Source organism: Ictidomys tridecemlineatus, chromosome 1 (genome assembly GCF_052094955.1).
Source record: "Ictidomys tridecemlineatus isolate mIctTri1 chromosome 1, mIctTri1.hap1, whole genome shotgun sequence".
NCBI lineage: Eukaryota > Metazoa > Chordata > Mammalia > Rodentia > Sciuridae > Ictidomys > Ictidomys tridecemlineatus.
In genome coordinates, this window is record NC_135477.1 from 51647549 (window position 1) to 51789537 (window position 141989).

Genomic DNA, 141989 nt, shown 5'->3' on the forward strand with positions numbered 1-141989 from the left:
TAAGGAATGTGAATGAGCTGCAGCTGCCTGGAGGAGTGAGTCACACAGTAAAAGAGGAACATATGTCATTAACTAATAATTCTGAGTATCATAGGTTGATAGCTATTAGGAAACAATGAATTCGTGCAGATGCAAGGATCCTAGAAGCTTCCCTTCAGTGTTCAAAATCCTTGTCTTAAGGGTAAAGGAGATTAGTTAATCTTCTTTCTTAGGCCAGAAAACATGAGACTCTGAACATGCATCTGAGCCAGGGAATAAGAGTTAATTTCTCCAGAACTATACTGGTATTTAAAAAGTTAATGTTTGCTACTTTCATATTTTATACAGGTAGTAAGCGTTAATAATGTCTTTCATCTTTGAGTGGATCTACAATGGCTTCAGCAGTGTGCTCCAGTTCCTAGGTAAAGCCATTTTCTTTAAATATTAAATATATTACAGGTTTCACACTGCATTTCCTCCAGCAATTTAAATATAAGCAGCCTTTGGTATATAGGGAGAGAATTTACATTAAAAATTTATGTTCTCTTTTAGGACTCTACAAGAAATCTGGAAAACTTGTATTCTTGGGTTTGGACAATGCAGGCAAAACCACTCTTCTTCACATGCTCAAAGATGACAGATTGGGCCAACATGTTCCAACACTACATCCAAGTATGTTTGAAAATAACCAGGTGCTCTTTTGACCTTTGGAGGTCAATGTCAGGTTTGGAGGGGTGAATCTCCAATTAATGTCATTCTTTTATTAAATGAGGCCCCAGAAGCCAGCTTACTTTGAAGTAACCTTTAGTACATACGAAAGGTCAAATAATCATAGATCTAAACTTCTGGAACATTGTCACTGTCTCTTCTCTCTGGTTCTAAAATGGAACACATCTCCCCTATCTCCTATGAAACAACACATCTTGGAGAAAAGTAAACTTTTGACTCTTTAGAAAGTAAACTTTTGACTCTCTTTTAGTTTTAATTTCTGTATCTTTTTCTTCACAAGGTGAAAGCTTTATTAGATTTTTGCATTAGTATTGGCTTATAGTATTAGTAGTTGGGCCTTTGGATGGAAAAGTTTATTTATTTCCTCTTGACAATTTTTCAGCATCAGAAGAGCTGACAATTGCTGGAATGACTTTTACAACTTTTGATCTTGGTGGGCATGAGCAAGGTAAGAGACTTAATGAAGGCATGGTATTAATTTATGGTTCATTGTGTACTCACCCTACGCTCCCCAAATAGTGTGTCATTTTTACCTTTTAAATTGCTTGCATTTAGGATTGGAATGACTTTTATTTTATATTCATTTAATTTATTTTTTATGTGTGGTACTGGGGATTGAACCCAGGGTGCTCTACCACTTATCTACATCCCCAATCAGTTTTTATTTTTTGAGATGAGGTCTTGCTAAGTTGCTGAGGCTGGCCTTAAATTTGCAGTCCTGCTGCCTCACCCTCCTGAGTCTCTGGGATTACAGGCAGGTACCACTGTTGCCTATTTTTAGGATTGCAGTCTTACTACTTCATTGACGTTTTTTATCTACTTACTATTTTTAAGTAATTTCAAAGTTGTCAAAAATTGCATAAATGATACAGGAAATTCTATACATTTGTAACTTTTGTCCAGATTTATTAGTCTCTCTAGTAACATTAAAATTTATATTTTTTGGGCTGGGGATGTGGCTCAAGCGGTAGCGTGCGCTTGCCTGGCATGCATGCGGCCCGGGTTCGATCTTCAGCACCACATTCAAAGATGTTGTGTCTGCTGAAAACTAAAAAATAAATATTAAAATTCTCTCAAAAAAATTTGTATTCACAAACTGTTTAGAAAAATATATCATGCTCCTTTACTCCCTAGCACTTTTATGCCTTTTACCAAAGAAAAAGAATATTCCTTTATATAATCATTGTAGTTGTAAAATGTAAAATTTTAATTTTTTTACTCTCATATATTCATTTTTTGTATGTTGTCCCAGTAATCTCCATTTTTAGCATTTGTTCCTCTTGAATAGACCAGTACAATATCACAAATTGTATTCAGTTGTCAAGTCTCTTTTATTCATAAGTAATTTTAAATTTGTCAAAAGTTGTCAACATAATACAGTGACTCCTTGTGACCATTCTGATTTAAACTGATATTTCATGTGCTCTACCCATCTGGGACAGTTGGAACTATTTTTTCCAATTTTTTGGCTTTTCTCTTGAGTCCTTTTTCCTTATTCAGACTATGTCTTTTTGGTTCACAGTTTCCCATCAGGTGTCTTATTTATTTTTGAGATCTACAAAATGGGCATCTTTATCTCTTGGGTAGTGAGTTTACATTTGGCTAGACTCTAGGCATAGGAGTAAAACATTTAAGTGTGGGAATAAATATTCTGAGAAGGTAGGGAAAAGAAACCACTGACGTTCTATAAGATTTACTCAATCGTTATTGAGTTGAGAAGTCTGTTTTGGGAACATTTTATTAGGTTAAATCTAATTTAGCGGGGCCAGGATTGTGGCTGAGAGGTAAAGCGCTTGCCTGGCATGCATGAGGCACTGGGTTCAATCCCTGGCACCACATAAAAATAAATCAAATAAAGATATTGTGTCCATCTACAACTAAAAAATAATAATAATAATAAATAATTAAGAAAATCTAATACAGTTTAAAAAACAGTTAAAAATAGAATATTGGTAGTTTCTAATTATGCAGCCTAATAATTTTATAATTGGTGGGTTCATTAGAATATTATATTAATTTTACTCATTTAATATTTATATCCTGAATAATCCTACATATATTATGGTCACAATCACATAAAACACTGGACATTTGTTATCTTTTCTCCTTCCAAAAAGACTTTGTAATGCTTTACATATTTAAATTCAGAGCCAGATAAGACAACCTAGACCATCTGGAGACTGCTGAAGAAATAGATACCAGATGTCTTTAGATACTTGAACTGGGAATAGTAGATTATTTGGTGTGATAAATTTCACTTTCATGTTTTGTTAAAGTAAGAAGGGAAGGGAAACTTGTTGGTGTACATTGTTTTGTTTGTTTAACAGACTGAGGAAAGTTTAATAGAGGCACCTTTTCATAATCAAAGCCATCATTTTATAGAAGTTACTAAAACATCTGGAGTTTCCTTTTTTTATTTGCATAGATTTCAACTTTTGAGCTGGGGGTGTGGCTTAGTGGTAGATTATTTATGTAGCATGTATAAGGCCCTAGGTTCAATCCTAGAATTTTTAAAAAAATGACAAAAAATATACATAAAATTATAAGAAAAACAAAACTTTTAACTTCTAAAAGTAGTGCAGACTTAATGTAACAAATAGTATAGCAATATAGAAAGTCAAAGTGACAGTTCCAGTCTCTCCCTGCCCCACATTCAGAGGTATCCAGGTAATTGTTATTAATCTTTTGATATAGAGACACTTTGTTGTTCATGCCATTCAAGGACTAGACATGAATGGCTGAGAAATATAATGTAATTAAAGGACTTCTTCCCAGCCTTTCTCACTTCTTTTTATAAAACAGCAAACAAAAAACACTTACAAGGACTGACTTGGGAGTCTGAGTGAGTGCCCCTGAGACCTGAGTAGATGAGATGTTAGCAGACCCACATTCTAGTTAGTAAGGCATTAGAAGAAGTTACATGGACAAGCTGGGCATGGTGGTGCATTCCAGTAATCCCAGCTACTTGAGAGGCTGAGACAAGAGGATTGCAAGTTTGAGGTCAGCCTTAGCAACTTAATGGGGCCCTAAGCAACTTAGCTAGACCCTGTTTCAAAATAAAAGATAAAAAGTGCTGGGGATGTCGTTCAGTGGTAAAGCACCCCTGAGTTCCATTCCTGGTACCAAAATAAATAGTTACATGGACAGGTACTACACTCATTTTTTTATTTTTTATTTTTTTTTATTTATTTTTTAGTTGCAGTTGGACACAGTACTTTTATTTATTATTATGTGGTGCTAAGGATTGAACCCAGGTCCTTTAAGGTGCTAGGTAAGCACTCTACCACTGAGCCACAACCTCAGCCCCTACACTCATGTTTTAACTCAGAGGTTGCAAACAAAATTGACTCCATAGACAAGACAGGTCATTTAAGTGAGTTAAATTAATTGAGCATAAGACAATAGGGAACAATGGAGACTCTGGCAAACTGAAGAAATCAAGCCTCATTCAAAGTTTAAGAAAGCCACCATTTGTTTAATTCTAGCTGATGATGGGCATTTAGGTAAATAGACATGGGTTTGCCAGATATTACTGTTTTTCAAGGAAGACAGAAGCTCTGATTTGCAAATTTAGAAAAACAGGTTCAGCTCACAGACCATCAGTTTGCATCCTCTGTTCTGACTTAATACAGCCCAGGACTTAGAGAATCCACAGGGAGGAGTCTAGTGTTACTGAAACTGCCTAAGATTTGCTCATTTTATAGATCATTTAGGTTATTCCTTATCACAATATATGTTTTTTGATGCAACTACAAATTTTGTCTTTTAGCTCGTCGGGTTTGGAAAAATTATCTTCCAGCAATTAATGGGATTGTCTTTCTGGTGGACTGTGCAGATCATTCTCGCCTCATGGAATCCAAAGTTGAGCTTAATGTATGTTTTTTTCCTCCCCTCCTTTTTTGGCCAATGTTCTAAAGAATACAGCTCAATAGTGCCAATATTTAATCATTCCAGTTTACACAATGAAAGTCCAAGTCATATTGGGCTGGGGTTGTGGCTCAGTGATCGAGGACTTGCCGAGCATGCGTGAGGCACTGGATTCAATCCTAGCACCACAAAAAAATAAATATATTTCAAAAATGAAGGTGTGCCAGGTGTAGTGGTGGAAGCCTATAATCCTAGTGGTCAGGAGAATGAGAGCAGGAGGATTGCAAGTTCAAAGCCAGCCTTAGCTACTTGCAACATAGTGAGACTCTGTCCCAAAATAAAAAATAAAAAGGGCTTGGGATGTAGCTTAGTAGTAAAGCACCCCTAGGTACAGTCTCTGGTATAAAAAAAAAAAATCCCAAGATATTGTTTTTCAATGACTTGGGGAACCTCAGCTTCAACTTAAATGATTTTTCTGCTTTATATTATACAGTGACTTTTTGGCCCAGTTTGCTCAGGGTACTGCTCAGTTTATGCCTGTTGTCCCGGCATAGTTAATAGCCTTACATTTCATGTATCAGTCTTTATGTAATATTGGTATAGTGAAACCCAAAAAGAGACACCAGCTATCTATCTGTCTGTCTGTCTGTCTGTCTGTCTGTCTATCTATCTATGATACTGAGGATTGAACCCAAGGGCACTTAACCACTGAGCCACATCCCCAGCCCTTTTTTCTATTTTATTTAGAGATAGGATCTTGCTAAGTTGCTTCATGCCTTGCTAACTTGCTGAGGCTGGCTTTGAACTTGTTATTCTCCTGCCTCAGCCTCCGGAGCCACTGGGATTACAGGTGTGCACCAATGTACCCAGCTATATTTTTAAATCTGCCTTCTCAGGTTGTGCCTATGTGCCCTCCCACTGAATGACTTGCTAGATCTTAATAGTCTGTTCTCAATCTTCAGTCTTTTGGTCACATGCATCCTTCAGTACTATCAAGGACTCACTGCAGGTTTTCTCCTCTTTCCATTGTTTTTATTTATTTATTTGGTACTGGGGATTAAACCCAGGAACACTTAATCACTGAGCTATATTCCCAACCCTTTTTTATTTTGACACAGGGTCTTTCTAAGTTGCTGAGGGTGGCCTCAGTCTTGCAGTTGTCATGCCTCCACTCCAAAGTTCCTCCACTCATCCCATCCACCTCCCACCCCATTATTGATTATCATTCACTTATCAGAGAAAACATTTGGCCTTTGGGGGATTGACTTCACTTAACCTCCTGAGTTGCTGGGATTATAGATGTGTGCCACTGTGCCTGGCTAACATTGTATTTTCTTGGCTTGATAATTTCCAGCTCTGGTCTTGTGGAATTGCCTACAAGACAGTCTTCACCTTACTTAACTTGTTGGTATTGGCCATTTTTTATTTCTCTAAACTCCCCTTTACACTCTTGATTTTGATGCTGTCTTTCTAGCTTATATTTCTCAGTTTTTGCATAAGTACTTGTTCCTTTGCTTAGCCTTTGAATGTGGGTATTCTCTCAGGCTACTTTCATCTATTCCCATTCCTTCATCTCTCATCCATATGTCTATGACCTCCAGATGGACTTCTCTCATCAAGACCTCTTCTGAACCCCAGCCTCATGCATAATTGCTTCCTGCTGGATAATTCCACCTACTGATCCTGCTTTCTCAAAGGAGGAAGCTATTCATCTTCCCCTCCTGTTTCCTAGATAAGCAGTCCAGAAACTTTTGAATTATTGTAGATTCTTCCATCGTTCTGATAGGCACTATATTGCTAGAAGAAATTATCTTGGATTTGGCATTGCCCTGCTTGGTTTTTGTATCACTTCCAGGATAAAATCTATAAATATTTTGCATAACATATGATCTTTCATGATTCTCCCTCTGTTTTTATTTTTCTTCTTTATATTCCTTTTTTCCTACTGCCTACCTTAAACTACATTCCAAACAGAGAGAACAACTTGTCCTTCCTTGGATGTACATAAGTAGCCATTCCCCACTTAGCTTCCTCGCCTATCCCTCCTCCCTCCCTATTCCCAGCCTGCCTCCCTTTTTTTTAAATGATATATTTATTTGTTCTAATCAGTTATACATGATAGCAGAATGCTCTTTGATTGAGTGTATACAAATAGAGCACAATTTTTTACTTCTCTGGTTGTACCCAAAGTATAGTCACAACATTTGTGCAATCATACATGTACCTAGGATAATGATGTCTGTCTCATTCCACCATCTTTCCTATTCCCATGTCCCCTCTCCTCCTCCTCTGTCGCATCCAAAGTACTTCCACTCATCCCATCCACCTCCCACCACATTATGGATTAGCATCCACTTATCAGAGAAAACATTTGGCCTTTGGTTTTGGGGGATTGGCTTACTTCACTTAGCATGATATTCTCTGACTATATCCATTTACCTGCAAATGCCATAATTTTATTCTCTTTTTTTGCTGAGTGATATTCCAGTGTGTGTGTGTGTGTGTGTGTGTGTGTGTGTATCAGTTTCTTTTTTATTTTTAAATATTTTGCTTTTTTTTTTTTTTTAGTTGTAGTTGGACACAATATCTTTATTTTTATGTGGTGCTGAGGATCGAACCCAGGGCCTCACATGTGCTAGATGAGCACTCTACCACTGAGCCACAACTCCAGCCCCCCCCAGTTTCTTTATCCATTTATCTATTGAAGGGAAACTAGGTTGGTTCCACAGTTTGGCTATTGTGAATTGTACTGCTATGAACATTGATGTGGCTGTGTCACTGTAGTATCCAGCCTGCCTCCCTTTTGCTATTAAATTTTAAAATGTCCTTTAAGAGATCTCATATTTCAGGTATGATCACTTCTGAGAGGCCATCACTGACTTCTCAGACCAAATTGTCTCTCCGTAGCTGCATGTCTATTGTCCCCCGAGACTATAAACTTATATGTGGGGACTTTGTTATGATTTGGCTATGAGGTGCACCTCCCAAAGCTCCTGTATCAGTGTAGGGATGTTCAGAGGTGAAATGATTGGATTGTTGTAACCTCATCAGTCCAACCTATTTTGAGTGGACTGACTGGGTGGTAACCAGGCAGGTGGTGTGTGGCTAGAGGAGATGGGTCTGGAAGGGTACATCTCCCCTTTGGCCCCTTCCCTCCCTCTCTGCTTCCTGACCCTACCCATGAATAGCTTTCCTCTACTGGGCCCTTCCCCCACAGTGTGCTGCCTCGCCCTGGGTCCAGAGTAATGACTGCATCTGTCGATTGAAACCTCAAACCATGAGTTCCAAATAAACCTTTTCTCCTCTAATTTGTTCTTTCTGGTATTTTGGTCACAATGATGCAAAAACTAACTAAAACAGACTTTGTCTTATTTCTTATTGTTTTGTCCCAACAAAGCACTGGACACATTTTTTATTTTTTAACACAACATCTTTATTTTATTATTTTTTTAAGTGGTGCTGAGGATTGAACCCAGTGCATGCCAGGCGAGCGCGTTGCCGCTTGAGCTACATCCCCAGCCCAGCACTGGACACATTTTAAGCACTTTATCAGTATTTACATGATAAAGTAGCATCCTTATTCTGATTTTTTTAACACTTCCTAGAATTCAAAATGGTCAGAGCATATTCCCCTATTGCTTCAACTCTTTCTTTCCAAGCTTTCCCATCATTTAAAACTTAGATGCCCAGTCTTGAAGTCTGTTCCACAGACTTTTAACTCCTTTTTTGTCTGTTCTGTCATTTAGAATTCACTTAACGTCTCTAAAATGTCTCTTGCACAATTTGTTAAATTTGCTACTTTGCAGATATTATCATCTCTTACATGAGCACCACAGATAGATACTATTTGTAAATTCACTGTCCTATGAGTATACATTTTTGGTCTGTGGTCTGTAGATCTAGTGCAGCTAACTTTTCAGAATGGCACCATAACGTGGGTTATCCTTATTTTGTTGCTGCATATCAGTGTAAATGCTTTAATTGCACTAGGCAATATTTCACGTAGCTTCCTCAGTTCTTATCCTACTCCAAAGCTGTTGCTTATGTTCTTCCTTTTTTGCACTTGTGTTAGTCCTGCCTTTCCTTTAGAGCCCAGTTTTGCTAGGCCCAAATTGTTTATTTCCCTGAACTTGTTTTTACTGTTACTAGTTTGTCCCCATTCATTGTGACAGTCTACTACATTGTGTTACTATTTAGTTTTCTTAACATAAATATGGACATAGAATATGGACTGGGATGTCTTCTCTAACCCTTCATTCTGCATCTCTTGCTGTGTTCAAGATGGGGCTTTGCACATACTGGATACTCAGAACTTGGGTGGTTCCTGTGGTCATCTCTGAGGCTATGTAGCCACAGCATTCATTTTTCTGGACTATGCAAATGGGCAGGACCATCTGAGGATGGTTTGTGGCTAAGCCAACTAGCTAAAAGTTAAGGTTGGGGTGGTTCTTGTATCTCATAAATAGATGACTTTAAGTTGGAATTGTTTTGAGGTAGTTAGAGGATTTTTTACCAATTGTTATGATGAGTCTTTATTCAGATATAGAGATGTTCAGATTTTTCACTTTGCATATAATGCCTTATAAGATCAGTAGAGTCCCTCACTTAGCTTTTTTTTTTTTTTTTTTTAACCCTGTCTTTAGGCTTTAATGACTGATGAAACAATATCCAATGTGCCAATCCTTATCTTGGGAAACAAAATTGACAGAACAGATGCAATCAGTGAAGAAAAACTTCGTGAGATATTTGGGCTTTATGGACAGACCACAGGAAAGGTAAGAGAAAAGTCTTCAGGAGGCCTAGAAAGGACATTCACGACATCTGAAACACTGATGTTTGGTACTCTGGAGTCTCCTTTCAAAAGTTTAAAGGCTTAGGATTTCTTTTAGTATAGGTATTGTGTAAGCTCACTAAAGGCAGAGGCATGTTATTAAACCTTTCTTTGTGTAGTGCTTGCAATCAAACCCAGGGCCTCACACATGCTAGGCAAGCACTATACCACTGAGTTATGTCCGCAGCCCCTTTTTAAACCTTCTGATACTTTATTCCTTAGGAATTTGGAGAATTGGTAGAAAAGCAATCTTTTAAAAGAACACTTCTTAGCCAGAAAGTGGGGTTTTGGGGTTTTTTTATTGTTGTTTTGGGGGCTGAAGATTTCAGGTTTTGAAGAGAAGCAGTCATTTATATCACATTCCAAGCATTGGAATCAAAGCACCTGATTATTCTCAGTGGGACTTCTATCAGTCCCGGACCTCTCTTGTCCATCAGAATACATGCTGGTTCCATGACTCCCAGTCGCTGTTTCTTGGTTGCTGCCTTGACTTTCTAGATGAATGTTAAGTGTTCAAAGCAAATGCTCTTGAGAGAGAGAGAGAATGGCTGGCTGGCAATAGAACTGTGCTACTTATTATATCCTGAAAGCAAGAGGCCCTAGGGAAGTCATCTAGATGGCCTGAACCACATTTCTGTAATTAATACCCACTTAGATATGCATTTAAGGAACTGAGTAACAGACTTTAGTGATCACCCTTTTAAGCTTTTCCACCTCAGAGATGCTAACCACCCTTTCTTGGCTTTGCCTCCCTTAGGGGAATGTGACTCTGAAGGAACTGAATGCCCGCCCCATGGAAGTGTTTATGTGCAGTGTGCTCAAGAGGCAAGGCTACGGCGAGGGTTTCCGCTGGCTCTCCCAGTATATTGACTGATGTTTGGACAGTGAAAATAAAAGAGTTTTACTCCTCTGGACTGATCCTATTCACAGCTTCCTCATGAACTTTTCTAATAGAACAAGGAAAGCTCTCCAACCATGTCTGGCGTTGAGAAGCCAAGAGTCTTTGTCAACTCTCACGCCCAGTGGTGACATGTGCTCTTCTCCATACTGTTGAGGTAACGCTGCTCCATGTGCTGGTGCAGGTCAGTATCCCCGGACTTGGAAGCTGGCAGGATTTGCCGGGTAAGGCTGTGTGCCATCACAGGACACCTGAGAAGAAAAACACGTCTCACCACTGTGGTTGATTTCAAAAGAAAGTGATTCTATTTTTTAAAGAAAGTGTTGTTAATGTAATTGGTATCCCTCTTGACTTTTTGAGTTCACAATTTCCTTGGTCCAGAGTTTTCTATTCTTTTTTTTTTTTTTAATTAGTGAATGACATTTAGATACTTCATAAAATTATGAACAGTTACACATTGGAGGCCAGAGTTCAGGAGAGTGAACTTACTCCTGCTGAGGTGGCAGGTTGGTGAGAGAAGCTCCTCTAAGCTCCCTTGTCTCTGTAACTGCCTTGTTGGAGGTGGCATCAGCTTGTCCATGGAGAATTAAAAAAAAGGTCAGAAACTTGGCCTTATGGTTGTGGCAGGTTTCCACTGTGGTCAGCTGGATTCGTTCCTCATCACAGAGTGGGTAACAGATTGTTCACTGTGGAGGAGTTAATTATAGAGTGGGTTATTATTATATTATTTTTACTTATAAAGTTACAAATTTCAGCCAATCTTTGCTTTAATACTATTGTGAAATTTCATTGCTCTCTGTAGTATCTTTTCTCATTTTCAGTTAAAAAAAACCTGAATTTTGCCTCAAGAAAGAGTCGAAACATCTCTTATATAGTCGCATACTGCAGGTGTGTCTGAGTTTCTTTTGCAGAGATTCTGGGCGGGGGAATTATTCTGAATAGAAGGACACAGGACAAAATTAACAGCTTAAGGGCTCTTAATTCTGTGAGTTGAGGACTTAGACATCTGGTATTACAGCACTTGTGTGAATCTAGGAAAGATTTCTCAGTGGGCTTTAAAATTTTTAAAAAATAGTTGCAGAATTTGATTTCTCTTGTTCATGAGTTCTCTTTCTTACATCTTCTCAGTTACCTATTTTGTTGGTGTTTAAAGTAAAGGTTATTATCTGCAGCTTTTCCAGTCGTTTTGGTATGAAATTGCTTTTTGTTGTTCCAAAAATAAGCTGAGGAGAAACACCAAACCAGGAACATCCTACAGAGCTCTTCCTGTGGCTGACATCAGTATGAAGCATCAGCATCCCCATGAGGGCAATGGGCATTGTTTTTATAGCATTCCATTTTCATAGTGCCACGTGTAAAATTGGATTTTCATGATCTCAACCTATATTCTACAGTGTGGTGAAAGATGATAGGAAATCATCTTAAAGTGGGAGGTATCTATATTCATTTCTTTAATAAAAGATTGAAGATAGTTTCTTCAAAATTGAAAATTGTGATGATGATACTTTTTTGCGAAAGATTGAACTCAGTTCACTGGATTCTGACTTTAATGGGAGGATAGGGAGACTATGGATAATACATTCCTGGGGTGGGACAGGATCATTCTTTAGTTGCTTTCTCATTCTTGGTTTTCAGTACCTTATTGTTGGGAAAGCATTCTTTTCCACTGCCAGGTCCCAAATGCAGAGGCTACATAAAGTATGTCTGGGAAGTTCATACGTTGTGTTTATAGCAAGCATAGCTGGATTAAGACAAAATTGTTGGTTTGGAAAGGGGTCAAAGCCTTAAGTGAACAAATCTAGCTAACAGCAAATGAACTAGTTATAGATAGATAACTTGCATACTTTTTATTTCCTTTGGCTTAAAGGTTGTCCGTAATTTTCTATCAAAGATATGAGGCTGCAGTGTTAGTTTTCTTTTTTGTTTCTCTACTCTCACCTGGTTTGTCCCTAATCAGTTTGTAGTAAGCTAGAAAACTGTGGTCTCTACATAGGACAGTTCTTTGTGAAAGTGGTTTATTTTGGCCACTGGAGGAAGAGGGCGTTGAAAAGTCAAGCAGCACCCATTGATTTCTTGTCCCACAGAACACTGTTCTTATCATACGATAGCTGAGAAAGCTACTGGAGGAGCTCAGCTCCAGACAGATGAGCAGAGCCTTGTACAGGAACTCCCACAAGCTGAGACCTTTCATTCTGTTTTATCAGAGTGCATATATGTCCTACTTCAGGAAAAGTAAAACATTCATTTACAAAAGAAAGTCAATCTGTATCCTAAGCATTTTAATAAAAAGTTAAAACAACCTTGCTATTTCTTTTTTTTCTTCTTTTTTTTTCATTGATTTATTCTGTTTGAGCATATAATCATCTGTTTGGGGGAGGAAAAGCAGAGTTCTTCCCTTCATTGAGGAAGAAACATTTAGAGTGGGTGTAAGAATCTTGAATTTTGTTTTCAGGAAGAAATAAACAAGGCTGGGCTGGTAGAAGAACTTTAGTACTGTTTGGGAACCTTGAAGTGTCTTGTGGACCCAGGGTTGTTATTGCAACAGGAGAGGAATGGTAGATGTGTAAGCAAAATCTTACAAGATGGTAGGGAAGCATCCATTTTAGTTCTATTTTAACTCATTTTATACGACTTGAAGAGAATCAGTTGAATGATACCCTTGGCAAATAAGGGGAAGGACTCCTTGGGCATTTAGTGGACTTGTCAGAAGCCTTGCTTTTAGAAAACTACAAATGAGATTCCAAAATAAAATCAGGACAAATAGAATGGGAAATAAAGTGAAACAGGTTCTTTACAACTGAGACTTAAACCACTGGAAATGTCCTTTTGTTCCTGTTGATATGAAAGGATGACATGGGTTCTATGGGGAGATGGGATTGTTTTGTTTGAGGCAAGTACAACATGAAGATCAAAGATGAGCCTAGCACTCAGTGGGTCTCACCTTGCCTACTGCTGGCTGTGACTTGGGACTTCTGTACTAAGAAACAAAAAACCTTGACGCATAACAGTTCATGCCAGAGCGTCATTAGGGGAGAATCAGTGGACTCTAGAGAGAAAGTCTTAATTGCTCAGAAGTTGAGTTAGGGGAGGTTTTGCTGTGAACAAGCTATCTTCTGTGTCATAAAACCAAAAGAAGACTGTGCCTGGTGTGGGAAGACTGCTTAATTTCAGATCTGCCTCATATACCATGGTCAATTGTTTCTGAAAACTGATTTATATCATCAGGAACATTGAAAGCATTATCATGTGTTGTGTTTCGAATACACCAAGCAGCATTAATTTTATTCAAAGAAGTTATGCAAAAAGTTTATGTAATTTATATAGTAACTTTTTTCATTATTGCTGACTTAGATGTGTACTAGTAATCTTGCTAAAGATTAACATTTTAGTGACACAGTGATAAAGCAGACTTAATAAAATGTGTAGCTTGTGGTGACTGCTTTGGAGTATCACGATGTCCTCCCAGGCCTGCCTATCCTCAAGATACTACTTTGGAAAAGTAGGGAAGTTTTATGTTAGCCTAGATTAGAAATGGCAAACTACTGTTTGAGGGACAAATCTGTCCTGCTGGCTGTGTTTGTATGGCCTCTGGGCTAATAAAGATTTTTACACTTTATAGTTGAAAAAAATTAGGAATGCTATTTTATGAAACATGAAAATAATGAAATTCAAATTTTGTAATTTTAGTTTTTTAGTGTGTATATAGTTCTGGGGATTAAACTCGGGTACTTTACCACTGAGCTGTATCCCTAGCCCTTTTTATTTTATTTGAGACAGGGTCTTGCTAAACTGGGGAGGCTGACCTGGAATTTGCAATCCTCCCACCTCAGTCTCCCTAGCAGCTGGATTACAGGTGTGCTATACTGTACCCTGCAAAATTCATAAAGTTTTATTAGAACACAGTCACCATGGTTCCTCTGGCTTTTGTGTGATACAATTGCAGAGTTAAGTAAAATTTGTGACAAAGATTATATGGGCAGCAAAACTTGAACTATTTCCATTTTTGCTTTTTTTCAGAAAAAAAAGATTAGCTGGCCTACATAAATCCTGAGTGGTGGTTATAAATGTTATTATGTCAAATGTGCATACTGCAAAATATAGAATTGCATGATGAAAAATTTTGACTTTTAGCTACTATTATAAACTATTATCATAGTTTAAAGGACAATTTAATTTAGAGCAAATCCAGTTTCCATGAGATTTGTCAAGTTGGCACTTTAGCAACAAAAGGTCCTAGGAGTAATTTTGTGAGTTCTGTGCCCCCTGGCGGATTGCTTAGGGTTTACTTTTTTTTTTTTTTTTTGTACTGAGGATTGAACCCAGAGAAATTTAGCACTGATCTACATTCCTAGTTATTTTTATTTTTATTTTTTTAATTTTGAGGCAGGGTCTTGCTAAATCGCTGAGGTTGTCCTCGAACTTACATACCCCTGCTTTAGCCTCCCAAGTCGCTGGGATTACAGGCTTGTGCCACCGCTCCAGGTTTAAGGTTTACTTTAAAAATTTCAAAATACAAAAATAACAGCATTTTCAAAATACCTAGTAAATTGGCCGCATTATCCCGGGTCAGAGACTAAGGATCATCTGCTTCTGCCCTCTTAAGGCATAGGCATGTGTAGCTACTTAAGTGCTCATTTCTATTTACCAAAAATTAGGCTCGGAGGGCGGATCCCTCAAGCCATCTCACCACAAATCCCGGTGACTCACGCCTGTCACTCTTTCCTCCGGCTGGTCTAGTGGGACCGCTGCTTAGAAATCCCACAAATTGGATAATCCAAAGAGGGCGGGGAAAGGAGATACACAGCCAATCAGACTTCGGCCCCATGCCTAGCCAATCGGGTCGGGTCAGTTGGGGCTTAGCCAATCGGGCTTGACGAGGAAGACCTGAGTCAGTGCTTACGCCTCTAGCTCACAGTTGTGTGTAGCGCTGAGTCGATTTCCCCTAGCTTGGGGTCCCGATCCTACCTTGCTTTTTGGCTTGTTCTTGGGGAAACCTTGGAAGTCCAGTCCCAGGAACCATGGGGCGGCAGTGGGGGCCCTCCATGAAGGCGGCCGAGCAGGCGGGCTGCGTGGTGAGCGCCTCCAGGGCCGGACAGCCGGAAGCGGGCTCTTGGAGCTGCAGCGGGGTAATCCTGAGCCGCAACCCGGGCCTGGTGTTGTGCCACGGGGGAATCTTCACCCCCTTCCTGCGGGCTGGCAGCGGGGCCCTGACCGCGGCCGGCACCACCACCCTGCCCGGCGACAGTTGTAGTGACGACCTGCGCCTTCACGTACAATGGGGACCAACGGCCACGAGTACCGCCGGCCGCGCGGAGCCAGGTCGTCCCGGACTGTGCACGCCGCAATGCTCGGGCCTCGAACCCGGCCTGGCCGCGCGGCCCCGCGGACGACTCCTGCAACCGCCGCGTAGGGCCGAGTTATTGCTGCTGCTAAGCTGCCCGGCCTTTCGGGCCCACTTCGCGCGCCTCTTTGGAGGCGAGGCGGCAGAGCAGTGGCGCTTCGCGAGCGCCGCGCCTGACGATGAGGTGTCAGAGGACGAGGAGGAGGATCAGCTGCGAGCGTTGGGCTGGTTCGCGCTGCTGCGCGTGCAGCCCGGCCAGGAGGCGGAGGAGGAGGTCGGGCCCGCGATGACCGTAGCGCCTCTCGGGATTGTGCCCAAGGGCGCGCAGCTGCTGGCCTGCGGTTCCCCGTTCGGGGCTTTTTGCCCAGACATCTTCCTCAACACGCTGAGCCGCGGTGTGCTCAGCAACGTGGCCGGCCCGCTGCTGCTTACCGACGCTCGCTGTCTGCCAGGCACTGAGGGCGGTGGCGTTTTCGCTGCGCGACCCGCAGGATCGCTGGTGGCACTGGTGGCGGCGCCACTCTGCTGGAAGGCCCGCGAGTGGGTAGGCCTCACTCTGCTCTGCGCCGCAGCTCCGCTGCTTCGCGTCGCCCGCGCAGCGCTCGCCCACCTCCAGCCCGATGCCGCTGCCCTGGCAGATCTCCTGCCGCCCGAGGTGGGCGTCCCGCGGGGCCTGTCCCTTCAAGACCCGGGACCCCCGTGGGCAGCCGCAGCCGTGCTGGTGGAGTGCGGCACCGTGTGGGGCTCAGGAGTGGCCGTGGCGTCTCGCCTCGTGGTGACCTGCCGGCACGTGGCCCCTCGGGAGGCGGCCAGAGTCCTGGTGCATTCTGTCACCCCCAAGTAAGGGCCTCAGGACTGTCCCTCTTTGCTCCTCACCAGGTTTCAGGTGTGGACCCAGACCTTCCACATGGAGGATTGTGGGGGCCTTTCTGCTGGCCTTATGTTGGTGCTTTGGGAATGTAGTGGGAGTAGATGCCTGTGACTCCCCCTCATTCTTGATAGGCAGGGCCTGAATAGAGCTTGGTCAGGATGCCAAGATACAAGCAGATTTGGAATTGGGAGCTGTGGGGCCGTTCCCTACATACAGGACTGGACATTTTTGAGCTCCTTCTCACAGTCTGAATTTCTTACCTCCTAGCCCTGGACCTCACACCTCTCATTGAGCCCTTTGATCCCGTTCCCTAACATTGACATTTCAGGGACCCAGGACATTGCCCTCTAGGGGTGATGAGATAGACCTTCTAATCTTAGAATTTTTATCTCTTGCAGTTTAGCAGTGGCTGCCTCTCTGGGTGAAAGTTACAAATGTATAGTTCTACCTAAGTAAATGAAGGGTTGAGGCCCAGGCAGATGGATAACTTTGTGAACAATTTGTAGATGACCCTGGTGGGCAGCCAGGCTGACTTCAGATAGTCACTAGTTCCTTGTGTAGCCAAAAGTAGCCTTGTCCTCCCTGGGCCAGAGCCTTGGCTTCCAGGCTTGGTTTTTCTGTTTCTGTTGTAGCCCCAGGTGCTTAATCCAGGCCAAAGTTAAGCAGTATAGCACCTTGATGTTAATGCCTGGCCTTACCTTGCAAGCCTTTTCAAATCTCTTTTGAATTCCCAAGATTAGCCCAGTGTGGCTAACCTAGCCCAGCTTTGCCACAGAGGGCCCGCATGGGTGGCTGACCAGACAGCCATGATTTTAGACAACCATGATTTTACAGGGAAAGCTGATGGTGAGGTTTTCCTGATGATGGCCCCCAACTCCTCACCCCTCTATTCCTGTTCCTAAGAAAACCAGTGTTTGTAGGAAAATACCCCTTCAGTATGTAGCAGGATGTCCCTGTGAGGTGTTGGGCAAGTCACTTAATGTGTGTAAGCTTCACCCTGCCCCCTCTAAGTGAGCTTACATGTAAATTCTTTGGCCAGAGACTGGCACATAGTGTGCTCTGAAAACATGATATAAACAAGCAGTAAGAGGGCTAGAAGCCCATCATGCCACCCCAATAAAATATGAACCCATAAGGAGGCAATGAAGAACTATTCCCATTTGTTTGCCCAACTTCTACTTGTCATGTGACCCTGGGAATGTCACTCAACCTCTGGGCTTCAGCTATACCATATAAAACAGACAATGTCAAGCCCCAGTACCAAAAATGAAAAATAAGTAGAATGGAGATTGTATCAGTGCCTAATTCACAGGGTCACGAGGACTAAGTGAAATGATGTCCACAAGACATCAGCACCAGGCCTGGCATGTGGTGCTCAGCAGGTATCAGGTGTTCATTATCATGGCAAGGAACAGGAAACTTTGCATACAAGTGCTCTATTGTTTGTAAAGCATGTTTGGTTAAGTGACATACCCAGAGCTGCCTGGTTGGTTAAGTTTCAGGACTGACCCAGATCTTCTGACTCCCAAGTCCATGAATTTTGCTGTCACTCTCATCTTGCTTTCTCCCCGGTGCCAAACTAGCCTGTCACTTGTTTCCCTTGCTCCCAGGAGTGTGGCCATCTGGGGACATGTGGTGTTTGCCACCCAGGAGACATCTCCCTATGACATAGCAGTGGTGAACCTGGAGGAGGACCTAGAAGGTGTCCCTATGCCTGTGCCAACTGAGCACTTCCATGAAGGTAAAGGACAAAGGGTTCAGCCTGAAGGCAAGCCCTCTGGTCTGGGCTGGACCTCAGGAAGGAGAGTCAGGGTTGACTAGCCATGCCACACCAAGTGGCAGCTCCCTTCCCCTGCCTGCAGAGGTAATGAGTCAGGGTGGCACTGTGAGGTTCTTGTTGGGGCTGTTCCAGAATGCCCCAGGTGCTGGGGGCAGCTGGTGTAACCTGTGAAGGGTAAGGCATGGCCCAACCCCCAGGCTCTGCAGCAGTGTAGTGTTGGGGGGCTGGGTTTTGGAGGCTCCTAATGCATTTAGGCTGGTCAGAGGAGTGTGTGGTATCTTCAGGGCTCCCATGGCATGATTAGGTAAATGGCTCTGAGATGCTGCCACATGGTGGGAGATGTCCCATTTCATGGAGACCGTGTGATATAGTGATGAAGAGGACAGATGCTCTGGATCAGCTTCTCCTCTGCCACTGCTGTCCTTGGACAGACTGCTAAACTGTCCTCTGCCTGGGTCACCACATCTGCAGAATGGGATCCATGCACCTTATCTTGGGTGTGGTGAGGACTGTTTGAGATGTGCCTATAAAGCATCTAACCCTAGGCTCTGCCTTGTACCTTCAAAGCACTTGGGGAGGAAGGTGGTGGCTACTTTATAGCCCTCATCACCATTTCTTTTCCCAGGAGACTTTTTAATCCCAGGAGGTGATGAATATTAATTCCACCAACATTTATTGAGCACCTAGATACGTGAAAAGAACCGCAAAGCCGGTTCAGTGGTGCACGCATGTAATCCCAGAGGCTTGGGAGGCTGAGACGGAAGAATCTTGAGTTCCAAGCCAGCCTCAGGAACTGCCAGGCACTAAGCAACTCAGTGAGAGCCTGTCTCTAAATAAAATACAAAATAGAGCTGGGGATGTGGCTCAGTGGTCGAGTGCCCCTGAGTTCAATCCCTGGTCCAAAAGAAAAAAAAAAGAACCCCAAGTGTGACTGGCTGGTCTTCCTGCAGTGGGGACCTGGGAAAGAAGGCTCCTTGGCATGGGAGTATCTGAGCAAAAACTAAAGGGGCAGAGCGGGTCGGGACCTTTGGAGAGGGTGGGGATGTGTTGGGAGTGAGTCCTCCCCTGCTTCACCCTCCTTCCCTCTCTCACAGGAGATCCTGTCAGCGTGGTGGGCTTCGGTGTCTTTGGCCAAACCTGTGGACCCTCGATGACCTCAGGCATCCTGTCAGCTGTGGTGCGGGTGGACGACACACCAGTGATGCTGCAGACCACGTGCGCTGTGCACGGTGGCTCTAGTGGGGGACCCCTGTTTTCCACCCATTCAGGGGACCTCCTGGGTAACCAGCTCCTTGGCCCTCTCCCATCCTTCTCCTTGCCAGAGCCTCAGTCCTGCACTGTGAATGTTCTGTGTCCAGCCCTGGGAGGACCCTCTGAATGGGAAGATGGTGGGCATAGATGGTGGGTGTTATGCCCACAGTTAGTTCACCTGAGTTTTCAGGCTATTCTGCCTTTGAAGGTGGAGAGGGAGGTAGGCTGAGCTGGAAGGGAAGAGATCTGGGCCTTGATCTGTTCTCTGCCACTACTCTGCTGTGTGACCTTAGGTAAGTCAGTCTCAAGCCTATGGTTCCTAGGCAGGTAAAGTGAATAATGAGTGAGTGACTAGAGGAAGTGGAGGGCTAAGGTCAGGGGTCAATTAGGATGAACTCTGCTCAGCTGCAGCAGATTGTGGCCTGATAGTATTTAACAAGAAGCTGGGAATTTTTTTTTTTTTTAAGTACCAGGGATCGAACCCAGGGACACTTAATCATGGAGCCACATCTCCAGCCCCTTTTAGTTTTAATTTTATTTTTGAGCAGAGTCTTGCTAAGTTGCTTAGGGCCTCGCTAATTTGCTGAGGCTGGCTTTCAACTTGCGATCCTCCTGCCTCAGCCTCCCAAGCTGCTGGGATTAGAGGTATAAGCCACCATGCCCATCTGAACTTTTTAAAAAATCCATTTAGCTATTTAAAAAGAGGGAGAGAGAAGCACTGTAAGTCAGAAACTGCTAGGATTCTGTGTATAGCACTACTTGTTTATTACTAGCCTTTATTAGTTCTACTTTTTTTTTTCTTTTTTAGTACCTGGAATTGAACCCAGGTGCACTTGTCACTGAGCCACACCCTCAGCCCTTTTTATTTTTTTATTTAGAGACAGAGTCTCACTGAGTTGCTTAGGGCCTCAATAAATTGCCGAGGCTGGCTTTGAACTTGTGGTTCCCGTGTCTTAGCCTCCTGAGCTGCTGGGATTACAGGCATGCCCCACAGCACCTAGCACTGCTTTTCATTATTTCTAACTTTTTTCTCTTATAGTGAGTAACCTTACTTTTGCTATCTACAGTATTTTTACTTGTTTGTTCAACTCTAAACAGCTTTAGAATTGCTAAAAACCTCACAGGGGTGAGCACCGGTTTCAGCTAGTACAGTGTTGTGTGTTCATGTGCAGTTGTTTTTGTCTTTGACCTTACAGTGTCAGTCAGAACAGTGCTTTCCAAAGGTACTTAGCTCAGCTTCTCTTTCATTGTGGTTATTTATTTGTAATAAGAGTCACAACTTTTCTCCATGTTTCCTTACATCCTGGTTGCTTTTTTAAGCCATATATACAAATAGGTGAATGCAGAAATAAAATTCAGATTTGTGTGCATAAGTTAGTACCCCCCACCCACCCTTGTACAGTCTGTATCTCCTACTCTGTCCACCAAGAGGGACAGGGACACTTTCACTCCATTTGCCAACAAGCACTTTTGGAACCCAGACCTTGGTTTCTAAATTCTATTCCCTAACAAAAGGAACCAAGAACTGGATGATCCCAGGGCGGGGGCAGGGAAAAACCAAGTTGAACTAGGAGTGTCTTATCCCAAAAAAGGAAGTCCTAATGAGAAGAATGATGGGGCATGTCAAGTGCTGACAGGACCAGGACCAACCCTGAAGCTCCCATTGAACAACTCAAACAGCCAAGCAAATATCAGTAGTGTCACCTATAACCCAAAGAAAAGAATGAACATCCATGAGTCCACATTGACACAAAGAGAACCAAAGAAGTTAGAAATGGAGACAAGCAGCAGCTCTTCCCTACAGAATTCTAATTAATAAATGTAGAGAAGAAATGAGGAAAACGGGGATTCACAAGACACCACAGCTGCAGTTGCAGACAAGAGCTAAATGGACAGATGTCGAAAATAGTGGGCAAAGTATTTGCATAGCCTCAGAATAGCTCCTCAAATATTTAGAATTTAAAAAGGTGGAATCCTCTCTTTCAGTGGAGAGGTCTGGCAGATACTAGCTTAGCCAGTGGTCAAGGTCAACACCAAAAGTACCATGTGTCCAGGCTGGGGAAGTAGCTCAGTGGTAGAGAGCGCTGCCACGTGTTGGTTCGTGGTCATAAAAAGGACAAACAGTACTATAATAGACATCAGCCACCTCCTGATAACACAGTGAGACAGACAGGTCACTTCTTTGGGATTCTTCCCAATAATGCAAAATTCCATTGACCCTGGGATAAATTTAGGCCCATTGTACAAAATAACCGTCTCATACTCTTCAAAGTGTCAAGGCCATGAAAGAAGGAAAAGCCGAGGAATCAGCCCAAATTGTCAGAGATTTTGGAAGATGTGACAACTAAAGCAATGTGAGATCCTGGGTTAGACAGGGTTGTGGTGGTGTGAGGAACAGCTGCCTTATTATAGGAAACTCGTTGGCATCTGTTATGATGGAAGTTTTGAGCTCCCCACAGGACCTGGAGATTCCAGAATAGAGATGATCCTTCTCTCACATCTGTTCGGGCTACCCCTGGCTCATATCCTCTTTGTTTTCTGACTCCTCAACAGGCATTGTCGCCAGCAACACCCGGGACAATAACACAGGGGCCACCTACCCCCACCTGAACTTCAGCATTCCCATCACGGTGCTTCAGCCCGCCCTGCAGCGGTACATTCAGACTGGCGACCTGGGGGGCTTCCATGACCTGAACCGCGCTGCTGAGTCAGTCAGCGTGGTGTGGAGGCTGCAGCGGCCCCTGCCCGAGACCCCTAGGAGCAAGCTCTGAGGCTCTATCATCCCCTCCCCCTGCAGAAGAGGAGTGACTGTTTTATGCCATAGAAGTGATGTTGAGGTTGAAGCCACCTTAGGATCCAAGGCCCACCCAGCTCCAGGACTCCAGTCCCATGGGCCTCAGAGTTGGCAGCCTGTTTTGGGGTGCTTTCTTGACCCCCCACTTCTTCAGCACTAGAATCAATCATGTTATTTTCCTCCTGGGGATTCAAGCCAGCTGCACAGAACTCTGGTCCTGGTAGTCAGGTGCTGCTTGGAAGACTTTGTATCTGTCCTGCTGACTCCTGGGCTCCCCATGTCGGGGATGACAGAGGACTCTGGGCTTCCTCAGAGGACCTTAGCACACAGGGCCTACTTTGAAGGCCAGAGACAAAGGGTTGGGGTACAGTGTGTCCCTGCTCTGCCACACCTATGGGCAGGCAGGTCCCTGGCCAGGACACCTGGGTCTTCACTCATTCAGTGCCTTCATTTTCCAGCCCGCATCCTGGGTCTCAGGGATCTTGGGGGTTGAATGTGTGGTTGGGACTTGGGAATAAACACAATCTACTACTTCTCTATAGCCGACTCTTTTTCCTAAGAGTTCAGTCAGAAGTAGACAAGCACCCAGTAAAGAATGCCCCCTCTCTATTCTGTTTTCTTGGCAGGGTTCCATCTCACAGGAGTCTCCTGCCAGGCTGTCTCTGGTTACTAGTCATGTTCCAGTCAGTGCTGTCTGGGGCTTGTAGGTGGTCCTAGAGGGTGGTGGTCTTGGCCTGGCAGCAGCTATTTTTTAATTTTTATTTTTAATTTTTTATTTTATTTTATGTGGTGCTGAGGATCGAATCCAGCGCCCCACGCATGCCAGGCGAGCGCATTACCGCTTGAGCCACATCCCCAGCCCCTGGCAGCAGCTATTTAGAAAATTCTTGGGATATGCAGAGGTCTGGGCTGGACTCCAGGCTGGGTAGGAGTTCCAAGGAAGCCACAGCAACTTCCAGGAGTTAAGACCAACTGTGAATTGCACTGTGCACTGTGTGCCCAGGGCTCTTAAGAAATGATTTTTTGGGGGAGGGTGAGGCAGGAGGATTGCAAATTCAAAGCCAGCTTTAGCAACTTAGTAAGGCCCTAAGCAACTTAAGGAGACCCTGTCTCAACAAGGATTAGAGATGTAGCATAGTGGTAAAGCGCCTCTGGGTTCAATATCCAGTAAACCCCACACCTCTGCAAAAAATGATTTTCATTTGCAGGTTGAATGCCATTTGGGAGATGGCTAGGGGGCTGATCTAGGAGTAAGTATCTTGTTTCTAATATTTAGTGGACTCTGGGCAACTGCAGAAGGCTTCCATGATGGTGGTTCTTGCCTTTATAGAGTGAGAACGGGCCCAGGGGGTGAGGTTAGCATGAGAAGTCCTACATGGGTCAGTGGAAGCAGGAGGCTGGGTCTGAAGTCTGGCCTTCCTGCGGGTGGGAGGGGAGGATCTATTCCAGAGCATATGGTGCCAAGGCACTCAGTCTGTTCTTGGGAGACTGGTGTGTTTGGCCCAGAGTACAATGCGCAGAGCAGCTGGCCGCGCAAGAATATGTCCGGGGACCAGAGAGGGGCTTCATCAAGGTGACTCAGGTGCTGTTCTGTGAAAGGAGAGTTCAGGGTGTACCAAGTGGACTAGAAATGGGGACAGTGTTCTAGCCAAGAATAGCGGGAAGTGGGAGAAGGAAGTGTACAACCACGCCCTTGTTCTGGGAGTGCTCCCAAACTGGAAAAGAGAAAGGCTGAGGCCCCAGAACCGGTTAAGATGGCCTTGGTGAGAGAGAAGTTGACAGGCAGGACTGGTGGGCATGGAGGATTGAGTTCCACAAGAGGCTGAAATGGCCAGCTGGAGGGCTGAGTCCCAGAGGGAGGAAGGTCCAGTGGTGCCTGGATTTCTGGCTGGGATAACAATGAGGTGATGACAAGTTCAGGGCTCTGAGACCTCAAGTAGAGGTCTGAGAATGCAGGGTGCTGAGGAGCAGATGAGTTCGATAGTGAGGAGGAAGTGCCCTCCATCTCAGGGCTTAAGAGTTTATTGTTCATGTCAAGATCAAAGTAGTGTCTGACCAAGAAAGGAAGCTTGGCTCCCGTGCAGTATGATGAACGGGCTCTGCTTCCTTCCCTCCTGTGGCTCTGATGTTGGGTCTTGGGGTCCTAGAGTTCTCCATCAGGTCTTCTACCTGCCTGTTGGTTGGGGGAAGAGAGGAGAAAGGATCCCTGCTTCATGAAATACACCCAACTGCAAACCCATGACAGTCAACTCCAAGCCATCTCTGAATATTTATTGTTAAAAGTTGATTTTTTTATGTTGCTAAAAATATGTATCCTGTCATTCTTTTAAAACTGCCAACTGTGTCAATGGGAAGAAAGAATATTTTAATCATATAGTCATTCTGTGCTGCAATGTGTTGCCAACAGTCATTGATCTGTGAGAATAAAGAGCTTTTACTGGGAAAATAAAAAAGGGATGGGGATGTAGCTCAGTGGTTAAGTGATTCCGAGTTCAATTCCCAGTACCCCCCAAACATATGTACATATAATATATACGTAACATTTATATACATATATATATACATACATATATTTTAAACACACGGAAATAATTTTAAACACACGGAAAATCCACAAGAATTCCTAAACATCCTTCACCCAGAGACCCCACTCGATTTCAACCGTGCCCCAGTGGTGTTTTGTAACAAAAGATCTAACTTGGGGTCACAGATTGCACCCAAGAGCCACTTTTCTGTTCTCCCTTGAATTGGAACAGTTCCTCAGGCTCTACTTGAACTTCATGCCCTTGACTTTTTGTTTTAAAGAACGAGAGAGAGAGAGAGAGAGATAATTTTTTTTTCAGAAAGAGTGAGAGAGAGGGAGAGAGAGGGAGAATTTTAATGTTTATTTTTTTTAGTATTTGGTGGACACAACATCTTTGACTGTATGTAGTGCTGAGGATCGAACCCGGGCCGCACGCCTGTCAGGCGAGCGCGCTACCGCTTGAGCCCCAGCCCCAGCCCCATACCCTTGACTTTCTGAAGACAACAGGACTGTCATTTCATGGACTGTCTCCTCACTTAGGTTTGTCCAAGCATCTTGGGCTGGGTAATCACAGAAGTGATGTCTTCTCATTGCGCGTCCTCTGGAGTAGCACACAATGTTTATTTATCCGATTACAGATGATACTAATTTTGACTACAACTTTCTCCTTTGTAAAGTTCTCATTTCTCCTGGGTAATAAAGAATAATAATTTGAGCCGGACACAGAGGTGCAGGCCGGTTATCCCAGCAACTCGGGAGGCTGAAGCAGGAGGATCACAAGCTCAAGGCCAGTCTGGGTGACTTAGTGAGACTCTTGTCTCAAAATAATATGAAAAGAGCAGGTGATGAGCTCAGGGGCAGAGCACTTGCTTAGCATGCATGAAGTCCTGTGTTCAATTCCTGGTACCTCCCCCCCAAATTTGTGCAGAAGTACTCTGGGACTATGTAAATCTACTGTTCCTTATTCCACCTTTACCTGTTAGGTGTTGTACCTATTCTGTTTGCTGGCTGAGTAACTGAACTGGTTGCCAAGCGGTCACTTTGTATTGTTATTCCTCCTACACACAGGAGGTGGCATTCTGTTGTCAGAGTTTTCCCTTCTCTCTGTGTCTGTGGACTTATGGATTCATATTTTATTGGGTGGGTTAAAATGTCATTTATTTTGGTGTCCATATTGCTCTGGATCTGGCTAGTGAGCCTGCCTTCAAGTGGCATCTCCCCATCATTATTCCAGAATGTCCTTCATGGCAAAATGGTCTAGGCCTCTTTGTCCTTTTCCTAGAATCAGCCATTTCTCCAGGATTCTTCTAGTGGAAAATGGCATTTGGAACATTGCTGCTCCTGGGCCCTCTTGACATCTGTTGATTTCTATTGCTTTCTCTCTGTGGTACGCCATAGGCTCACACAGATAGCTCCAGTTTGGAAGCTATGGTGTAAGTATGAAGCTTTTCAAACACCTCCCTCCATCAGAGGGGACCCTGGCTCCCTTGTTCTCGCTATGTTCACTTGTTTGCTCCACTGCCAGCACATGGCCATCTCCTGACCTGACCTCTCCGTGCTGTCCCAGGCTCCCTGTTTTAATTCTGTCCTTGCAGGGGCCACCCTAGCTGCTCCACCCAAGCCTGCCCAGTGATTTTTTCTTTCTTTCTGGCATGGGGATGAACCCAGGGGCACTCTACCACTGAGCTGCAGCCCTGGCCCTTTTTAATTTCGCTAAGTTGCCCAGGTTGGCCTTAAACTTGCTATCTTCCTGCCTCAGCCTCTGAAGTCACTGAGATCACAGGCCTGATGCTTGCCCAGTGACATTTTTACTTCAATAGGAAGAGGGCAGGAAGCCCTCTCAGATTTCCCACACAAATGCCCAGTAGAACAAAGAGCTAATTGGGCCCACACCTTGCTGCATCTGGGGCTATGCCTTCTGATGGAGCTGTGGACAGGGTGGGTCCATTTAGGATAGGCCTGACTGGACTACAGATGGGGCTGGGGAGTGGAGGTGATACTGCAGGAGTAGGGGCCACAAAGGGCCAGCGTCAACAGGGGCAAAGTGGGAGCCTCCAATGGGCTGAGAAGTGACAAGCAGAGTCATAGGAAGAAGCCTATCGAGGCCTAAGACCCAGGCCACAGAGACAGACATGATGTTAGCAAAGTCCATTTTCTTTTCTCCTCGGGTGTATACTAGCCTGCATTTCATGGCCACCCTCACAGATAGGCATAGTCTCTGAATTCCAACTCCTGGATCTAGGGAGCAGGTAGTGAAGCATTCTAGTCTGGCCTACAAGAAACTTCTGCCTGGACTTCTCTAAGCAATGACCCCCTCCTCTTGATGGGAATGAAGGAAACACCTGAAAGAGACTTGGAAGCTACATGTTGCAGTGAATAGAACCTCTTTTAGTCTGGTCCCTGGATGACTGTATAGGAGGCGGCCCCATTCATTAGTCTACTGGCCAAGAACTGATGCTCCAGCAGGAAATGCACTCCTGTTCCATTTTGGGGTCTATTTGTCATAGCAGCAGAATCTACTCTAATATAGTCTTTTCCCAGCTGGGAGCATTATACCCAACTATATGTTGGGGGGAGCAGAAATGGGGCCTCTCTTTCCTTTGAGTCTTACCAATTCAGTTGGAACTACAGACAGAAAAGGAGAATGTTTACCAAGCTCTTCAGAATTGATGGTTGCCTCTTCCCTAAGTGGGGTTACTGCTTCTTCCCAGGCTCCTGAGTTGATCCTGGGTCCTGTGACCTGGAGAAGAACAATACAGCCCCTTGTCTGTCAGAAAGGTCCTCAGGCCCAGGCTCCCTGGGGATCAGATAAACACCTCTTCCTCCTTTTAGATTCTGTGATGTAAGATAATTTGCCTGCTATCCCCACCAGTCATCAAAGTTCTGTGGACTGTAATTGCCAGTGTTTCGGTATCCAAATCACCAAGCCTTCCTAAAACCTCTAGCACCCAGAAATTCAAAGACAAAGGTCCTTTGTTAGGCCCAACCCCTGATTTTCAATTCCAAAGCTTTGGGCATTACTTGATGGGCAGAGAGGTACGACATGAACTGTCTGGGAAAGGGCACAAAAGGGATTGCATGAGACCCTGTCCCCTCTCCTGGAGAGGGTGTCTTCTGCATGCCAGTAAGATGTTGGGTGGCAAAGAGGACAACTTGTTGATTTTCAGGGTTTGAGCAGATCCTTAGAGACGGGCCATACCAGCTCTGACGTGCCATGCCCAAGTGCAGCTTCTTCCCCCTTCCACCTCCCTCTGCTCTCTTCTGTCTTTACCTTCCTGCTGTGCTTTTGAGTGCTTCCTGTGCAACCTAGACAGACCCAGGGAAGGCCTGAGAGTATTCTCTGTGTCACATGTTATTGGGCTGAATTCAGGAAATTTCCCATGCTCGCCTTATGCCACAATTGAGACTGTTTTGCCCGCTCAGTGACCTCCAGCTCTCTTAGGCTGCTACCCTGCCAGAGGATTTCCTGGCTTTGGGGTCACAGTTGCCACCTATTGTTCAAGGCTCAACTGCTCTGCTTTACTAGCTGAGTGACTTTGCCCATGTTCCTTAGCCTGTGGGGGCCTCTATTTCCTTATGTGTAAAATAGAAATTAATAAGTCATGTCTTGCAAGAATCATGTGAAAGATGAACTTGAAAAGGTATCCAAAGCACTTCATTTGTGTCAATCAATATTAGCTATTATTTTTCTAAGAGTGCGGGATAGACTGTTTCAATAGAAATGAATCATTCTGGTTGTCAGGGGCTGAGGCCAGGGAGGATGGGGGTGCCTGCTAATGGCTATGGGATTTCTTTGGGGATGATGAAAATGCTCTGGGATTAGATAGTGATGATGGTTGTGCAACCTTACCACCATGATTATGTATGCTGTTTTTTGTTGTGTTTTGTTTTTTAGTACCTGGGATTGAATACATGCACCCCCAGCCCTTTTTATATTTAGAGACAGGGTCTCACTGAGTTGTGTAGGGCCTCTCTAAGTTGCTGAGGCTAACTTTGAGCTCACAGTCCTCTTGCCTCAGCCTCCAGAGCCGTTGGGATTATAGGCATGAGCCACTGCACCTAGCTCATGACTGTATATTGAAAGGGTAAATTTCATGACATGTAAATCATATTTTAATTTTAAAAAATCATTCATTCAGCAAACATTAGTGATTGCCCAGGGAACCAGATGTGGGGGTCAGTGCCAGACACTGGAAACACACAGTCAGCCAAGTGAGGTCTCTTCCCTAAAAAGTTGGTCTGAGATGTCCTTGTTGTCTTAGTGTCACAGTTAAACACCTGCACTTTGACCACAGTTTGTAACACTGTTTTCCTCAGAGTTTAAGGAAGGAAAAAGGAGATAAAAAGTCTTTGGACTGGGTATGGTGGTGCAGCCTGTCCTCCCAGCAACTTGGGAGGCTGAAACAGGAGGATTATAAGTTTAAGACCAGCCTCAGCAATTTAGGGAGACCCTATCTGAAAAATAAAAAAGGCCGGGGATGCTGGGGATGTGACTCCGTGGCAAAGCACCCCTGAGTTCAATCCCTAGTATCAAATAAACAAACAAACAAACTAACAAACTTTTTGAAATTAGCAAAGCCCAGGTCAAAGGCAAGACTAGCTGTACCCAGTGGACCCCCATGTCCCGCCAGTGGCTTCCTGATAACTCCCCACTGGACCACTGGACAGCGTTAGAACAGGCAGGGCCTGCGGCTCTCCACACTCATACTTTGCTGTTGGTTTCTGTGTAGCTCCAGGGGCTTAGAGAAGAAGGCAGGTATAACCAGTAAAGGAAGAGAGGCAGGATTCCAGAGAACTGGAGGATGCAGGCTGGGCCTGTGAGAACCCGTTGCTGGTGGGATGACCAACCTTCTTCCCAAACAGAGATGATTCCAGGCACCGGCATCTCCTAGAGGGAATTGAACACTTCACTCCCTATATCAGGAGTACAGGATATGAAGGTCTTGGACCACTGTTTGTAATGAAGATACAGGAATGGTTACCTCTGTGTGACAGTCAGTGAAAACTGGGAAGGTGAGGGTAGTATTCAAAAGACAGTTAGAGCAGGCACAGTGTTGCACACCTGTTATCCCAGAAATTCGCAAGGCTGAAGCAGACAGATCATATGTTCAAGGCTAGTCTTGATAATTTAGAAAGAACCTGTCTCAAAATAAAATTTTTAAAAGGGCTGGGGATGTAGCTCAGTGGTAAAGCATCTGTGGGTTCAATCTCCAGTGCCAGAGAGAGAGAGAGAGAGAGAGAGAGAGAGAGAGAGAGAGAGAGAGAGGCAGAAAGACTGTGTGTGTGTGTGTGTGTGTGTGTGTGTGTGTGTGTGTGTGTGTGTGTGTTGGGAGGTTGAGCATTGAGGTTGGGAGTGTGGGATTGAGAGTGTGAGCATTGAGGAGGTTGCCAAAGAATTGTGTGGCCTTGAGGATGTTGGGGGAAAAGGTACATTCTTACATTGCTGGTGGGACTGAAAATTGGTATAACCACTCTGGAAAGCAGTATGGAGTTTCCTCAGAAAACTTGGAACAGAATCACCATTTGACCCAACTTTCTCACTCCTTGTTATATACACAAAGGACTTAAAATCTGTATACTACAGTGACCCAGCCACATCAATGTTTATAGCAGCTCAATTCGCATTAGCTAAGCTATGGAACCAACCTAGATGCCCTTCAGCAGATGAATGGATAAAGAAATTGTGGTATATATACACATTGGAATATTACTCAGCCATAAAGGAGAATGAAATTATGACATTTGCCAACCAATGGGTGGATCTGCAGGCTATCATGGTAAGTGAAATAAGCCACTCCCCAAAAACAAGGCAGATTGTTCTCTCTGATATGCAGATGCTAACACACAATAAAGCATCGAGGGGAGAATAGAAGTTCATTGGATTAGACAAAGGGGAATCAGAGGAAGGGAAGGGGAATGGGAATAAGAAAGACAGTAGAAGGAATTGGACATAATTTTCTTATGTTCATATATAGATACACAACCAGTGAAACTTCACATCATGTACAACCACAAGAATGGGAGCCAAATTAGAATAAGTTATACTCCATGTATGTATAATATGTCAAATACACTCTACTTCTCATGTATATCCAAAAACAACAAATAAAACTCTACTGTCACATATATCCAAAAAAAAAGTGAAAAAAAAAACTGTGTGGCCTTAGACAAGCTCATCTGCCATATAAAACATGTATAATATTGTAACCTGTTGCCCTGTGCCTGGTATCACCCTAAAACACTTCACATGAGTGATCCTGTCACCAGACCGGGGTCTGAAGTGGTCCCTCTAGTGGGCAATGGGACCTCAACTTGGCCCAAGCAGGTTCTTTTTAAAAATTAAAAAAAAAATTTTTTTTAAATATTTTTTTTTCTAGTTGTAGGTTATCGCTTCCATGAAAGCAGAAACCTTGTGTGTTTTGCTCTTCATTTTATCTCCCCAGTCCCTAGCACAGTGCCCGGTAAACAGTAGGTGCTCAAACGAATTTACTAAACATATTCGTGGAGAAAGGAGGTGGATGGTGAGCCCAGGGTTGTAAAGCCAGCGAGCGGGAGAAGCTTTGGGGCTGTTACCCAGTAACCGAGCAGCGTCGGGGTGGCCCGGGCAGGGCTGGGGCGGGGGGCGCCGGCGGGCAGCCTTAGGGACCTTGTTTCAAACTTTGAGAGTTCACTCGCGGTCAAGGTCCGTCTCGCTGGCGGTCAAGGTCAGTCCCACGCGCCGCAGGGGACGCAGCCCAGGGCACCGAGGCGGGAGTGGGGAAAGCTATTCCGGGCCGCCGAGGCGTGGCCGCTGGACCGGGGGCGGCGCTGGGTCCGCCCTGTCCGCACGGTCACGGTCGCTGTCGCGGGGCGGGGCGGGGCGGGCGCCGGAAGACGCCTGAGGATCCGATCCGAGCGGAGAGGAGCCGGTCGGCGGCGGCGGGTGAGTGCGCGCTGGCGTGGCTGAAGGAAAGGGGCTAGCATTGCGCCCAGGGTCGCGCAGCCAGTGCTCGGAAGGGCCCCCAGCGGCCCGGGCGAATCGGGGACCGCAGCAGGGGCGCGGAGCGGGGGCTGGCAGACGGCTGGCGAGGTCGGGAGGTCGCGGGGTGCCGTGGGCGGTTGCCTAGGATACGCGGCCAGAGCATCCCACACCCGCGAGACAGCGCAGGGGGCTCTCCGCCCCGTGCTCCCCCTGAACCCCTGCCAAGAAAGGTGGGCGCAAGCCCGAGGCAGCGGGGAAGCCGAGGTCCCCCGCGGTGTGACAGGGGTCCTGAGAGGTCTTGGAGTACTGAGGGGAGGGGAAACCTTAATCTTCAAAAGGAAAGTGACAGGAGACGGCCGGCCGAGTGCCCATCGACTCGGGGTGCATCAGGAGGCCGAGGTTCCGCGGGGTGAAGACCAGCAGAGGCTGAACTAACTAACTCTCATGCAGTTCCAAGTCAACTTGGAACGGCTCTAGTGGGCAGTGTTGGACGCGTCCCTCCCAATGTCACCCACACCGAATACTCCCTTCACACCTTCCCCAGTAAGGATCTCTGAGCTGGGCCTTAGGCGCATGCTTGTGATCCCAGGGAGGAGCTGCTCCCGAGGCTGTCAGGAGGATCGCAAGTTCAAAGCCAGCCTCAGCAGTTTAACAAGACCCTGTTTCAAGCTAAAGAATAAAAAGCACTGAGGATGTAGCTCATTAATAAAGCGCCCTCAATCCTCAGTGCCAAAGAGGGGGGTTCTTTTTGACCCTGGGATTTAAGGAGAAGCTGGGGAGAATGAGGTGGTTTGGGAAGGTCAGTTTTGGAGGGGCTTTGCACCTGTACTTCAGGGTAGTATCAGGTTTTAGCTTCTGCACAGATGCCTGCTGCTGGGGCTCCCCAAACCCTCAGAGCACATCTGCCTCACCCCAGCTCCTAGAGAGAGCTCTTCAAAACCACTTCCATCTCACTGAGGACCAGAAACCCAAACCAGGGCAGGGCCTTGCCCAGGACTACCCTGCCCATAAGTGATGGAGCTGGGCAGGTGGTGGTGGTGGGGCCTCTGGGGCCGGCCAGGCCTAAGTAGGGTCCCAGTGCACTTGGGGCAGACATGGTAGATTCAAGGAGATATCAAAAGGACTGACTCTGAGAAGCTTGGCCACCTCACTAAGTTGCCAAGACCGGCCTTGAACTTGTGACTCTGGGATTACAGGCCTGTACCATGGCACCCAGCCTCTCTTCAGACTTTGAGTCCCTTTTGGAAATTGGTCTTTTTTTTTTTTTTTTTTTTTTGATATATATGGGATGGGTTCCCTAGGGGGCTGGCCTTGGAGTGCCTACTCTCAGCCTGGCCTTTAGTGTCTAGTGAGGGAGGTCTCCTGCTCTTCTCTGTCTCTGAGGTAGAAGAGGAGATGCTCAGAGACCATCGAGTCACATGTTAGTGGCCTGATCATCCAAGGTGGCCACTCCAGAAACATGACTATCCAAAGGCCAGTGTTGAAATCTACCCTTGGAGTAAGCCATGATGACTTGTCCCGGGTTGGATGTGGTCTCTGTGAAGCAATGCAGGCGATGTTCTTGCCTTGATCAGGCCTGCTTGTCTCTTATTGTGTCTTCTGAGCCTTGACCTCTCATCAGCTTTGGCAGAAATGTGACTTCTTTGCTTTCCAGTGGATTCCTAAAGGCCTCTTATTATTAAAAAAAGAACCCCCTGGGATCAGGCTCATGTCTGACTGAGCAATTCCAAGTACAAATCACATGAAAAGTTTGTCTATGAAAAAGTTGGGGATAAGGCTGAGTGCCTTAATCCCAGCTACTCAGGAGGCTGAGGCAGGAGGATAGCACATTTGAGGCCAATCTTTGCAACTTAGAGAGACTCTGTCTCAAAATAATAACAAAGATGTGATTTCCCCAGTGGTAAAGTACCCCTGGCTTCAGTACTGAAAGAAAAAAAAAATAGCTTTGGGTGGGTGTATAATAGTTTGTCCTGTGCTGTGTTCTCCCGCTGATGGAGTTTTTCATGGATTAATGGAGTCTCCCATTGATTGAGGTCTGCCTGTACTATTGCCATGTTAGATGAGGTAATAATTGAACATTCATTCATTCCTTGCATATATTTTGAGCACCTGCTGGGTAGGTGGCCTGAAGTGCAGCCCTTGGTTGAGGTGTCTGGCTAACTAGGTCATGGCCCAGCAGAGAGGAGTCCAGCCGTCCTTAGGGGCCAGGTAAGAATTGACACTGCAAGAGCCGAGGAGAGTGAGGGTGTCCAGAAGTGCCAGGTGAAGGGCTGCTGCCGAGGAAGGGTGGAATGTGCTGGATAGTACCTGGTTCCCATCCCCAAGTGAGGCTGTCAGAGGTCATTAGAGGAGAAAAAGACAGATTCCAGGAGAGGCCTCAGGCAGCAGGAAGTGGAAGAGCGCCTCCTCTCCCACAACCCTGCCTGCGGCCCTTGGAGGTCTGGATATGCCTTCAGGCCCCCCCAACTCTAGAGAAGCGGTTGCCTTGAGGGGGCGGCCTGCCTTGGTGGGTGAGGCAAAGGTTAAGGACCCCTGGGGCCTGAGGGAACTCTGGCTAAACTATTTTGGTCAAAGTACCGCCTGTGAGGCCTGCCCTGGGGCTGCTGGCTTTCTCTTTGCACAGGGAGGTGTCTGTCCCCTGAGGGGCTGGTAACAACCTTGTTTGCCTGCCTGGCAGTTAAAGTTGCCTTGACATGACAGGCACGCGGTATCTGTGCTGGCCCCTGTCCCCTGCCCTCCTGTGCACCCCTACCCCTTCTGCCACATGTACCCTGAATAACTCCCACTGCTGTCCACCAGGGCTGTGGCCTATGTTGTCCCCTCGCTCCTTTCCAGACCTCTTGGATATTGCCTTTGAGTCTCTGGGTGGCCCAGTGTGATCTAGCACCCAGTGGCTCCTCTGCCCCCCCTCGCCTCTCAGAGCCTGTGCCCAACCAGCTTGGAAGGGAGGCTTGCTGGGTATTTTCCTACCTTATCACTGGCTGCCAGCCCCCAGGGCTAGGCCCGTCACAGGGGTTCCCACACTGAAGGGGCAGGTGAGACACCCCACCTGTGGCCTGCCTGATGCCTCCCACGTCCTGGTGCCCTCTCCTACCTGTGCCTGGGACCTTGAGCCCCCCTGGCTCCTGGCTCTCAGGAGACATTCTTCTGGCCCAGTGGGCAGAGTAAGCCTGAGCCATACTAGGGGTCAATTCTGGATAATAAGGACTTGGGGCTGTCCCCATGAGTACTCTCCTGGTCCCAGCCCTGCCTGGGGTTCAGTTAAATGGGAGGGATCCTCCAACCTCAATGCATCGGGATCATCTGGCCAATGGGAAACACCTGGAAATCCCCTCCTCTGTCCCTGAGGGAAAAAGGTCAGCAGTGGGCAGTTGACCATCCATGAAGACAGTGCCTAGAGTTCTGACTGTAAGCCACCCCTGGCTGTGGGAAGATTGGGGGACCATGTTGGGGTCACCATGGCTCGGAACCCCATGTGTCCAAGGACAGCTCAGGGTGTTAGAGCTGGTGGGGCCTTAGAGCCCCCACTCATGAGAGGGAGAACATTTTTTTTTTTTGGTGCCAGGGATTGAATTCAAGGGCACTTATTCACGAAGCCACATCCCCAGCCCTTTTTATATTTCATTTTGAGACACGGTCTCTCAAGGTTGCTTACAGCCTTGCTGAGTTGCTGAGGCTGGCTTTGAACCTGGGATCCTCCTGCCTCAGCCGCCCAAGCCGCTGGGCTGATAGGCAAGCACCACCATGGATGGGGTAAATTGAGGCCTAGAGAGGGAAGGGGCTGAACTCCAGGCTACACGGATGATGAGAACAGTGCAGTGACCTTCCAGTGCTGCAGTGTGACCCCAGAAGGCCCCCTGGAGCCCTCACCCCCATGAAGCTGTTCAGCAACTTCAAGACTGACCTCAGAGTGCATGTCCTCCTTTCTGGACAGCCCTGCCTGCCCTCCCGCTGTCAGCTTCCTCCTCCCCGAGGCTCGCAGGGCTGTTGGGCCTCAATGCTCTCTGTGCAGTGACCCTTGCTTGTTCCCTGGCGCCTCCCCAGCCGCCATCACCTATACTTGGCACAGTCTGGGAGCAGGTGTGGTTGGTTGCCTGTCGCTGAGCGAGTGTCTGCAACAGCCCCCGGCTGCTCTTAGGAGTTCAGCTTGTACAGCTGGCTGGAGACAAGATCCCTAGTTGGAGCCCCAGTCCCTCAGCCTCCCTAGGGGCAGACTGGGATGCTACAGGCGACCCTGTGCACAGCCTCCCAGGTGGGCTGGGGGAGCCCTGATGTTTTAGTCAGCATTTCCATTACTGGGATCCAAAGACCTAATTAAGACAATACTGAGGAATATTATTCGGGGCTCATGGTTTCAGAGGTCTCAGTCTACAGGTGGCGGACTCCCTTGTTCTGGGCTTGAGGTGAGGCATACAGCATGGTGGAGGAGGAGAGCCGCCCAGGGTATGGTCCTGCATGCGCTTCTTACATGACTGTACCTGTCCCTGGGTCCTTGCTGTCCCCTTTCACCTCTCACCGAGGAGTCTGCATGTCACTGTTTCTCCCTGACCATCTCTCTCACCAGCAGACACCAGCAGGAGAGGCCCACTCACCTCCTCGGGCCACACCCTACCTGTCACGCTTACCACCTGGTTCACTGATATCAGTGGATTAGTTCACTGAGGAGAGTCATAACTCACAACCCAGTTGTTTCACCTCTGAAAATTCTTGCCTCATCTAACACTTGAGCTTTTGGGGGACACCTTATGTCTTAACCATAACGCCTGGCCACATGGTTACGGTTCCTTTCCCCTCTGTCCACCTCGGTGTTTGGGCATCTAGTGACCCAGCTACTGCTTTCCTCAGCCTCAGATGGCCCCAGCTCTGGCTCTGGGCCACAGGTTCCCGAATTCCAGTTCCCCTGAGACTTAACCAAGGTTTGCTCTCAGTTTGCTGGGAACTGGTCACCGGTGAGTGTGAGCCTGGGGTGAGTCCAGTCTGCAGATCTGGCCCTACATACACTTCTTACATGACCGTACCTGTCCCTGGGTCCTTGCTGTCCCCTTTCACCTCTCACGAGGAGTCCGCACGACCTCGTTTCTCCCTGACCGTCTCTCTCACCAGCAGACATTCCTTGGAGATTTAGCCCAGAAGGACTTTTTTGCTGTCCCCATTTTTGGGGGGCATGTCTCCTGACTGTCCCAGGAAAGCTGTAGGAGCGGGACCTGGCCCCGTGCCAGCTCCTCCTCCCCACCCCATTGTCACACCCCATCTGTCTTAGTCCCATTTGTGTTGTTACAACAGAATACCACGGACGGACGGTCGGGGCGTTTGGAGTGAGCAGAACTGACTGACTCACGCTCTGGAGGCTGGGAGTCCAGGAGGGCAGGGTTGCATGAGAGGGCCTTTTTGCTGTGTCATCCCATGACAGAAGGCAGAAGAGGGTGAGAGGGTAAGAGACCAGACGAAGCTGCAGGCCATTTATTTATTTATTTATTGGGGATTTAACCCAAGAACCCTTTACCACAGAGCTACATCCCTCAGCCCTTGTTATTTTGAGACAGTTGCTTATGGCTTCACTGAGTTGCTGAGGCTGGCCTTGAACTGCTCAAGTTATAGATGAACACAATGCCTTTATTTTATTTAGGTATTTTTATGCGGTACAGAGAATCAAACCCAGTGCCTCACGAATGCTAGGCAAGCGCTCTGCCACCGAGCCACATCCCCAGCCCCTCAAGGTCTTTTACATGACTGTTGATCCATTCATGGATTAGAATCTAATCGATGCAAACATTTGCTCTCAACATGGTCACATTGAGGATTAAGTTTCCAACAAGTGCTTTTTTTTTTTTTTTTTTTTAAAGATACTATGGGGTTGAACCCAGGGATGCTCTACAATGGAGCTACATCCCCAGCCCTTTTGCAAAATTTTATTTTGAGACAGACTTTCACTAAGTTGCTAAGTCTGGTCTCAAATTTATGATCCCCTGAGTGGCTGGGAGGGCGGGTCGTGGGCCACTGTGTTCAGATGCAGCACATGCTTTTGGGGATACCTTCAAACCATAGGAACATTCTATTTTGGAGGAGTCTCAGTGGATCTAAAATTTGGGAAAAGAGCTAGAAGTTGAGGCCATCTCGTCAAACCCTGCTAATTGACCTTCTTAGATTTGGGCCATAGCCTGTAAGCCTAGCAAGGTGTGGTTGTAGTGTTTGCTTGGTGCAAGGGTTGAGGAATTTCTGTCTGTTAGATGTGCCCATGTCGGCCAGTTCTCCACACACCTGCTCTCCGTTCCCTACTGTTCACCTGCCCAGCTTCCATCATTTACATTATCCACCTAATCCTTTGACTGTGTAAGCTCTGCCAATATAAGGTAGGGGCCACAGCAAGAGCATGTCAGTAGAAGGTCCATGTGAATGTTGTTGAGTGATTATTACCCTCTTCCAAAGTCTGGTGAAATATACTGGGTAAAAAAGTGCACAACAGTTTGTTTAACATGTGCAAAAATTGTCAGAACTGTAGGTGCAAAGAATATCTCTGGGGAGGCGCACGCACACGAGGTGAAAGGGGGTGCCTCTGGAGAAGGTAGCAGGCTGGGTGGGGGATGGGGCAGATGTAGGATAGCACTTCTGAATTTAATTCACGTTTTACAAAACTGGAATTTCATTCATGAAGGATTGACCTCATTTGTGAAGGTCAGTTCGTGACATTTGACCTTGACTCTGATTTGTTCTCTTCTCCCAGCCCAGTAGTGCCTGGTTCAAGATGGGGTCCCAGGTCTCGGCGGACACGGGAGCCCTGCACGTGGTGATCGTAGGCGGGGGCTTCGGCGGGATCGCGGCTGCCAGCCAGCTGCAGGCGCTGAACATCCCCTTCCTGCTGGTGGACATGAAGGACTCCTTCCACCACAACGTGGCTGCCCTCCGGGCCTCCGTGGAGAGTGGTAATGGGCTCCTTTCTGGGGCTGCCTTTGTGAGCATGGCCTTGTCACTGCAGTGGGACCTCATTTCAGGGACCGATTTTCTCCATGTAGGGCGAGTTTCCTAAATGACATCAATAGATTCTTTCCGGTCAGTGGCTTACGCAGTTGCCATAACAAGGCCTCGGAGTCAGAGCTTGGGCTTTTCCAAAGACCTGGGGCCCAGGTTGGCATTTAGCATTGGGGGGGGGGACCTGGGTGCCTCTGTTGACCTAGCTGTGGCCAGGGGTGCCCCTGTTGGTGTGTGGCTCAGGAGAAGCTCAGCCTGGTTCTGCACTGTGAACTCTTCTGTGTCCGTTCCCCAGGGTTTGCCAAAAAGACGTTCATTTCCTACTCAGTGACCTTCAAGGACAACTTCCGACAGGGCCAGGTGGTCGGGATAGACCTGAAGAATCAGATGGTGCTGCTGCAGGGTGGTGAGGTGAGTGACCCAGCTGTCCTCTAGCTGGAGGACCAGTCTCTCTGGGGCTGAGGGCGTGCCCTCTGTGCCTCCAAGCCCTGCCTGTTGTGGGGCAGATAGGTTCTTCATGGAGAGGGGCTGGACCACAGCAGCCACAGAGTACGGTGGCAGGCATTTCTTGAGTTTTTCCTGTATGCCAGGCACCGTCCCGATCCTTCATGTAAATCTCATTTGGTGACTGCCGTGACGGTCTAAGGCAGGCGGGAACCTCATTTTTCATATACATTAAACGGCCTGCCTCAGGTCCCCCAGCTGAGCTGGCAAAAGACTGAGCCAAGATGGGAATCCGGGCACTTTCAGCCCTGAGCCCTTGCTCCAGAAGCCAGTGTTCTGGACAGGGACCAGGCCCAGCCAGCCGTGGAAACTGTCCTCACTATCTAGAAGTAAAAGTTAGGCACAAGCATGATGCCATGTTCCCCAGATGGGGAGGCCATTGGGGGCCCAGGTTTCCCTCACTCATCTTCATGATCCTCGCCCCAGGGAACCAAGCACCTGGCATGTGCCTGCAGGGGGCCGAGCTCTGCCAGTGAGCAGCCACCAGCCCTCAGGATGGATTGACGGACAGCTCTAGCTCAGCCCCCAGTGCAGTATCTAAGCTAAGCGGGGCTTGGAAACGGGAGATGAGTTCCTGTCCTCAATGAGTATGTGCCTTAGTGTGAATCACTCGCTCTTGAACTAATTTAAGGGACCAGAGACTCACTAGTTGGAAAGATTACTGAGTGTCTCTTGTCCTGCAGTTTTGATCTGTGCTTCTCAGATCCCTGGTAGGGTCCATGAGGGCACCTCGGAGCTCAAAAGCAGGGGCTGAGTGGGTCCAGATGGCCTCTGGTCCCCCTCCCACTGGAACACCTTTATATACTTAGGCTCCAAACGATATTCCCCTCCCTCCCTCCCTTCCTTCTTTCCTTCCTCCCCCTTTCCACTCTGTTCTTTTGGTAGGGGTGGGAGGAGCCTTCTAAGCTGTCCAGGAGATTCTAAACTCCACATTGGAAGGGTGTTCCCTGTGCCTGATTTCCTGTTCCTTGCTGACCTGCCTTCTGCAGTGGGGCCTCTCCCCTCGCGTAGGGTCTGGCGCTGTGGGTCATGTATTCTGCAGGCAGGAGGTAAAATCTGCTTGTTTAGGTCTTTGGGTTCTGGTGCCATCCCTTGGCCCCCCTGGTTTGGTGATTTCACTTCCTTCCAAAAGGACCGGTCCTCTGTGTGCTCATGGGCCTCTTCTGCCTGGTGCTCCATGGATACTGGGGTTCTGGTGTTAGATATGGAAACCCAGGCCTCCCCGCTTTGTCTTACCCTTATCTTTCTTTTTCTTTTCTTTTCTTTTTGGAGTGGGTAGCAGGGATTAATTGAATCAGAGGCACTCTATGACGGAGTTACCTCCCCAGCCCTTCTTCTTCTTCTTCTTTTTTTTATTTGGAGACAAGATCTCACTAAGTTGCTGAGGCTGGCTTTGAACTTGTGATCCTTCTGCCTCAGCCTCCGAGTCACTGGGATTACAGGCATGCGCCACTGTGCCCGGCTCATCTTTCTTTTTCTTATCCCTCCAGGCCCTGCCCTTCTCCCATCTTATCCTGGCCACGGGCAGCAGTGGGCCCTTCCCTGGCAAGTTTAATAAGGTCTCCTGTCAGCAGGCCGCCATCCAGGCCTATGAGGACATGGTGAAGCAGGTGAGCTGCTGCGGATAGGCGTGGGGAGGTGTAGGCGGATGAGGGAACAGCTGGGGCTGCAGCAGGGAGAGGGGGGGGGCACTTGAAGGCAGCTGGAGATTGGAGAGTTGCTAGGAAGACATTCCCTGGGAGAGGCCCTGGGCCTGCCACAGAGGCCTGGACATGAGCTCCCCAGGCCTGCTCAGGCTCTGCTTGGTGTGGCCAGACTTGTCCCTTCACATTCACCTGCCCTCCTGATTGCCCAGCGCTTTGGGGTTTTAGAGGAGGCTCAGTTCCTGTGATGCCAGTCAGTTGGCACAGTGACCCTAGGAGGAGGCCTAATGGGATCCCAAATATGGAGAGTTCTCCACCTTTCTTTGGCCAGGGAGCCCACACCACAGGTGGAACCGCCAGGCGGAGGGCGGATATGTAGGTGTGTTTTATATCCCTGTTCTCTCCAGGTCCAGCGCTCGCGGTTCATCGTGGTGGTGGGAGGTGGCTCCGCTGGAGTGGAGATGGCAGCAGAGATTAAGACAGAATACCCTGACAAAGAGGTGAGGCGGCCACCTTGGCCTGGAGCTTCTTTGACTTTGCCTGAGGAGCATCAGGAATTTTCTGAGGGCTCTGGAGGTCAGAGCCCTGCTCACAGAAGCTGTGCATGCTTGTGTGTTTCCTGTCTTGTGCTAAAGAGAGATTCTGCAGGGACTTTTCCCAGGGAACCAGGATCCTGCCACTGACTTTGCAGACTTGCTCTGGGGGTGTCCTGTTCTTGGAGAGGTCCTGCTTTCTGGGCCAATCCCGTGGGACAGACCCAGGGGAGATGTCTTGTAAAGGTGAACTCTGTCATCTGGGCACGATGGCGCATGCCCGTAATCCCAACGATTCTGGAAGCTGAGGCAGGAGGATCACAGGTTTGAAGGCAGCCTCAGCAAATTAGTGAGGCGCTAAGCAGCTCAGTGAGACCCTGTGTCTAAATAAAATGATAGGGAAGAGGGGTGGGAGGGAAAGGGAAGGGGAAGGGGATTAGCAAGGGTGGTGGAATGTGATGGACATCATTATACAATGTGTGAAGACTTGAATTGGGTATCAACATACCTTATATACAAACAGAGATATGAAAAATTGTGGTATATATGTGTATTAAGAATTGTAATGCAAAAAAGAGTACATGTATAATGGCATAAATTGACATGAACATACTTTATATACAGAGATACGAAAAATTGTGCTCTATATGTGTAATAAGGATTGTAATGCATTCCACTGTTGTCGTGTATTTAAAAAAAATAACAAAGTCAATTAAAAAAATAAAAAAATATAAAGAAGGGCTGGGGATGTGGCTCAGTGGTTAAGTGTCCCTGGTTCAATCCCTGGAACCAAAAAAAAAAGGTGAACTGTGTCACCTTCAGATAAAACCTAGACTTTGAGTACCTCTTCTTGCCGACAGCGAACTTGAACAAGGACATACTCAGTTGGCTTTTGGTCCCTGCCTGATGGGGTAGCCCTTGCCCTGGATGGCCACGTAGTGGGAGCCTGCAGGGCAACCCCTTGTCTGCCCAGGCGTGGGGCAACTTTGCTAGCAGTGCCTTCTGCCCACAGGAGGGTGGCCTCGGCCTGCACTGATCTTTCTAATGCTCAGGGTGCAGGGGGCAGGGATAGAGGGCCCTGGGCACCTGGAGGGAGAATGTCCTGGCTTGCCCTGGGCGTGGCGAGCACTGAGTGATGTTTTGTTTTGTTCCCAGGTCACTCTCATTCACTCTCAAGTTCCCCTGGCCGACAAGGAGCTCCTGCCCTGTGTGCGGCAGGAAGTGAAGGAGATCCTCCTCAGGAAGGGCGTGCAGCTGCTGCTGAGTACGTGTGGACTTCAGCCCCCCTGACCTACTGGGATGGGCTCAGAGCCCAGCCACAGTTACCCAGTCTCCCTTCCTCTGCCTCCTGGGGATCAGCCTGAAGCACCAGGAACAGTCCTGAGCGTCACAGCTCACTGGCGCCTGGGAGGTCCATGTCATGCAGACAGCAATGTTTGCTGTGCTTTGGGTACAGGAAAGACGAGGGAGATCTATTTGCTAAGTGGTGCTGTGGGATACTTCTTTAATGAATGATGTATATATATATATATTTAAAAAATTTTTTTAGTTGTAGAAGGACACAATAGCTTTATGTATTTATTTCTATGTGGTGCTGAGGCTCAAACCCAGTGCCTCACACATGCGAGGCAAGCGCGCTACCACTGAACCCCAGCCCATGATTTATACATATTAAGCTTTTTTATTTTTGGTGTTAGGGATTGGGTACTCCCACCCCCAGCTCTTTTTTGGGGGGGGGTACCAGAGTGTGAACTCAGGGGCACTGAACCACTGAGCTGTATCCCCAGCCCACTGTTTTATTTTATTTAGAGACAGGGTCTCACTGAGTTGCTTAGCGCCTCGTCATTGCTGAGGCTGGCTTTGAACTTGTGATCCCCCTGTCTCAGCCTCTCAAGCCACTGGGATTACAGGTGTGTGCCTGGCCCAAGCTCTTTTTATTTTTTATTTTGAGATAGTGTCTCACTAAGTTGCTGAGGCTGGCCTCAGACTACTAATCTTCCTGCTTCAGCCTCCCAAGTTGCTGATGACAGATGGTTCTACCACTTGCAGCACTGAATGATTTTTTTAAAAAAAAGTGCATTTGAAGGATCTGCCCTAAAATTGGATATTTTTGTGCTAGAGGGAATAGTTTTGTTGGTTTATTTTGAGAGTAATGAGTGTGACTTTGATATAGATTGGGGGGGGGGGAAGAGACCTACCCTGCATTCTATTTCCTTTCTTTTTTTTTTTTTTGTGTGTGTGATACTGGGGATTGAATCCAGGGGCACTTAACCTTTGAGCCATACCCCAGCCCTTTGTATTTTTTATTTTGAGGCAGGATCTCAGTAAGTTGCTGAGGCTGGCCTTGGACTTGTGGTCCTCCTGCCTCAGCCTCCTGAGTCACTGGGATTTCAGGTGTGGGCCTCTGTGCCTGGCCCACCCGGCATTTTAGAGGGGGCTCTGATCCCAGTGGTGGGACACTCATACTTGACTGCACTTGGGCCTTGACATCCTGTGCCTTGTGGGTAAGGTGGCGAGGCATCTGCTGTGAAAGTCCCTCCCTGGTTGTGAAGGACAGTTAGTGCCCTGATTTCAGGCTGAGGGTCCAGGAAGCCGGCTTCTCTGCCTTTCCCTGTCCTTGTCTTGCCAGTGGTGTGCTGGGACGGACAGTACAGACAGGGGGACCGCTGACATTCAGCAAGGCTCGCTTGAGGTTTTCTGTTGGATAACTCTTCCCAGAACTTCTCGAGAAGCTTCACTCCCCCCAGGAGCTGCTTGGACCTTTCCTCCAGTTGGATGCCCTGGGGCCCAATGTCCACATGGAAGGGCCTGAGGGAAGGGCATGGTGGGGGAGGGGGTGGAGTGATTGCCTAGTTGGGCCGCTGCAGCCCAGGTCTTCCCACCGTCAGCCTTGGCACGGGCCCCAGCCTCTGCCAGCCTCTGCCCACCTCCGGGTCATGGGACCACCCTCCCCTCCCATGCAGGTGAGCGGGTGAGCAACCTGGAGGAAATTCCTCTCAACGAGTATCGCGAGTACATCAAAGTGCAGACAGACAAGGGCACGGAGGTGGCCACCAACCTGGTGATTCCCTGCAATGGCATCAAGATCAACAGTTCTGCCTACTCTAGTGCATTTGGTAAGCAGGTGACCCGGGCCACCGCCTCAGTCTCCAGCATTCTTTGCAGTGCCCCGTCGTCCGTGCCCCTGAGCCAGCGCCCCTGTCCATTTCCTAGCTGCCCACTTGCTTTCTTCTGATGGTGACCTCTATGGATCTAGGTTAGGAGACCAGAATCTTCTAGCATCGGGACTGTCCCCTAGTGGTAAGAGATAGGAACAGGCTTCTGAGAGACGAGAAAGACCCATTTCTTGCTGTTTTTATAGGGATGTGGGAGAAGTTCTGGGTCAGGCCTTTCTCTGTTCACAGTCCCTGTTTTCTCCACATCCAAATCTGAACATTTGACTACCTCAGCTCCTAATGGCTTTGGGGAGTAGGGCCATAACATACCCTCATTTCTTTTTTTGGGGTACTGAGCCACATCCCTAGCCCTTTCTATTTTTTATTTAGAGACAGGGTCTCTCTGAGTTGCTTAGGGCCTTGCTAAGCTGCTGAGGCTGCCTCTGAACTGGCGACCCTCCTGCCTCAGCCTTGAGAGCACTGGGATTACAGGCGTGTGCCGCCGCTGGCTGTGCTCCCTTTTCTTACAAGTCAGTGTGTAGCTGTTGAGTTACCTGGAAGTGGGGGCGGGGGAGGAACTGACGTGTTTAGGCCTCCAGGGGTCAGTGTGGATGCTGTGGGACTCGGGTACCACCATTTACTTCTGAGCATCCTTCCTGGTCAAGGAGCTCCTGTGCCCAGCAGGAGGGACGATTCAGCTCCAGAGGAAGCACGCCCGGGCGGGTGTCCTAGTGTATTGTCAAAGAAAATTTCTCTTCATCTGTTAAAAAAGAAAAACTGTTTAAAGTGGTTTATCATTGACTTTATTTTTTATGGTTCTGGGGATGGAACCCTGGATACTCTGTCACTGAGCTACATCCCCAGCCTTTTTTTATTTTGAGACAGGGTCCTTCTAAGTTGCCCAGTCAGGCCTGGAACCTGTAATCCGCCCCTCCCTCAGCTTCCTGAGCAACTGGGATTATAGACGGGTGCCACCATGCCTGGCTCAGTTTATCAATTATTAAAACTTTGCATTTATTTTAAAATTCCGAATCTACGTTCAAAAGGAAATTTGAAGCTTGGCTAACCATTGCAGTGTATCAGGAGTTAGAGTCCCATGCATTTTGGAGAAGGCGGCTTGCTGGGGTTTTGACAGTCTCCGCCCTGGAGCTGTGAACTTATCTTTGCAGGAGGGGTCCGAGGTGGGGACCGCAGCAGGAACTCTGAGGGTGGAGGATGGGCCTCTGAGCATGCACCTTGGGGGCCACTGAACTAGCACCCAGTCCTCATCCCCCGTGCCTGGTGGCTGCTTAGTGCAGCAGCTCAGGACTTGGTTTGGGTGTCCTCTTGCCCACAGAGAGCAGGCTGGCCAGCAATGGTGCTCTGAGGGTGAACGAGTTCCTCCAGGTGGAGGGCTACAGCAACATCTATGCCATTGGCGACTGTGCGGACGTGAAGGAGCCCAAGATGGCGTACCACGCCGGCCTCCATGCCAACGTCGCTGTCACCAACCTCGTCAACTCCATGAAGCAGAGGCCCCTCAAGGCCTACAAGCCAGGTGAGGGGAGCTCAGGGGCCTCCTGGTGTTTGGGGTCAGACAGGGGAGACTTCTAGTGCTGTGCGAAGGCTGGCCTCTAGACCGCACCCTCGAAACTGATGACAGAGACAGCCTTCTCAAGCTTTTGAAAAATGAGCTGGGGACTCCCCTGCCTTTCCAAAATCGTACCCCCCTTCCTGCCCTGAGTCGGAAGGCCCAGGAGGGGGTGTGCCCTGGGAGTCGCGGCCCGTGACCTTCAGTGGCTCTGCTTTGCGTGTGTGCTCCCCAGGTGCGCTGACGTTCCTCCTGTCCATGGGCAGAAACGATGGCGTGGGCCAGATCAGTGGCTTCTACGTCGGTCGGCTCATGGTGCGGCTGGCCAAGAGCAGGGACCTGTTTGTCTCCACGAGCTGGAAAACCATGAGGCAGTCCCCACCCTGATGGGAAGGCCAAGTGGCAGACGTGTCACTACTGCGGATGATGACGGGCCTCTGGACAAAAAGCACCCGGCTGACAAGTGCCAAAGCACAAGGCTCTTCCTGTGGAATGAGATGCCAGTGGTGTACTGTCTGGATGCATGACGCATGTAAAACCAAACGCGAGGGGGGCATTAAAAAGACGTGTCCTAGAGGATTCCTTGTGGGCTCGGAAGGTCTGCTTGCAGCAGCACTGGCTGGAGGGCCTGGGCAGGGGGGAGTGTCGGGTTCCTCTGGGACATGTGTGTGCCCGTGCCTGTGCCTGTGGGCTTGGTGTGGTGTGTGTGTGTGTGTATGTGTGTGTGAGCGAGGGTGTGTGTGTGCCTATGCCTGTGCCTGTGCCTGTGGGCTTGGTGTGGGGTGTGTGTGTGTGTGTGTGTGTGTGTGTGTGTGTGTGTGCACGCACGCACCTGTGGGCTTGGTGTGGTGTTCAGAGCTCTCAGGGTGGTGCAGAGAGCTGGCTCCTGGAGCCTGGTGTCCATCTGTGAGAACAGGAAGGAGAACCTGCAAATTGAGACCAGCCACAGAAGAGGCCCCGGGGTGGGGAGATGGCTTGCACCCCAAACCTTTTCCGTCACTTGGGGTGATGAAGCCTCTACATCCCACAACCATCAGGAGCCTCATTTTAAACTCCCTTTTATGGTTGGTGCCTATATTTTGGATTTGTTTGTGGTGTCTTTTTAGATGGGGTCTCACTCTGGTGGCCAGGTTGGTGTCCGACTCCTGGGCCCAAGTGATCCTCTTCCTCTGCCTCCTGAGTACCAGGATGACAGGTGCATGTCGGTGCAGGTGGCTAGTCCCTACAGGCCTTAATTCCCTTGAAGCTTTGTGATTTCACGATCATGACTACATACCATAGGTGCATTTAAGAACAAAGACAGAGTACCCCTTCTGTTAACCTTCCCGACAGTGAGTTTTTACAGAGCGGGCAGTGGTCAAGGCTGAAGCCAGACTTGCCAGCTTCTGGAGGTGGGTAAGGAAAGGCAGCAGAATTTGATGGTAGGGTACATCTGTTACCTTGCAGGGGGCAGAAGGGGGTTCTGCCGGGGCTTCCTGATATATTTCCAGGCTACTGTCGACTGGCAAATTTATAACTAACAAAACTCCAGCTCCTGGGGGTGAGAAGGGGTCCTTGAGGTGTGTGCTTCTGGTTTCCTGGACAGGGCACTCGTCTGCAGGGCCAGCTTAGAGCCGTAGTGTCTAAAATTTAGACTCTTGTATTTGGGAGAGAGATTCCAACGTGGAAGAGTCTATTTTGGATCCCCTAGGTTAAATCTCCGTGGCAGAACTTGATGAGTTCACATGAATAAATTCAGGCCGACTCTCCCTGCCCTCCCGCTCCCTGCTCATCTTTGATGGTGGCCTCTGGGGACTGGGGCAGAGTGCTGGGGCCACCAGACTCACTTGGGCTCTCAGCCCATCCCACGTTTGGGCTATGCCCCGCCGTGTGTTCCACTTTGTCGCCAAGGCCTGAGTGAGACATCCTGCTTCCCGGAGGCTGGTGACCCCTCTTGTGGCTTCGTCACCGCCAGTGGGCTCCTCCTTCCCAGAGGCAGGACCGCCACCTGACCACACAGGCTGTGAACATCACCTAGCAGGGTGGGCATCTCCGCCAGTCAGTGACAGGCCTTGTTCTATCTATTAGAACATTCTAGAGGTATCCGTTCATGGGGACACAGTTTTCCAAATAGAGGAAAATATTGCAATAAAAGAATATGTTATAAGAAAGACACTGGATCTTTTATTTTTTTCTTTTCCTTTTCTTTAAAAAAAATGAAATGAAACCAACCAACAAAAAACCCAAAGCAAAGAACTTTTGAGGAGTTGGTACAGATGTCGTAGGGGAAGGGGGGAGGGGCACTAGACCAGAAGAGAAAAGCACCAGAGCGATGTCGTCCCCATCTTCTCTCCACCACGGACACGCCAGCAAGCCCAGCTGACTCTCACGCCCTCTTCCCTTGGATAAAGGAGGAACAAAAGATTTTTAAGAATCTTCAAAGGATTTGTGTGTGTGTGTGTGTGTGTGTGAGTGTGTGTAAAAGTCAATGCTATAAATCTAAAACGAGGTCTGTGTTTTTTTTTTTTTTTTAAAAAAAGTTCTAAAACAACAGGAAGAAAACACATGGGAAGAACCCCTGGTGGAGACCTGGTTAAATACGGACCGAGGCCCTTTGTAAGGAGAATATAAAATGCAGAGGGTCCCTCGGTGGCAGGACCTGCTCCTGCCTCTGCTCCCTGCTGCCCTCTCAGCTGCCCTCTGCTCCCCTGCGTCACCCTTCCTCTCTCCTTTTCAAAAATAAAACCCCACTCTCATGACGTGGCTCTTCCTCCGATCCCTGCTGGACAGCGGCTACTTGGCGTCCAGCTTGGCCATCTCCTGCACGTAGATGCCGATGCTCTCGCTGTCAAAGAGCAGGAAGTACACGTTCTTCAGGGACGACGCGCTGGAGTCGTCGAAGTGGGCTGAAATGGCCTTCAGGGTCACCTGGGCGGCCGTCTGTTTGGGAAAGCAGTTTCTGTACCAAGGCAAAAGGAGAGCCCACGTCACTTTTGGTCCCCAGATCCAGGGTCCTAACTCTTCCCTCAGCCTGGGAGGGCAAAGCCCTGGGTTCCTTCTGATTTTGGCCTTGGGCTCTTGTTTGTACTGAGTGGGGCATCACTGTGCATAGTCACTTCTGACCTAGTCAAAGGGTCATTTGGAGGGGTTGGTGGGAGACTTCGTCCTCACTTTATAGATCCCACACTGACGGGTATGATTTTGGCCAACATCATAGGGCTGCCAGGTGAGATTGCCCTGTTTTTGAAGCTGTATTGCCTGAATCAGGTAGAACTTGGCTTAAAAATTTCTAGTAATTCAGCTGGGCACGGTGGCACACATCTGTAATCCCAGCAGCTCGGGAGACCGAGGCAGGAGGATTGCAAGTTCAAAACCAGTCTCAGCAACTTAGTGAGACCCTGTGTCTAAATAAAAAGTTAAAAAGGGCTAGAGATGTGACCCAGTGGTTAAGTTCTCCTGGGTTCAATCCTTGGTACAAAACAAACAAACAAACAAACAAACAAAATCTAGCAGTTCTGCATTAAAATACCTGGCCTTCATAAAAGCAAACATAGGTTTTATTATCTACCTCAAAATTGGTTTCAATACTAAACAGATTGTTTAATAAGAGCAAAAATGCACTCTTACTAGCTTGTCTTCAAAAATTCCTTTCTACGCCCTCACTGTTTCTCATGAGCTCTTGGACGTGCTGGTGTGATTTCGGCAGTGGTTCTGGGCAGGACTGGGCCGGTGGAAGTTTGCTAAGAGTCCCAAGCACCAGGGAGCCATCGAGAGTGCTCTCCACTGGCCTCATGAGATACAGCCATAATGGTTATTTGGAGTCAGCCACCAATGACCCCTGGCACAGGTCCAGGATGGGACTGCTCCATGTGGATTCTTGTGCATGTGCGTGTGGGTGTGTGTGCATTCTGTTGAGGAACACGCTGCCTATGGCCCACTTAGAGACCATGCAGCCGGCAGTGCCTCGGCCTGGACTGGGGAGGGCCAGAGCGGGGGCTGTGCTGGAGATACAGTTACAGCGGGGACCTAGGCCTCTCCGCTCTCTCTTCTTCCAGTGATGTGCCTGCCTAGATGACAGAGCCCAGCCTCCGCCCCTCAGTGACGCCTGTCACAGCTCTGGGACTGTCTACCCTACCTCTCGTCCTGGGCCTGCTGTTACCCCGGGAGCAGCAGAGGAGTCCCACAGCGGGACATGTGGGGTGGGGGCGAGGTTCCACATTCTAACCAGGAGATGTCCCCGCCACATTGGATGTTCAAGATGTTCCACAGACCACACTGGAGTATCAAGGCCTTTAAGTCTGGTGTCCCCAACCCCCCCCATCCCCCCTTCTTTCCATTCCTTTCTTTTCTCCTTCTTTCCTTTCCTCCCTCCCTCTGGGGATTGAACCACTGAGCTACATCCCCCAGGGTGCTGTGGCTCAGGTATGAGGTACCCCCCAAAGCTCATGTGGGAGACAACGCAAGAAAGTTTAGAGGTGAAATGACCGGGTTAGGAGAGCCTTAACCAGTGCATTAATCCACTGAATCAACTGAGCAGTAACCGTAGGCAGGTAGGTGTGGCTGAGGAGGTGGGTCTGAGGACGTGTCTTTAGGTTTTGTATTTTTGTCCATGGTAAGGGGATCTCTCTCTCTCTCTCTGCTTCCTGGTTCCGTGACCTGAACCAATTTTCTCTGCCATACCTATCCACTTGATGATTTGGCTTCACCTTGGGCCCAGAGCCATGGAGCCGTCTGTCTGTGGACCAAGATCTCTGAAACTGTGAGCGCCCAATGTCGGGAGCTGCCACCCGGGAGCTGAGCGCCCCCTAGCCTTGAGTGATGGAAATGTGGAGGCTGGCTGCCTCTGCCTGGAAGCAGGTGGATCCCCATCTCCGCTCAGCAGGGGAGTGAGGCCATGGGGTGGCCCCCTGGGAGTGGGCTGCCTTCTGGTTCCTCTGTAGTACCACCCCTTACCTTTTGTGGATGGAAGGTTCTATTGAAAGGCTCCCCTCAATACACAGGGCTTCAGGCGCGCTCCCTCTGTCTGCCTCTCTCGCTTCCTTGTGGGAGCTGGGGCCTCGAAGCCGTTGTTGCTGAGCCCCAAGAAAAAAGGTCCTTTCTGTGTCTGTGTGATTATTTAGTAGCCAGCCCAATTCACCTGGAGTGACCCTGGCTGATTGAGTCACGGGTTGCGGCGACCCAAAGAAACTCTTCCTCCTCTAAAATTGTTCTTGTCAGGTCTTTTGGTCACAGCAGCCGCTGCCAAAAATCGGACTACAGCACGGGTCCACAGTTGCCCAGCCCTGTGATCCCCCTGCCCCCGGTTCCCGAGCAGCTGGAGTAGAGGCGTGGACCACTGTGCCTGACTCAAGCCTGGTGTTTTCTAATCGTGCGTTCTAGAATGTGGGTAGCTGATGGGGATGTGGGCTTTGAACACAGCAGGCTCTCTCAGAAATTGACATGCCACCTTGCTCTGCCACAGTATGTTCCCTACAGCCACTTTTCTGCCTGGGTTTGGACATCAGGAGGCGGGGGCTGGCCCCAGCCATGGACAGCAGCCTCTTGGCCGAGCAGGGGGCCCGTCTTTCCCTGTGTTTGGAGGTGGGAAGCTGGTTCCTTACTTTTCTGCCTGGCTACCTGCTGACCGTGCTGGCGAGCCCTGGCTGCGTCTTCTGGAATGGAAGACCACGTGTGGGTTGAACAGCCACTGGTTCCCAGCGAAAAGCCTGGAGAAACCAACTCCAGAGGAAGCCTCCTACCTGCCGCTGGGGAAGGGTGGGAAGGCGACAGACTTTAGCTTCTTGTCCTCGGCTGCTGACAGGCAGTTTTTGATGGTCTCTTCAAGCTGTTCTTCGCATTTGTCGGAGCCCCATTGGGGGATGTGACAGTGGATGACAAATTTGGCTGCAAGTCCACTGGATTGGCTGACAGCGGCTGGGACAGGGAGAGAGGAACGCTGCAGGTCATTTCCGAAGTCTTGCCTTCAGCTGGGAGTTAGGCCACACAGCGCATCTACACGGGGGCCCGCGGGTGGGGTGGGGTGGGGTCGGGGGACCAGGAAGTGGAAGGGAACCTGACCGGATGACTTTCCCAGCAGGGTGGTGACAGAAACAGAGACTGGGGCACCCTGTCCAGGGGCCAAGGCCTGAAGCCAGGAAAGGCCAAGGCTTCTCCCAGGCACCTTCCGAAGGAACCGGTCTTGTGACACCTTCCTCTAAGCCCTTAGACAGAGACTGCTGCAGACTGCTGACCTCCCAACTTGAAGAACAGAGTCATGTTTGAAGCCACCGAGTCTGTGGTACTCTGTGGGGGCAGTCATAGGAACAAGACACCCTGGCTCTTTAAAAACAGCTGTCTCTGAGCCCAGCCCCCTCAGAGATCCTGACTTGGCCTGGTGTAGGCTGGTGCCATGCTCTTGGGATTCTGGGGCCCTCCCTGAGCTGAGAACCACCTCCCTTGGTCATAGATTCCCTTGGACAGTCATGTTCTTGATCATTTCCATGCATCCTGCCAACAGCAGGGGTTCAAAGTGAACCATGCAGCCTGGCCCCACAGTTTCAAATTTCCACGATGCCAGCCTGGTCCTGTTCTTCTTTGCCTTCTTTTTTTTACCCCCCTGGACATGGCTACCGTTGGCGACAGAGCTGATAAGCGCTGCGGCTGCTGAGTTTCAGGGAAGTCCCTGTGACTGTCCATCCCCTGCCCCCATGCTGCTTGTTCCTAAGCCACCTGCCTGGTGGAGCTGGGCTCTGTGCTGTTCAAGTGGCCAGGGCCTGGGAGCCTTGGCGCTGTGGGGAAGTCATGGCCACTAGGGCAGTGTGTGTGACATGCCTGTGTCTGCCAGGCTCTGGAGCTGTGTAGGGGGTTGGCTTGGAAGATCTATTTGAAATTTACAATGCCCACCCAGTCTGTGGGACCCAGCGGTGTCAGAGGTGCTGTGACTTGCTTGGATGGGTGGGGACTAAGCTGCTGGAACCCGAGTCAGGGAGGAAGGGCTGTGAGCTCCTCGCCTTCCCAGCGCTGAGTGGGTCGAAAGACAATCAGACAGGAATGAGCCAGTCCACGCCAGACGCGTGAACAGGGGGCCTCACAGCTCCAGGACTGACCCTGCGGCCTCGTGGGTCTGTACACAGATGCGGAAGGTGGCTGTTGGGCCTGGACAATGGGCCCTGGAACCCGGAACCTGGGACTGTTCTGCAGAGAACCTGGGACCCGGGGTTTGGCCTGATGGGGGCAATTTTTCCAAGGCTCTCACTGATCTCACGTGCTGGAGAAGCTGGTTCTTCACACCCACGGCTGATTTATTTATATATATATATGTTAAATGATGGTCATGGTCATGTTATCAGCCGAATGATATTCTTTTGAATCTAAAGTCATTTTTAAACAAGAGGAATGCGTTCACTGGCGGTGTGAAACATCCAACCCAGGAAGAAAACGATTTTCTTTTTTTTTTTGGAGGGGGCACCCGGATAGGAAAACGATTTTCGAGGTAGCCCCTGATAACACTTCCATCCAAAGCAAAGCATCTCCATGGCAACGGGGGATGGGAAACGTGGCTCGCAGCTGCTGTGGGTTGTGATGCTCTCAGGAGGTGCCAAGGTCAGGGGTCAGGCTGTTGGGAGGTATTTGTTATAAGCACCGACTAGCGCTGCTAACCAAATGGCTCACGGCCTTCTCTGATCTGATGTGATGTCCCCTGGTGGAACTCTTTCACCTACTAGGTGCATTCTGAGGATGACATGCTGCTGCTAGAAGCTTCTAGAACCTTCCCTCAGGTGATCATCACAGTGTGGAAGACCTGACATGTTCTTAGGCATCACCAGAGCAAAAAAAGGGACCCCGGGGTGGCCTCTTGTCCTGCTGGAGAGCTACCATTGATCCCTGGTCACCATGACCCCACGGAGCTTCAGTTCCCCAGAGCAACCTCTGTTCTTCCTACCTGAGGGGTCCAGGGCTCTTCCCTGCTGCAGGAGGCGTTCAGCCCTGGCTGCTAAGCAACCACCTGCAGCCCCATCGCCCCCTCAGCTTTCAATAGCACCCTGCACACTGGTGACCTTTCTGGTGCCCCAGGCCCAGTGGGTGTCCAGCAAAATTATCATTCACTCGTCAAGTTCCCAAAGGAATGTTCAGGGGCCTCATTCACCACCACATCCCGCGCTCCCACCCTACAGCGTGCACAAACTGGCTCTGACCCCTACGACAAATTCATGGATGTGTTTACCACACAGCCTCTGTCACTTCCCAGGCAGCATGTGGCATTTCCTCATTCGGCATCGCCTTCCGACTAAGCCGCTATCTGGGGCTATCCCTCACTGGTGCTGCTCCTAAAATATTTCCTGATGCACCCTCTCCACACCCTGTGCACCGGGACCTGCACTGTATTCGGTCTGCTTTGCCCACCCCAAGATGCACTTAAAAATCATTATCATCTTTTTTGTTGTGGTGGTGCTGGGGCTGAACCTAGGGCTCTGTGCACGATAGGTGAGCATTCTGCCACTGGGCCACACCCCCAGGCCATTTAATATCCTTTTACTTATTTAAATTTTTTTTTTTTTAAAATCAGGATGCATCTTACAGTTGCTGTCAGCCAAGATTGAAGCTGAGTTCTTTCAGAGGAAAAGTTGTATTCCCTTCTACATCACTTGGGGACACTACCAAACAGAGGTCACATGCCAATGTCTTCTCGGCCTGAGGTTTTGGGCAGCACTGGACTTGGCTGTAAACCTGCAGAAGTACTGGCCTGCAGTTCAGGTTCGCCAGCAAGAGGCCTTTCCTCCCAACACCAAAGTCAAGACACGTACCTGCTGTCCTTTCTGCAGGGTGGGTCACCGTGCTCTTAATCTGAATGTCCCAGCCTCATGCGGGGTCTCCTATTAGCCCACTTATGAAATTTAATCTTAGTGGCCCAAACAATAAAGCATATATTAAAACCGATGGTGTCTTGAAATTAAATGAAATACGACGTAGGCAGATTCTAAAGGATCATCTCCCCTTTTCTCTTCTTCCCAGGGCGTGTACCAACTTTAAAGGGTGGACTCTCGCCCTGATTGGTGTTCTTTCTAGCCCTGATTGGCCTCAGACTACACATACTTAGACCCAACATATTTGTGCCAAATCACAACTGTTTCCTGCAACCCTCTACTTACTTCTGATTGACTTCTGGTTCCTTCCAGAAGGTTCTGAATTGCTGCCTCTCAACTTTTGCATGTTTGAAATTGTGCACAATATATATATATATATATATATATATATATATATATATATATGCACTTTCTTATTAATTTACTTATTTTAATTAGTTATACATGACAGCAGAATACATTTTGATTCATTGTACACAACTGCAGCACAACTTTTCATTTCTCTGGTTGTACACAATGTAGCGTCACACCATATGTGCAATTATATATATATATATTTCCAGGCAAGCACTCTACCACTGAGCTACAGCCCCAGCCCCTCACCCTCACTCTTGAATGAAAAACAGCACAGTGGAATTCTTGGTGGGCGTGTTTCCCTTCAGTGCTTTGAAGACATTTCTTTCCTGTTTCCAGTTTCAGGTTGCTGATGAGGTGTCTGTAGCCATCAGACTTCTCATTTCTTTACGGATGATCTACCTCTTGGGTTGCCTTGGGGGTTTCTCTTGGGTTTTGAACCTTTGATCCTTCATTATCATGGGTCAGGTTTGAGATCTATTTTCATTTATAATGCCTGATATTTTCAACCCCAGGGCTCATGTTTAATTCTAGAAAATTCCCAGCTATGATCTTTTAAAATACTGCTTCTACACCTCTGTTTTCTACCTCTGGGACTCTGTTGAGAAATGCACCAGCACCCTTATTCTGTGAAGAGCAGCTATTTTCTCTCCTCCTCACCCCGTCAGGCTATTGGCTGGGAGCCTCCTCCAAACCCAAGCCCCCAGACCAGGTGCAGTTCTTAAATGGCTGATCTGGGTCATGAGGATGAGGGTCCTCCAGAATCTGAGGTCAGTGGGCAATGTGGCCTTGGGCCTGGGTGAGGGGATCGGATCCTTCTTCTACCCTAGAAAGTCCAGTGTTACCCAAGCCATAGCCCTGGGGGGTTTTCAGAGCTTTGCCTTCAGAAAGGCCAAGGAGTTCTCTCCAGCCCCTTGCGGGTGAGCAGCGAGCCTGGCCCTGCTCCTTCCACCAGCGACTGCAGCCCTTTATAAGCAAGAGAGGCCTAGTGGCTCTGCATAGTCCCTGCCCTGCATCCCGGTGGCCTGGGCTGCAACTCCCCTGTTGCTGCTGCATGTCTTCTACTTCCAGCTACACACATGCCGATCTTACGTTTGAGGGTGGCTGATTTGAAAGATTTAAAAAATTTAAAAAGGAAATCTGACCCACCATGGCATGTCTGGGGAGGGGCGTGTACCAGCTCTAAAGTGTGGACCCATGTTCTTTCCTGACTGGGAGCTCCCATTATTTTTCTAACAATCTAGTCTGATCATGACAGTCCCCTGCCTTAACTTCAAGGTGGCCTTTCTGGTCCAGATAGAGTCAGATCCAAACCCCGTCACACAGCCCCAAAGGCTCAACTCACTTGTGGCTGCTGTTCTCTCCCCCTTGCTTGCTCATGTCCACGGCCACAGTTCCCCCAGTGGGCTGCACCTTCGCCCCCAAGGGCTCCCTCTTGGTGCCCGTTGGTTGTATCTGGGGACAGCAGGGGGTTTCGCTGTCCTGGGCAGTCGTAGTATGAGTGCAGCATAGAGAGGGAATGGCCTGGGATGGTGTGGTGGGAACATGGCTCTGAAAGGGAATCACTTACCAGTAGCCATGACAACAACAAAAACCTCTGCACAGATGTGCACAGGGGCTCCATTCACAGTTGCCAAAGTTGGAAACAACCCAGACACCCATCCGCGGTTGAGTGAATAAACAAAGTGGAATATCATCTGGCCATAAAAGGGAGAGAAGAACTGACGCATGCTGCCACACGGGTGGGATTCAAAAGTACCATGTTCAGGGCTGGGGTGTGGCTCAGCGGTAGAGCACTCGCCTAGCATGAGTGAGGCCCTGGGTTCGATCCTTGGCACCACATAAAAATTAATAAAATAAAGGGATCGTGTCCACCTACAACTGAAAAATAAATATTAAAAAAAATCCCATGTTAAGTGAAAGAAGCCAGACACAAAGGGCCACCCATCGCTGTATGATTCCATTTACGTGAAAGATCCAGAGTGGGCAAATGGGTAGAGGCAGAAAGTAGATGAGTGGATGCCAGGGCCTGGGGAAGGCAGGTGGGGGGACAGCTCAATGGGGAGGGGGCTTCTGTTCAAGGTGATCAAAACGCTGTGGAACTAGGTCATGGTGATGGCAGTACAACATTGTGAAAGACTTAATGCTACTGAAAAATGGTTACAATGGGGCTGGGGCTGTAGCTCAGTGGCACAGCGCTTACCTGGCACATATGAGGCACTGAGTTTGATCCTTAGCACCACATAAAAATAAACAAATAAAATAAAGACATGCTGTCCATCTACAACTACAAAAAAATTAAAAAAAAAAAAAGGTTGCAATGGCAAGACTTAAGCCCTGTGTATCTTACTGCACATATACAAAATCAACCCAATGGCTCAAGATCATTGTGGGGGATCTGAGGAATGTACGTGAACATGAACGATCCAGACACTTGTAGACCCCAGAGCCTATGGAATGACCTCCAGGGGCTGCTCCAATCATCGAGATGCTGAAATAGCTTCAGGATAGATAGGGCATATTTTATTGCAGACACTGGATCCGTGTGAGCGCGGCCAGAGACTGGCGGGGACAGGGTGGGGCTGTGCTGGGTCGTGGAGCCCAGTCTATGCTTACCTTCAGCCACTTCCAGAGGGCCCTGGGATTTGCGCAGCTCCTTCACTGTTTCCAAGAACTCTTTGCCCCCGGCCTTTTCCAGGGCTTTACCTGTAAAGGAGAACAGGGGGAAGCCACGTGGTGTGTTTTCAACATAATCCCAAGGTAGACAGAGTCTCAGGAGGCCTGGGGGAGGGCATCCTTAGACACTAGGAATCTCACTTCCCAGCTGTCATCCTGGTCTGCCCGTGACTGCTGGTCTGGGGGTCTTTGGGCCTCTGGTGTAACAGATTTAGGTTAGCAAGTCTCTCTCTCTCTCTTTTTTTCTCCAGTACTGGTATTGGGGATTGGACCCAGGGATGCACTCTCACTGAGCCACATCTCCAGACTCTTCATTTTTAATTTTGATACAAGGTCTTGCTAAGTTGCTGAGGCTGGCCTGGAACTTGTAATCCTCCCACCTGAGCCTCCCAAGTTGCTGTGATTACTGGCATGTGCCCCCGTGTCCAGCTGGTTAGCAAGCTACTTTAAAGGACCTTTTAAGGGGTGATTTCCAGTCCTGGAGATGACTTATTTCATTGTTTATTTTGGCCAAGATGCCAGTATTCTGTTCTACAGGTTCAGCAGCCACATGGAACTCTGTAGGCTTGCTCTCGTCAGCGGCAAGTTGTAAGTCCTCGGGTCAGAGGACAGACACAGGCCCAGGGCAGCCTAGTATCTTGTTCTTCCAATTGAGGCCTTGATTTGCAATGGAAACAGGCAGAGATTTGAGAGGCTCATCTCTACAGACTTCCTGTGGGGACATCTCCCCAGGCACTGCTGTTAGGGCAAGTTCTGCAATATCTCAGGGTCTGGCCTCTACAGAGGTCGAGAGGAACCCCAAAGTGACAGCAGGACTAGGCTGTCCTGGTCAAGCAGAAATCCCACCTGAGTGCACCAGGGGACCCAGCACCTCTTCCCACGCTCTCATGTCTGAGATGACATGGGTGTTCGGACTAGGGTGACCGCTGTTCTCCACGGGAGACAAGGTGTTTGCCCTCAGACGTTCCCATCTTCTAGTGAATGTGGCGATCTGGCCGTCTGGGGCGAGTCTCAGATCTCTCTTTATTAGTTATCATTATAGACTGATTAGATTCCTAATATGAAAATCCCAAACCCAAATGGCTTCAAAATCCAAAAGTTTTTGAGCATCCACATGACACCACATCAAAAACCACACTTGACCTCACATGCTGGTCGGGTCACTGTCAAAACTCAAGGGCACTGAGAATACTGTATAAAATTACTTTTAGGTTATGTGGTATGAGGTGTATATAAAATCTAAATGAGTTTTGTATTTAAACCTGGGTCGCCTCTACAAGATATCTTGTGTATGTGAAAATATTCCAAAATCTGAAAACATAAAAAAAATCTGAAACCCAGGCTGGGGCGATAGCTCAGTTGGTAGAGTGCTTGCCTTGCACAAGGCCCTGGGTTCCATCCCCAGCACCACAAAACAAACAAACAAACAAATAAAAAACAAAAAAATATCTGAAACACATTTGGTTCCAAACATTTTGGATAAGGACCACTCACCACCACCACCACCACCACCATCCTCATCTGTTCAGAGGCTTCCCTCGGGCCTCAGGGATAGACTTTCTACACTCGAGACACTCAAGTGTCTTTGGAGAGCCACAATACTTTGTGCACACTTTCATTGAGGACAAATGTCTGTTCTAGCAGTCACTGTCCATGGGGGGGGGGGCTTCTTCATGAAGGTGCTGTGTTTCCTTTTCCCTGGACTTGAGTATACTGACTTGCGCCTTGGCTCTCAGCTGCTCTGGGACCTGTGTGACAGTAGGTTTCAGAAACAGACAGTTGAGGCTGGGCCGCAGCAGCCACAGCAGCAGCGATTTTGTCGGCTGTTGGTTGAATGGCTTACTGCTGTAAGTTACACCAGGAGCTGTGGATCCTTTTTTGTACTCGGGAACTGTTGAACCCTGGGGCATTAAACCACTGAGACACATCCCCAGCCCTTTTTTATTTTTTAGGGACAGGGTCTCACTACCTTGGTTATGTCCTTGCTCAGTTGCTGAGGCTGGCTTTGAACTGGCAATCCTCCTGCCTCAGCCTCCCAAGCTGCTCTGATTACAGACGTGCGCCATGGCACCCAGCCAGGAGCTGTGGCTCTACATACAAGTCCTGGTAGTTTTGTGTAGTTGCTGGGGGTGGTGGTGGGTGCAGGCGGAGTAGGTGCCGTGTGTGCCGTGGGGAAGGCTCCGCGAGCAGCAGCTGTTGTAGGACTGGGCCGGGCCACGGCAGCCGTGGTGGCTGCGGGTTCCTGGGCAGCACTAACTGTGAGCGCTACTGGGGCCCAATGGACAGTGGAGCTAGCAACCATGGTTGAACGAGATCAGGCTACACCTGAACTAGCTCCTGGCTACACTTAGCCACAGCTGTGCCTGCTGTGGGTGAGTCCTAAGTAGTTGCTGGTCACTCTCTTGGCATCTTCCTCTAGCCAGCAGGGCACTTGTGTGAAACCACGGTGCATACGGGAACCTCGGGATCCGGCTGCGGCTGCTGAACTCGGATCTCACCTGCTGCCTCCCTCCTCTGCTTTGCTCCTCAGCCAGGTACTTGGGTTTCTACTCTTTTTTTTTTTTTTTGGTACTGGGAATTGAACCCAGGGAACCTTTACTCCTGGGTTACATCCTCAGTCCTTTTTGTTTTTTTTTTATTTTGAGACAGGGTCTTACTAAGTTGCTTAGGGCCTCACTAAATTGCTGAGGCTGGCCTGGAACTTGCAGTCCTCCTGCCTCAGCCTCCTGAGTCCCTGGGACTGTAGGCATTTGCCACCCCACCCTGCTGATAGTTGGGTTTCAATGATACGACTAGGAAATGGTGGTTGCAGGCTATGCCAACCACCTCTGAGTCTTCTTTCTGGCTCCCAGACTCTCGGTCAGTATTGATCTGCTGGGTCCAGAACCCCGAGGAAGCCTGGGAGCCAAGGTGGTGGCTAATTCGTACAGAGAAGCAGAGAAATTGAAGCTGCTGTCCCTGCCTTCAAGCCGGGGACCTAGTGGAGATGTGCAGAAGGCAAGGAGAGTGCATCGTGTCCACTAAACACGGAAGAACAAAGCAGCTGGAGAAGCAGAGAGGCAGCTTCACTCTGGGAAAGCATTCCCATGAAGAAATGAAGGAACGCTGGAATTAGAGGATCCACACTTAGCAACCGCGGGCAAATGGACAACCCAGAAAGGGGCCTCCACGGCTGCTAAGGCCATGCAAAAAGAGACAACGAGCTCCCGGTTCCAAAAAGAAGACTTCCGAGGAGTCTTACTCAAGGTATTATTTATGGCTCTGGGACTCGAACTCAAGGCCTCCTGCACTTCACCACTGAGCTTCGTCCCCGGTCCCAAATTTCTTGAACCTGAATCTCATGAAGCTTTTAGCTCTAACTACCGACTTATGAAAACAAAAACAAAACACCGAAAATACACAGCGAAGAAAAGATGTTTAATGAGGATGCCAACCAGAATTGTGTGATTGTGTGAGACCCTCCAGGACAGACGGCCTGGTTTCCTCAACAAATAAATTGCAAAGAAATAAAAAAAGACAGATAAAGGGGGAACCTGTGAGTTCAAAGACTTATCAACCAATTGTAGTCTGTGGACTCATTTGGGTCCTAAGTCAATTTTAAAAAATAATATTCATGACATAATTGGAATCTCAACATTCATTATCGTTGATATGAAGCTAATGTTTTTAGCTGTAATAATGGTACTATGCTTATGTTATTAAAAATTAGCCCTTATCTTTTTTTTTGGTACTGGGGATTGAAGCCAGGGGTGCTTAACCACTGAGACACATCCCCAGCCCTTTTTTATATTTTATTTAGAGACGGGGTCTTACTGAGTTGCTTAGGGCCTCCCTAAATGCTGAGGCTGGCTTTGAACTTGCAATCCTCCTGGCTCAGCCTCCAGAGCTGCTGGGATGATAGGCGTGTGCCACATGCCCAGTACTGGTTATCTTTTAGAGGTTGTTCTGAACTACTCACAGTTAAAATAATATGTTGTCTGGAAATATGTGGAGGGGTTAAAAGCTGAAACATGCTTGATCACACTTGTAGCTGATTATTGCACTACACTTTCCTGTTTATGTGTATTCTTAAACATTTTTGTAATAACTCATTTTATTTTGCATGCAGAGGGAATTGGGGATCAAACTTGGGACCTTAAACACACACTCTACCATTGAACTACACCTGCAGCCTCTAACATAATATTTTAAAAGAATAAAGCATGGTGCTGGGCATGGTGATGCATGCCTATAATCTCAGCAACTCAGGAGGCTGAGGCAGGAAGACTGTAAGATCGAGGTCAGCCTCAGTTACTTAGTGAGACCCTGTCTCAATATAGACCTAAAAATTGGGTTAGAGCTCCCCTGGGTTCAATTCCTAGTGCAGTTAAAAAAAAAAAAGGTCTTAGCTGCATGGGATGCTTGATTTGGGTCCGTAGTGGAGAACTGAGTGCTGATGGGTGGGCCTGCTGGTAACACAGCAGCAAATATAAAGACTCAATTTTCAAATGCCAGTGAGCTCCACTCTTGGCCAAGCCCCAAGTATGCCTCCCTAATTTTCACAGTATGACCGACTGGAGGCAAGTTCTCTTGTTATTCTCAATTGCAGATGAGGAAACTGAGGGTTAGCCAAGTTAAGAAAACTGCCTAAGGTCACAGAGCTAGGAGGCCTTGTTTGCTTGCTTGCTTATTTATTTATTTATTGGTGCTGGAGATTGGTAAAGTGCTCGCGGCCTTACAGAGCACCGAAGTTTTTCTAGCACTCTCTTTCCTTTTTACCAAGAGCATTCTCAATATTTACACTTGAAAAGTGCAAGAGGTTTTGTCCAAAACATGTAGAATATTTCCAATCTGGAGACTACTCAGATGCCATCGATGGCAGAATGGATCGATAAATTGGGGTCTTCCACACAGAAAATGAACAGACACAGCTACGCTCAGCAGCACAGCTGGATTCCACAAACGCTCTGCCAATTATAGGAGCCAGACTCGGGCTCACTTTTATTTAAGTGAATAGTTTTATTCACTTAAATAAAATTCAAGAGATGAAGCCCCTCCATGTGTGAGAAGACAGGACAGTGGTTGCCCCTGGAGAAGATGATGGCTGGGAGGGGCCTGGGGAGACGCTGGGTGCTATAGGGTCTGCTTCCTGACCTAGGTGCTGGTTGCTTGGTGGTATTTGCTTTGAGAAAAATTCATCCAGTTGTACAGTAATGATCTGTCTCTAGGCTACACTTCAATATAAATTTCTCGAAATACGTGGCTGAGTTACTCTGTAGTGATGCTCTTCCATTACGTACAAAGACAGAGCTTGACAGGGGACCCCGAGGACAAGGGCTGACTTCATAAGGACTTGCGTGAACAGGTGCCACCCCATGGCACCTCTCCTGAAGTCTCAGGACCTTACCTATATCTTCCTTGAGGTCAATTTCGGCTGTGGTTGGGTGGACAATGCCCTCCACTCTCATGGAGCCAATATGGCTGATGTCACTCTGGGTCAGGGACAGCTGAGTTAGGAAGAAAAGATGGAAAATATGGGAAAGATCAAATCCCATGGAAAATCTCCCACTCACTCTCAATAATTCACACTGAACATCGACACAAGGACTGCACGTGGAGCAAGCGTTTCCCAGGTTTCTTTTTCGCTGATGGTGCTGGGGATTGCACCCAAGGCCTTGTGCGAGCTAGGCAAGCGCTCTACCCCTGAGCTGCACCCCTGGCCTTTTGCATTTTATTTTGAGACAGGACCTTGCTAAGTAGCCCAAGCTAGCCTTGAACTTGCCGTCCTCTTGCCTCAGTCTCCTGAGTTGCTGGGATTACAGGCGTGTGCCACCATGCCCTTTACATTTATTTTTATTTTGGGGGGATTGAACCCAGGGACACTCTACCACTGAACTCCATTCCCAGCCCTGTTTATTTGACTTTTTATTTTGAGACATGGTGCCACTGCGCCCAGCCGGTGTTTGGGTTTGAAGAGGCTCCTGTGAGCACAGTAGATTTGATCTTCACTTTGAGGCTAGAGAATGCAACAAATCTGCCTTCTCTTTTGGGAACAAGAATGGAACTTCTCATTTCTTTCTTTTATTGTTTATGCCTTTGGCTCCCACCCTTGGTGGCCTTTATTTATTTATTTATTTATTTATTTATTTATTTATTTATTTATTGTACTGGGGATTGAATTCAGGGGCCCTTGACCACTGAGCCACACCCCCAGCCCTATTTTGTATTTTATTTAGAGACAGGGTCTCCCTGAGTTGCTTAGCGCCTCACTTTTGCTGAGGTTGGCTTTGAACTCGCGATCCGCCTGCCTCAGCCTCCAGAGCAGCTGGGAGGACATGCATGTGCCACCACGCCTGGCTCCACCTTGCCTTTTGGGGACCACGTTGGTGGGGAGTTAAGGGCAGTCTCCTTTGTTTCTCTAGGTGAGCAAGAACTTGGCCGTCCCCTAGATAAGAGGGAGAAAGCGAGTCCTCATGTAACCAGGGAGACCCCCTGGAGGGGACATGAATTCCACCTCTTAGCTTCCTGCTCTGCTTCATCAGAGGTGAATTAGGAACCGGCCACATTGACGCTCTTCTTTCAACAAGCTTTCCCAGCTGCTGCGATGGCGGTGCACGCCACTGGCAGGCCGCCGCGAAAGCTCAGAGGCCAGAGATAGGATTAAGCGGCTCTCTCCTCGTGTGTCTTATTTCAGTATCAGTCGACTTGGTAGATAAATTGTCTGCTCAGTAAACTTGATGCTCGTGGGAATGAATTATTTGCATGTCTGACTGGGCGGCTGCTGTGTTGCTAGAGACTGTTCAAATGTATAACCCTGTTTGTTTTCTTTCTGCAGCCAGGGAAGGCAGGCAGACTGAATTACTGGCAAATAATTCATTTCGAACACCGGGGGTATTCAGGAAGCATATATTTCGATTTTCTTTCTCTGATAAAATGACATCAGACCATGAAGACAGGTCTCTCTGAGGCTGCTGGAGGCAGTTAGCTATGGATTTTTTTTGGTGGGTGCAGAACTATCTGGGACCTGGGGGACATCATGTCATCCTCTCTACTGACCAGAGAGCTTCTCTCTGTTACCTTTGGCTGACCAAGGTCGGCATGGACAACCTCAGCGCTAAAATATTTGTGTTCATTCTCACGGTGCAGGGACGGCCATAGTTCGTTAGTTTAAAAATGAATAATTCAAGACTAGAGTGGAAGTCGCATTAAGGAAGCGAGGGACGAAGGCGGCATCATTGCTTGTAAACAGCAGGTTGTAAAAGTGTGATCGTGTTTTACGGCAGCACATTACGATTCTCTTTATTACCTTCTGCCCTAGAACAAGGCTCTTAGAAGACAGGATGGTGAATCCATCCCCTGGCCCATCTTCCGAGGTGGAGTTTGAAGTTCCTTCTTTGTCGCCGTCCTTTGGTTTGGACTGTGGGTAGAAAATCAGAAGGACGGATGAGAACAATTCAGAGAAGTCGGATGTGGCTGCGACAACGGCTGCCGACTTGACGCAAAAGGGGTCACTAGGAGTTACATTCTGCTGTTTTCTTTTTTTGCTGGAATGGAGGACAGAACCCATGGGTGCTGTGCTACTGGGCTACACTCCCAGTTCTTTTGATAAACTTTTAAAAATTTTGAGCCAGGGTCTGGCCTCCCACTCAGGATCCTCCTGCCTCAGCCTCACAAATTGCTGGGATGCACGGGAGCACTGCCACGCCCGCCCGGAAGCTTTTCTTTTGATCAAACCTAGGGCCTGGTGTATGCTAAGCTCAGGCTCCACCACTGAGCTCACCCCGCCCTGTGCTGTTCTGTGATGGAGGAAAGCCAGGGACGTTCTGCGACGTGAGGAAAAGAAAAGGGTCTGCAAAAAAATAAAGCGTATTAAAGGCGTTCACTGGTCCCTGGAGTCCTCATTTGTCTGCATGCGTTCACCTGCCTGCAGGTTTTCCACGCCTGCAGCTTATGATGACAGACATCAGAGCCAAGTGACTGGTCCCCAGCGCCTTGCTCAAACACCCCCTCCCCAGGGTTTCCCTGGGGACAGTGGTAATGGCACCAAGTCCTGCATGATCTCTTACATGAGAGAGGTCTGCAGAGTGAAAAGTCCACCTCTAGAGCAGCCCTGCTGTCCTAGGCTGTCCCTGTGATGGAGCTCCTCTGTCTCTGCTGCTGAGTGCCATTAAGTGCTGGAAATGTGGGCTAGCGCATCCGGTGCTGAATTTTTAATGTGGATTAGTTTGAATTCAAGTTGCAATGGCCGCATGTGACGGGTGGTTACTGCACTGGGCTGCGTGTGAAAATATTGATTACTCCAGGGCTGGGGACTCAGCTTCGAGGTAGAGCGCTTGCCTAACACAGGCAAGGCCCTGTGTTCGATCCCCACTATCGAAAAAGGAGAAATAAAAAAAATAAAAAAAGAAAACATCATTCTATAAGTGGTGTCAGCGAGCTAAGCACTTAGTTAGCAAGCTGCCCATGACATTTGGTATGCAACCTGCCAACCCAGGGAAGTGTCCATGGGAGACCGGGGATTGTTCAGCATGCAGAGTGGGGCTCTGCGGGGAGATGAGAAGCAGGACCCCACGCTGCTGTCTCTCACTTACAGTTTTGGTGAGGCTGTAAAAGGGATCTGAGAACCAACCCCCACTCCACCTTGGAGTTGGAAATCTCTGGCAAACCCCGTTGGATGACATGAACTCTCATCTCAAAGAGTTCTACCTACTCCTTCCTCAAGCACCAAGCTACAGAGTCCTGAGACCTCTGGAGATGCCAATTGCACCCTCATCATCTTGTCCCTACACTTCTTTCTCATTCTGGGCGGTCTTAGTCTATCCAGGCTGCTATAACAAAAGACTCCTGACTGGGTGACTCATAAACAACAACAATGTATTCTTATTGCTCTGGAAGTTCAAGATCAAAGCTCTGGCAGTTTCTGTGTCTGGTGAGGGCCCCTTCCACACAGAGGAGGCCTTCTGGTTGGGCCCTCCCATGGTGGAGAAGAGGACAAGCCCCCTCAGGTCTCTTCTTCTTAGTACCAGGGATTGAACCCAGGGGAGCTCAACCACTGAGCCACATCCCCAGCCCTTTTTTTTTTTTTTTTGTATTTTATTTAGAGACAGGGTCTCGCTGAGTTGCTTAGGGCCTTGCTAAGTTGCTGAGGCTGACTTTTTTTTTTTTTTAAGAGAGAGACAGAGAGAGAGAGAGAGGGAATTTTTAATATTTATTTTTTAGTTATCGGCGGACACAACATCTTTGTATGTGGTGCTGAGGATCGAACCCGGGCCACATGCATGCCAGGCAAGCGCGCTACCGCTTGAGCCACATCCCCAGCCCCTGAGGCTGGCTTTGAGCTATCGATCCTCCTGCCTGAGCCTCCTGAGCTGCTGGGATTATAGGCATGAGCCACCGTGGCCCAGCTCCCACGGGCTCTTCTGATCTCGTGTATGAGGCTGTGTAATTAAGACCCTATCACCTCCCAGAGGCCTCATCTCTGAACCCCATGCCTCGGGGGGTCTGTTTCTGCAGATGAATGTTGGGAGGACACAAACACCTGAACCATCGCAGGGGCAGTGACTGGCCTGTGAAGCGCGCTGGGCTCACCTTTTTGGATGTCCGTGGCTTGGCGGCCTTGGACTTCTTGCCTCCCTTCTTGCCCGACGTGGCCTTCCTGCCTCTTTTCTCTGGGGGTGGAGAGAGGATAGTTTCCGACTTGCCTTTGGTCCCTCGCTTTTTGGCCAGCAGTTCAGGGTGAATTCTGGGCAGGACACCTCCGCTGGCGATGGTGACTCCTTTGAGCAGCTGAGGAGAGAAATGCATGCACTCCTACAGCCAAGGGCTCACTGGTTCTGGATTTAAAACAGTTCTGTTGGCAAAACTAGGCTTAAATCTGGTCTTTGTTTCCCTGAAGAAATGACAGGATACGTATTGAACCGGCTTCCCCTCTTTGACTTGGAGAGCATTTCTCTGCAGGTAGCAAGGCCTCCCGGGATCTCATACAGTAAGCAAAACAAAAGGGTCAGGCTAGCTGAAGCCAGGATGCTGCCCAGGGCTCTGGAATTCCAGAGGACAACAGAGGATGAAGGGCTTCACCTCAGAGGAGCCCAGCTGGACAAGACGAGGTTCAAAGGTCAACACCAAGACCAGACCAATAACAACCGTCCAGTCTGCACACTGTCCAGCATGCGTTCATCAGTCAACGCGTTTAGCCACGTTCCTCCCCACAGAGAGGTTTATTTATTTGCAAATAATTGATATTTCCCTGCTACACTAATATATTCTGCGTATCCCAAACCAGCAGGACATCAAGGACGATCTGAGACCATGGATCATCTCTGATCTGTTAGTTCTCCATCCGGGACAAGAGAGGCATAGGATTTGGGAGTCAGAGTCTAGAAATGTTGAGAGCAAATTGCCTGGGTCACTGTAGACCTGTTAAATCTGATAATGAACACTCCTGGCTATAGTTCATAGGTCTTTTGGAAACTTTTCTAGTAATCCCTTTTTTTTTTATACATTACATCATTTTATTTGTTTATTTATTCATTTCTATGTGGTGCTGCGGATCGAGCCCAGGCAAGCGCTCTGCCACTGAGCCCCAGCCCCAGCCCCTCTAGTAATCCATTTTTATTCCATAGTTTGAAATGATCCGTCTATGACAGCCTGGCAATAGGAAAGGGTTCTCCATCGTAGTTTGAGAAGAATGAGATAGAAAACAAATATAAAAATTCTACCATTTACCCCACCACCTTGTGAACCCTGAGGTGGGGGTTGGGGTGCTCACCGGACTTTGGAGCTAGTTCCAAAATATAAAGGGTCAGTTCCAACATGGAACTAAGGAGTCTCCTGTTCTCAAGAGAATAAATCGTCAGCATGATTTGGGTGAAGAAACTCTGGAGAGGATCCTGGGCTGCCCCTTCCCAGCAATGTGGCGCTCATCTCACTGGGGAAAGTCTGGCAAGATCTGGAGCATATAATGGGATCTATTCTGGGGGCAACTGAATTTTGACAGAGTTAGCAGAATTTCTCCTTCTCTTAACCAGTCTGAGATTTTTTGTTTTTTTTTGTTTTTGTTTTTGCATAGATGGGGTTAGCAACTGTCACAGGGAAGATCCTGGCTGGCCGGCTACCTGGGTCCACCTCCCGGGGCTGTCTGAGCTGCGGACGTACCTGGTTGAGCTCCTCGTCATTGGCCACAGCCAGGAGGATATGTCTCGGCGCTATCCGGGCCTTCTTGTTGTCCCTGGCGGCATTGCCCGCCAATTCTAAGATTTCCGCTGAAATTACAAGGGGGCGTTAGTAGACAATCACAGGGTGGCCTTCAAGCTGGCCGCCTTCATGGCTTTGTGTTTCTTGTGCCTGGGCCTGAGAAATGCAGAAAACTGAAATGAACTCAAGTTATAGGTGGGTAAGATACTTTATCAAGACCTCACATATGATCCTGTAGCAAAGTCTTGTAGTTGTCCCTCAAAATTAATTCTCCCTCTTCTTCCTTAGAACGGCAGCCTCTGATTTCTTTTCTTTTTTTGCTGACCCCCATAACCACAGGAACAAAGACTACATTTCCCATCCTCCCTGTTGATAAACATGATCATGTAACTGAGTTCTGGCCAGTGGGAAGCAAGCAGTTATGAGGTATGGGGCTTGTGAGAAGAGGCTATCAACGAAGGAGCTGCACCCTTTTCCCCTTCCTACTCGTGGACTGAGGATGTAATGGCTGGAATTTGGGCAACCATCTTTGACCAAGAAGAAGTTGCAGATAATAGAGCAACAAGACAGAAGGAAACTCAGTCTTCTTACTATTGGGACTAGGAGAGTGGAATAAACTCTCTTCTTTAAGGTTCTGTAAGCAGAAGTGAATCCTGACCAAAACAGAATGCTAACACAGGATCTGGATTGCAGTCTATAGAGAGCAGGGCCGAGTCTGGACAACAGGGACAGAGGTAAAGTCTGCCTTCAGGACCCGGTGGGATCCCTCTAGACTCTCCTTCCCGCTTTGCTCATTCCTCAGATCCCTTCTGTTTTTGAGCAAGTGGGTGGAAGAACAGGCTTTCCCTGTGGGATGAGGAAATGCTTAGCTTAAAAAGGGAATTTCTGGCCAGGTGCGTGGTGCACACCTGTGATCCCAGCAGCTCACGAGGCTGAGGAGGAGGATCGAGAGTTCAAAGCCAGCCTCAGTGTTTAGAGAGGGCCTAAGCAACTCAGAGAGACCCTGTCTCAAAATAAAATACAAAATAGGGCTGGGGATGTGGCTTAATGGGTAAGGCCTCTGAGTTCAATCCCCAGTACCCCCTCCCCCGACCAAAGAAAAAAAAAAGAATTCCTAAAGATGAGAGCCAAGAGTCCTGGGTAGAAAGGCATCTCCCAGGATTTAAGCATAGCAATTGGTAAATGTGAAAATGTTAATTAAGAATATTGATAAGGTCTGGGGTTGAGGTTCAGTGGTAGAGCACTTGCCTAGCATGTGTGAGGCCCTGGGATTGATTCTCAGCACCACATATAAATAAATAAATGAATAAATAAATAAAAGGTCCATGGACAACTAAAAAAATTTTTAAAATGCCAATAAAAAGTAATTGTCCCAACATTCTTTTACACGCTATCACAATTTAGTGGTCAAACGTGAGAATTGATAGCGTTTATACCATCTGGATGCTTCTCTCCTTCCTCCTCTGTTTTGTTATTTTTCTTTCTTCCTTAATTTTAAAAGGATTTTGTGCTGAATTAAATTTGTCATAAAAAGTATGAAGGAGTCTGGGGCTATAGCTCAGTGGTACAGCACTTGCCTAGCACGTGTGAGGCCCTTGGTTCGATCCTCAGCACCACATAAAAATAAATAAAATAAAGGTATCGTGTCCATCTAAAACTAAATTTTTTTTTAAAAAAAAAAAAGTATGAAGGAGGCTTTAAAGAAAAATTCTTCCCCTTGGAAAAGAAGCAGTGTGCCCACATGCTGTCTCACTGATAACGGGGGCGAGCAAGTGTGTGTCTGTGCACTTGCGTGAATGTGTTGTGTGTCGCACGTGTGTCTGCTGGGGAATCTGCTGGTACAGTGGCATAAATACTAAGCCCTAAAATTAATAGGCGATTCTGTGTGAGTCTTCACAATCAACCTAATTTCAAATAAAATAGCACACGAAATTGCCATCATTTAAAAATCTGTGACAATAATAAAAACTTGGCATAAGTATGCCATGTTAACTAAGCAAATGTGATTAACAAAAATTAGAATAAAATAAACATTAGAGTTAAATATTTATGTGGCATTTCCATAATGAAAAGTGCTAAATCGCTGCAAATTCATTCTCCCATCTTTCCCAGATTAGTAAGCAATGTATACTGTGTTGACCGACAATTCATTTATACAGTGACCATGTTTTCTAAATAGAAGAAGTATGAGCATGCTCGTTAGGACAATGGGACAGATCATTGAAATGAATGCTGTATTAGATCGTCTGATTTGCTACATTTGTTCCTCTCTCCTTTTCTTCCTCTTAAAAATGACACACATCATCTCAGTGGCTTGGGAGCCTGAGGCAGGAGGATGGTGAGTTCAAAGCCAGCCTCAGCCACAGTGAGGCGCTAAGCGACTCAGTGAGACGCTGTCTCTAGATAAAATACAAAATAGGGCTGGGGATGTGGCTCAGTGGTTAAGTGCCCTTGAATTCAATTCCCAGGACCTAAATAAATAAATAAATAAAGATACACATCAAGAAATGTGGCCATAGAGCCTGCAGGAGTTGGCTTGCAGACTCTAGGGTCCCAGGTCCATGAAGCGGGGTTTGTAGCACCTGCTCTCTTGGGGACTGTCACTTCCAGGTGCACACTCTGGAGGAAGGAGCTCAGCTCACCCCCTTTTTCTAAACCCCCTTTTCTAGAGGGGATCCAGGAGCCTCTCGATTTGAAGCTTCTGAGCGATTGAACTGGACTTAGCATCTCGGACCATGGGCTCCTGTTCCCTGCATTTATAGAGAGAGGATGAGCGTCCTCCCCAGATTCATCAAACAGACTGTCCCTGAGCGGAGGGCTAATGGGAAGCCCCACAGGCTTGGAGCCTTCAGGAAGCCCCCGAGGAAGATCAGGTGGCTTTCAGCTTTTCAGACAGATGCACGGACATCAGATCTATAGACAGAGAATCTGCTGGAATCAAAGAAGCGCAGGAAGAGGGGAGAGGCAGCGACTGAGCACACAGCAACGAGGGACGCGCTGGCAGAGCTCAGCGAAGTGCAGCCAGACTCTTGAACCAGCCCTTCTGAAATAACCTGTGGAAAGGAAAACCTGATTGTGTGCTCTAGTGAAAAACCAGAGGCGGGACTTCTTTAAACTCTTCTTAATAATACAGAGTAGAAAATCTAGATCAACCTGTGCTGACCTTTTCGGATATTCCATTCAGGGCATCTTTGGGACAGGGATGTCACCATTTAAATGACATCGATCATCCTTCAAGTTTCAAATGTTATTATGACGTTGTTGTTATGTGGGTTAATAAAGTTTGCTACATTCTTTTTTTTTTGGGGGGGGGGAATTTTTAATATTTATTTTATTTAGTTCTCGGCGGACACAACATCTTTGTTGGTATGTGGTGCTGAGGATCGAACCCGGGCCGCGCGCATGCTAGACGGGCACGCTACCGCTTGAGCCACATCCCCAGCCCATGTTTGCTACATTCTTGAGTTACTTTATGGACCCTGGGGGCAAAAGAATCTTTACATTGGTAATCTGCAGGGAACTGATTTATACACATTTGTTGTTGTTGTTGTTTTGGATGGAACCCAGGGCCTTGTGCACGCAAGGCAGGCACTCTACTAACTGAGCTACATCTCCAGCCTGGATTTATACATATTTGTTTTGCTGAACAATTTGTGGGAAGTCTGTTATTCTGCTAAGTGGTTGAAACATCCACATGGGCCTGGAGAGCTCTGGAGCAGTCCCCTCACTTGGGGTCCAGCTGTAATGACCACGTGGAATACGGCCGAGGGTCTGAGAGTACAGGGAACGGTTTCTTTAGCTAAAAAGTGTTGTGAAGCGCGTGCACATTATTTTAGGAGAGTCCATGCCCTTTCATCTTGCACACAAGCCTGGATTTCTCCAGCCCAGAGAAGACGGGAACTACCACATTAAATGGAGGGCTGGGACAGGGGACACTGAGTGGCCATCCCTTCAAGGCCCTGTTTCCTCTCCGGATCCCTTTGTCTTTGTGTTTTCTTGTCCCCAAAGTAGGGGTGGCCCAGGGCTCTGTCCGTGCCTCCTGCTCTGCTTGGCCTCTGCAGTCTTCTGGGAAATCCCATCCCGTCCATGGCCCAGCCTCCACCCTGCCCATGTGCTACCTGGACTGCCTCCCCAAGGGGTCCAGCGGCCAGCCAAGTCACCACATCCCAGAATCAAAATCATATCATCCCCTGACCCCCTCTCCTCTCTCGGGACTGCAGCTCTGTCCACATATGGCTCCCCAGAGACCTGCCGGTCATTCCTGCCCTTCCTGTTCCCCTTTCCCCTTCTCCCTGTCACCACATGGGCTCCCACGGGCATCACCAATCCCTCACATGCCATCCTCCTCTTGTCCCATCACCTGAAGCCACTCTTCTCTTCCAGCCCAGGTAATTGTAACGGCATCTAAACGGCTTCCTCACCCCTTGTCTGTCCTCCTACAGATCCATGCTGGGGAGGCCACTGCTGGCCCATAGGTGCATTTGTGCAAAGAAAAAGACGCCCCTTCCTCAAGACAGGTCACGGCCATGTGCTGGACGTCTCTATAACCAATGTCCAGTTCTTTGCACTCTGATGGCAAGGATACTTTTTGTTTTTTTGGGTATGGGGGATTGAACTCGGGGCACTCCCCTCGACCACTGAGCCCTCTCCCCAGCCCTATTTTCTATTTTATTTAGAGCCAGGGTCTCACTGAGTTGATCAGTGCCTCGCTTTTGCTGAGGCTGGATTTGAACTCACGATCCTCCTGCCTCAGCCTCCCAAGCTGCTGCACTTGTGTTTTGAAAAGAGTGCTTTGTCAGCCAGGGTCATGTTTTGATTATGCAGGTCACACACTGCACAAGGACACGCCTTTGGGGAGTATCCTTCCTGGGCTGGGTGCGGTGGTGCCTGCCTGGAATCCCTGTCTCTAAATAAAATACAAAATAGGGCTGGGGATGTGGCCCAGTGGTCCCGTGCCTCTGAGTTCAATCCCTGGTACCAAACAAAACACAAGTGCAATAAATGAATTTTTTTCGAGAAGAAAATGCTTGGTATTAAGTGGAGAGACCTAATTATCTAGGGATGGTGTGTCAATGACGAGTGAACAAGAGTGCCCTGGAATTCATCCCTGTTTTAAGACTTGTCTGCCCTATAAAAATATATCACTGAACACTTTATCACCATAAAATAGTTATAAATAATTCATTCTCCCCGTCTTGCATTCAGAATATGTATATGGTTGGTAAATATATATACATTATGTATGGTTGATCAATATATATTATATATATATGCATGTGTGTGTGTGTGTATAAATACAAAATGCTTTTCCCAGAATTTAGGCTTGGTTTTCAGTGCATTTCCCCAACTTTCATTGGAGACGTGGACTGGGACGATATTGTCCTTGGTTTGGCTTTCCCACCAGCTCCCTGTCGGCTACACCCCTGCCTCTCTCCGTCCTGCAGGGTCTGGGACTTGTTGGTGCTGGGGCTAACGTTTTGGAAGCCCGGGAAGACCCAAGCTGCCTCGTCTCTCATAAGGTGTTTGGTTTTACATAAAATTTCCTGTTTTAATTATTTTAAGCCTACGACCTGGTGGTGTCCGGTGTATTCATAAAGTTGTGGAACCATCGCCGCCAATGCCCAAATTTTTGGAGAGTCCCCAGTGGGAATTCTGTCCCCACTCAACAACAACCCTCTGTCCCTCCTCCCTCATGTCCACCTTCCTGTCCTGACCTACTGCAGTTTGGCTCTGACCTTCTGCCCCATCCTGGCCAAGGAGGGTGGCCATGACTTTGGGGTGGCAGTTCCCTTAGGGTCGCGCCTCTCACCCCCTCGCTGGCTCTCCTGGCGTCTCCCACTCCTGCCTTTCCCTCTAGTCCCCTCTGCCACGTCTCCCCCTCTACCTGGGCACTCTGGTGTCCCCTGAGCTGGGTCCTGGGCTCTTGGTGCTGTGCTCTCTCTCTGTGACCTTGCTCACTCCCAGGGCCTGAAGCCTGGCCCTGTGCCCCAGCCCTGAGGTCACTCTGGGGCCTGCGACAGCCTAGGCAGCCTTCCCTGCAGAGGTGCTGACATGTGGCACTCACAGTAACGCGGGGACCAGGGATTCGTAGCTGGTGAATGGCCGAGTCAGAGTCCAGCCTGGCTGGATCTAGTTTCCCGAGCACCCTGCCCTCCTGGGCATCTTACAGACACCCAAACTCCGCAGATCCCCAATGCAGCCCTGCATCCTGCCTGTGCTGTCCCTCTCGACTCCTCCTTGAGCCGCAGGCCACTAGCTGCTAGCCCACAGGGCCACTCCCCGACCTGTGTGTTATGGTTTGGATGCTCCTGTGTTCATGCAGGAGTGTTCAGAGGTGAAGCGACTGGATGGTGAGAGCTGTGGCCTAATCGGTCCATCCTGGTCTGAATGGACCAACCGGGTGGTAACTGAAGGCAGGTGGGGCGAGGCTGGAGGGCGTGGGTCCCAGGGAGTGTATTCTAGAAGGGCTCGTCTTCCCGGTGGCTCCTGTCCCCTCTCTGTGGTCTTCCCCGAGGCCAGGCTCCTCGTCCGGGCCTTCTGCCATGATGTTCTGACTTGCTTGGGCCCAGAGCAATGGGATCGACTGAACCCCTGAAGCAGTGAGCCCAGATGAACCTGTCTCCACTAAGTTGCCAGGTATTCTGGGGACAGCGATGACAAGCCGATTAACAGACAGGGCAGCCTGGCCTACAGGAAGGTAGCCAGTCCACGCCTGACATCATTGACACCCCTCCCACTGGCCTGCCCAGGACTGCCCAGAGCCGACTCTACCCTCCCCTCATCTCCCAGCTCACTTTGCTTCTCACCAGCCCTCCGTGCAGCCCTAGTCCTGGCCACTGTCACTTCTCAGAAGTGACACTAGAACAGTTCCGACTGGTATCCCGGACGCCGGCTTCTTGACAACAGTTCTTCACTCAAAGCCCCCCAAATGCCAGCTCTGGCCTTTAACGTCCCCCGACCTGTAAGTGTAAAAAGTGCACATTCTCACATGGTTCAAGGCCAGCAGAATCTAACCTGGGCCACGGGGCCTCCGTCTCCTCTCTTACCCACACACACCCATTTCCCAGCTCTGTGCTGGACACATGCAGCTTCCTGAAAAGGCCCACATACCCCCTCTGAACTTTGGGGTTTCACCCCGACTCCACCTCTCCCAATTTCCTTCCTCCTACTTCATCCACCCCATTCGAGTTGACCAGCTCATTCCCCACCCTGGCCTCCATCCGTATCCCTTGGGGGAAGTTTTAAAATCCCAATGCCCAGAACACACCTCGGAGTCTCTGGGGGTGGGACTAGGTGCCACGATTTAACATTGATGGACTTGAGTAGAGCCAGGGTTGGTGTTAGCGTTTGGAGGTGAGGTGTCCCCCAAAAGCTCACAGGTGAGACGATGCAAGAAGGTTCAGAGGAGAAATGATTGGGTTGGTAGAGCCTTAACCCAATCAGTGAATTAATCCCCTGATAGGGATGAACTGAGTGGTAACTGAAGTGGGGGTGTGTGTCTGGAGGAGGTGGGAATTGGGGGTGTGGCTTTGGGGTATATAATTGTACCTGGCAAACAGAGACCTCTCTCTCTGCTTCTGACCATCATGTGAGCTGCTTCCCTCTGCCACACTCTTCCGCCATGATGTTCTGCCTCACCTCAATTCCGGAGGATTGGAGTCTGCTGCTAGGAGCCACTGCAAAGTATTACATTCATATGGAAATTGGGCTCCTACTGTTCACTTAGGCCCATTTGGGGACTCAAGTTACAAGACTCCTGGAGAGTTCCCATTGGTTGGGGAAGGATGGTAGGAGGGTGTTCCGGGGGAAGTGGAGCCCCCCGGGTCCGGTAGGGACACACGTGTGTGGGTGTGTGGACCGGCTTGTTAGGGGGACGCACACGGCCTCTCACAAAATAAAACTTTGTTTCAGTTCCATCTGGCTTGTGTTTTTGTGCTCAGCCGGATTGCAGCATCGCAAGCCGGCGTGCACTGACAGCGACCCGCGAAAGCGCCCAGCAGGAAGGCAGCAGGTGAAAACAGCAGCGGGCAGAAGCGGAGCCAAGGCTCACGCGGGCCCCGCCGTCCAGCCTGCAGCATTTTGGTGGCCCTTGTACGGGGAACGCCCAAAATTTATAGGTGAGTGATATCGCTCGCCCCTAAGGAAAGGCGACAGAATGGGTATTTTTGTTTTGATTTATTCTGCTTTTATTTCAGGCTCTCTAGCCTTACAATTTTTTCAGGCGAATTGGGAAAAATGGTTGGCTCAAGGTTTTAAGTTATTCGGCCCTGAGAAAGAAAAAATTGATATAATCATTTTTCTCCTCTCCGTTTCTGTTTCATTCTGTTTTGGCTTTCTTCTATCCTACCTTATTGGGTTACGTTACCTTTATAGTAGATTAGAATCTAGTAAAAAACAAACCGAAAGACTGTTAAGTAAATTGTTAGAGGTCCAGGCTATGGCAGAAAACTTATTAGGTCAAGCAAAACAAAAGGTCCCTCAAGCTAGTCAGACAGAAGAAAAATTGAAGAAGGCAAGCTTAGGGAAAAAACGACCCTCAGATAGGGAGGCTAGTACTAACTCCGTTCCATCACCAGAGGGCGTAATTCAACCAACAGCTTCACCTGTAGCTGAGCAGCCCTCAGTTTCCATAGGTGATGAACAGAATCCTGAGGCAGGACCCCAAAAGTTAGCATGCCCTGTAGTTGAGCGGGGAGAAGAAAGGGAACGAGTTTACCGTGCCTTAGATTTCAAAATAGTAAAGCAATTAAAGGAAGCTGTACAAACCTACGGGCCTGCGGCTCCCTTTACTGTCAGAATGGTCGAATCTATTACCAGCTGGGACTTAACACCAGAAGATTGGGCTAGCGTGTGTCACTCTGTGCTAAATGGAGGACAATATTTATTATGGAAAATTGCCAATGAGGAATTTTGCAGGGAGACAGCTAGGCGAAATGCAGCAGCAGGTTATCCTGAAAGAGATTCTCAAATGCTATTGGGGAAAGGACCTTATGAGGGTCAGAGGCAACAGATTAGATATGATCCTGGCGTATACGCTCAGATCACTATGAATGCAATTAAGGCATGGAAAACTTTGAAGGGACAAGGGGATTTACAAGGTCAACTATCTAAGATAACACAAGGAGTTAATGAGCCCTACGCTGACTTTGTAGCTAGACTTATTGAAACAGCCTCTAAGACATTTGAAAATACAGAACAGGCAATGCCATTTATAAAACAACTGGCTTATGACCAAGCAAATCGTTGCTGCAAAGAGGTCATTAGACCGTGGAAACATGGAGATTTAAACACATATATTAAATTATGTAGCGACATTGATGAACAAGGACAAGTCATGGCAGCTGAAGTAAAACAGGCTTTAGATACCAAACCAAAAACATGCTATAATTGCAATCAGAAAGGACATTTTAAAAGAAATTGCCCCATAGGAGGAGGGTTTAACAAAGCTAGGTATCAAAGGAGTAGAATCCCGGGTATTTGCCCACGATGCCATAGAGGGAGACATTGGGCTAATGAATGCCGTTCTCAAACCACCATAGAGGGTATTCCGTTATCAAAAAATGGACAAAGACCAAGTGTCTACCCACAATATCGTGGAGAAAGGTATCAGGCCCCGTTGTCAAAAAACGAATTGGAGGGCCCAATGCCCCGGGGCCCAAAGCCACAAATATACGGGGCAATGGAGGAACCCAGCAGCACCATCAAGGTAGTGCCCAGGACGCACTATCCATCAGATCCCTCATCAGACAAACTAGAGGGAGCGCAGGGTTGGACATCTGTGCCTCTGCCAGAGCAGTATTAACTCCAGAGATGGGAGTTCAAATCATTCCCACAGGAATAAAAGGACCTCTTCCCCAAGGAACAGTAGGCTTATTATTAGGACGCAGTTCTTCTACACTAAAAGGACTTATGATAAGTCCTGGGGTAATTGATCCCGATTATGAGGGTGAAATAAAAATTATAGCCAGTTCTCCAAGAGGTATATCCGTAATTTCATCAGGAGATAGAATAGCACAGTTATTAATAATACCCAGCCTACATGATGAATTTTCCAGTTGTAATGTAGAAAGAGGTTCCAAGGGATTAGGCTCCACAGGTGTAGATTGGGCTATGCTTTCTTTAAATTTAGATTCTCGCCCAATGCTAAAATTAAATATTCAAGGACATGATTTTAATGGGCTGCTGGACACAGGTGCTGACCTCAGCATCATATCTCGTCAGGAATGGCCAAAGCACTGGCCATTGCAACAAGCCACTCAAACGCTTCGAGGCCTAGGAGTGGCAACTAACCCCCATAGAAGTGCTATGGTATTAGATTGGAGGGATCCTGAAGGATGTGAAGGAACTATACAGCCTTATGTATTGGACCATCTTCCCATAAATTTATGGGGACGGGATGTCCTAGATCAATTAGGATTGACATTAACAAATAACGTCAATTCTAACGCGCCCACTAGTAGGGCTAAACAAGGCTTTAGAAAAGAAAAAGGATTAAGGAAACAAGATCAAGATATGATAGCACCAATTCAAATAGATCAAGAAATAAATAAACATGGATTGGGTTTTCAAAAAGGGCCACTGAGACAATCAAAATTACATGGAAATCAGAAAGACCAGTGTGGGTTCCTCAGTGGCCCCTGACTAAAGAAAAGATACAAGTAGCCCACGATCTGGTCAAACAACAATTAGCGGAAGGACATTTACAACCTTCCGTATCTCCCCATAATACTCCCATTTTTGTCATTAAAAAGAAATCTGGTAAATGGAGATTATTACAAGATTTAAGAGCCATTAATAATGAGATGGTTATTATGGGACCTGCTCAATCAGGGATTCCCCAATTGTCTGCTTTACCAAAAACCTGGCATGTGTTAACTATAGATATTAAGGATTGTTTCTTTTCAATTCCAATTCATCCCGAGGATAGTCCACATTTTGCATTTACTATCCCTGCACTAAATCATGAAGGTCCTGATCAGAGATATGAGTGGAAAGTTTTACCCCAGGGGATGGCGAACAGCCCGACTATGTGTCAAATTTATGTTAATAAAGCAATCCAGCCACTTAGAAATCAAAATCCTGAACTACAAATATTTCACTATATGGATGATGTGTTATTAGCACATAAAGATAAGAACACATTGCTAGAATGTTATGCCACACTTACAAACTTACTAAAAAATTATAATCTAGACATAGCAATAGATAAAGTACAATTAAATTTTCCAATTAATTATTTAGGAGTTTTATTATCCTCAACCATGGTCCGTCCACCAAAAATTCAAATACGAGTAGATCAACTCAAATCACTTAATGACTTTCAAAAATTATTGGGAGACATAAACTGGATAAGGCCTTACCTAGGCATACCAACAGGAGAATTAGGACCCTTATTTGATATCCTAAAAGGTCCATCAGATCCAAATTCACCCCGCATGTTAACGCCTGAAGCAAGAAAGGCATTAAAAATCATTGAAACATATATGGAAAATATGCATTTGGATAGAATTGATATAAGTTTGCCTTTATTATTTATTGTACTACCAACAAAAAATATTCCTACAGGAGTATTTTGGCAAGAAGGTCCATTATTGTGGATACATTTATCGTATTCCCCTAATACTATTCTTACTAGATATCCTGAGGCTGTAGGACAATTAATACTCAAAGGGATAAAAGCAGCGAAGGGAGTGTTTGGGATTTCTCCCAATAAAATTATTACTCCATATACTATGGATCAAATTGATGAGTTAGCTAATGAGTTAAATACTTGGGCAATAATCATGTGTAAATCTAGTGTCTCATTTGATAATCACTTGCCATCTAATCCCTTGTTGTCCTTTTGGTCTAAGCATCCTGTAGTTTTTCCTAAAATGACAAAAAAAAACCCTATCATGAATGCTCCAAATATATTCACTGATGGGTCAAACAATGGTACAGCAGCGGTAGTTACCCCTGATCAAACTTTTACATTTTTAGTACCCAAACAATCAGCTCAAAAGGTAGAGCTCAATGCAGTATTACAAGCTTTTATGATGTTCAAAGATTCTGTATTTAATTTATTCTCTGATAGCCAGTATGTAGTTAATGCTATAGCATCCCTTGAAGATGCTGGTAGGATTTCTCCTTCCTCTACTGTTTTCTCTTTGTTTTCTGCTATACAAACTCTAATCTGGGACAGAAAAGATCCATTCTTTATTGGACATATCAGGGCACATACAGGGTTGCCTGGAGCCCTTAGTTTGGGTAATGAACTAGCAGATAAATCTACACATGACATACATATTTTCTCCACAATAGAAGAAGCTATAAATTTTCATAAAAGGTTCCATGTCAATGCTAATACCTTACAAAAACGTTTTAAAATAACTAAGGAACAAGCCAGACATATAATAAAACAATGTCAAAATTGTGTGACATTTTTACCACAAGTTAATCTTGGAGTCAATCCTAGAGGACTGATACCTAACCATATTTGGCAGATGGACGTTACACACTTGCCAGAATTTGGAAAATTAAAATATTTACATGTTACAGTTGATACTTCTTCTGGATTTTTAATGGGCTCCCTTCATGCCGGAGAAAAAACTAAAGATGTTATAGCTCATTGCTTACAAAATTTTGCCACTGTGGGTGTTCCTAAACAGTTAAAAACTGATAACGCTCCTGGTTATACGTCTAACTCTTTTAAACAATTTTGCTCATCATTTGGCATTACTCATATAACAGGAATCCCATACAATCCACAGGGTCAAGGCATAGTTGAAAGAGCTCATCAAACTATTAAAATGTACTTATTAAAACAAAAGGAAGGAATTGGAAAAGGGTATATATCCCCCAAAGATAAACTTAAAATAACCCTTTTTACTCTAAACTTTCTAAATTTGGATTCATCAGGACTTAGTGCTGCGGAAAGACATATGTATCCGAAAAATGTACATAAGCCTAAGGTACTTTGGAAAGATATTCTAACAGGACAATGGAAAGGTCCGGACCCAGTAATAGTCTGGAGTCGGGGCTCCGTCTGTGTTTTTCCACAGGAGGAACAGCAACCAATTTGGATTCCAGAGAGATTAACTAAAACAATTTCTACAGAAAAAGAAGATGATTTGACTCAAATCCATAACAGCTGATATCCAGAGCTCCAGCTTGGCTATTCTTACATCTACAACAGTGATTTACCACGGTGCCTTTTTCAATATCTATTTTATTATTACATTTTTCCCACATCATAAGGTTCTATTTTATTTATTTATTTATTTTCTCTTTCTTTTTGAGCTCATACAAACCTAGGTTAATGTTTTTCTGATCAGTTTTATTTTTTGACTGTGTTTTATTTTTTTTTAACTGTAAAGTTTTTAAACATTGCAATGGAGATTTCACCTAGGTATAGCTACAAGGCCTTTATTTACTATTGTCCTATATGTTCTATGTTATGTATGCACTGTTTTGTGTTGTATGTCTGTATGTGTGTATGTCCATATTTCATTTATAAGGAGCGCTCATGTATAAATAGATATAAATGGATCCAAAAAAAAAAAAAAAAAAAAAAAAAAAAAAAAAAAAAAAAAAAAAAAATCACGTGACTTATATGGTTTAATTTAAATTAGGTAAACAGCTGTTATAAATTTTGCTTTTAAAGGTGGTTAACAGATCTGTTTGTTTACTTTCACCTTTCCTTTTCATTATATTTAACAATTCTGTTCAAGATAATGTCTCTTTAGCACCATGGCCAGAATTCCCATCTCCATCCCAATGCCGGTGAAGACTAAGATAAAACCAAACTACAACTTCTATGATAGCTATCACAGTAAACTATATAAACTGATACATCAATCAATATAACTCAATAAGTATCCTCAATCAAGGACTTAATTTACTTTGGGAGAAAATGGACATATTGACAGACTCCTCCACTTTGAACTGCTCAATCAAGGACTTAATTTACTTTGGGAGGAAATGGACATATTGATAGACTCCTCCACTTTGAACTGCTTACACAACTTGCCTGGACTATGTATCACCTGTATGCATTGTGCTCTATTTGTTGATACAGTGAATTATGGTAGTGCTGAAATATCTTAGCTGCTGTGTCACCAGTGTTACTGTTCTTCCTAAGGAGCCGTCAATTGGCTTGGTGTCGTGGCATTTCTGTATCTTCCTCCCTTCTACTAGTGATGGTCTAAAACTTGGGGGCCAACAGAGGTGAGGCAAGAACCTCACCCCCCCACTGGCACCAAAGTTAAATTTGGGGGCCAACAGAGGTGAGGCAAGAACCTCACCCCCCCACTGGTGCTTAGGCCTATCCACAAGCATGGCTATGCTAGACCGGTAGTCAGTGACGGGTTGATCTGATTACAGTGGATTCAACCTAAGACAGGAAACTGACGTGTAAAAGTCAGTTCTCCCATGACGGGTAAGAACCACATGTTAAATTGGACAACCTACCAGGCACGGTCCCTAGCCACATTGCCATTGCTTAATTAAACAGAAGGGGGCAGATGCTAGGAGCCACTGCAAAGTATTACATTCATATGGAAATTGGGCTCCTACTGTTCACTTAGGCCCATTTGGGGACTCAAGTTACAAGACTCCTGGAGAGTTCCCATTGGTTGGGGAAGGATGGTAGGAGGGTGTTCCGGGGGAAGTGGAGCCCCCCGGGTCCGGTAGGGACACACGTGTGTGGGTGTGTGGACCGGCTTGTTAGGGGGACGCACACGGCCTCTCACAAAATAAAACTTTGTTTCAGTTCCATCTGGCTTGTGTTTTTGTGCTCAGCCGGATTGCAGCATCGCAAGCCGGCGTGCACTGACAGCGACCCGCGAAAGCGCCCAGCAGGAAGGCAGCAGGTGAAAACAGCAGCGGGCAGAAGCGGAGCCAAGGCTCACGCGGGCCCCGCCGTCCAGCCTGCAGCAGTCTGCCATCTATAGACTGAGAACTTGGAAACCATGAGTCCTCAAATAAACTTTTCCTCATCTACAGATGTGCTGGTCAGGTCTTTCAGTCACAGCAGAGAAAAAGCTGACGAAAACAGTCGGGAGCCCGGTTACAGCCTACCGGGCCCTTGCTTCCTATCAGACGGTGCGTCCCACCCCTGCCCTTCCCTGCCCTCTGGCTCCCCACCCGGCGTGACCTCCTCTCCTGTGATGTGCTTCCTGCTGGTCCTCCCTGCCGGACAGTGGACCCAGCAAAGGTGGGACCCGTCTGCCTGTTTTCTCGACATCGTCAAGGTCTGATCCAAAGGCAGCATCAGTCAGGATGGTTTCATGAATGTGAAGGTCATTTCAAGGGTGACAGGAGGTTTATACACATTGGACACCCTTTCTTCCACCCTTCATAAAACAAACTTACTAGCTGTGTGAGCTTTTCATTGCTGTGACCAAAATTCGAGAAAGAAACAACTTTGCAGAAGAAAGATTTTGCCTTGTGGTTTCAGCCCGTGGTTGGTTGGGTCGTTGTTCCGGGCCAAGGCAGAACATCATGGTTGAAGGGTGTGGCAGAGAGTGTAGCTTATAGCAGCCAGAAACAGAGGAAGGAAAGGGCTAGGGACCAGTGTCCCCAAGGGCATGGCTCTCAGTGACATACTTCCTTTAATCATACCCTCCCTGCCTAATTTCTACTACCTCTCAGTAGTATGCAAATTATTAATCCATCAAATGGATTAATCCATTGTGGAGGTTAAAGCCCTCATGATCCAGTCATTTCCTCAAAGCCCTACCTGCTGCATTGGAGGCCTGAGCCTTCAACGCATGAGGTTTAGTGGGGGACATTCCAGGTTCAACTCATAGCACCAATCAACAAACAAAAAATCCTCCATTTCACTTAGTCAATGGTGGCCTGCAATTGCACCAATATAATTAAAACCAGTGGAATTTGAATTAAAACTCCTTGTCCCATGAAAATGCAAATTCAGCTCAAGCATACACCACCTTAACAGAATTAGTCATTTGTACTGTGCCCCGAATGATTTTATCAACACTTAACAGACGGACGAGAAGAAGCACTGTTTATGAAGTGTATTCTATGCACCAGGCAATGTACATACATGACCTCACTTAATTAAGTGAAATGAGTTGGCTCTGGAAAACTCCAAAGCTCAGAGAGGTTGAGGTAACAGTTGACAAATGGACCACTGTCAGGTAACAGTTAACAAATGGACAAATCTGGATATATTCCTTTTTAGTTGTAGTTGGACAAAATACCTTTATTTTACTTATTTTATTTTTATGTGGTGCTGAGGATCGAACCCAGGGCCTCACCCATGCTAGGCAAGTGCTCTACCGCTGAGCCACAGCCTCAACTCCTGGATAAATCTGGATTTGAAGTGACATCTAAGTCTGTGATCTCCAATGCCATCCTAAGCTTAGAGGGGAGAAAAGGCACAAAGAGCCCAGGTGGGGCGGCTGATGCCTGAAATCCCAACAAGGAGGCTGAGGCAGGAGGATCGCAGGCTCTAGGCCAACCTTAACAACTTAGCAAATCCCTGTCTCTAAATTTTTAAAAATTAATAAACCTACAAGGGCTGGGAGTGTAGCTCAGTGCTTGCCTAACAAGTCTTTGCCTGGATCCAATCCCTAATACCTGGTGGGGGAGAAAGGCACAAAACACAGGTCACAGAGAGGCAGAGGGCAGAGGGCAGAGGGCAGAGGGCAGAGGGCAGGGATGAATCGTGGGACTGGCTGGGGGAAGGATGTCATGTACATGGCATCCTGCTCTGTTCACCCGATCTCTTCTCTCACTTCTCCTGCCTGCCCAGCATCAATGGCCCAGTTCTACCACCAGGACTCACCCGCCAAGGCCTTGCTGTGGGCGCTGATGTGTGGAGATTAACGAACGCGGACTCAGCAAATACTGTGGAGTAGGAAAACTCAACATTTCCCATCTAACACGGTGAACCAAAGAATAGAGAGGCCAGTATCCAAAAGGCTAGATTTTGTATTTGCACCAAGTGGAGACACAGGAAAAGCAAAATTATTTTCATTTATAAAAACACTGGGGCAGTGTGTCATGTAGCAAAAAAGGACACAGCCTGGGGTCAAAGGCCCCGAATCCCAGCTCCCCACTTGGAAGCTGAGGGAGTCTTCCTTCACTCCCTTCCTGAGCTAGATTTCCCCATCAATTTTTCTTTCTTTTATTTATTTTGATGGGTGCTGAGGATCGAACCCCGTGCCTCTCACGTGCTAGGTGAGCGCTCTACCGCTGAGCCCCAGCCCCAGCCTTTCTTTCTTTTATTTTTTATATTTGGTCCTGGGGATTGAACCCAGGGCACTCTACCACTGAGCTACATACTCAGTTCTTTCTATTTTTTAATTTTGAGATAGGGGTTTTGCTAAGTAGTTTAGGGCCTTGCTAACTTGCCGAGGCTGGCCTTGAACTTTCTGTTCTCTTCCTCTGCCTCCAAAGTCACTGGGATTATAGCGTGTGCCACCATGCCTGGCTCCCATCGATTTCTGAGTCCCATCTCAGACTCAGTGACTCAGACCACCTGGGGACACAGAGAGATAGACCTGCATTTGAAACAAGCGTCCCCCAGGTCTGTGGGCTTGTGGCTAGAGGGTGGCTGCAGTCTTGCTACGCCAAGTGTGGTCTCTGGAGCAGCAGCAGCATTACTGGAGTCTCAGCCTTATCAATGTGACTCCTGTGGGGTCCCCACTTTGAAAAGCTCTTCTCTGAAGCACTTGATGGGCTGAGTCCTGGAGCCCCCCAAGTCATTTCTCCAACTCCTGGAGGATCCAGAAAGGTGTTCAGCCCAGGAATGGGCCTTCATTTCACAACAGGTCAGGTGCTGAGGCCTGGCTGCTGGAAACTCCCAGGGAGAATGTGTCCAGGCATGGACCAAGGCAGACTGTTCAGCAAATGCTGATTGGGGAGTGGCTAGGAGGGGAAGCCATCCTCCTGAGGGAGGGACGGGAGGGAAGAGGAAACAGGGGCTGGGGATGTAGCTCAGTGGCAGAGTCCCTTGCCTAGCATGAGTGAGGCCCTAGGACCACCACCACTACCAACAACAACAACAACAACAGCAAAAAAAAAAAAAAAAAAAAAAGAAAAAGAAAGAAAGAAAGAAAACAGGAAGCAGGGACCTTTCCGGGGGTTTGCATGGTACAGGGCAGGGGCTGGGCTTGCCAGGGACAGTTTGCAGAGTCTGGCTTTTTTTTTTTTTTTTCGATGGGGGTGGGGGGGATGGACCGGGGAACTCAGGGGCACTGAACCACTGAGCCACATCCCAAGCCCTATTTTATATTTTATTTAGAGACAGGGTCTCGCTGAGTTGCTTAGTGCCTTGCTGTTGCTGAGGCTGGCTTTGAACTTGTGATCCTCCTGCCTCAGCCTCCTGAGCTGCTGAGATTATAGGCATGCGCCACCACGTCCTGCCAGGCAGTCTGGCTTTTTATCCTACCAGGCACTTATTCTTGGTGTCCAGGTATTTTTTTTAATCTTGGGCAAAGTTAGAAACAGTGTTGCTCATGGATAAAATGACCCTATGAGGAACTAATCACACTTATTCATTTTTATATTTTTAATATATTATATATTTCTTAAAAAAACATTTCTGATATTGTGAAGCTTGGTTTTGATTTAACTATTACATAAGAGAAAAGTAACAAAAAGTTAGATAGGAAGAAAGAACACACATAGTAAAAATCTGTCTCTTAGCAAAAACAAATAATTTAACAACAGATATGGAAATTATCTCCTGTGTGCCCACAGAAGACAGAGAACTGCCTCAATAGAGGACAAAATTCAAACATTACATTGGCTTTATAGAACCACATGAAGATGCTTTTGATGTTCAGGTACCTGTTACTGATAGGCATTGAGCTCTAATTTAAATATACCAGGAAAACTGATGTTTAATGAGCAATTTGATATAAAGGGAAAATCCCTGATAATAAAATTCTCCCTGAAGTGTCTTCTTCAGGAGCCTACATATTTACATATCATAGTTCACCACAGAATCCTTTCAGATTGTGTCTAAAAAATTTTTATTTTTGCAAAAATATGAGATGCAATCATTATGGGAAGCTTTTTTTTTTTTTAAAGAAGCGTCAGTATTAAATAACACTTAAATGATTAAGTAAAAACCATTTATTACTAAACTGTCTTTGGTGCAAGATTAGGATGCACAGAATACCCGGGAATATATGTTAATGACATGGTGACAATTCTGTGGTGGAATACGGTATTGCATTTGCTTAAAATCTAGACACACCTGCAGGGTACAGACCTGGAAGAGCCATTTAACTGTGGGTTCTTTTTTTTTTTTTTTTTGAGGGGGGGGATACCTGGGATCCAACTCAACAGCACTCAACCATTGAGCCACATCCTCAGCTGTATTTTGTATTTTCTTTAGAGACAGGGGTCTCACTGAGTTGCTTAGGGCCTCACTTTTGCTGATGCTGGCCTCGAACTTGCAATCCTCCTGCCTCAGCCTTCCAAGCCGTTGGAATGACAGGCATGTGCCACCGTGCCAAGCTAACTGTGGGTTCTTGGTCTTCCATGCTGACCACCCATCCTTCCTAGGCCCCGAGCCGAGCAGGCCAGGCAATACCCTGTCACTTCCCACCGTAGCCTTGAGCCAGGCTCGGGGTGATTCATAGGGTCCCTCCACGGCCAGGGTGAAAGGGGCCCCTGGAGGTGGAGAGCTGGGAGCGGCGGACCTGGACTTACCTGCCAGGTACTCGATGACTGCAGCCATGTAGACGGGGGCGCCCACGCTGATCCGGTACTTGAACGTTCCTTTCTTCAGGTAACGCATCAGCCTCCCCACCGGGAAGATGACCCCGGCCCTGGCTGACCGGGACAGCTTGGACATTTTCTTCTTCCCGCTCCGACCCGACATCTTGCCTCAGTTTCCCTCTCAGCTTGCTGACACACTGGCCTCCTGGCACTCACTATGCTGGGGAGGAAAGAAGGCAGGAGTGAGGAGATGGAAACACCATGGGTACGCTGCTGTGGCCCTCGGGCACCACGGTGACTGGCGGCAGGTGGGGAGCCGGGCATCATTAGGCCACCCACAAACGCCCGTCCCCGCCAGGCTAGCAGGGCCTCTAGAGGACAGGCCAGAGTAAACTGTGACTGAGAGGCAGGAGATGGGTGTGTGGTCAGCTGAACAGTGATCCCAAAGATGTCCATTTCCCCATCCCATAACCTGTGGACGTGACGGTGTAGGACAAAGGGACTTTGCAGGTGTGACCCAGCTGAGGGTCTTGAGATAGGAGATCATCATGGATCATCTGGGTTGGCCTAATGCCATCGCCAGGATCCTTACCAGAGAGAGACAGGGAATCAGAGTGAGTCAAGAGACGTCTGGAGAGAAGGAATCATTCTCCCCGAGCCTCCCGAGGGACCAGCCCTGCCAACACCTTCCCTTTAGCCCACTGAGACTGATGTTAGACGTGGGAGCTCAATAGTGCACGGTGCCAAACTTGCATTTTTTTACTGTTTATTTTATGTTTTGAGACAGGAAATTGCTGTGTGGCCCAGACTGGCCTTGAACTCCCGAGCTCAAGCAGTCCTCCCGCCCCAGGCTCCTGAGTAGCTGGGATCACGGGCGTGTGGCACCCCACCTGTCTGTGTTGATTGGAACCACTGAGTTGGAGGTGATTCCTACAGCAGCATCAGGAAATCACATATGGCTCCTCTTTGCCCAGGTGACCGCACCCATCATCGTTAGCTTTGATCCACATGAAGCTGATAGGCATTTCTCAGATGGAAACACCTTTCTAAGTTCAGCCACGGTGTAGCAATTCTTAAAAACAGAGACAGGGGCTGGGGTTGGGGCTCAGTGGCACAGTGCTTGCCTCGCACGCGTGAGGCACTGGGTTGGATCCTCAGCACCACATGAATACATAAAACAAAGGTACTGTGTCCATCTACAAAAAAACGGAACAAAACAGAACCAAACCCAGAAACAGGCCGGAAGAGGCAGTTTTATTGAATATGCTCCTGTGGAGTAGCCAGACATGCAGATGAAAAGCCATAAAACAACCCAAGCGGCTGCTCCCAGGAATGGGGAATCCAGATTGACCTGGGGGATGATGGATTTCAAGTCAGCATGAAGAGGTGGCTTCTCAGAGCGTCCCAGGATGCAGGTGTATAACTCACCGCTACTTAGGAAGCCATCACTGGGGGATAAATAAAACCGCTACATCCTCTTGGACCAAGTCTTTGTGAGGTCAAAAATAATTGGTAATAGAACTTGGGTGTGTTTGAACTGTTGGTCGAGGGACTATTGGGACCCCAAAATGGAAAATGATTCAAAATAAGGAAATTATGATGGACCAACAAAACAAACAAACAAACAAAACAAAACAACAGGAAACCAAAACAGGACCCAAGAGACGGAGGTGGAGATTTTCTCTGAAATGCGTTAATGAATCAAAGCTGTCTGCTCCAGAGCCACGGCATTCTTTGGAGATGGAAAATGAGCAAGTCAAAGTAAATGGAAATGGTCGGCACCCACCCAGGAGGCCGTGTAAATTCTGAACAGGTCATCCCTCCAACAGCCAAGATGGCCAGGAGGAAGGAGGGCCAGGAGTGGGCCAAGCGGATGGAGGAAAGGGCTGAACCGGTCGCAGAGCTAATGAGAAATGGACGTGGAACTGCGACTTAGTGAATCTGGACAAAAGCGTGAACAGAAAGTTCAACTTTCTGAAGGATTTGAGGACTCTGTTATGGCTAAGAAGTTTCCTATAGAAACTCTGGAATGAGGCACAGACCCTCTTCTGGACACCCACCTGTCCTCTAGGTGAACGAGGGGAGTTGGGGGCATCTTATTGACACACATTATTTTAGAAGGCTCACGTGTACTTATCACTTTCCTATTTAATATGTCCTTTGCCACCAAAGGATGTAGGTTTTCATGAGTTAAGTACATGCAAATGTAGCCTTAGGATGTCCCCTCTTTGACAGCAGGACGCAGGGAGACAACAGCAGCTCGTGTTCAGAACCTCCGAGTCTCTGGTGCTGCTGTCCTGGCTGCTCACTCCAGCCAATCCGCTGATGGACGTGCTCTGCTGACAGAAGGGAGCCGTGTGGGGTGTGGGGTGTGGGGTGTCTGTCTCAACGTGTGTCGAGGAAACCAAGGCCAGGTGTGTAATGGCGTGGAGTACCTGCTGTTGGCTAGCGCTGTCCTGGGGGCGGGGGACACACCCAGCAGTGTTAAGTAGCCCCTGACCTCATAGCGCACACGTTAGCCAGGAGGGTGCTCAGAATGCAGGTGGCTCTTGGTGGAGTGGAAAGAGCCCAGGACAGGGAGCAGGAACCCCCCAGTGTGGTCCCACCTCTACATAACTGACTATGTGAGCTCACGATGTCACTTACTTGGGCTCCCAGAGCCTCATCTATAGAACAGGGGAGGAGGCTAATTGATCCTTAAGGTCCTTCTGGTCTTAAACTTTCTCATTTTTATAAAATGCACTTTCAAATGGTTTTAGAAAAGCAGCTTAGTCCCCTTAAGAAGCTGGCTCTCAAGAGTTAAGAGACTGCAGGTTTACAAAGATGAACTGGTGAATCCACTAAGCCAATTACGTGCTCCCCCCGCCACTCCTGGTAAGTGTGGGTCTGTGTGGAGGGAGGATTAGTGAGTCTGGTTGCCAAGGAAACTACCTGAAAAGCCCATCACAGGGTGGACATGCCCTGTGGATCTGGAGGTCAGACCCTCTCCCAGAACCATTCTTCCACCGTGATGCATGACGTGCAGATGCCACAGGGCAGGGCACCCGACACACACACACACACACACACACACACACACACACACACACACACACACACTTTTCTCAAATGAAACATGCAATACAGCTCCTTGGGAACTTCCCCAGTGTTAGTAGCCAAGACCAGTCACCATGGTCCTGAAAATTAGGAATCAGGACCAGTGGTAGAAGAAAAGTAAGTGACTTCAGGGGACTGACGATGCCTAAATTAGCCTGCACACGAAACACTCATGAAGATAAAATGGCCCAGGAAGGAAAAGCGAGGTGGGCTCAAGCAGAGAAACACACCAGTTGCATATTGCAAAAAGGTGCTTCACCTTAGGGATCATCCCAAATGTAGTAGCTTATACCGAGATTCACTCTGTGCTTCAGACCTTCTTCTAGATCAGGGCCTTGGACAAGATGGGGATGCAGCCCCAGGTGAGGTCTCAGTGTGAGATGATGGACTGATGTCCTTCAACCAGGACCGGAGAGTTCTGCTGGGTGTCAGGGACATGAGGCCCCTGGACACTTTCAGTAAAGATCAGGCCACATCCAGGAATCCCCAGGGGAAGTGTGTGTGGGGGGTGGGAGTTGAATGTTACACTTGAGGATCCTGCATCCTAAGACCACACCTCCCCTAAGTCTATGTCTGGGGTTAGGAGAAATGACAACCCCTTACTTTCTTTTTCAGGACACCCTTTTCTCTCAAAAAGAATTATATATATATATATATATATATATATATATATATACACACATACATACATATATTTTTTTTTATTCAGTCTTGGGAAGTCAAGAGTTAAAATCTCGAATATATTTTTATCCACATTCTGCAAGTTTGAGTCTGAAATAGTCTACTGTCTAAAGAGAAAAGAATCACTGAAACAGGGAAATTTGTTTCCGTCTGATTAACACTTAAATGTTTACATTTATTTACCTTCTGCTCTAAAACAATATTGCTCCGAGTAGGCGAGACTTAAAGACTGTAATACACGATGTTTGTTTCCATGCTTGAAGAAAAAACAGACTGATGGGGCTTGGTGAGGCACAGCCACACTGCTCGGGGCCTGGTGGCCACTGCTAGGCGGTCAGGGGGCCCTATCCTCCGGGCTGCAGTGGGGCACTTAGGGACCAGGTAAAGCCTAGATTGCTAGGCGCAGTGATGCATGCCTGTCATCCCAGCATCTCAGGAGGCTGAGGCAGGAGGATCACGAGTTCAAAGGCAGCTTCAGCAGTTTAGTGAGGTGCTAAGCAACTCAGTGAGACCCTGTCTCTGAATAAAATACAAAAAAGGGCTGGGGATGGGGCTCAGTGTTAGTCAAGCTCCCCTGGGTTCCATCCCCAGTACCAAAAAAAAAAAAAAAAAAAAAAAAAAAAAGCTCAGATCTGCGATGTATCTGTATACCTGGTCCATACTGTTGAAAGACCCAGGTATAAACTCTCATAAGTCCTCCAACCTGAATCTGAGAGTTTTAAGCTGTAGGTGGTGGGAGGCAGGAAAATAAAACTCCAAACGCAGAGAAGGGGGGAAAACACAGGCTGTCTGCCCCTCGGCTCCGCCCCCAACCAGTGCTGGTGAGCGAGCTGGGGGCAGAGGGCGATCAGGCTCTGTTGTTTTAGGATTTATTTCTCCGATTGGGTTTTAAGCCTGTAGGGCCACCGATGGGTTAGATTTTATAGATAACACAGGGTAAATATTAAATTGCAGCCCTGATTCAGACACGGGCAATAAACTCACAGCAGCCTATTCCAATAACTACTATATTTCACTGATTTTATGATGCACTTTTTTTTTAAAACATTTTACTATCTCTAGAAATTGGTATGCATCATGCAATCAATGACCCAGAGTGTCAATGAAAGTAGCATCTATGGAGCGTTTGTTATCGAACAAGAAGCTACATTAGATGCTGTGGAATTGACACGATCCTTGTCTTTAAATATTTTCCCATGAAGTTGCATTGGAAAATAAGTAACCCGTAATACCCTAATAAAGGTCATGATGAACCACAGTAAAGCTCCAGGGAGATGTGAGAGCCCCGGGCCCCAAACTCACAGGCCCCTGGGTGAGCCTGCAGCACTGGAGGAAGCTCGAGTTTTGGGTTCTTGACTTCTGCTGGACCCCGCCGCTGCCACCTTAGGATGGGGAGGGTTTCAGGTGGCATTAGGTTTCTTTTGATAATGCCAGATCTGTTTTTGACGGTGGCTGGGATTAAACTTGGTGAGTGAAAACTGATCACGGGACAGAAAATCTGATTCCAAGGTCTGAGAACCGGTGGAAGGTCCAACAGGTGAACACAGCCCATCTGCCACCCCTTGAGGCTAATGAAGAGTGGAGGGGGCAGATGGTGGGATGAGATGGACATCATTACCCCTGTGTACACGTATGACTGCACGGATGGTGCCACTGTCCGTCACGTACAACCAGAGGAACGAAAAGCAGTGCTCCATTTGTGTAAATAAATAAATAAAATAATTTTAAAAACTTGAAACAGGGCTGGGTGGTGTGGCTCAGTGCTAGAGCGCTTGCCTAGCACGGGTGAGGCACTGGGTCTGATCCTTAGCACATGTAAAGAAATAAAATAAAATTTAAAAAGTGAAGAAATTGGAGCTGGAGTGGCAGCACAGCCTGAAAACCCAGTGACTTGGGAGGCTGAGGCAGGGGGTCCCAGGTGCCAGGCAGCCGGGCAACTCAGTGAGATCCTACCTCAAGACAAACAAACAAACAAACAAACAAATAAATAAATAAAAATGAAATAAATAAAAAGGGCTAGGGATATAGCTCAGTGATAGGGCACCCGGATTCAGTCCCTAGAACCTAAATATAGAAACAAAAATAAAATTAAATTAAAAAAAAACTTGAAAGAAAAAAAAAAGAATAGAATGAAAATATTCTTTTCTTTGGGGGCGGGGTACCGGGATTAAACCCAGGAGTGCTTAACCCCTGAGCCACATCCCAAGCACCTTTTTGTATTTTATTTAGACACAGGGTCTCACTGAGCTGCTTAGGGCCTTGTTAAATTGCTGAGACTGGCCTTGAACTTGTGAACCTCCTGCTTCAGACTCCTGAGCTGCTGGGATTACAGGCGGGTGCTTCCGTGCCTGGCTTTTAATTCATTGTTGTTTTTCAAATGCCTAGGACGTTGGTAGGCATGAATTCTTTGGACTTCCCAAATGGCACTGACAGACATTTCTGTTGGTCCAGTGGCATCAAGGACACACAACAGACACTAAGGATTCTGGGAACTGAGAAAGTGTGGGCCTTCTGTGTGAGAGCCGACCACCCACAAGCTTAACCATACTCCCATAGCCCTTGACTTTCAGTGGTTTGACTTAGGATTTTTTTTTTTTTTACTTTATAAAGTAAATTTAAGAATTCACTAGACAGAATGCTTGAAATTTATAATCTGGGGGTGTGGGTGTAGCTTTGTGGTAGAGTACCTGCTTAGCATGTGTGATGCCCTGGGTTTGACACCCAGTACCCTCTGGCCCAATTTTGAATTTGGCTCTTTTCTTGAACTAGTAATATGCAGTCCAATCCTCTCTTGTGCTGCTGAGTGGTGGGCTGAAGTCCCCGTCAGCCACACTTACACGAGAGGAAACCACCAAGACTCCGGTGTGCCGTGTCACTACATTAGGCTGTCGGGTGGATCAGGTGTATTGAATGCAATTTGGACTCAGATATTTTAAACTTACGATGGGTTTATTGGATCATAATACCAGTGTAAGTGGAGGAACATCTGTAGTTACTCTGTTTACCCTGAAGCAAGGAAAATAACAGTAAAGGAGTTACTTTATTTATTTATTTATTAATGTTACTCTCTTTCTTTTTAGTGGAGATTGAACTCAGGGCCTCACACAGGTTAGGCAAACACTTTACCACTGGGCTTCATCCCCAGCCCTTGTTACTTTTTATTTTGAGACAGAGTCTCACTACATTGATGAAGCTGGCCTCGAATTTACAATCCTCCTGCCTCAGCCTCCTCAGTTGCTGGGATTGCAGGGGTGTACCACTGCACCTGACTTTGAGTTTATTTTAATCTAAGTAATACTTGCATATAGACAAAAAGCCAAAAGGTACAGAAATGCATAAAATGAAAAGCAACTGTCTCCCATTCTACTCTCTATCCCCAATCTCACTTCCAGATGCAACTACGTGGAGCAATTTAAAATTTTAGTTCTGGCGACTACCTTCAAACTCCAGTTTACACCTCTATCTCAGACCATTTTCACTTTCCCACAGTTTCCACCTGGGCCTAAGAAGAATGAGAAATTAATTCATCTTTCTTCTCCTTTTTCCTTTTTTTCTTTTTCTTTTGGTACCAGGGATTGAACCTGGGGTGCTTAACCACTGAGCCACATCCCCCGCACTTTTTATTTTTTATTTTGAGACAGTGTCTCATTAAGTTGCTGAGGCTGGCCTCAAACTTGTGATCCTCCTCCCTCAGCCTCCGGAGCTGCTGGGATTACAGGCGTGCGTCACCACACCCAGCTCCTTTTTCCCACTGTTGACGGTTATAGTTTACAGTTTTATTTCCTCCACTGACCGTCCATCTCTGTCTCTATTTCCGACTCCATCAATTCGAGGCCTTTCTTGTGCCATCATCGTGAGATGAGGACTGAGCCGCTCTCTCCCCACCCTCCCCTCCACACAACCTCCTAGTTCCACCGTCTCCTGGACTTTCCATTCTGGTCCATTACATTTTATATTTTGTTTGACAGTCACAACAAAGTCATCCACAGTTTTTCTCTAGATTTACTTTGAAAATTAAATGCCAATAGACAGAACCCATGTGACTAAGACTTTTTCAATGTTTCCTTCATAATCAAGGGGGCTGTGGGCATCCATTTCTTTCTCTGTGGTCCAGCCTCAAGAAGAATGGATTCTCTTTTGAGATCATTCCATGTGTTACTTGGCTTCACATTGGGACCTTATCTTTCTTACATAATTTCCTCCCGAACCCCTGAAGTCACTAACTACAGTTGATTCTTGTTAAATGTGTGGGTATGTTTCTGTTTAAAGACATCTTATCTCATATACGTTGCTGGTCATTAACACTGAGCTCACGGTCAGCAACGCTGTAACTCATGCCTGAACGTGGCTCATCTAACACCCATATTTTTTCCATATGGAAACACGAGACAGCCCGCAGCACTGTGCATGTGGGCATCTTCAACTGTGAACACCAACAAACCCCACAAAGATGCGAAGAAGCAGGGCACTAAACAGACTGTGGGAAGACGCTTATTTACAGTCTGAGTGGACGCAAGGAGGGAGGCCCTTGCCCTGCTCACCCTTAGCAGGGAATGTGCACGTGGGGAGTCGCAGACTCTTTGCAGCTTTGTATAAACACAAGTCCTTGAGGGACAGCAGTAGCGCCACGAGTGCTGATTTTGGGGATACAAATACATTTTGGCCAGTAAGAAATTTGCATATATGGAATCAGTAAATAATGAGAATGGACTCTATTTTTCTTTTTCTTTCTTTCTTTCTTTTTTATTTTGCAATACCAGATTGAACCATTGAGCCCAGGGACACTCTATCCCTGAACTACATCCTCAGTCCTTTTTACTTTTTAAAAACTTTGACACAGGGTCTCACTAAATTGCTAAGGCTGGCCTTGAACTTATGATCCTCCAGCCTCAGCCTCCAAAGTCACTGGGATTACAGGTGTGTGCTGCCACACTCAGCTTATATTTCTCTTTGTTCTTGTTGATTAAAGAAAAATATACCACTATCATATCCCTCAAATCACCCAGCTTCTCAATTATACAATTATACCGTTTTTAGTTTTTTTATTTTTTTGCAGAAACTGTATTCTTCCCAGAATCCTCGTTCTGAGGGCTTCCAGCTGTGGTTTGGGGTCATCCTGGGGTGTCTTCCTGCTCATCCTTGACCCCAGGAATCCCTTCCTTGGTTTTCTCTTGTTCTGTTGGTGTCTACCTCGTGGAACTCTTCAGGAAGTGCACAGAGGAGCAGACTGTTTTCTTACACGAATGGAACTGTCTTAATTGAGTGATCTTGAATTATCACTCAGTGGGGTCTATAATTGAAGTCATCGATCACCCCACCCCACCTCATCCATTCCGCTGGGCACTTGGCAATAAGCCTGTTCAGTTTGAAAACTTGGGGTTTTCCTTACTCGGGGACTTCCCCCTGTTAGGTGTGACTATCCCCTCACCCCAGCACCCCTGTATTTCCCTCACGTCCCCCTTTACTAGTCTCTTCCTGAAACACCTGTAAACCAGATGTGAACCTCCTGCTTTACTCTCTACGTCTCTTACATTATTTTTCTCTTTCTTTTTTCAGTCCTTTCCACATCTCATTCTGGAATCACATTTTTAATTTCCAGGAGCTCTTCCTTGTTTTGCTTGTTCCTTTTTCGCAGCATCCTGTTCTTTTTTGAATGCGCCATCTCTTCAAATCTCTTTGCAACTAATGAGAACGCGTTAAAGGAAACGTCTGTTTTCTGTTTCTCCCCAGCAGTTGTCCTGTTGACTCATCTTCAGCTGTCCCTACATGATGCCTTTCCTTAAAGGTCCGGGAGTCTCTGGTTACACACTTGTGTTTAAGAAGGAAGGACAGAGGGATTGTCACAGGTAGATAGAAGAGCTCTGCTCAGGCAGGCCTGCACCTGCTTGGAGCTTTGGGGTGTGTGTACGGTTATGCCAACCAGCAGGCCTAACTGAGATTATCCCCTGAGGAAAGAAGAGCCCCCAACATCAGAATGAGGGAGCTTTGAGAGCCACCCCCATCCCAGAAGTTCTAGATGAGTCCTGTAGTTAGATTTCTTTACCCGGAACCCTCAGGTGGTTCGCTTGGTGAATGAACACATTTCCAGAGATTCTCCCGGGGCAGGGACAGAGGTCAAATGGCTCAGCTGTCCCCAGTTGTGACCTGCCCACCTTCACTGCGGCTGTCTCCCGTGTTCATTCTTAGCTGTGGCTTCCCCTGTGACAGCGCATTTAGTCTTCTGGAAATTTCTTGACAGTGTCAATTTGCTGATGACCTACACCCTGTCCCTTTGTTCCTAAGTGTTTATTCACCATGATTTCTGTGGGCTCCGGAGAAGGAAGGGGCTGAATCACAGCTCACGTGCTCAGTCCGTCACTTGGAACTGGAAGCCTGACGAGTCATGTTCATTTAAGACCTTAAACACACCTCATTTGCAGATTAGCCTAGAGATGAATATGTTGGTAAGGAGAAATGGTTCAACTGTCTTATAATTGAATAATAATGTCATGTTAAAAAATTAACACTATTTCTATCATCAGGTGAGCCATTGAAAACTAACTGGTCTGGAGATAATTGAGGCAAATGAATAATTGCTTTTGGTGACAAAGAGCTGACTAACTTCATTTAACACTCTCTATGCCTTAATAAAAAGACAGTCTGGATTCTTTTTTTTTTTTTTAAGTTGACCATGGACCTTTATTTTATTTATTCATTTATATGTGGTGCTGAGAATTGAACCCAGCGCCTCACACATGCTAGGCAAATGCTCTGTCACTGAGCCACAACCCCAGCCCTAGTCTGGATTCTTTAGACAAACATTTTTTTCTTCTAATTCAAATAAATTCTTTTCAAGTATAAAGAGCTAGTAAAGAATGAAGCATTTTTTTATGCCTCAAACAACTCCATGACATTTTTTTATATTTAATTTTTAGTTGTAGTTGGACACAATACCTTTATTTTATTTATTTACTTTTATGTGGTGCTGAGGATCAAACCCAGGGCTTCGCATGTGCTAGGCAAGCCTTCTGCCACTCAGCCACAACCCCAGCCCCACTCCATGACATTTTAATTTTTTGTTTTTTGTAAACTGATAAAGACCACGACAGTCCATTAGAAGCCTCCAGTGCCCTGAGGTTATGTTTTGTTTTATCTTATACCAGGGATTGAACCCAGGGGTGCTTAACCACTGAGCCACACCCCCAGCCCTTTTTTATACTTTATTTAGAGGCTCTAAATAAATGCTGAGGCTGACCTTGAACTTATGATCCTCCTGCCTTAGCCTCTGGAGTTGTTGAGACTGTGGGAGAGTGCCACTGGACATGGCCAGTGCTCCAATTTAAATGACCTTTTTTTTTTTTTTTTTTTTTTTTTTTTTTTACAGTCAAATTTCTATACAGAGGTTTTTAAAAAGACAGAACACGGGCTGGGGTTGTGGCTCAGTGGTAGAGTGCTCGACTTGCACATGCAAGGCCCTAGGTTCGATCCTCAGCACTACATAAAAATAAATAAATAAAATAAAGGTATTGGGTCCAACTCCAACTACAAAAAAAAAATTAAAAAAAAAAAAAGAACCTGGTGGTGGAGGTTAGGGAGAGACAGAGAGACAGAGACAGAGGGAGAGACACAGAGAGAAATCAGTAACTTGAGGGTGGGTGCAGTAATCACAGGCCAGAGGAAAGGTCAGGATGATGAACCATTTGCTAGAGGATCTAAGATTATAAGACATCTTTTGAGATCAAGCTCTTCAGAAGCACACAAATCAAAATGCTTTCGCATATGTTAACTCTAGAAATCAGAGGTCTTACAGCTTTTTAATGATGAAAATGATTTTTAAAAAGACTTTAAACACTGTTTTCAGAAATGTTCATGAACATGAAATTTATAGTGTCATCCCCAATGGATCCGTGTACTGTTTTAAAATTGCAGAAAATTTTCCAGTTTATTTATTGTTATTACCTAGGATATTTCCCTCATCTAGTACTGTGCTTTGGAATATCTGATATTGTAAATATTTATGAAAAATGAAGCCGACGCTGCAATGAGGCATCTTTACTCTCTCAGTTCAAAACCATCCTTTGGGAGAATAAAATGAGATGAAATAAAATGAAGTAGGACCTAAGGGAATTCAAAATAAATACATTAACTATATGTAGAAATATATTTTAAAGGGTCTGCAAAAAAAATCTCTTAGTTTCACACCTAATAGCATTCTATTATATTTTGGTGTGTTACCCTAAGTACTGTATTAAAATAATAATAGTTTATTAGCATTATTTTGTAGCTGTAAAAACCATTTTCAGTAATACCAGCTAAATCACTTGCTCTATTACACTTCCATTTATGAACTCCAAGGGCAAATCATTATTGCACAAGTAATACTTTCCAAACCATTTTCTTCTAGGGCCACCTTTAAGTGAATGAGAATAGTCAATAATTTTATCGTCATATATGTTAAAGCACATTAACAATTTATAACGTAAAGAGCTATATCAAATGCGGTTTCATCAAAAACGACACGGGATCAAATTAACCAAATTAACCAACCATGAATGTGAGAACCAAGCATTAATCCAATTTACTTAAATTATACTATTGGATAACAAATCATTCCCTTTTTAAAAGGAGTATTTCCATTCATGTCTTGGAGTGGGAAGCTCCACTGCCTGCACAGTCCCCACAGTTCAGAGGCAGAGAACAGTGTGGCCATCTCGGTCATTCCAGAGGGGCTAGGGGAGGGGCATGGGGTGGGGGCTGGGGGTGGGGGACTTAGGAGACCCCCTGGCTGTCAGTGCACTGACACTTTAACTTTTTTTTTTTTTAATCTTTGTTGAACTTGAGCGATGGTTTTCTTCAGCAAAAGGCAGAAGTTGTGGCTCTACAGTTTGATTCTTCATTCTTAGCGTGAGCTACTTACTAATATAAATGTGTGGCCATGGGCGATGGGATAGAAAGAGAGGACAATTTTAGTTTTGTTTGAATATGAGTTAGGAAGACGTCCCAGGAGAAAGTCACCCAGAAAATGAACTGGTTTGCCTTCTTGAATCGATTCATTCGTGGAAAATAAAAAACAAACCAACAAAAACAAAACAAAACACCCCCAAACCTTCCCGGGGTCCAGCCTGGTCTCTTGTGTTTTTACTCTTGGAGAATTTGACAAATAGGAGCTTTGGGCAAACTATGTCACTTCCTCAAAATAGGGGTAGTTTGCAGTCAGTAGGGAGTTTCTTGTGAGCAGCAGCCTCCGGGCTTCTCTGAGCTGCGAGAGCATCTCAGTGGGATGAAGGATGCAGGATGCGGGGTGGGACTGAGGGTACCAGTCCCGGACAGCAGGTGCTGCCGATCCAGCAGGGACTTCCAGAGACATCCGTGTGGGCCACTGAGCACTCTGGAGGGCCAGGTGTCTGCTCTCCAGCCTTGAGCCACAGACTGCCCTGAGCAGAGGCAGCCGATCTGGAACTCTTTCCCTGCCTGCACCTCCCCACCCTGTTTTCCTTGTTTTTAAAAACATTTCTTTTGGCCTTGAATGAACATTTATATATATTATAGGAGCTCTTATGTATAACACAGATGGGGGGGACCTGGAGGGCTGTGTGTGTCCCCCTTTCCCACCCGGGCTCTAGGGAGCCCCTCCTGAGAGCCCACCACCTGGTGGCCTCCCAGGTCTCCAGCTGAGAAGATGCTGCTGTCCCACGGAGATGCTCTGGGAGGGTGCTCACCGGGTACTAAGGTTCACAGAGGTTCGACACCTGGGAAAACAGATCCAGAGGATCTGTCCTTGTAGTCACTGTTTCATTGTCCATGAGATTGATGGAAAAGAAAAGGTGGACCTGAAAATTTTGCTTTCATTTTGCGTTTGGATGGCCTGTACATGGACGGCAGAAGAGCTGAGGAAAAATTCATTTTATTTTTTTCCTGGCAGCGGCAGGGGCTGGGGGCAGGGGCACTGGAGTGGATCATCACTTCACTGACATTCTGCAAGGCCGATCAGATGATCAATTCGGAAGTTGACCACGCGGTGAATCATCATCGGACCTAAAAGTTTATGCTGTCCAGCGCTTAAACTATTGGAATTGACCCCTCTCTGTGTGCCACCACAACTGTTTAATTTTAATGCTTTATTGAGCTTCGAAGGCAGCTCAAAATAATACCTAGATATTCTCTGTCTATGCCTTTAGGGGTGTGGCCCGCAGACACAGGGCCTGGGTTCCAGGATCAAGCTGATTTTTATCTGATTATACGTTTGTCCTGTTGTCATGGAAACCCACCCTCCATTTAGGAATCCAAAAATCATTAGGACTACCTCCCTCATCCAGAAACAATCCCCAAATCTCGGGTCAGACCATCGGTTGTCATTTTGGGTTAAAAAAAAAAAATACAGTCCCCGTAGCTAACTCTCCCGCCATCGCAGGATCAGCTGGAGTAGATGTCCCTGGACCGGTGCAGATGCATATTTTCACCCGCATTTCTGTCAAAGCACGAGAATTTTGACTTGAATTACTTACTCCATTCCAGGTCCAAATTGGCAATGTCAGTCAAATAAATCGGGTAAAGTATGATGGATGGTGAGACGGATAAATGAACAGTAAGGGCTTCAGAGAAACCACCAGATTTATCTTATTTAATACTTTGTGACAAGACAGTTTAAAGTACAGTGTCATGTGGCTCAATCTGAAACTCCTTATCTTTCATTTGTCATCATCGGGAAAAACAGTGATGCAAATAAATTTTTTTTTTAAAAAATAAAAAAATTGCACATCCTAGTATTCAAACGACACAGCCTGAGGATCCCCGGGAAGCTAGTAGCTCCTCAACCTTACTGCCCGGCTGCGGAGATGCAGGGCTGCAGAGTCAGGCTGCGTGGGTGGCTGGAGTCCCTGAGTAGTGACTCTGAGCAGGTTTTTTTTTTTTTTTTTTGGGTACCAGGGATTGAAATCAGGGGTGCTTAACCACTGAGCATATCCTCAGCACTTTTTATGTATTTTATTTTGAGACAGGGTCCTGCTGAGTTGCTCAGGGCCTCGCTTAAGTTGCTGAGGCTGGCTTTGAATTTGTGATCCTCCTGCCTCAGCCTCCAGAGCTGCGGGATTACAGGTGTGTGTCATCACGCCGGGCTCTGGGCATCTCTTTTCTGTAAGATGGGTATAAAAAACTCTCTATCTGTAGGGCTGTTGTCAGAATTAAATGAGTTTATTAACTATTACTAACACTATTGGTGTTTAGGCCAGCACCTGGCACTTAATAAATACCAACCATTAGGGTTTACACCTCAAAAGAAGCCACTATAGAGAGCTATTTTTGTGGGGTACAGTGCTCCAACATTTCCTCCAGTATATTTCTTCTCCATTTCAAAGTAGGCTACTGCAATACTAGGGTGCTTGAAGTGGTGCGCACGAGTCACATGATCTACACCCTTGGGTCAGCAAGTACTTTGTTTCTCCCTAAAGCTGGGCATGTCTGGACCCTTCCTCATCTAATTCCGTATTTTCCAAATTCCATCTGCCTGGGATTCACAATGATCTCCATGTTGGAACCACAGGATTTCACAAAGTCACAACCTCAGGCTGGAAGGGACCTGAGTGGTCAGTGACTGAGTTACTCCCCTGCCTTATTTTATCTACAATGAAAAGTGTGGTTTGGAAGGGACAGAGGGCATCGAAAGGCCAGTCCCTGCCACATCTGCGACATCCCACCTAGAATCCCCCTGGACTGCTGGTGTGAGGGTGCTTTTCCTATATTCTCTTCCATTTCGTCCCTGAATGAGCTTAGTATTAGGTACATGGTGGACATTCAATCAGTAATTAAATGAGTGAATGAATAAAGGAAACCAACATTAAATATTGTTTCAAAAGCATCTTTAATTTCCTTCTGTTATTTCTTTTGAAATGAATTATATTCTCAAATACTTTTCTTTCCATCTAACCTGATTCCTGATAGACACCCCAATGTGTCCCCCATGGGAAAAACATTCTCTATCTCATGGTCCACCTAGATTCCTTTTTAAAACACACCTTTGTCTTTCTCTTTTCTCTTTAAAAAGTACTGTAGCATTTTTGACCTTCAATGCAGGTCATCTACTGATCTTTTTTATTAATTATTAAAAAATATTAATTGTATTCAGTTATCCAAGCATTATATAAATTAAACCAAGGTGTACAATTTCAAATATGATAACAAATGGGTATGAATAATGATGACTAAAGCCCTTCCTGACAGTTCCTTCACTTCTTGTCTTTTAGGAGGGATCTTATTTTGCACCTTGTCTGTCCATTTATATAGCATTTTAATTTATAGAAATTTAAAGTTTCATTTTGTTTTTATATCAGTAGTACCATATAATAGGTACTGTTTGGTAATTTTGCTTTTTTTCATTAGTTGTGTCTTGGAGATCTCTGTCTCAGTTTTTATACACTTGTTTTATTATTTTTAACTGCTGTCTAATATTCCAGAAGAGAGATGTACTAGAGTTTATTTAGCCATTCTCTATTTATGGCTGTTAGGTTGTTTTCAATTTCAGCAATGAACCAAGACTCTGCAACGAACATCCTTATACATGCTGAGCATGTGTGTGCCTACTTTTATTTTTCTTTTTGTATCACTAAGGATTGAACCCAGGGACATTCTACCACTAAGTTACATTCCCAGTCTCCCCCTACACACACACACACATATATTTTTAGAGGAGGGGGTCTTGCTGTGTTGCTGAGGCTGGTCTCGAACTGGAGAACCTCCTGCCTCAGCCTCCCTAGTTGCTGGAATTATAGGCATGTGCCACCATGCCTGGCTTTTTTTAGGATATATAACAAGAAATGAAATCCTAGTCTCAGAATGTGCACATTATCCATTTAGTAGTGCCCAAACTGCTCTCCAAGTTGGTTATCAATTACACACCTGCCAATAGATTTCCGAGTTCCTGGCTCCCAACTAGTTCACCAACACCACATTTCCCCTTGGTTTGCTCGACTTTCTATTTGATTTCTGAGGCCTGGGGTGTAAGCTCAATGAGAACAGGACCCTGACTTCTTTTACATTTGCTTCCCTCTTTCAGAGGTGTTTAAGAATTAGTGCTTTGTAAATGTTTGCAGAATGATCTCCAACTCTAAGTTTTTTGCTCATCTTTAAGCAACACATATTTTTCAAAATCATTTCCCAAGCCTGTGTCTAAGTTTGAAGTTCTTTCTTGATTTCTTTGTAACAGGGATTGAGCCCAGAGGCGTTTTACCATTGAGCTACATCCCTAGTCCTTTATATTTTTTTGAGACAGCATCTCACTAAGTCGCTGAGGATCTTGCTGAATTGTTTAAGCTGGCCTCGAACTTGTGATCCTCCCGCCTCAGCCTGCCTAACCTCTCGGATTACAACAGCCTGGCTGAGGTTATTTCTTAAGAATGAAAAACATTCTTAAGAAAGTCCGTTAAATTTCTGCACATCCCTCCCTGAGAACAAGTTACAGATATCTTTCCTTTAAAGTTGCCTGCGACAGAATTCACCTCCTGCTTTGCTGGCAGGAGGCAGAGAAAACAGACTGTGGTTGTCTCAGACAATAGCTAGCGGGGTGTCCCCCACCCCAGTGGGAAACAGCAGACCAAAGGCTCTGCACAAACTCTGGGAACTCACAGAGGATGGAATGGTGAGGCAGTAGGCTTAGAATCTTTAGGATATTCTGGATCCAAGGAAACAAATTCTTTTATAGAGTTTAAAATAGTGGAAGCCATTAATAAAGTCCAAAGTCTGACAAGGAATGGATCCAGGTAAGGCAGAACTACTAGGGTAGGAAAAAAAAAAAACAGAGAGGAAAAGTGGGCTTATTTTAGGAGGAAATAGGATGTAGGACAGAGGGGGTTTGAAGATGTGAATTGTGCAACTCCAGATCCATTTTCCCACCCGGCAATGGCTGTGTGTATTTATATGATAATCTTAGGCTAAAGCAATTCTGAAATTCACAAGCGCAGTACAAATCTTGTAGCTCTGAATATTTAATTTGAATATAAGAAGAGTTTGCTAATGGGGAAAGAGATGACTTTCAGTTAAATATGAATGGACTGAGAATTATATACAGCTTAGTTTGTGTTTTGAAACAACGTAAATGAAGACATTCTCGTTCTTAATAATGTTTTCTTTTCCTCTCACCTATTGACCCGTTTCAGTAGCAACTGTGCAGCTCAGTGAGAGTACGACTGTATTTCAACTCAAACCCAAATGAGAAAAGTGAGGCCACCATTTGCCATGGTAGACTGATGGCCCCTGGGGGCTCCTGGGTCTTGAATTCTGCTGAGCTGGACAAGGCTGGCCCAACAGTTCCCCAGCGCCATCGTATCATGGGAACTACCCGAAAATCAGGCTCTGGAGCCTGGATCCATGGCACTCTGTCAAACACGCAGGGACTCGCTCTTTTTCTCAGCCCATTTTTTTTTTCTGGCTCCTTCCATCCCATCACCCATCAAGGGGCCATGGCCATAAAAGCCTCAGCAATGAGCAGGCCTCAAACAAGCCACGGTGGCCCCTGTCACCTAGGAACTATGGGCGATGGGAAACTCCTGGAGGAGGCTCTTAGGCCCTTGGAGGACCAATGCACCTTTGACCATTGTTGTGAGGAACAAAGAGGGCAGGAGCGGAGGGCGCCCCCACGAGGAAAGGCGAGAAAAAACACCCACGGGCGCGATGGGGGGCTGGCCGGACCGGATCGAGGGTGCACCTGGGTGGCCGGCCGGGCGCCTGGAGAGGCAGGGCTGGTCCCCACCCGCCGCGCCCCGCGTGCGATTCGCACCGTGTCGTGCGCCCGGCGCAGCCCTCTCCCACCCCACAGCCCTTTGCGGCGCCGCAGTCACTTTACTTTTATTTCCTTTTTCTTTATATTGCGAGGGTTCTTGTTGTTGTTATTATTATTATTATTTTCCCGCGCAAAGCGGGAAGCCGGGACTGCCGGGGCGAGCCGCGGATCTGCCGCCATTTCCCGGTGAAGGCGCAGCGCGCGTCGGCACCGGGCGCCCCGGAAAGGGAACCGGAGGGGAGTGCCCGGCCCCGCGCCCTCCTCCGCGTCGTCCCCGGGGCGTGCGCCCGCCCGCGCAGCAGCCCCGGGCCCTCGCCCGCGCCGCCCGGCGTCCCCGGCCTGACCTTCCCCAGCGCGGCCCGCCCACGGACCCCGGTCCCTTCCCTCCACCCGGAGCCTCCGCGCCCCCTCCATTGTCAGCTCGGCGCAGCCAGAGCCCACCGGGCACCTTTGGAGGCCCCGAGAGGCCCTATTCCGGCGCCCTCGGCCCTGGCGCAGCCCCCAGCACCCGGCGCAGCCCCCCTCGGCGACTGGGCGCCTCCCTCTTCTGCACCCCAAACTCCGCATCCCTGGGAGCCCTCGGCTCCCTCCAGGGCCAGCCTCGCCCGGGCCCCGCAGCTGGACCGCGCATCCCTCCTTCCTCCCTGCCTCAGTGCCCACGCTGCCCCCGGCCCCTCGCCGGCCGCAGGAATTTTGCCGCTTCTTTAGCACCCCCCTCCCCCCTTATTTCCCGAGGAAGCAAGTTGGGCAGTTTGGTTTATTAAATTTTCTTTATATGCGGAGGGTGGGCTGGCTATTGGGGATGCGCCCGCAGGGGCTGGGGGAGAGGAAGGGGTGGCTCTGTCCGGCCCCTGCACTGCCCTGGCAGCGCGTTTTGTTTCCAGACCCCGGAGCCCCTAAACAATAATGCCATCGCCATGGCGGGCTCACCTGGTGCTGCGCCGCCGGCTCCGGGCGCCCGGTGCCCTCTGCGCGCCCCTCCCCGGGCGCAGGTTCGGCCCGCGCGGCGCCGGTGCCGGGCAGGACTCTTTGCCTTTCTTTGGGTTTTATCTGTGCGTGTCAATGGCGGCAAGCGGCAGTTCTCTGGGCCGCGGATAGTAGCGGGGGGAGGAGGAGGAGGGAGAAGGGATTGCTCCTTCTCCACATAACCACCTCTAGGAGGAGTCGCTCAGCCTCATCCCCCGCCAGCCCTGGCTCCGCGATGGGTCCGGGGCTTTCGGTGGGGCTTGATGAGCTATTGTCCTTCAGGAGTGTTAATGATGAAACCGCGCGGCCTCCGCGTAGCTGGCGGATCTGTTGGATCCGCAGAGGACCACTTGCTAAGATGAGGCTAAAGGTGGGGACAGAGGCACCATGGTCACCATCCAGAGTCTCCTGTTAGCTAGATCGACCTTTAGTGGGAGAAGGAGGCGCGGGTGTTCTGGCAGTTCTGGGGAGAGCCTTAGAAGGTGAACGCCAAAAATGCTACTTTCCTTGCTCTCAGTGTCTTGAAACCACTACATTAACGTTTGCGTCCACCACTGGGACTAGCCTAGGGTGGCCACAGCCACAAGAACTGAGAATTTATGTATCCGTGCTTGTCTGCTTTTAATTAAGACCTGTTTAGAATAGGTTGTCGTGTAATATTTGAAGTAGCTGATTATATTTTGGCGGGTGAGACTGTGTTTGGGCATAATTTTTAGTTGGGTTGCTTTCACTGTATTAATTTGCAATATCCAATGGGTATTGAGGTTAGCATCCGGCTACTGTCTTAAGGACCAATTTTTATTAGTCGATAGAAAACGCATCCTTATGGGGCTATGGTGGGCCATATCAGGTGTGACAATGGGGATTAGTTGCTCTGCTCCTACTGGAAGCCATGGTTCTCTTTTGTATTGTGAAATGTTGGCAAGGGCACATGGCTGGAGGGCCAGTTGAAGAAATTTGTTCAGCAGGAAATGCTAACTTGCTATGGACCATCCATATTTCCTCTGAATTCTCCTTGATGAATCCAAGAATTCCAGAAAGCAACATTTTAATTTCTTCAAAGAACAGAAACCTAGATGAAAACAGGATTCTCCAGCATTGGCCGAATGGATGATTTTCCCAGTCTTACCATTTGGTAATACTGTGTATATTTGTTGCTATAAGCTTGTATTTAGGCATCCGGGCACTTAAGGATGTTTAAAAGCCTCCTTGCCTGAATAGGAAGAAGCCCAATACTCATTCCCCAGGATCTGTACTAAAGTTAACCATGGCTGTTACTAGCATTTATAGATAACACTTTGGATGTATGTAGGATATATTCTTTTCTTTCTTTCTTTTTGTGGTACTGGGGTTTGAATCCAGGGGTGGGTGCTCTACCCCAGCCCTTTTAATTTCTTTTATTTCAAGAAAGGTTCTCACTTAAGTTGCAGAGACTGGCTTAGAACTTGTGATCCTTCTATTCCAGCCTCTTAAGTCTCCAAGATGATAGATGTGTGCCACCTTCCGTGATAGAACACATGCATTTTTTTTAAAAAAAAATTGTTCTAATTTGTTATTCATGACAGTGGAATGCATTTCAATTCATTGTACACAAATGGAGCACAACTTTTCATTTCTCTGGTTGTACATGATATAGTCATGCCATTTGTGCAGTCATACATGTACCTAGGGTAATGATGTCCGTCTCATTGGACCATCTTTCCTACCCCCATTCCCCCTCCCTTCCCCTCACTGCCCAATCCAAAGAGAACATGTGCATTTTAAATATGTGTTTTTGCTGAGAAGTCAGCTGTCTTCCTCTTTGATTTCCTTCCAAATCATGCATGTATCATAAAGGTACAAATCTCCATTTAAGTCTCCATGGCTTCCCAAACTCTTCTGGACTCTGTAGTCTCTTCTGATTGGAACTTCCTTCCCTCTTCTCCCTAAGTCTTTCGTGCTCTCTGTGTATGACTTACCTGTTTGTCTTGGGAGGTACTTGCTAGGTCAGAAATCCAGGTAGGATAAAGTCCCATTTTCCTGAGATGTGTATTTAAAGGATTTCAAGTGATTCTCTGTGGCGTCTTCTAATAATCTCTTTCCTTTTTTTCTGGAGGAAGTGCCTATCTTCTTTCTTATTTCTCCAGAAATAAGCTTCAGGCCAACATTCAAGAGTTCTAGGAGTGCCTGAAAAATACTCATACTCTTTCTCCCAATCAGCCATGCTGAGTGAAATGTAGTTGAATAATTTGTCAGTATATATTAAATTTGTATTCTCCCTCTAATTTCTCAATAAAGATGGCATATGTGGTCAATTTAATGTGAATTCTGTGTAACTTCTTTCACACTAGCATTTGGTTACGAGCTATCCTGGGAAGCGCTAGGCTAGGGAACTTTTTAGTTAGGATTTTCCCATTTTATTCTGGGTGGTTTCTTTAAATACAGATGTTCCTCCTTTATGCTGGGATTACCTCCCCCCCATAAGCCCATCGTTAACTGAAAATATCATTAAGATGAAAAGGCAAGTACACCCAGTCTACTGAGCATCCTATCTCAGCAGCATGGTTCACAGTGAGTATAGGTTCTTTTCTGGCATGATCTCGGGCTGACTCTGAGCTGACCGCCGTTCAGCATCATAAGAGGACCTAACGGCAATATCTCCAGCCTGGGAGCAGGTCAAAACACAAAATTACAAGAATGATTTCCCTGAATGCTTTTTGCTTTCACACCATCACAAAGCTGCAAAACTGTAAGTGGCGTCACACTGCAAGTCAAGGAGGATTGAAGATGATGCAGTCACAGCTCACAGAATTCAGGGCAATGCCAGCTTAATAATACTTTTGTTCCTAGAATAGAAGGTGTCATAGAGGTCACCTGGCTCAAACCCTTTGCTATAGGAAGAAATCTGGTAATTGTGGCCGTGGCCATGGCCACACACGTCATCAGTGCTGGAACTTCCAATACATTTCCACATACCTAGCCAATGCACTTATTATTATTATTGAACCCAGGGATGCTTAACCACTGAGCCACATCCCCAGGCCTTTTTTTATATTTAATTTAGAGACAGGGTCTCACTGAGTTGCTTAGGGCCTCACTAAGTTGCTGAGGCTGGCTTTGAACTTGGGATCCTTCTACCTCAGCCTCCTGAGCCTTTGGGATTACAGGAATGTGCTACCATGCTCGGCTCCAACACAGTCTTCCCCCAACTCCAAGCTGTTCAGAATGTATGTGGGACAAATATGCAAATTAATATTCAGATCAAGTAAATTACATATGTTTAATATTGAAAATTTAACACAAAAATCTAATGCTATTATCGTTTAATTAAAATATATTTAAAGTAGCCAACATGATTATAAGTTTATCAGAAATCTTTTGAGTTCTGCAGTTACCTCTAGCTCAGGGAACATCTGGCAGGTTGGGTAATGAATGATGATAATAATAATACCTTATTGAAAGCTTGCTGTGGGCACTGGGCCAAGAACTTTACCTTATAGTGCTTTTAATTCTCATAGCAGTTCTGTGGGGCAAGCACTATTCCTCCTTTTTACAGAAGGAAAAATTGAGGCAGAGAGTGAATGGGGAAACTTGGTCACAGAGAATAAGGAAATGACAGGTTCATGCTCTTGATTGCCTCTTTAATCTGATTGTAGGAAAGTGCATTTGATTTAAGCAAAGGAATTTTGCCCTCAGTAATATGATTGAAAGCCCCTTGGACCCTTCCCAGTACATAACCTCAAAGAGTCAGCCAACAGTCTAATTATAGGAGGTTTGTCTGATTACAGCTGCGCGGAAAACATTTTCTTAACCCTTGACCTGTATGTGTGTGTAACATGATGAATACGTGTATTGATTCTGCTTTGGCTCCATTAGCAACAGGAATATCTAGTAAAATTTTATTGAGATGCAAGATGAATTGTTTCTCCATTCAGAGACCACCATATAGCGTGACTTAGAGATGAAAAAAAATGGATGAAATAAGTGAGAAATGCAACCAGGTTCATGTCCTGTTGGATCTATTAGTAAGTCATCCACAAAAGCATCATTTAAGAACCAGCATCATTAACTTTTGTTTTGCCCCACAAAATCCTTTTTTTCTTTCACATGATCCAATGTATGATGTTATATGAAGTAAGTGGACTTTTATTTTCCACAATTAGTTCTAATCCAGTGTATGATATAATCTGTGACTCTTTTACCGTTCTAGGATCTTGGGGACCTATGAATTTCCTGACTTTGTCTCTTCCAGAATGAATATGTGCATGTGGGTATATTTATATTTGGCATATGTGAGTTTATGTGTGTGAGATTTGTGTATCCAGAGTAATTTTGTTGGAGTTTCTGATCTCCTTTAAAGTAACCTGAGATTTCCTGGGAGTACCATAAAAACAGATGGAAGGTGTTAGTTTAAGCTCTTCTTTGGATGTAAGTTGGGCAACTCTGGATGCTGCATTCATTAATTCCATCAAAGCACCAGCTGGCATAACCCTAAATAGCAACTTAGGGGTCTGAAGCTATGAATGCAGACAAACACCAGACTAGGAGTATCTCATTATTTTAAAGAATAAATAAAGCTTTCAAAAATGCTTTATTGCTGGGAATATACTAGGCAATCAATCTGATTAAATTTTTTTAACTAGAAACATGTAAAGTCTTTCATATTGTTATATTTTTAATAGTGAACATGATTAATGTTAAATTTTTATTTTCTTGATCTGAACTGATGGTTTTAGGGCCTGTTTTTGTTGTTGATGTTGTTATTGGGGTTGAACCCAGGTGTTGCTTAACCACTGAGACACATTCCCAAACTTTTTTAATATTTTATTTAGAGACAAGGTCTTGACGGGTTGCTGAGGGCCTTGTTAAGTTGCTGAGGCTGGCTTTGAACTCTTCATCCTCCTGCCTCAGCCTCCTGAGCTGCTGGGATTATAGGTATACACCAGGCACCTGTCTAACTTATAAACTGTATTGGAAAGGAAAATCAAATGTTTTGGGTCTTTAAGACAAATTTGCTGTCATCCCCAATCATGCAAAGTTTTGGTTGGGAAAATAAAGCATGTGGTGTCATTAAGTCGAATGGCAACAGAACCCAGGGCTAAGGGCAGTGTGCCAGCTGGTATCTTGGTTCTGCTTGGTGATGCTCTCTGATGCCTCCAGGCAGAGATCATCCTGTTACCTCCAGGCAGAGCTCTTTGTGACAGTTGTGACGGGGAGCAGCAGCAAGCATCTAGATAATTTGGATCTCTGTGACTGTGTTGGCAGATCTGTGCAATGTGACCTTACACCTAAACAAAATTGCTCTTTACAGTTCAGGCCCATTCCAAAGAAAGGGGGCATTGATTTCCCAAATCCACAAATGCAGAACGCCATAGTAAAACTATAATTTATTTATACAAATGGTGTGTTTTTACAAAGGCCATCTGTCAGTTGACTCTCTGATCTAAAACAAATCTGTTTGTTCCCCAGAAGAAATAACATGTCTGTTGAGAAAGGATTTATGGACGACAGGCTGCCCAATCCCCCAACCACTGGTATAACAGTAACTATTTATGATATATTTACTTCTAAGGGAGTGAAATGGGTGGGAACTATTACTTGTAAAGTATGGTAATTAATTTTTCATTACCTCAAAGCCAAGAAATGGTGCCCAGTTGCATCTATTAAGATTGCTGCATGAGAAACATGTTCCCTTCTGGAAAAAAAAATCCAAATAAAAGCATTGAATGAGCTATGGTCACACGTGGAAGTTCACTGTCCAACAGAGAGTGGGGACAGAACCACGGGCTTGATCCCAAGCTCGGGTTATTTTCTGGAGGACAAGAGGACAAACCACACTGTTCAATGACCTTGGCTACTTGATCCGGGGATGTCATTGCTGGCCCTCGTTGAAAGATAGATCTTACTATTAATACTAGAAGTAAAAGGGACAGAGACTGTCGAAATAGAAATGGCAAGAGGGGAAGGCTCTGTGCCCTGTCTCACCTGCCCTGCCGCCCACGCCAGGGGGAGAAGCTGGAGAGAGGCCTGATTTATTTATTCCTGGATTTATTTCCCTCCCTCCCTCCCTCCCTCCCTTTACTGAGGAAAGCTGACAAATCAAATTGTATATGTTGAAAGTGTCCCACATGATATATGTATAAAGTGAAATAAATGTATAAAGTACTTTGAATATAGTTTTTTTATTTTTATTTTTTTGGTACCAGGGATTGAACCCAGGGGCACTTAACCACTGAGCCCCCTCCCCAGTCTTTTTAATATTTTATTTAGAGACAGGGTTGCTTAGGGCCTTGCTAAGTGGGGATCCTCCCACCTCAGCCTCCTGAGCTGTTGAGATTACAGGTGCGGGCCACTGCGCCTGGCTGACAATACAGTATTGTTAACTATAGTCATTTTGTGTGACATTATATCTTGCTTGGACTTTTCTCAATTAGCATAAGGCCCTCATTCATGTTGTCTCAAATGGCAAAATTTCCTTCTTCTTGTAGAGTTGAGTAACAGTTCACTGCACCCGCCCTTTTTTCTAAAAGCTCACGCATCTGCAGATAGTCAGGAGGTTTCCACATCTCGCCTATGGTGACTGAGCCTGCACGGACAGGGGAGTGCGCATGGATCTTTGAGCCGCTGGTTTTCTTTCATTTTAGACATAGACTGAGAAGTGGGACGGCAGTTTCATTTGCAAGTCCTATTTTTAATTTTTCAAGAAACTTCCGTAGGATATTTCAAAAGGCCGGACTAATTTACATCCTACCCACAATGCACAAGGGTTTTCCTGTATCCACACCCTCACCCTCACCAATGCTCATCTCTTGTCTTTTTTTTAATATTAATTTTTTAGTTATAGGTGGACACAGTGTCTTTATTTTACTTTATGTGGTGCTGAGGATCAAACCCAGTGCCTCATGCATGCTAGTCGAGGGCTCTACCTCTGAGCCACCACCCAGCCCTCATCTCTTGTCTTTTTGATAATAGCCTTCCTAACAGGTATGAAGTGATATTTCATTGTGGTTTTGAGTTTCTTTGATCATTACCGCTATTGAGCATAAAAATGTACCTGTTGGCCATTTGTATGTCTTCTTTGGAAAAACAGCTATTTGCTTATTTTCTTAATGGAGTAATTTCTGTGGGTTTTTCTTTTTCCTTTTCTATTTGCTCTGCATCACAGTAGAATGTATTTTGACCTATATACATGGAGTATACCTTCCCATTCTTGTGGTTATACGTGATTGGGTATTCATATAAGATAATAGGAAAGTTATGTCGGATTTATTCTACTGTCTTTTCTATCCCCCTCCCACCTCCCTTCCCTTCATTCCTCTTTGTCTCATCCAATGAACTTTTATTCCACTCCCCCTAGTGTGTGTTAGCATCTACATATAGGACAGAACATTTGGCCTTTGTTTTTTGGGGATTGGTTTATTTTACTTAGCATGATAGTCTCCAGCTCCACCCCTTACCTGCATATGCCATATTTCATTCTTCTTTATGGCCGAATAATAATCCATAGTGTATATGTACCACATTTTCTTTATCCATTCATCTTTTGGAGGGTACCTAGTTTGGTTTTTCGGTTTAACTATTGTGAATTGGGCTGCTATAAACATCCATGTAACTGTGTTACTGTAGTAAGCTGAGTTTAGGTCCTTTGGGTATAAGCCAAGGACTGGGATAACTAGGTCAAACAGTGGTTCCATTCTGAGTTTTCTGAGGAATCTCCATACTGCTTTCCAGAGTGGTTGCACCAATTTGCAATCCCACCAGCAATGTATAAGTGTGCCTTTCCCCCCATATCTTGCAGACATTTATTGTTAATTGTTACTTGTATTCTTGAAAATTGCCATTCTGACTGGAGTGGGATGAAATCTTTAATTTGCATTTCTCTAATCACTAGTGATGTTGAACATTTTTCATGTTTATTGATTGATTGTTATCCTCTTCCAAAAAGTGTCTGTTCAGTTCCTTGGCCCGTTTATTGATTGGGTTATTTGTTTTTTTCTTTGGTGTTAAGTTTTTTGAGTTCTTTATATATCCTGGAGATTAATGCTCTATCTGAGGTGCAGGTGGCAAAGATTTTCTCCCATTCTGTAGGCTCTGTCTTCACGTTCTTGATTGTATTGTCATTATAATTATTTTTGCTATTGAGTTGTACAAGTACCTGATATATTTGGGACTTTATCCCTTATTAGAATATGGTTTGTGATATTTCCTCCTGTTCTGTAGGTTTTCTTTTCATTTTGTACAATGTTTGCTGTGAAGAAGTTTTGTGGTCTTATGTAATCCCTATGGTTTCTTTTTAATTTTTGTTTTCTGTGATTTTGGAGTTATAACCAAAATATCATTGCGAAGACTAATGTCAAAAAAACCTTCCCCGTTTTCTTTCAGGTGTTCTATAGTTTCATATCTTCTGTTTAAAACTTTAATCCATTCCAAATTAATTTGAGTGGTGTGAGATGGGGGTCCCCTTTCATTCTTTTGTGTGAGTTTCCAGTTTTGCCAGCATCATTGATTAAAGAGACCATCCTTTCCCCATGGTGTCTTTAAAAAAAAGTTTTTTTTTTAGTTGTTGATGGACCTTTATTTTATTCATTTATTTATATGCACTGCTGAGAATTGAACCCAGTGCCTCACACATGGGAGGCAAGCACTTCACCACTGAGCCACAACCCCAGCCCCCCATTGTGTATTCTTGATGCTCTTATCAAGGATCAGTTGACTGTATTGAATATTTGATTTTGAATGAAGTATGGAACTTCCTTTAAAAGAATATATATATATATATTCATTCTAGCTGTCAATGGGCATTTATTTTATTTGTATGTGGTGCTGAGAATCCAACCCAGCGCCTCACACACGCTAGGCAAGCGCTGTACCACTGAGGAATCTCCGTACTGCTAAACCCCAGCCTGAGGTATGGTGCTTCTTAAGTACATAATTCTATTCACAAAACTAGCCTGAGTCATAAGGGAGGGACAAAAAGGCACTGGTCTCTTTTCTGACCCCCCTTCTTTTTGGCAGCGCTGGGGAGTGAACCCAGCGCCTCACACACGCTAGGCAAGTGCTCTACCATTGTGCTACAGCCCCATGCTCTGAAGTACTCTTAAAATGAACAAAACCCTCTCTCCCTGCAAGTATTTCATTTATTTTTGCTTCCCAAACATTTTGAAACATAAATAATACTTGAAAATAGTACAGAAATCCAAAGGCACAAGAGGAGATACTCCAAGGGTCCTTTCCCTTGGACTGCAACTGCAGGCTGTAGGTGTCCTCTTCAAGGGGGTGAAACCCTGGTTTATGCTGTGTCTCTCTGAGCATGTGGTTTTTGCTGCATGTTTCTCTCTGGGTACACAGGTCATATTTGTGTTTTCTGAGGGATCCTGGGGAGTCTTTTTTTTTTTTTTTGCACCTGGGCTTGAACCCATGGACGCTTCACCACTGAGCCATACCCCCCAGCCCTTTTTGTATTTTATTTTGCAACAGGCTTTCCCTAAGTTGCTGAGGGCCTTGCTAGGTTGCTGAGACTGGCCTTGAACTTGCAATCCTCCTGCCTCGGCCTCCTGTTTCACTGCGCCTGGTGTGTAAGTAGTCTTTGAACTTCTCTCTTACGTTCCCTGGCGATTTCCTTTCCTCCATTCTTGCGTTGGGTCCTTTGTTTTCCTTTTTCTGGGTGGCTTGCCTTGTTTTGGGGTGCTATAGCTTGGATTTGGAATGTTCTTCAAAGGCCCTTGTGTGAAAAGCTCAGCTCTCAGCTTGGCACTATTGAAAGGTGGTGGAAATTTTGAGAGGTAGGATCTAACGGGAGGCCCCTAGGCCACTGGGGCATGCCCTCCAAAGGGATTATGGGACCTTGGTCTCTTCCTCTCTCCCTGTTTTATTTCTGGGCCATGAGGTGAACAGCTTTGCTCAGCCAGATACTCCTCTACGTCCCTTGCCACAGATCTAAAAGTAATAGGGTCAACAAGTCAGGCACTGGAAAACTCTAAAACTGAGAGCCAAGAGGACCTTTTTCCCTCTGTAAGTTGATTATCTCATGCATTTTATTACAGTAGTGGAAAACCAACTAACATAGTGGGTCCCATTTTCCAGGAACTTTCTGAAAAAAGCAACATGGGAGGTAAAATATTTGCATAGCTAAAAATATCATTGTCTTACCCTCACCTTTACTCTATTTCATCTGTGGTCACTTCCTTGAAGGTTTCTGTCTTTGAGTTCCTTTGTTGTTTCAGTTGAGCTTAGAGAAGGAGCGGAAGAAGTAAACATGGTAACAGAATTGGTTAGTTGTCACCCACTTTTTTTAATGTCTTTTTCCTTTGTTCGTAGAATTCTCCAAATTCGAACAGACTGTCAGGATAAAGGCTGCATTTCCTGGGCTCCCTTGCAGCTAGATATGACTGGATCATCAATTCTGGGCCAGTGCTGCACAAGTTGTGTGTGTGTCACTACCCCGTCGTGTTCTTAGAGATGAGATGCGTGTCTTCTTCTCCATCCTGTTGCAGGGGATATGCCCTGATGGAGAGCCATCGTCACTGTGCAGGAGAGGGCACACCCCAGGAAGGTTGAGCGGCAAGAGAGAAGGAACGTGGGTGCCCGACACTGTGGAACACCTTGCTAGCCTTGGCTTTCTGGCACTCCATGTTCTGGGGGAGAGGACTCCATCCCCGCCTTATGTGGGCCACTGTGGGTAGGAGCTGCACTCTGCGTGGGCCATCATATGTGTCCATGGGCCACGCTTAAAAGTCTCTTGTCTTTTTCATATAAGGGAACTAAAGGGCTCAGAAATGATAAAGTAATGGAGGAAGGAACCTCTCTCGCGGGGTGAGCAGATGAACTGTTGGCCCTCTTCCAGTTTATTTCATTTTTATCTGCATTGTCTGGGGGGGAGGAAGAACGAGTTGGTTGAAGACTCCATTTTTAATCCCAGCTCCTTCCCTGTGTGGCCTCAGCAAGTAGTGGAATCTCTTCAGGGCTTTGTCTCTTCATCTCTAAGGTGATAATAGTGGTTGAGGAGAAAGGCGCTGGACGTGTAGCTCAGTGGTAGGGGGCTTCCCCAGCATGCACAAGGCCCTGGGGTTGATAGTTAGTATTAAAAAGGAGAAGAAGGGGAAGGAGAAAACGAATGAGGCAGTGTATCACATTCTGCTTTTGTAATTATGTCTTTAAATATTTGCTTTAAAACAAATCTAAAATGAGAACCTTTAAAATGAATGCTATTTAATATGTGAACTACATGCATTATAATAATATTAATAGCTGCTATTTATTAAGCACTTTCCATGTGTCAGGGACTGTAAAGCACTTTAATCATCGTACTGATGTTAATAATAATAAACCCTGTAGCATGACGACCATGCGCCACGTACTACTCTAACTGCTGGGTACGTATTTGCTTCCATACCGTGTGCAGCAGCCGCCCATGTTGGCTCCATGATGAAGCCCATTTTGCACACGAGGAAAGGCTCACAGAGGTCATGGAACTTGCCCAAGACCAGGTTCACGTCCACATGCAGGCCAACTGCGCGGCCTTTGCTCTTAAACCCCTATCATTCTTTATTCCACTGCGACCCCGTGTTTTGTCTTGTTTTTTCTTTTTCTTTTTTATTTTATTTCTGGAGTGCTGGGGATGGAACCCAGGGCCTCATGCAGGCAGGGCAGGCCCTCTACCATTGAGCTACATCCCCAGCCCTATCTTATTTTTTAAAGAAAATTTATGATTATAACCAATACGTAAGATCAAAGGATCACAAAATGGACCTTAAGTAAATTCTGCCCACACCCCAAAATATATTGCGGGGACCCTGGGCCACGGCGTGACTTGGATCCTGGAAGGGACGCAGGACTTTGCGCTCAACCTCCCCAGGGCCTGGGCTTCCTTCTGTGACAGCAGGGACAGATGGTCTCCAGCCTCGGTTCGACTCCGCACTGGCTGAGTGTCCCTGCTTCGTTAGTGTCGGTGCCACTGCTGGATGACCTCAACGACACTGGTTCTCAGGCTGAAGCCATGTCACTTGCTGCCTTGCAAAGTTAAACCCATCAGGTGGCTGCAGATGTCTGGTTTTTGTCCCTCTCCCTTCCCCAACCTCCCTGATAGAGAGTTTCATGAAGAAGATGGTGTGGAGCTGAAGGTGGCCGCGTGGCATTTAGTAGGTAGAGAGGAGAGAAGGCGTGAGTAGGGGAGGACCCTGGAAGCGGGCAGCTGGGGTGTGACCAATGTCCCACCCTGGTGGGTTGCTGGGGCCCAGAGAGCAGCTTCACAGGGAGGTAGGTGCCTTTGGAATGCAGGGTGCGGCCCTAATGCAGGAGGCCTGGTGTGTGTGTGTGTGTGGGGGGGGGGACAGAGAGCAGGGCCTGCTGGCGCCCATCAGTCGGATCCCTTTTCTTTTTACACAGGAGCATTTTAATTTTCTCTGCTGAATAAACAGGACAGCGTGTTACATTTTCAAAACTAATGTACATTGTTGAAACAATCATTTTGAAAGAGAGATGAAATAGTGGCCTTTTACATTTACATTTCAATTGTGAGAAGTCACTTCTTTTCTCCTCCGGCTTCGAGAGAGTATCTTTGCCAAGAGGCGGGCTCACCTCGCAGGCTCAGGGAGATCCTGCCTTCTGACCTTGTCCTGTGAGCCCCAGACCACACCGACAGGTAGCAGCCCAGGGGACATCAGAGCTTGCACCCTCTGATAGGGATTCTAGATTCTAGGTTCTCTCCATCCACCTCACTGCTCCAGATGAGCTCACATGCCCTCTGTGTGTGTGTGTGTGTGTGTGTATACACACACACATATATGTATATATATATAAAAATACATGTATATAAAATTGGCCTTCTGCATGTGTGGATTCAACCAACCATGAGTAGAAAATAGGAAAATTTTTGAAATGTACATGTACAGACTTTTTTCCTCCTGATTATTCCCTAAACAATACAGTGTAACAACTATTTGAGTAGCATTTACATTGTATTAGGTATTATAAGTAATCTAGAGATGATTTAAAACATGGGAGGATGTACATGAGTCATAATGCAAATACTATGCCATTTTCTATAAGGGACTTGAGCATACTTGGATATTGGTATATGTTGAGGTCCCAGAACCTTCACAGATGACTATGTGTGTAAATATATATGAGATATTTCATATGATGTCAAAGATTAAAATATAATTAAAATATAATCCAAAATGATCAACATAAAAATTGTTGTAGTTGTGTTTTAAGGTGGAGACGTTGATATGGCCCAAGCTATTTTGAGTGTGGTGCTGGGGATCCATCCCAGGGCCTTGGACATACAAGGCAAGTGCTCTACCCTTGAGCCATCTCCCCAGCCCCAATCTCTTTATTGCACCTTCTTCTTTTCATGAAAAGGTGCTTGCTATGGTGAATGTTTATGTCCCTCCAAAATTCATATGTTGAACCTGATCCCCCTGCAACATTATGAAGAACTGGGGTCTTTAGGAGGTGATTAGTGCCCTTAGTAGAGGGGAGGGGAGCGAGCATTCTCTTCTGCCAAGTGTGGAGGCAGCCAGAGGGCACGTTTAGGAGGAGATGCCCTCACCAGACACTGGGTGGGCTGCCCCTTGATCTTCGGCTCATCAGCTCAGAATAGGAGTAATGATTTTTCATTGTTTCTGAAGGACCTGGTCTAAGGTATTTGTTAGCAGAGTTCAGAAGGATTAAGACAGTCCTCTCTGAAGGGGCACATGGCAGGTCTTCCCAGAATCTCATGTACATGCGCAGACCTGAAGACGGCTCAACTGTCTGCTGACCAGCCATCTTTGCGGTTCCAGGTCACAGCAGCCTGTCCTTAGGCTCAGGGTTGTCAGGAGGCCCAGTTTTCTTTCCAGTAGACCATGTGGCCTCTCCCTTGGGTTGTACCTTCCCCCTCAGCTCATTAGATAAGGGTATTCTCTGCTTCGCTCTGTGTGGTGATAAAATTGCTCCTGAATCATATGGTAAGTGAGCAAGAATGACTTTACTGAGAACCAGAGCAGGTGGTCACAAGGAAGGTCACAAGGAACTTTCAGAAAGACGTCCCTGCAGACCAGCTGTGACAGCTGTCTCTCACTGTGCTCCCGAGCCATGGGCTCCCAGCCAGCAGTGCCAAGGAGCCGGGCTGCCTGCTCAACTCCACAGTGTTCTTTATTCCATGGTGGCTGCTGAGCACAGCTCTGGGAGTGCTGCTCTCCATATGCCCCTGGGGACCTGGGCTATTAAGGGTTATTGCTAGGGGTCCTCTATTGAGGACATGTTTTCAGGTGAGTTGACTTAAAGGACTGCATATGTTGCTCCCAAGTGCTGCAGGAATGTGTATGCTGGCTCCAGTAAACCCATGCAGTCATTTGTGATGAGAATTACGTTGGACCTTACAGCACATTCCCCAAAGAAACAAACGTTCACCCATCATTTTTTAAAAACAATTTCTTTTTTAGAATAAATCATGTAGAGTCACCTCCAGGCCCATGTTTTCATTTTCCAAGCAGAATTGAGTGTCCAGATAACCTCAGCTCACGCTCAAGTATCCTGAAAACCAATGATTCAATTGGATTAATAGCTCCCAATGCTTCTTGGGGAAGAATTAAATTTTTTTTCTTATATTTCTCAAAGGTTCCGTGAAATCCCAATTTAAAAATTCTGTTATCATGAAGCAAACCGTTTATTATGCTGAGTGAGGGCATATGTCATCTCACCTACCTTATGACACTCCTTTACCTCATGACACTCATTTGCACGTTTGTGATTTTTTTTGGTTGTCGTTGTAAATCAGTAATCAACCTGGGCATTCCTTTTAAGTGCACTGCCCTCCTTTAGAATGTGCGAGGTGTTTTCTGGAGAGACATCAGAGGGCTGATAATCGTACTTGAGTCAACACCAGCCATTCACAAACAACAGATGTTCACGGTGTCTCTTGCTTTCCTGCTTGCTCTGTGAGCCGTTAATTTGGTGGTAGGCTGTGTCTTTATCAGGTCCTCAGATTTCTAGTCAAACCTGGTATTTTCCTGGTGCTGATTTCTCCTCTCTTGGGACCGTCTTTTGGGTGAAGCTAAAGGTTTGTGGCAGTCTTCATTTAGGATGGCTCTTGTTTTTTGGGTTCAGATAAAAGGTTTCTGTCAGGTGAAATTTAGAGACGCTCTTTTCCTTTTGTTTGGGGAATTAAAAGCTCAGGGATCTTTCGATAGTGTTCGTAAATGCAATACCTCAGTCTCCTCGCTCATACAAACAACCATAAAATCCTCTGAACCATGTGAGAGTCTCGGGACAAAATCCCAAGGGGGGCAGAAGGCCCGCGCCGGCTTTAGAATGAATGTTCTTCCCCTCTCCTCTCCTCTCTGCCAGACAGCTAGAACACGAAGGTTTGAAAATTCATTTTTATTTATTTATTATTCTGTGATACTGAGAATTGAACCCAGGGGTGTCCTCTACTACTGAGTTACATCCCCAGCCCTTTGTGTTTATTTATTTATTTGTTTTAAATATTTATTTTTTTTGGTTGTAACTGGACACAATGTCTTTATTTTATTCATTTATTTTTATGTGGTGCTGAGGATGGAACCCAGGGCCTCCCACGTGCTAGGCGAGCGTTCTACCAATGAGCCACAATTCCAGCCCTGTATTTATTTTTTTTAAAAAATTTTGAGTCGGGGTCTTGTTGAGGTACCAAGACCAGCCTTGAATTTGCATCCACACCATGAAAGAAAAGCATCAGACAGTGAAAGGAGTACAAAGGTGTGAATTTGTTCCCCGGGACCGTGTGTACAATTTGTGGATACAGTATTTCCATTTAAATTATTTGTTTTTATTTATTTTTCTTAATGACAGAAGTAAAGAGAGTCATTGGAGGCATTTTGGAAAAGCTGGAAAGTGAGCCATCATCCAACACCCACGAGTCCAGGTTAACTCCTTGTTTGAGATCCTTGTGGTCTTATTTTTTTCCCCCATATACATCTATACAGTTCAAAAAATGGAGTGATTCACTTTATCATTGCTTTTAAAACTTTTACAATATAAAATAAAAAACATATAAGGGCTGGGGTTGTGGCTCAGTAGTAGAGCGCTTGCAGAGTGTATATGAGGCCCTGGGTTCTACCCTCAGTGCCACATAAAAATAAATAAACAAAATAAAGGCATCGTGTCCCTCTACAACGAAAAATAAAAAATAAAAAAAACCTTACATAAGAACAACACAAATGTATATGTTAACAGGAATTATCAAAAGCTGAACATCCTTGTAACAAATACAAGTTTAGGGGATGGGGAGATAGTGCCTGCCTATCGTGCATGAGGCCCTGAGTTCAATCCCCATCACCACATAAAAAATAAAAAACAACAAATACAAGTTAAGTTCCTCCAATGCCTCATTACCACCTCAACCGCTTGCTTCCCAATCTCATATATCCAACATTTTGTCACTTATAACATCTATATATGTTAAAGCTCCATAATACATTGTTACTATTTTGCTTTAAACTGTCAATGATCTTTTGAAGAGTTTTTTTTTCCTAAAGAAAACCCCACTTTAAAAAATCTTTATTTGTATTTGTTTATTTTTATGTGGTTCTGGGGACCGAACCCAGGGCCTCATGCATGAGGGACAAGCACTCTACAACTGAGCTACAACCCCAGCCCAAGAAAACCCCACTTTTCTCTTTACCCACATGTTTACCATTCCCAGTGCCCTGTATTCTTTTGAATAGAGCCAAAATTCTGTCATGATTTTCCGTTTGCTTAAAGAGCTTCTTTGAACATTCCCTAAAGTGAATTTTTTTTAGTTTTTCTAGGCCTGAGAAAAGTCTTTACTTGATTTCTGTTTTTGTAGGGTATTTTGTCTGGGTATAAAATTATGTCATGGTGGTTTTTGTTGTCGCTGTCATTCAGAACTTGGAAAACGTTCTGTTGTTTTCTGGCTTGTTTGTGTTGTTTCTATCACAGAGACAGATGTGTTTTTGTCCTTGTTGTTCTGTTTATAAGAGTTGGCTTTATTTTGATATGGCTTGGTAAAATTGACTTCTTATTTCTTGTGCTTTGGATCATTGTGCTCCTTAAATCTTGTTTTCAATAGTTTTGATCAGACTTGGAAAAATATCAGCCATTATATCTTCAAAAAATTTTTTTGTCCTGTTTTCCCCTATCTTGTCCTCTGGGGACTTGAATTCTACATTTTTTTTTTTTTTTTTTTTAGGCTCCTGGAAGTTATCCCAATGCTCACTTAGGCTGTTTTTTTCCCTGCATCTTTATTTTCCATCTGTGTTTCATTTTGGATAATTCTGTGGCTGTTGTTTTCAAGTTGGTGAACTTTTTCTTTTGTAACGGGTAACATGGTATTCCTCCTTCCCAGTGTGTTTAAAAAAATCTCCATTGTTGTCGTTTTCAATCCTAGAAATTTATTTGGGTCTTTTCACAATGTTTTTTTTCATGTCTTTAACATGTTCAATTTCCCCCTCTATTGAGTATGTAGGCTATTATTTTAATAACCTTTACAACCTTGCCTACTAACTATAGCTCTCGTGTTATTTTTTTATCTACTCCTTTCGGCCATGTTTTACTCTTCCTCTTCATATCTGGTAACTTTTGACTGGATCCAGACACCGTGAGTTTTATAAGGCAAGGTACTGAATATCTTGTCTGTTTGCAAACATTTCTTGGATGTATTTCAGATGCAGTTAAGTTACCTGGAAATGGTTTGATCATGTTGAGGCTTGTCTTGAAGCTTTTGTTCAGTGGGATCAGAGAAGCTTTGGTTCTAGGGCTGATTTGCCTCACTACTCAACGCCTCGGGAATTCCCAGCCTTTCTACTGTGGTGGGTGAGACCCTGGACTTTTCCTGGTTCTATGTGAATTTCCCCCAAATGTTCACCTTGCTCTTTTCCAGTGGTTCTTTCCCAGGGGTGGTGCGGTCTCCTCACTCACAGTGCTGAGTATTCCAGGGGCGTCCTCTGCACCCCTCTGGAGCTCTCCCCGGGCACCTCTCTAGTACCTGCTCTGTGGACTGGAGCTACGTTGGCCTCCTTAAACTCCCATTGTGTCTCCTTAACTCAGACGGACTGTTGGGTCCCCCTCTCTGCGTATTTGCTCTGCATATGCTCTCCATCAGGGAGCTCACTCCTTCCGTATCCCTTTCTCACTGTGCTATTCTGCAAAGATCGATATCCAGTGTCTGGAAACAGTGCTTCCCCCCATTCACAGATTTGCCTTAGTGTTTTTAGTTATTTTGGACAGGATGGTAAATATGGACCCTGTTACTCCATTTTCATCAATACCAAAAGTCTTTATCCTGAATTCATAGTGATCATTTCCTTATGTTGTTTCATGGTTTTATCATGTGTACATGCATTTTGCAGTTTTAGCAAGTGTGCAGGTCTAGACAGTAGAGCTCAGTCTTGCCCTTGAAAATTATTATAATCTTCTAGGTGTATTTTTTTGGGGTGGGAGCACTCGACCACTGTGCCACATCCCCAGCCCTATTTTGTTTTTTTATTTAGGAGACAGGGTCTCACTGAGTTGCTTAGTTCTTCACTTTTTTTTTTTTTTTTTGCTGAGGCTGGCTTTGAACTCATGATCCTCCTGCCTCAGCCTCCTGAGCCACTGGGATTACCGGTGTGCAATACCACACCCGGCTAGTTGTCTTAGTATACAGGACCCATATCTATTCCCTTCTTTTCCTTTGATTCTGAAGATCTGCACTGGTTGAGTGGCAGGCAGTTCCCCACAGATTGAATTTTGCTAATGCACATGTGGGTTCAGTTTAAGGGCCCTGTCCTTTTTTTCTTTTCTTTTCTTTCTTTTTTTTTTTTTCTTTTTGAGGTGCTGGGGATTGAACTGGCGCTTCCTCACATGCTAGGCTACCACTCTACCACTGCACTACCTCCCAATCCTTGTTCTACCCTCTTTTTTTTTTTCCCCCAGAAAATAGGCAGCTAGATCAGAGACTTGATTAGACTTGTGCTCGATACCTTTGGCAGGACTGCTTTGCTGGTGCCTGGTCACTAGCAGGCACACAACCTCTGATTCTCCCTTTTTATGACGTTAGCAGCCATGAATGCTAAAGGCCTACATTTATTAATTCTTTGGGGATTGAAGACTGGTGATATTCTAATTCTTTAACTTCTTTTTCATTTATTAAATAGAGCATCTTTATAAAGAGGTATGTATCCTCATTACTATTTGATTACCCTTGGTACCGTTTATGTGGGAAGGCGGACTAAATGTTTTATTTAAGATAATGAGTTGGTTTCCTATCATTCTCTCAAGGTTGCTCATTAGTTTTTTTTTTTTTAAAAATAGTTTTCAATATAATTATTAACTCATTAATTGATGGGTTTCCTCAGGAGCCGTTATCCTTTTGGAAGTTTGAATTGTCCCATTTCTGGCTAGTGGGCACCTCTTCAAATGAACTCTTGAGTCCTTTTCACACCTTAATAGTTGGATAACTTTCTCTTATGTGGTATGACAAGATGTTCTAGGCCCAGATTCTACCTTTCCTGCCTCAAAACAGGAGTCAGAAAATTTCTCAAGAAGCCCTCTTTTTGCTTAGTAGAAACTGGTTATTTTAGGCATTCTGGGTGCTAGATGAGGAAATCTCCCAAGTTGGCTATTGTTGTTATCTCCTTAAAACAGAGCTAAGACTATGAGTGTATGTGTGTCTTTTCTGTTTTTTTTTAAAAATATTATTTTAGTTGTCGATGGACACAATATCTTAATTTATTTTTATGTGGTGCTGAGGATCGAACCCAGTGCCTCATGCGTGCGAGGCAAGTGCTCTACCACTGAGCTACGACCCCAGCCCTCCTCTTTTTAATGATTATATATTTTATGAGCTTATATTAATACTTCTAATTTTAATCCCCCAAATTTGAATATGCCATAGTTGTTCATTTGCTTCATCCCACATCTACATAAAACACCCTCAGAATAATAGTGATTATTACATGGGCGGTTAAAATACGTATTATACAGGGCTGGGATGGAGGTCTGGGGTACAGTGCTTACCTAACATGAGGCGTGAGGCCTCAGGTTTGTTTCCTAATGTTGCAAAAAAGTAATTCAGAGTGTTCCATTATAAGCTTTTCCTTTTATCCCTCATAACTAAATAACTACATGCTTATCACCGGTCCTTAGACTAAATGTGTCCCTAGTCATTTTGTTTGACTGAAGCTCACTTTTAAGTATGTTTCTCAAAAGGGGCTCATGGGACCAATATTCCCTATATTTTTTACAGTTTATATCTTTTATACTTGAATGTCAGCTATGAAATTCTTGGCTCATATTTCCTGTCTCTAGATATCTCAAAATATTTCTATTTGCTTCTGGAGAACTCTTGGTATACAAATGTTTCATAATAATCTAGTTTTCCTGCTGTTATAACTCATTTACTGTTTTGTCTAGGCGCTCAAAGGATTTCTATTTTTCTTTAAAGACAATAGTTTAGTAGTTTTATTAGTATATTTGTGATATGGGTCATTCTTGGTCAAAACATTCTTAGGTCCATATCGTGTTCTTTTATTGCATTATTATTATTATTATTATTATTATTATTATTATTATTATTCTAGGGATTGAACCCAGGGGCACTTATCACTGAGCTACATCCCTGGCCCTCTTTATTTTATATTTTGAGACCAGGTCTTGCTAAGTTGCTTGTGTCCTGCTAAGTTGCTGAGGCTGGCCTTGAACTTGTGATCTTCCTGTCTCAGCCTCCTGAGTCACTTATTATTTTTTTTATACAGGGTCTTACTATATTTCCCAGGTCAGTTCTGAACTCCTAGGTTCAAGCCATTCTCCTGCTTCAGCTTCCTGAGTAGCTGGGACTACAGGCACACATCATTGCACTGGTTGGTGTGCTGTTTAAACATAGTTTCAGAACCTTTTTTTTTTTTTTATATTTTGAGAAAGTTTTCTTAAATTACAGTATTTGGTACTTGTTCCATTCTCTTTAGTTTCCATTGGGGATCACTATTACTCATACTTTGACTCTTTTTTGCCTATCTTCAATAATCATTAATTCTTTTCTAATCATTTCCATCATTTAAAAAATTTCTTCTTTAACTAGTATTTATTTATTTGGGGTTACCAGGCATGGAACTCAGGGGCACTTGACCACTGAGCCACATCCCCAGCCCTGTTTTGGATTTTATTTACAGATAAGGTCTCACTGAGTTGCTTAGGGCCTCACTTTTGCTGGCCCTGAACTCCTGAGTCTCCTGCCTCCTTCTCTCAAGCTGCTGGGATTATAGGCATGTGCCACTGCTTTTAAATAGTCTTTATGTTTTAAAGCAGTTTTATGGTTTACAAAAAACTGAGTACATATACACTGCTGGTGGGACTGCACATTGGTGCAGCCACTCTGGAAAGCAGTATGGAGATTCCTCAGAAAACTTGGAATGGAACCACCATTTGACCCAGCTATCCCACTCCTTGGTTTATACCCAGAGGACTTAAAATCGTCATGCTACAGCGACACAGCCATATCAATGTTTGTAGCAGTTCAATTCACAATAGTTAAACTATGGAACCAACCTAGGTGCCCTTCAACAGATGAATGAATAAGGAAATTGAGGCATATAGACACAATGGAATATTACTCAGCCATAAAGAAGAATGGAATTATGACATTTGCCAGTAAATGGATGGAACTGAAGACTGTCAGTTCAGTGAAATAAACCAATCCCCAAAAACCAAAGGCAGAATGGTTCTGATATGAAGATGCTGATTCACAATAAGTGCTGGGGCCTAGGGAAGAACAGAGGATTAGACACAGGGGAGTGAAGGGCAGGGAGGGAGCATGGGTGTAGGAAGGATAGTAGGATGAATTGTATATTACTACCCTATGTGCATCTATAATTCCATGACAGTGTACATCTTGTACAACCAGAAGAATGAGAAGTTGTACTCCATTTATGCCTGATGTATCAAAATGCATTCTACTGTCCTGTATAAGAACAAATTGAAAAATTTGAGTGCAGAGAGTTCCTGCTTGCTCACTGGTTTTATTCATAAAATCAACCAACTTTTTAATATTAACCTTGTATCCTACAACCTTGCTGTTACCAGTTATTAGTTCCAGGACATTTTTTTTCTGGTAAATTCTTTTTTTTTCCGTATTTTTGATCCATGCATTATAGTTGTTCATAAAAGTGGGGTTTGTTGTGGCATATTCGTACATGCACACAACATACCAATATAATTTGGTCAACGTCACCTTTCTTTTTCTTTTTTCCTCTCTAGCTTCTGCATATGAGAGAAAAATACAACACTTGGCCTCATGAACTTGACTTATCTCACTTAACATAAGAGTCCTAGTTCCATCCATTTTCCTGCAAATGGCTGAATAAATAAATTAATTAATTGGGCTTGTTCCGTAGTTTGGCTAACTAGGTTGAATGGTGAGCGAGTGGTGCAGCTGGGGCGTATAGTAGTTCCATACTGATTTCCACAGTGGTCGTACGGGTCTGCAGCCTGACCAGGAGTGGTCCCTTTTCTCCGCATGATCTCTAGTGTTTCTTACTGTCTGTATTCCCGATGACTGCCATCTGACTGCAGTGGAAGGAAATTTCTTGATTTGCATTTCCCTACTTGTTGAAGATGTTGAGCATTTTTTTTCGTGTATTTGTTGGTCCTGATGTTTCCTCTGAGAAGTATCTGTTTATTTCATTTGCCTGCTTATTAATTGGGATACTTTTTGTGAGTGTGTGTGGGGAGTTTTGTGGGCCCTTTAGGTGTTCTGGATATTAATCCTCTGTCAGAAGAGCAGCAAGCAAAGATCTTCTTCCATTCTGTAGGTTCTCTCTTCACATTGTCAATTCTCTCCTTTGCTGTGCAGAAGACTTTTAATTTGTTGCCATACCATTTGTGAACTCTTCTCATTATTTTCTAAGACTTAAGGGTCTTATTGAGAAAGGTGTTGCCTACACCTGCACGTTGGAGTGTTGACACGACATTTTCTGGTCTAATTCCTTGATCCACTCTGAATTGACTGTTGTGCAAGATGCGAGAAGGATCCAGCTTCTTTCTTCTACTGGATGACCAGATCCCCCAGCACCATTGGTTAAAAAGGCCGTCTTTCCTCCAACATGTCTTTGGCTCCTTTGTCAAGGATAGATGACTGTACCTGTGTGGGTTCGTCTCTGTGTCTTCTGTTTTGTTCCACTGGCTGTGTGTCTGTTTTTGTGCCAGTACCATACAGCTCTGTTCCAGTAGCTCTGTAATATAATTTGAAGTCAAGATATTGTGGTGCTTGAAGCTTGCTTTCGTGGCTTAGAATTGCTTTGGCTATCTTGGGTCTTTTATTCTTCCAAATACATTTTAGGACTTTTTAAATATAGTTCTCTGAAGGATGTCGTTGGCATTTGGATAGGGATGACGTTGAATTTGTGTATTGCTTTAGTCATGTGGTATTTATACAATCTTAATTCTGCCTATCCATGAACATGGGAGCTCTTTCCATCTTTTCTGTCTTGTTCGATTTTTTTTCTTCAGTGTCTTATAGTTTTCACTGTAAATGTCTAAGTCTTTAAGTCAAGTAGTGACTTTTTGAAACTTAATTAGGTGCATCAATGTTTGGGGCATGAATATTTATCATTGTTATATCTTGTTGAATTGTCCCATTTACTGGTTTGAAGTGACCTTCTTTGTCTCTTCTGATTAATTTTGGCTTGAAGTCTTCCTCGTCAGACAGGAGAGTATCTACTCCTTGTTTTCAGGTTCTGTTTGCATGGTATCTCAATTTCCGTCCTTTTACTCGAAGCCTGTGACTGTCTCTGTCTGTGAGGTGAATCTCTTACAAACAACATGTGGTTGGGTCTTGTTTTGTCATGCTTGTTTTTTGTCATGACTTGTTTTGCCAGTCTATGTCCTTTAATTAAAGTTTTGAGACCATTTACATTCAATGTTATTATAGAGAGATGTTTATTAATTCCTACCATCTTGAATCATTTCTCATGTTTAATTTGTCCTCTTTCTCATTTGCTTAGCTACTTTTCAAATGAGATCTGTCCATTTGTCCATGGGTGGGTTCTGGGGTTTATTTTTGATTTCTTCTGTGAGTAGTATTTCTTTCAGTTTTTTTTTTTTCTGTAGCACTTGGTTAATAGTCACAAATTCTTTTAGTTTCTGCTTATCTCTGTAGATCTCCAGGAACCAATCAGCACAGCAAGAACACCAAGACATAAGAAATAAAAGGAACCAAATCTTAATGAAAAAAAGTCTCCAAATGAAATGGTCAGTATTGTAAATGAGGATGGATGACCATTGCTGGTGACCAGTGCTTTTTCCTTGTTTCCTTTTGGACTATGTACCCCCTACAGAGAGCAAAAGCTGGGGGTTGTTAAACCGTGTGTGTGTGTGTGTGTGTGTGTGTGTGTGTGTGTGTGTTGCTCACCAAGCTGCCAGCTGCAGTTGGCTGAAACCGAAGCTGGCTAACATAGTTGGCAGCTCCCTTTCTCCCCAGGGTAATGCAGGGTGTGATGGGAGGTACGGTTGGTTGGCATTTTGTCTGGACAGAGCCCTCCCAGGGTGGGCATGGTGCAGAGTTCTAACTAGGGCGTTCTGGGGTGTGGGGTTTAGTTCTAAATAGGCCTTTGGGACTTTGCTGGGTGGCACCAGCTCTGGGGAGAGTAGATCCACACAGGGGCCAGGCAGATGCTGGTCTTGGCTGGGGGTCTGGCTCTAAGGAGCCTCCCAAGCATTCTACTTGGGTGACAGGGAACTCCATCCTCCCCAGGTCTCACAGACTCTGCTGCTCATGAGTAAGGCCAAGTGCATCAGTGCCCATGTGCAGTCGTGTTCACCTGTTCAGTTTAGTGACTCTCTTCAGGTAGTCATGTGAGCAGGTCATGTGAGCCACCGGACTCAAAGGGAGAGTGAGTTGTGCTCCCCTCCATATCTGTGACTTGAATTGCCTTGGTCCCATCTCTGTACCCGTTTCAGTAACCTTCTGATGGGGACACCCTAGGCCACATGGTAGGTGCTTGCTGGGAAGTTTGGTGATATTTGTTATGATCCGCTAGGTTCCTGCAGCAGCAAACTCTCCGGAGGGCTCCCGGTCTCAGCTCTCCTCCTGCCAGTTCAGAGACACAGCACTTTCCAACACCAGTGCCCTGTGCAGCCTCGGCATCTGCTGAATTCAGGCTGCTCTAATATTCTACAGGTTTCCCATAACAATCGTCTGTTGTGTTTCTCTCTCGGTGTGTCATCTCTCCCCTCCGCAGAGAACTGCTGCTGCTGCTGCTGCTGCTGCCACAGCCAGCCTAGTTCCAGTGTACTTTTTCATGTCTTTTGTTCCGTGCACCTGAATTTCTGAGCCTCACAGACTCTCTCTGGTGTTGAATTTCAGCGAAGTCCCTCCTGCACCAACTTGCTGAGAAGCAGCACTCCTGCTGCATGAGTTTTGGAGGATTGTTTTTCAGGGAATTGGTACATTTCATTTAAGTTATCAAATTTGTGGGCATAGAGTTGTTCACAGAATTCCTTCATTATTCTCAATTATTAATGTCTGTGGGATCTTAGGTGATGTCCTTTTCATCATTTCTGATAAGGAAGTAATTTGTCTCTTCTCTCTTTTTTCTTAGAGGTTTATCAATTTTATTGGGGTTTTCAGAGAATGAGTTTTTGCTTTCATTGATTTTCTGTTTGCAATTCTGATTTCTGTTCTAATATTGATTATTTATTCTCTTTGCTTATAATGGATTTAATTTGCTCTTATATTTCTAGTTTCCTAAGATGGAAGCTTAGACGATTTATTTTAGATATTTCTTCTTTTCTACTATAAGCATTAAATGCTCTGAATTGCCCTTTAAGCATGTTTTCATTGCATTCCACAGATTTTGATTTTTGTTCTCATTTAATTTTTGTTTTGTTTTCATTTAAGTTTTGTTCTCATTTAATCCAAAATATTTTAAAATTTCTCTTGAGATTTCTCCTGTGGTTCATGTCTTATTTAAAAGTTCATTTTTAATCTTCCAGTATCTATTATTGATTTCTTGTTCAGCTCCATGTTGATTGAGAGGCTACACTGAGTGATTTCTTTCCCTTAAATTTGTTAAGACATGTTTTATGGCCCAGAATGTAAGGTAAGTGAATGTGCCAGTGAACTTGAGAATAATTTATGTTCAGGTGGATGAAATAATCTGTAGAGGTCAATTATTTCCAATTTTTTTTTAATGGTGCCATTGAATTCAAATGTGTCCTTATTGATTTTCTGTTTGTTGTGTCTATTACTGAGACAGGGAGTTCAGTCACTTTTTGCCTTATATATTTTGATGGTATGTTGTTGGGTGCTTATACATTGAAAATTGTATGTCATTTTGGAGTATTGACTTTTTATTATTATGTAATATACTTCTTTATCCCTGATAATTTTTCTTCCTCTGTTGTTTGTTCTGTGTGACCATAGCTTCTACAGCTTTATTTTTATAGTGTTAGTATGCTATATCTTTCTCCATCTTTTTATTTTAAAAAATCTCAAATTTTGGTAAAAAGTACAACATAAAATTTACCATCATAACCACATTTATTTATCCATTCATTCATTGATGGATATTTTGTTTGCTTTCACCTATATTTGCTATTTTGAATAATGCTGTTATGAACATGATTCCATAACTAGCTCTTCAAAATCTTGCTTTCATTATTTTGGATATATATTCAGAAGTGGGTTTGCTGAATCATTTTTGATAATTCAATTTTTTTGATAATTCTATTTTTAATTTTTTGAGAGCCCACTATACCGTTTTCCAGAGCAGCAATATCACTTCATATTTTTCCAAGAGTGCATAAAGTCTCGGTTTATCATCCATATCTGTTTATTTTGTCTTTTTTGTTTTTGATACCTAATGGGTAGAAGGTGGTATCTCATTTTGGCTTTGATTTGTGTTCATCTAATGATTAGTTGGTGTAAACATCTTTTCATTTGCTTTTATATTGTGTATCAACTTTGGAAAAAAGTCTTTTCATTTGGCCATTTCAAATTATTTTTTGTTATTGAGTTGTAGAAGTTCTTTATATATTGTGGTGATTTACCCTTTATCCTACAAATGATTTGCAAATATTTACTTCCATTCTTTTCTTTTGATGCATAGAAAATTTTAAGCATGGTGTAGTGCCATTTGTCTATTTTTAACATTTGTTGCATGTGATTTTGATGTCATACCCAGAACATCATTGGCAAACTTATCTATTCTTTTACTTTTAATTTATGTACTTTTGTATTAAAGTAAGTTTTTGTAGATTACATACAGTTCAGTCTTGTTTTATGGTTCATGCTGAAAACTTCTGTTTTTAGTTGGTTATTTAGACCAGTCATGTTTAATATGATTATTCATAGGCAGTAGTCACCCCTTATCCACGAAGGGTATGCTCCAAGACACATGGACACGTTTACAGGTGAACACACAGATAGTACTGAACTCTACATAGATATTATGTTTCTTCTATACAAACATGCATATACTAAAGCTTAACTTATCAATTTGGCACAGGAAGAGATTAACAACAGCTAATAGTAAAATATAATGATTATAATAATGTGTTACAAAAAAGTAATGTATATGTTGTCCACTTTTGCCACTAGTTCCTTTAGCATATGTAGGTGAGTTATTTTAATTTAAATTGTTGTTGGTCTGACTGTTCCCAAACCCTTGACATAGCAATATGGTTCTGATCCTTCCTGTTTTTTAAGCTATCTTGTTTTGCCTTGTAGTATGCCTTGTCATTTTGTTTTGTTGAAAGTACTGGGCAGAAGGAACTGTGATGACTAGGACTTTACAGATTTGGTGGCCAGTTGTAGGGGGACAGGAAGTGTCACACCATCCTATGATCAGGTGCTTGTGGGGGTTGCTTATCCTCCAGAGATTTCTCGATGGCTATATGATTTACAAGCAATAAAATACATGGGTCTTAAGTGTTATACTGGATCACTTTTGACAACGTATGCTCTCACATTGGATTATCAGGTTTTGAGATATTGTCCATCATTTGAAAAAAATAGGAATAAAATCCACATCGCTATTTTGAAATGTATAATTCATGGTCTTTAGTATATTCAAGTGCTGTGCAATCAACCCAACTAGTTATTTCCAGAACATTTCTATTATCCCCAAAGAAACCCCATATTCATAAGGAGTCACTTTCCATTGCCTTCCCCCCAACCATCGGCCACTGATCTGCTCTGTCTCTGTGGGTTTTCCTGTTCTGGAAACCACACAGCACACGGCCTCTGCGTCTGGCTTCTTTCACTTAATGTCATATTTTCAAAGTGCCTCTGTGTTCCACCATGGATCTGCACTTCCGTCTTTTATTGGTTGAATCCTATTCCCTTGAACGCCAGATACCACCTTTTATTTCCATTGTCGATGGGTGGACATTAATTTTCTCCCCCAGTTTTTGACGATTACTAATAATGCTGCCATGTGTATTTTGCACACAAATTTTTTGTATGTCCATGTGTCCTCATAGGATTGGAATGGGTAGGAACACGGTAACTGTCTGTGATTTATCCTTTGAAGGAACTGTCAGATATTTTCCAAAGTGGTGGCACCGTTTGACATTCTAGTCAGCAGTATGTGAAGGCTGCAATTTCTCCTCGTCTCTCCAACCCTGGTTCCATCCAGGAGAGTGGGAAGGAAGGGAAAGAGATGAGGGGTGGGAGGGAGAAGGAGAAGAGAAAAGAGAGAAGAAATATCCAGATTGGGAAGGGAGAACACAACTTTCTCTACTCAAAAGTAACATGATTCTGTGTAGTCAGTCACACTCCACACATTTTTATCAATGATGAACCATGTGTATAAATATGGTCCCAAAAGATTATAATGAGGCAGAAAAATTCCGATACCTTGTGGTATCCTAGCCATCGGTACGTCAGAGCTTTCATTCAGTTTTGTTGAGCCTCAGTCTTTGAATCCATATCTCAAATTTTATTCCCAAAGCGGCTGACTCTGGCCACTGTCCTCTCTGGCTTGGGCTCAAGGCTGTCCCCTTTCGGAGTGCTGGTTTTCTTCTGTCTTCACCTTTTGGCTGTCTTGGGATGAGATCCTTGCATGACACTCCCTTGGCCAACCCTAAGCTCTGACCCTTGTTCCTTGGGATGGGTTGGGACCGGAACAGAGGAGCCTCTCAGCCACTGAAATCTGTGACTGTTTCTTTTGGCCTCAGGGAAGATCTTGGTGGTGGTTAAGGAGAAGATGCTCACAGGGAGGGGTGTGATCATGAGGATGTTCACGTGTGAGACACGCTCAGGGTTCTGAGTGAGTTGTAAGGGAATGGAGAGAACTGGCTAGTGACCAGGCACATAAGGAAGCTGTGGGATTTTAGCAGGGCGGGGTTATTTTTAAAAATGAGGTTATAGTCAGGCATCATTTTGCAGCTTATTTTGATAACTTTTAAATTAGAGGGGATGCAGTAGGTGTTATATGCATACATGTTAGCAACACATTTCAAACAATGTTTGAAAATTTTACTAGCAAAATTGAAGATGGCTTGGAATTAGAAAGAATCACATGGCTTGCAATCTGCTTTAAAGACTGTAAATTGCAAATGGTATTGTTGAGTACTTGGCTGAGACTTTTTTTTAAAATTTGGTCTTTTTAGGCATACATGACAGTAAAGTGTATTTTAACATATTATACAAACATGGAGTATAACTTATTCAAATTGGGGTCCCGTTCTTGTGGTGGAACATAATATGGAGTTTCACTGATTGTGTATTTGTATATGAACATAGGAAAATTGTGTCCGATTCATTCCATTATTTTTCTATTTCTATCCCACCTCCCTTCCCTTCATCCTCCTTTGTAAAATCCAATGAATTTCTTGAGAAGTTTAACAGAGATTTTAGAGTTTGTAAATAATTGCTGGAGTCTTTATATATTTTTTGTGGTACCAGGGATTGAACCAGGGGTGTTAAATCCCTAGCCCTTTTTATTTTTTATTTTGAGACAGGGTCCACTGTGCTGCAGTCTGGCTGCAGCAAAATAACCGGGGGGTGGGGAGGTGGGGGGGTGGGGGGTGTTGTGTACATTGATACAGCAGGAGTGGGAGCCGTTTATTGTAGGACAGGAGGGGTATATATACATTCCACACAGCTTATCTTAATTAACATAAACTAGATACAGCAGTCAACCAACAAGGAATCTCCACACTTAATGGCTCACTGGCGTTACTTCACAAACCACTCCCTCTGCAAAATACCAGGCGCCATCTTGACTTGTTTACAGACCCTGACACCACCGAGTTGTGGAGACTGGCCTTGAACTTGTGATCTTCCTGCTTCTGTCTCCCGAGTTGCTGAGATTACAGGAGTGTGCCTCCAAGCCTAGCTGGAATCTATAATTCTTAAGAAAGAATCTAGGAATTTCAAGAGTTTCTGAGCAGAATATTGGTGGGGGTGGGGTGGGGTAAGAAATCCTGTTTTCTTGGAAACCTTCCAGTGCTGTGGGAGCCAAACTCCCAACACCCTGTCAGGAAGGGACAGTCCTTCATGGAACTGGACATTTTATGTTTAGCAAGAGCCTAAGAGTTGTTCCCTAAGAACTAACTCTTGGGGCTGGGGTTGTGGCTCTTGGGTGGCATGTATGAGGCTCTGGGTTCAATCCTCAGCACCACATAAAAATAAATAAATAAAATGAAGGCATTGTGAAAAAAAAAAATATATATATATATGAGTTAATTCTCTCTGTGGTGAATGGCTTCCTACTGTGTGTTGTAGGAATACAGAAAAATTGTCCTCTAAACGAGGATCGTCTGTATTGTAAACCCTTGTGGTTTATTTTAGGTAAATTACTCCATTTTCTTGAATAAACTTTGGTATTGTTTGCCTGTTGTATTGATGTTCTTTTCAATGATTAAAAACAACATCATTCTGTTACCGGAGAATGGATTGGGCTCTGTTTGTTCATTCCCCCACTAAATGGAAACGTTTGACAGACTTCCTTGGGGAATACAATTACCCCGTTAACCTGAGTATATTATAGGAAGGAGGTTACAAAGCCTTTTTAGATCTCATGCCTCCAAATTTGATTCTGAGGAAATGCCTCCCTAATTCCATGTTTCAAATAGAAAAGAGATCTAGTGAGCTATGTGTGTATAGTAGACGGAGAAATATTTCAGAGTTGTACAAAAGCAATTTCTCAACCATTGGTCAGAATTCTGTTCTTATTGTAATAGACGATTCTACTTTGGTATTACCGGGAAGTTGTTTCCCATTTATTTTTCTGCCTGTGTTCTTCCCCACTCCTTTGATTTTTATCTATTCTTAGAACAATCTTAAAGGTAACATTAACTGCCCCCCCAAAAAAACCCTCAAACATTCATAATACCAACAATCTACCTTACAAACATTTTTATGTTATATTTTTTTTGAGTGACATTTGTTATTTTGTCCATATGTAGTAAGAGTCTCCAATTTTGTTTTCTGATTTTTAAAATTCCACTTAAAGCCAGGTGTGCACACCTGTAATCCCAGTGACTCAGGAGGCTGAGGCAGGAGGATGGAAAGTTGAAGGCCAGCTTTGGCAACTTAGCAAGGCCCTAAACAACTTAGTGAGATCCTGTCTTAAAATAAAAGATTTTTAAAAAGGGCTGGAGATGTGGCTCAGTGATGAAGCACCTCTGGGTTCAATTCCCAGTACCAATATTAAAAATTTTAAAAATAAAAATAAATAAATAAAATTCCACTTAAAATTGTTGAGAACATTCCCCATGCAGCTACAGTTTTGTTTTTTTACCCTCTTTGTCATCATCATCTGTAAAAATTCATCAAAGATGTATTAACAAACATAGCATCATACTCCAACAGTTTTACAGACAAGTTTGGCCAAATTTTCAATGAATAGTTAGTTGCCATATTTTTGTTTGTTTGTTTTTTAGTTGTAGATGGACACATTACCTTTATTTTATGTTATTATTTATTTATTTATGTGGTGCTGAGGATTGAACCCAGGGCCTCACACATGCTAGACAAGTGCTCTTCGCTTGAGCCACAACCCCAGCCCCTTATGTACCATGTTATATCAACTATCAAAGTACATAGAAGCTGGGCCTAGGGCACGTGCCTATAATCCCTGCCATTTTGGAGGGTGAGGCAGGAGGACTGCAAGTTTGAGGCCAGTCTTGGCAACTTAGCAAGACCCTCAGCAACTGAATGAGACTCTGTCTCAAAAAATAAAAAGGACTGGGGATGTAGTTCAGTGGTAAAGTGTCCCTGGGTTCAATCTCAAGTGCCAAACAAACAAACAAACAAATATAAATATGTATATATATATAAACGGATATGGGCCCAATTATATTTTTACATCGTGTGCATGTACGAATCAACAAGTCCCACCATCATGTACAACTCTAATGCACCAATAAACAGTGTATAGAAACAGATGAAAGGTTTTGAACGTCTCCTGTAAAGTTAACATAGTTTTTTTCCAAAGAACATATAAAATCCATATGCCATAAAACAAAAGATTTACAGAGTTGGCTCCATCAAAATTTAAAATTTCAAGTTCCGTAGGTCTCCAAGGGCATTCCTATCCCCCCACCCCGCTGGGGATACTGGTGACAACATGCCCTGAAAATGGAGCATCCTATTTTCGTTGACCAATATCTCCCGATGCTGATTGAATAATTCTACTAATCAGTAAGAAGTTCAGTTTTTCTTCCAACGTGACCTGGAAGAATTGAGGAGACAAAACAATGCAGGACTGTTCTTGCCATAAGGAAGCTCAAGACCTAGCTGCAGGACTCAGACGCACGGATTTACAGAAATAAAGAGGCAGCTGCCGGAGCAGCAGAACAGGACCCAGGACGAGGGTGGGGTTTTCCCGCGCACTCTTCAGGGCAGGCAGGATCTGGACCCGACCTTGCCCTGGAGTTATTTTATGGTTCTGCACATGGAGATAGTGAACTGATGCTGATGCATCAGTTAATAATTTTTATAGGACAAAATATGCCGTCCAAGAAGGCTCCTGGACTTCTCTCTTCCCCTGCGCAAGAAGCCGGCTTCCCTCTATTTCACGTTTATTCTAACGCTCCGGGTCTATGAATGTGCCTGTCTAAACCATCTTTTCATTTCCCTCACTTAAAATGGGAAATGAGCTGCTTATTTATTAAAAAAAAAAAAGTAAGCTGTTTCTCTCTTGAAAGACAACATGAAAATATTTTCAACAGTGGGGAAATTTCCAGAATATGAGAAGAATACCCATTAAACTACTCTGTGGCATAAATTATGCCTATCTCATAAGTTAAAATTTCACCCCTGTCTTTACAATGTACTTCCTTATTATGATTACTAATTATTTTGGGGATCAGGGATTGAACCCAGGGATGCTCAATGACTGAGCCACTCCCCAGCCATTTTTTTTTATGAGGATTCCTTTTTGTTTTTTAATTTGTTTTTTTTTTTATTGGTTGTTCACAACATTACCAAGCTCTTGACATATCATATTTCATACATTAGATTGAAGTGGGTTATGAACTCCTAATTTTACCCCAAATGCAGATTGCAGAATCACGTTGGTTACACATCCACAATTTTACATAATGCCCAGTTAGTAATTGTTGTATTCTGCTAACTTTCCTATCCCCTACTATCCCCCCTCCCCTCCCCTCCCCTCCCCAGCCATTTTTAATATTTTATTTTGAGACGGTCT

The 141989-nt window shown here is 45.7% G+C and overlaps 4 protein-coding genes across 8 annotated transcripts in view; 3 read left to right on the forward strand and 1 right to left on the reverse strand.

Moving 5' to 3' along the window:
* The window catches only part of Sar1a (secretion associated Ras related GTPase 1A), a 17512-nt gene extending 4909 nt beyond the window's left edge, over positions 1-12603 (forward strand). For both annotated transcript variants that reach the window (XM_040273683.2, XM_005325948.4), the window contains exons 2-7: positions 328-401; positions 532-651; positions 1091-1156; positions 4478-4581; positions 9219-9350; positions 10164-12603. In XM_040273683.2, the coding sequence (XP_040129617.1) occupies positions 344-401; positions 532-651; positions 1091-1156; positions 4478-4581; positions 9219-9350; positions 10164-10280 (597 nt within the window). In that variant the 5' untranslated portion in view covers positions 328-343 and the 3' untranslated portion in view covers positions 10281-12603. The remainder of the gene's footprint in view (positions 1-327; positions 402-531; positions 652-1090; positions 1157-4477; positions 4582-9218; positions 9351-10163) is intronic.
* Positions 12604-15174: 2571 nt separating this feature from the next.
* Tysnd1 (trypsin like peroxisomal matrix peptidase 1) lies at positions 15175-22880 on the forward strand. Of its 2 annotated transcripts, none has more exons than XM_013358875.4 (4): positions 15175-16485; positions 18127-18257; positions 19391-19511; positions 22101-22283. In XM_013358875.4, exons 1-4 carry the CDS (start codon positions 15323-15325, stop codon positions 22129-22131), a joined length of 1446 nt encoding a protein of 481 aa, XP_013214329.2. In that variant the 5' UTR covers positions 15175-15322; the 3' UTR covers positions 22132-22283. The 2 variants fall into 2 exon arrangements, with proteins under 2 accessions (XP_013214329.2, XP_005326006.2); XM_005325949.5 differs by having other exon boundaries at positions 15177-16485; positions 19391-19576; positions 22101-22880.
* Positions 22881-31628: 8748 nt separating this feature from the next.
* On the forward strand, positions 31629-46776 carry Aifm2 (AIF family member 2, ferroptosis suppressor). 2 transcript variants are annotated; one of them, XM_078040994.1, is made up of 10 exons: positions 31674-31787; positions 37110-37257; positions 38548-38746; positions 39088-39203; positions 40787-40906; positions 41347-41439; positions 42628-42736; positions 44436-44588; positions 45964-46164; positions 46433-46776. In XM_078040994.1, exons 3-10 carry the CDS (start codon positions 38569-38571, stop codon positions 46582-46584), a joined length of 1122 nt encoding a protein of 373 aa, XP_077897120.1. In that variant the 5' UTR covers positions 31674-31787; positions 37110-37257; positions 38548-38568; the 3' UTR covers positions 46585-46776. The 2 variants fall into 2 exon arrangements, with proteins under 2 accessions (XP_005326058.3, XP_077897120.1); XM_005326001.3 differs by lacking the exon at positions 37110-37257 and having other exon boundaries at positions 31629-31787.
* A 1561-nt stretch (positions 46777-48337) lies between these two features.
* Macroh2a2 (macroH2A.2 histone) lies at positions 48338-108653 on the reverse strand. 2 transcript variants are annotated; one of them, XM_078041005.1, is made up of 10 exons: positions 108355-108649; positions 88890-89118; positions 69183-69289; positions 67617-67814; positions 65335-65445; positions 63436-63535; positions 57990-58079; positions 51915-52089; positions 48928-49135; positions 48338-48576 (listed from the first exon to the last, which is right to left on the reverse strand). In XM_078041005.1, exons 2-9 carry the CDS (start codon positions 89059-89061, stop codon positions 48970-48972), a joined length of 1119 nt encoding a protein of 372 aa, XP_077897131.1. In that variant the 5' UTR covers positions 89062-89118; positions 108355-108649; the 3' UTR covers positions 48338-48576; positions 48928-48969. The 2 variants fall into 2 exon arrangements, with proteins under 2 accessions (XP_077897131.1, XP_077897137.1); XM_078041011.1 differs by having other exon boundaries at positions 48338-49135; positions 88890-89113; positions 108355-108653.
* Between the last annotated feature and the right edge of the window lie 33336 nt (positions 108654-141989).

Bases quoted from the DNA above. Each gene is read 5' to 3' on its own strand.
- Macroh2a2 (XM_078041011.1), bottom strand. From the start codon at position 89,061: ATGTCGGGTCGGAGCGGGAAGAAGAAAATGTCCAAGCTGTCCCGGTCA. The intron at 67,815-69,182 runs GTACGTCCGCAG...TTCTCTCCTCAG, and splicing joins ATGACGAGGAGCTCAACCAG to CTGCTCAAAGGAGTCACCAT. The intron at 52,090-57,989 runs GTAAGCATAGAC...TCCCTGTCCCAG, and splicing joins CCCTCTGGAAGTGGCTGAAG to CCGCTGTCAGCCAATCCAGT.
- Tysnd1 (XM_005325949.5), top strand. From the start codon at position 15,323: ATGGGGCGGCAGTGGGGGCCCTCCATGAAGGCGGCCGAGCAGGCGGGC. The intron at 16,486-18,126 runs GTAAGGGCCTCA...CCTTGCTCCCAG, and splicing joins GTGCATTCTGTCACCCCCAA to GAGTGTGGCCATCTGGGGAC. The intron at 19,577-22,100 runs GTAACCAGCTCC...ACTCCTCAACAG, and splicing joins CCATTCAGGGGACCTCCTGG to GCATTGTCGCCAGCAACACC.
- Aifm2 (XM_005326001.3), top strand. From the start codon at position 38,569: ATGGGGTCCCAGGTCTCGGCGGACACGGGAGCCCTGCACGTGGTGATC. The intron at 44,589-45,963 runs GTAAGCAGGTGA...TCTTGCCCACAG, and splicing joins TGCCTACTCTAGTGCATTTG to AGAGCAGGCTGGCCAGCAAT. The intron at 46,165-46,432 runs GTGAGGGGAGCT...TGTGCTCCCCAG, and splicing joins CCTCAAGGCCTACAAGCCAG to GTGCGCTGACGTTCCTCCTG.